Raw genomic sequence first — 141,862 nt, 5'->3', positions numbered from 1 at the left:
AGACACCTTTATGCCCAGCACTCAGGAGGCAGAGGCAGGCAGATCTCTGCTAGTTCAAGGCCAGCCTGGTCTACAGAAAGAGTCCCAGGACTGCCAGGACTACACAGAGAAGCCCTATCTTTAGTAAAAGAAAAGTGAATTTGAAGTTTGGGTGGTTTGAAAGAAAATGGCCCCCAAAAGGAATGGTACTATCAGAAGGTGTGGCCCCATTGAAGGAAGTGTGTCACTGTGGGGGCGGGCTTTGAGGTCTCTTTTGCTCAAGCTTCCCTCAGTGTGACACTCAGTCAACTTCCTGCGGACTGCAGGACTCTCAGCTATAGCACCACAAACGCCTGCATGCCACCATGCTCCTTGCCATGTTGATAACGGACTGAACCTCTGAAGCTGTAAGTGAGCCACCCCAATTAAATGTTTCCATTTATAAGAGTTGCTGTGGTCACAGTGTCTCTTCACAGTAATAAAAACCCTAGCTAAGCCGGGCGGTGGTGGCGCACGCCTTTAATCCCAGCACTCGGGAGGCAGAAGCAGGCGGATCTCTGTGAGTTTGAGACCAGCCTGGTCTACAAGAGCTAGCTCCAGGACAGGCTCTAAAGCTGCAGAGAAACCCTGTCTCGAAAAACAAAAAACAAACAAACAAACAAAAAAAACCTAGCTAAAATGAAGGAAGCTTCCTTTGAAAATCTAGAAACATGGCTAACTCTAGCTGTTTTTCTTCAACGCTTCAAGTACTTTGTGTGGGAAGTCTTTGGATACATGTGATTTGGTTGGCATTATTAATGAATATTAGCTATAATTATCAGCTTATTAATATTAATTCTGATCCATTAGAAACTGGCTTAGGAAGAGATTTGGGGGAGTCTGTATCTGGGGCTTCTGTTACCAGGTGTTTGGAGCAAGGACTAATTCTTTGTTCAGTAGATGATCACTGGGTGGGTTAGGGCCTACAGGGGAGGACTCATCTGACTTGTTCCTGAGTCTGCCCTTGGGCAGGGTACTTGGAGCCCTGGGCCGTTGAAGGGGTGCGGTGACGACTGGAAGAGCACTCAGACACTGCTTTTTGGATCTGGAGTCACATTTTGCTCATGTTAGAGGAAAACATCCCACTGCTTAAGCCTGCAGTGACAGAAATGTGTGGTGTGTGTGTCCAGGTGGGGCAGCTGGAGTTACGTGCAGAGGACACGGGCTGTTGTGGGCCCCTTGTCTGCCTGTGGCCTGCTTTCCAACAGACTTAGGCGGTCTTGAGAAATCGAAGCCCAAAGGGGATGGTGTGTGCATGTGTGCGTGCGTGTGTGTGTATGTGTGTGATTTCTCCTTCCACCTTTCATGGGTTCTGAAATCAAACTCAGATGGCCAAGTGGTTTTTTTGTTTGTTTGTTTTGTTTTGTTTTTTGAGACAGGCTTTCTCTGTGTAGCTTTGGAGTCTGTCCTGGAACTTGCTCTGTAGACCAGGCTGGCCTCAAACTCACAGAGATCTGCCTGTCTCCACCTCCCAAGTGCTAGGATTAAAGACATACGCCACCACTGCCCAGCCTGGCCAAGTGCTTTTAACTAATGAAAAATATGGGGTTTTTAAAATTATTTCTTAAATCTTTAAGTTCTTGTTTCTATTATCCAGTGTATTTGTTTGTTTGGTTCTGCGGATAAAGTCAGGGCCTTGGGTATGCCGGGAAAGTAACAGTTCCAGCCCTTGGCTTCTTTCTGGTTTTTGTTTTTGAGACAGGGTTTCATGTACCCTAAGATGATGACCTTGAATTCACTATGTAGCCATGGATGACTAAACTTTTGATTCTCTTGATTCACCTTTTGGGTGCTGGAGTTAGGGTTACAAGTGTGTGCCTCTGCTTGGCATGACGCTCCCCCTACCCCCGGCTTTTAACCAGAGTATCTTTCACTGTATAGCCCAGACTGGTCAAGAATTTATTTCAGCTGGGCGGATGGTGGTGCACGCCTTAAATCCAGACACTTGGAAGGCAGAGGCAGGTGGATCTCTGTAAGTTCAAGGCCAGCCTAGTCTACAGAGCGAGTTCTAGGACAGCCAGGGCTATACTGAGAAACCCTGTCTCAGAAAAAAAAAAGAAAGAAAGATTTTTTTCCAGATATTTTAAAGTCAAACTTCTATGCTGGTGTGCTTCTGTAATACCAAGCAGATTGTTGCAAGTTCAAGGCCAGCCTGGGTTAGTGGTGGTGGTGGCAAATGACAGGTAGATCAACCTACAGTGTGTTTTAAAGGAGAGAAAGAGCTCCCTTGGATGAATTTGAAACATCTTTTGTAAATTTTGGGGACTGGAGAGATGACTTAGTGGGTAAGAATGCTTGTTATACAAACACAAGGACCTGAATTCAAATCCCCAGAACCCACGTCAAATGCCATGCATGGCCACTTATGGCTATAATCCCAGTGATGGGGTGTGGGCAGAAACATGAGGACCACCAGGGCTTGCTGGATGCTGACCCTGCTCCAGGTCCAGTGAAGGACTCTGTCTCAAGGCATAAAGACAGAGAAAGATACTGGCGTCCTCCTCTGACCTCCGTATAGGGACATACATGTCTATATACACACATCCTCCAGGCATACAACACACACGCATGTGCACACCCTTGAACACACCCCATATGCTCATTAGTTTTTGTCAGCTGAACCTAACGAGAGTCACCTGGGAAGAGGCAGCCCTAGCTGAGGAATAGCCTCCCTCAGATTGGCCTGTGGGCACATTTAATTGGCCTGTGGGCACGTCATTAATGATCAATGGGGAGGGCTCATCCCACTGTGGTCAATGCCGCTTCTGGGCAGGTGGTCCTAAGTTATGTAAGAAAGTGGACTGAGCAAGCCAGTAAGCAGTGCTCCTAATGGCCTCTGCTTCAGTTCCCACCTCCAGGATCCTGCCTTGGCTTCCCTTGGTGATAGACTGTGCGGTGCTGTGGCAGACAGACACCTTCCCATGATGCCTTTGGTCAGTGTTTTATCATAGCAACAGAGACGCTAACTAGCACAGCCCCACACAGACACACATGTGGCACATAGTTAACAGTTAAATAGATAATTAACAGTTAAATAGATAATTAACAGTTAAATATATTTTAAAAAGAAAAAATCAGAAGGCAACTTGAACTCTCCTCTCTCTCTCTCTCTCTCTCTCTCTCTCTCTCTCTCTCTCTCTCTCTCTCTCTCTCTGTGCAGCTGTGTGCACAAGCAAGGTCAGAGACCTTTTAGTATCTTTCTCATCATTCTCCACCTTATTTTTTGAGGCAGGGTCTCTCACTGAGCCTAGAACTCACCATATTGGCTGGACCAGGCTGTCTTTCAAACCTCTGGGACTGGCCTGTCTCTAGCCTCCAATGTTGGAATTGCATCCCTGGCTTTCTATGGGGGTTGGGAATTTGAACCTGGGTTCTTTCCTTTCCACTGCAGGGGCTCTTACCCACTGAGCCATCTCCGCAGCCTGAGCCACATTTTAAAGCACTTGAATACTGTTTGTCATCAGGTGCTCTTTAGGTTTGTATCATGAACTGCACAGTCTGGTGTGTTTTCCCGTATATCACACTTCCGTGGTGGCAGAGGACTCTTCCCCTGCGCCGTGGCTGCATCCTGCAGCATTCACAGGACAGAGGATGGAGAGGACAAAGATGGCCACCCAGCCTTTCAGGCTCCCTCAGTCCCCTCCATACCACCGACTTGGCTCATCCTCATATCCGAGCCTGGACAGAGCACATGTGTGTCATTTCCCCTTGCTACATGGTCCAGACATGCAGACCCTGTCCCCAGAGAAGCAGCAGAGGGCTTTCAGAGTCAGCCCCTAGAAGCCCAGACTTCCGTTCACACCCACCAACCATCACTGGCTAGAGGGACTTGGCCTCCGCGTGCAGAGGGAGTGAGCTTGTGCTTATACCGATGTAGAGAATTAGCATTCTCATCAGCAGAGAGCTGAGCAGGAAGATAATTAAAACTTTGCCCCGGAATAGCTGATTCATTTGAATTTTGTGGCTCACATATAAAGGAGGAAGGCAAGGGGGAAGAACCGGCTCACCGTGCTGGGGAGTGACCCAGCAGCCCTGCACTGTGCTTTTCCACCACAGACGTGGTCTGGGGACCTACTGTGTGCCATTGAGGCACTGTGACAGTGAGAGAGGCAGTCTGCCATGGTCCTGCCCAGAGAGCCACTCAGCAAAACTTGGCCATGTTGATTTTCTGTTGCTATGGTAACAGGCTGCCAACACCTGGCTGGCTTCAAGCAGCATATAGGCCTTGGACTGGAGATGTGGCTCAGTAGAGAGAATGTCGGTTCAGCACGCATGAAACTCTGTGTTCGACCCTTAGTACCACAGAAACCCAAAATAATGGTGCACACCTATTATTATTACATAACCCCAGCACTCAGGAGGTGGAGGCAGGAGGCAGAAGTCAGTCTCAGCTATACAGGAGGCTGGGGAGATGGCTTAGAACTCACAAGGAGGTCTGAACTTGGGTCCTCAGATCCCACATAATAAGTTAAAAGCATGCATTACATCTATAAACCCAGGACCCAGAAGGAGACAGGTCTGGCCCTGGCCATCCCTGGGAGCTCCCAAGGAGTCCAGCGTACTTGGGAAAGTTTTGGGCAATGAGAACGTTCCTCCCCTCTCTTCATGACAGGGTATTGCTATGTAGCCCAGTCTGGCTTTGAACCCATCAGCTTCCTTCCTCAGCCTCCTGAATGCCGGGATCACAGCTTGTACTGCCACTCCCAGTCTTAAATGACTGAGTTCTTTCTTTTTCTTTTCTTTTCTTTCTTCCTTTTATTTTATTTATTTATTTTTTTGAGACAGGATTTCTCTTTGGAGCCTGGCCTGGAACTCACTCTTGTAGGCCAGGCTGACCACAAATTCACAGAGATCCATTTGCCTCTGCCTCCCCCGTGCTGGGATTAAAAGCAAATGCCACCACTGACCAGCTAGATGACCGAATTCTTAGCACCCTGTTCAAAGTCGATCCTAGTACGCTTCTAGAATATTTTCTGTGCCTGTGAGCCATCCTTCTTGTCCCCTGGACACTGTATCTGTGTCCTAACTTTGCCTGGTTGACGCGGTGCTGGGTATCGAACGCAGGGCTTTGTACACTAGGCAAGCCCTCTACCAACTGAGCCAGATACCAGCTCAGGGACAAATGTCCATTTGTCCCCCTGCTGAGAAGGCAGGTTCAGTCTGGGTTCATGTCACCACTATGCCTTGCTGGCCCGAGGCCCAAGTGACTGCACTGGTGCTGGCTGTCACAGAGTTCAGGACCGCCCTGCCCTAGAGTCAGTGTGATTTACTGGTTGCAGCTCAGAACGCTGAGTGACCCTCAAGCCAGCTTGTGGAGCTTTATAGATGTGGTGAATAAAAACCCAATACCGTGGAGGGCTGACTTAGCCAGGACTGTAAGCGTGTCACATGTAGGATTCCCAGAAACTCAAGGGGATGACTCCCATGTCCCAACCACAGCAGCTGGGGCACACAAGTGGGTCACTTAGTGTGGCCCCTCTGTGCTAGCTGTTGAGACCCTTTCAGGGCACAGCCCCACTATGAGCCTGGGGCTTATTGCATTGTCCCAGTGCCCCGTCTTTTCCCCAGCTGACTCAGCTGATGAAGCTCATCTTCTTCTCTTAAAATATGTATTTGTGTATATAGAAACAGAGAATTTCATACAGAAGTACTTATGTCATTTCCACACTGCCACCCTTTCCTCTCTCCAATTTATATGCACAGTGGTGGTTTGAAAGAAAGTGGCCCCTGCTGGGCATGGTGGCACACGCCATTATATGATGGAAGTATGTGATCTGCTTTTTTATTTTAATTTTATAGAAAATTACAGATAAGATATTGCCATGAGTCTCAGAAGAGACTTTCGGCTTTGAAACAGTTTGGGGCTGTGATAGACTATGGGGACTTTTGAAGTTGGACTGAATGCATTTTTGCATTATGATATAGCCACAAGCCTTTGGGGTCCCAGGGAGTGGAATGTGGTGGTTTGCAAGAAAATGGTCCCCAAGGCAAGTGGCTCTAATGAGAGGTGTGGTGTTGTGGGAATATTATTTTAATTAGGCAAAGATGTGTTACATTTGTTATGCTGTATAAAGGTGTGTTACTTTAATTTATGTTGCATTTGTTTAATTATGAAAAGTTGTTTTGCCTTGCCTGTCTAAGGCACCTGACTGGTCTAATAAAGAGCTGAATGGCCAATAGCGAGGCAGAAGAGGGATAGGCGGGGCTGAGAGAATAAATAGGAGGAGAAATCTAGTCTTGAGGAGAAGAATGAGAGGAGAGGAGAGGAGAGAATGGGGGAGACAAAAAGCCAGGCAGATGCCAGTCAGGCATAGGGTAGCAGTGAAAGTCAGATGCACAGAAGGAAAGAAAAGTAAAAAGCCCAAGTCAAAAGGTAGATAAAGAGAAACAGGTTAATTTAAGTTAAAAGACTTAGGTAGAAATGAGCCTGAGCTAGGCCGAGCATTCATAACTAATAATCAGTCTCTGTATCATAATTTGGGAGCTGGTTGGTGGACCAAAAGAAAAAGCCTGGTACAGTGTGGTTGTTTTGGAAGGAGTGTGTCTCTGTGGAGCTGGGCTTTGAGGTCTCATATGCTCGAGTCCTGCTCAGTGAGTCAGCCGACTTCCTGGTGCCTGCAGATCGATGTTGCAGCTCCTTCTCCAGCACCACGTCTGCCGCACGCCGCCATGTTCCCTTCCATGAAGATAACGGACTGAACCTCTGAGCTGTAAGTCAGCCCCCATGAGATGCTTTTTTTGTTTTGTTTTGTTTTGTTTTTTTTCGAGACAGGGTTTCTCTGCAGCTTTAGAGCCTGTCCTGGAACTAGCTCTTGTAGACCAGGCTGGTCTCGAACTCACAGAGATCCGCCTGCCTCTGCCTCCCGAGTGCTGGGATTGAGATGCTTTTTCTTACAAGAATTGCTGTGGTTGTGGTGTCTCTTCACAGCCACAGAAACCTTGACTAAGACATCGAGTCCAGTTAACGTTGCTCACATGCGTGTATTTAAGGTTGGTCTCTGGGACTGGATGACCCATCAGAGGCTCATCCCTGGTGTAGACTGGTTCTCCCTCTCAGTAACATTGTCTGTTGCTCTTCACCTAGGGATGGGGCCTAGATTTCCTCCCTCCATGCTGGCATGTCAGCTGATGGTGTCATTGTACAGGTCTTGTTTATGCGGCCATATTGTTGAGGTTTCCTGGGAGCAGCGTCCCTGTCGCATTTAGAAGACACCATCTTCCAGCAGCTGTCCTGGACCTCTGGCTCTTCCCATCTCCCTCCTTATCTTCCACGAGGTTCCCCCAGAGCCTTAGGTGGAGGGTGTGTTGTAGTTGTATTGTTAGGGTTGGGCCCCCCACAGTTATCTCTGTGCTCTGGCCAGTTGTGATTTCTGTAACGGTCTCCATCTGCTGCAAAAAGAAGCAGAACTTCATATTTCCATCAAGGAGAAGAGTGTGCCCCTCCCCCAGCCCCAGCCACCAGGGAGGCTTTGGCGAGCCCCTCCCTACAGGCCTGTGCTGTGGGCAGAGGGAGTGTTGCTGGTTCCTGAGCCCACCCATCCCATGGCTCAGATGGCCCAGGGGAGGCACACGGCCCCCTCGCTGGCAGGCTTGGGGTCCTCTCCTGTCAACACTTTCCTCATGGCCTGGGCCTCTTCAGATCCCTCCAGCCAGCAACAGACTGTAAAATTGGAAAGGGCTGCTGAGAGGCAGGCTCCCGGCTGTGCATCCCTGCCAGATGTGTGGGCCAAGAGGCCGCAGCTCCAAGGTAGAGGCCTGTCAGAAGGTGCCGTCTGTGTGTTGGCACACATAAGAGCTTACATATACTCATGTACATACATACACACACACAAAAGAGGGGTCAGGGAGGGCCGCCGAGGAAGGAAAGACTCATCTGAGGTCTGAAGGACAAACAAGGCCACTCCAGTCTTGCAGAGAGGACAGCGGGGCAGGGAAGCAGGGGCAGAGGTCTGGTGGAGGGAGAAGGAGGCTGGGCACACCTGAGAATGCAGATCGAAGGTCACGGACTGAGCAGGAGAAGCAAGCTGAGGGCAGTGGTATGGTAGGCACAGGAGGGTCTGCTCCGTCTCCAGAGGGTCGGCCTTAAGGGAACTCTGACCCCAAACCTTCACTGAGCCTGTCCCTGCTGTGTGGGTCTTTGCACTTCCCACCTGGAACAAGGGGAGGCCGTGGGAGGCAATGCTACTGTAGCCTCTGCTTTTAGCTGTGCACACATGCACACACACTCACATACATGCCAAGCGTAGAGGAAGATGTGAAAAGACAAGAAGCTACTTAAGTTGTTGACTGTTCCTGAGCCTGCACAGTTTTTTTTACTTTTAAGATGTTTTTATTTTATTTTATGTGTATGAGTGTTTTGCCTGCATATATGTCTCAGCACCGGCTTGTGTGCCTGGTGCCCAGGGAAACCAGAAGAGGGTATTAGATCCTCCAGGATTGGAGTTACAGATGGTTGTGAGACACAATATGGGTGTGGGAATTGAACCTATGTCCTCTGCAAAGAGAGCCAATGCTCTTAACCATTGAGCCATCTCTCCAGCCCTCTGCACTGTTTTGTTTTGTTTCCTTTTAAACTGGGAATTTGTGGCTGTTGAGGACATGAACTAAAGACCTCCCAGCAGGTATTTAACTGCTGCCCCAGCTTTGGAGAGGTGGAGACAGGGGCATCTCTGGTCAACCAGTCCAGCTGAGTGAGCCAAGGTCCAGGGAGAGACCCTGACCCAGAAAATGAGCTGGAGAGCAGTGGGTCTGATGCCGACCTCCTGGTCCCACGTGTGCCTCAGTCGCCCGACAACACGTTCACTGTGGGAACAGTGGGGTCCACAGCCTATGCTGTCACGGCAGGGTGTCTGAGAACACTGGGGGTCTGGGTCTGGGTCTGGGTGGAGGGAGCCCATTGGGAGTGGTTAGAAGTGTGCTTGGGGCTGGCCAATGAGACATGGCCTCCTCTAGCTCATTCAGGTCTTGATCAAGCGACTGGACACCTTGCTCCCTCCCTAGAAGCCCAGGCACCGCACCTCACCGCAGGCAAAGCAGGACCATAATGCCTTCCCACAGGCCCTGTGGAGGGGGTTGGGCTCCTTCAGTAACCGAGTAGTGAGTATTGCCTCAGCAGCGAAGCCCCTCCCCCCACACCTCCAGACCCAGAAGAGGAGAAGTCTCTGGAAACACGTGAGAAGGGGGTCAAAGGGCACTTTGGCTCTGCCCTGCAGACAGGACTGGCTGGGAGCCTTTCCCAGTCCTTTCTTCTGCACACATCACCCACCCCCGTCCATTGACTTCTTCAGTTGTGGGACACGTGTAGCAAGGCACACACGTGGAGGTCAGGGGACAACCGTGGGAGCTGGTTCTCTTCCACGTGAGGATCAGGTTGCCTGGTGGTACCCAGTGAGCCATCCTCCTGGCCCTCCATGTATCGAGGGCCTATTGTTTGCCAGATGTTGTTGTCATGGCAAGCAGAAACAGCATTGCCCTCTTGCTGTCCATGTGGCCTGAGGACAAGGGTCACACATCCAGGTTTTGACGAGTAGAATATACCTTTCTGAGCACAGTTCAGCCTGCGGCCAATGGGGAGCGAGGGAGCTGGAAGGTACCCAGGCTTTCAAGCCTTCCTTTTTCATCTTGGTTGCCCTGGGGTCTCCCCAGGGAGACAAGAAAGCACCATCCTATCCCTTCACTGGGGAGAAGCTGAACCAGGAAGAGGTGTGGCTGACACCTGGGGAACCTACTCCTGTGCCTGCAAATGCTTTGGTTGTAATAACCGGGTGCTACTGACATCGAGTGGGGATCCATGGATTCCCACGATACCTCTGGTGCACAGGTCACCAAGGCGGAGCCATATCCAGCGTATGTCAGTAGAGCTGACGATGTCGCTGCGCCTCACACTGTGGTCAGGTTCCTGCCAGGCTCATTGCACCCCGTTCGGATGCTGCTGTCTTTGGTACCCACCCATGCGGTTTCCCTAGGAGGGCACTTCCCCCGCTCCCATTATTTTATACCGGAGGAGACCATGGTTGCCAAGGGCATGTAAGTGACAGGCAGGAGAGAACCTTGGCTTCACCTTCATCTGCCTCACTGGCCAGTCTGGCCTCATGCTCCTTGGATTCCACCTGCTCTGTTGTTCCCCCCACCCACCTGCCCCACAACCATGTTGTGTTGTCTGCTATGTAAGCAGCTCGTTACCATCCCCAGTGTCCAGTTACTGCGGCAGTGCCCATGCGCCTGGTAAAGGGTCTGGCAGTGTCCACGCCCCCGGTAAAGGGTCTGCCTTCAAAGCCACGGGTTGCTACCAGGTGTTGCTCTCCGCATTAAAAAATTTCAGTCTCTTTATTTATTGCATTTAGTGTAGGTGTGTGTGTATGTGTGTCTGTGTGTGTGTCTACACACATGTGCATCACATCATGCATGGAGGTCAGAAGGTAATATTATAATAGAGCCAGTTGTCTCCTTCCATCTTTAGATGAGTCCCAGAGATTGAATTTGGGTTTCCAGGCTTGTACAGCTTTTACCAGCTGGGCCGGGTCACCACCACCACCCCTTTTGGAGACAGTGTTTCATGTAGCCTATGCTTCTACTGGCTTCCAATCTGCTGACCTCAAACTCCTAATCCTCCTGCCTCTGCCTACTCAGTCCTGCAGAATCTGGCCTCTGTCAATGCATTTGTTTGGCCAGGCGGTACAGCTAATCTGGGGGACCCAGGCTTGCATTTGGCACCCCCCCCACCCTGCCCCCACCCAATCTTGCAAGCTTGCTCACTTCTGGAGGCCAGTGATAGCTACACTGTGCCATCCCTAACTCAAGGCCAGGAGCTGCTGCTGAAATCCTCTGGGATGGCCCTTCTGTCAGCCAGTGACAGGGGAGTCATGAAAGGCTTGTCCTTCTTGTCCCTAAATTGTTTGTGTTCCTAGGTGACCACAGGTGGCTCCAGAGTAGTGGTTCTCAACCTTCCTAATGTGGTGACCCTTTAATACAGTTCCTCATGTTGTGGTGACCCCCAACCATAAAATTATTTTCGTTGCTACTTCATAACTGGAATTTTGCTACTGTTATGACTCGTAATGTAAATATTTGTGTTTTCTGATGGTCTTAGGCAACCCCTGTGAAAGGGTTGTTCAACCCCTGCAGGGGTCATGACCCACAGGTTGAGAAACTCTGCTCTGGAGAAACTTCAGAAAGGGAAGGACAAAGGACTTGGGAGTTACTCTTAACCTGCAAATGTCTTGACAGTGGTGGCCCGGGTCCTCCCATCACTTGTGATGTCCCCCATGCCACCACACCCACAGCTGCACCCACAGCTGCACCCACAGCTGCACCGGGTTCTCAGACACAGAGGAATCTGAGGGTGGAGGTGAAGGTTAGAGCTGGGCAGGGCCAGTGCCCCCAGTCCCTTCTCCTGTCACTGGCTCAGGATCCTCATGCAGGGACCTGCACCTCTCACTCCCCATCCCCCACTGCCTTACCCCAGCATTCCTGGAGAGGGCCTGCGTGTAGGGACCTGTCTCAGGAAGCCTCCTGCCAGGGAGGTGAGTCACAGGGGCCCTGATGAGGTCGTGGTCCCTAAGGGTTTGTCTAAGGAAGGCGAAGGCGGCCGCAGGTGTGTGTGTGTGTGTGTGTGTGTGTGTGTGTATGTGTGTGTGTGTAGAGCCCTGGCTCCAGGCTGTCACTGCTCCTAGGGTGCTGGCTGCAGCCCCTCACTACCCCCACAATACAGTCCTGTCCTTGTTTCTTTTTTACAAATGAAGAAACGGTGAAGGGTTGAACAGTTCGCCAGCGAGCCAGTGAGAGACCCTGGGTTTGAACCTGGGTCACCTGGCTGTGATTGCTGCTCTGTTTGCTGCCTGATGTTCTGAGCCCCAGGCCTGCCTTGGGGACTCCAAGATGGGTCTGTCTTCCCTGGACTCCCCCGTAGCCACGCTGCCTTGCAGGCTCAAGTCCGTGCTTGCCTGCCCTGGGTGGACACTGCTTCTAGTGTCAAACCGATGCCTTCGGGGTCTAGAATGAGGCCTCAGAGGTACGACCCACTGCGGCCTCCTCCTGCTCCAGGAGTAAGACTGGGGGTTTAGAGAACTACTATTTTAAAATGCTTTTTTTTTTTTAACTAAAAAAATGTAGGTGGGGTGGCTGGAGAGACAGCTCCTTGTAATAATTAAAACAAAAGCAAACAAAGAAGCCACCGTAACCCTAACTGGTTAAGAGCTACTGCTGTGCTTGCGGAGAACCTGGTGTCTAAAGGTCTCCTGGGGCAGGAGCAGAGGCCCCAGAGGGTCCTGCCTCCTAGGCCTCATTCTAGACCCTGAAGGCATCGCATTACCACTTCTCTCAAGGGATGTGCTATGTGTATCCCACTCGAAATGGAGGCACATGGGACTAGAGAGATGGCTCAGCGGTTAAGAGCACTGGCTGCTCTTCCAGAGGTCCTGGGTTCAATTCCCAGCACCCACATAGTGGCTCACAACTGTCTGTAACTCCAGTTCGAGGGTATCTGACACCCTCACACAGACACCAATGCACATAAAATAAAAATAAATTTATTTCAAAAAAGAAGAAATGAAAAAAGGGGGGGCTGGAGAGATGGCTCAGAGGTTAAGAGCATTCCAGAGGTCCTGAGTTCAATTCCCCAGCAACCACATGGTGGCTCACAACCATCTGTACTAAGATCTGGCGTCCCCCTCTGGCGTGCAGGCATACATTGAGGCAGAATGTTGAATACATAATAAATAAATAAATCTTAAAAAAAGAAGAAGAAGAAATGGAGGCACAGAGAGGTTAAGTAACTAACCTAAGGTCACACAGTTGGGTGCTAGGAACCCTGTTCTTAGCCTTCAGCACCTTGAGAACTTGTATCTACTGGGAGGACCCCAGGAATGGCCAGATGCTAAGACTTAGCTGTGTCTAAAGGGGTCAAGTCTGGTCTTAGGGCATCAGGGATTGTCTCTAGAAAGTGTCTCATTAGAATGTACTGGTCGGGCCGGGCGGTGGTGGCGCACGCCTTTAATCCCAGCACTCGGGAGGCAGAGGCAGGCGGATCTCTGAGTTCGAGGCCAGCCTGGTCTACAAGAGCTAGCTCCAGGACAGGCTCTAGAAACTACAGGGAAACCCTGTCTCGAAAAACCAAAAAAAAAAAAAAAAAAAAAAAAAAGAATGTACTGATCGTTGCTAGACAGGATGGGTAGGGCAGGAGTGGAATCCTCTTCAGATCGGGTGGCACCACGAACAGACTTTCACCCTGGCGCTCAGCAGGGTACCTGGATGCCCTGGTAGACTTCTGCTCCTAAGAATGCCCTAAGCTGGGAACATTTCATGCTGAGCTCTGAACTTCCTGAAACCCTCACTTCAGGGGTTTGGGCCTCTTGTCCAATCAAAGGAGAGGACTAGGCCAGAGCTCAGCCTCAGACCAGGAGCCTCCCACCCACAGAAGGTTCTGGTCTGTGACGAGAGAGCTTGAGAGTCAGCCCTGTAGCAAGCAGCCTCAAATGTGCAGGAGACGCCACGGCAGGTGCCAGTCGGCCATATCCGCAGCCTGCCTGGCTCTGCCCTTAGCCGGTGTGCTGGAGGCTTGGGAGCTCACGGATTTGTTGTAAACCTCTGTTTCTGCCAAGCCAAAATATCTTGTTCACGAGGTGTCACTTTGATTAATTGTCTCCAGGAGAGGCGCTTTCCAGGGAAGGAGACCTCCGGGACCAAGGGCAGAGCCAGCTGGGCCAGTGCCCACCTCCCACACAGCAGTCTGGCCATAGTGGCCTAGCCTGGACTTTCACCCTTGGTCCAGAGGAGACCAGGAGTCCAGAAGATCCCAATCTGCCTAGAAGGACACATGGTCAGAGACGCTGATGGGAGAGAGGACGCTTTGGCCACAACAGCTCAGGGATGAGACTGCAAAAGCAGTGGGGAGATGGGACCAGATTTTCCCCTTTGGGGGAAAATTCAGACATCAGGAGTTTTTTTAAACAAGGGGCCAGGGACTTGCCACACAAATCAGGCTGGCTTCAAACTTAGGAGGTTTTTGTTGTTGTTCTGTTTTGTTTTATTTATTTTTTTTTTAAAATATTTATTTATTATGTATACAATATTCTGTCTGTGTGTATGCCTGCAGGCCAGAAGAGGGCACCAGACCCCATTACAGATGGTTGTGAGCCACCATGTGGTTGCTGGGAATTGAACTCAGGACCTTTGGAAGAGCAGGCAATGCTCTTAACCTCTGAGCTATCTCTCCAGCCCCTTGTTTGTTTTTTTCAAGACAGGGTTTCTCTGTGTAACAGCCCTAGCTATCCTGGAACTCACTCTGTAGACCAGACCTCGAACTCAGAAAGATCTATCTGCCTCTGCCTCCCGAGTACTGGGATTAAAGACCTGCGCCACCACTGCTTGGCAGGAGTTTTATATTATAAAGACTGGGGTTTGCCTAGCATGTTCAACCCCCAGCCTATCTTAGATTGGGTATGGTGGTACACTCCTGTAATCCTGGCATTTGGGACGTGGAGGCAGGAGGATCAGAAGTTCTAGGTTATTCTCAGATTAGCGAGAGACGATTTTGAACCTCTGACCTTCCTGCCTCTCACCCCACCCCTGCAGAGGCCACTGAGACCAGGAGCATGGAGAAAGGGACATCTGTCTATGAGGCCACACTAGCTCCCACTCACACCTCCCAGCTCTTAGCTTTGGCCCCTGCTTTTGACTTCCTGTAATAACTCCAGAAACAGGTGTATCCAGTTTATAAGGAATGGACTCAGGGTTCAATGAGTCCCACAGTGTCCCTCTCCCCGCCTACGTTCTGCTCTGAGGTGGACCACAGCCTCCATCCTGTCCATGGTGACAAGTGGCAGGTAGGATTTGGTCCCAGCTGTGAAGTCCCCGTGAAACCTTGGGTGCCATCTCTCCTAAGCCATCTGCCCAGTTACATTTCTAGTACCCACCAAGGACGTGTGCTCTCCCGAAAGGGTTGTGCACCCAGTAGGGACTTGATAAATGCCAGAGATTTCTGACAGTGGCTAAGGCCCTTGCAGGCCTTCCAGCTCTGGCTATTTCTCAGACTGCAAAGAGCTGGCAGGGAAGCAATGGCCGCCGTGGGCAAAGCTGCCTTGCTCTGATCGGCCTGTAGGAGTCGTCCTTGAGTGCTCAGCCGAGAGTCCCTCCCCTCCCCTCCCCCAGCCATCGGGTGAGAGGCTTTGCAGGGGCCCTCCTCCCCCAGCGGGGGCCCCTGGAGGGCCAGAGGGTGGAGTCATCCCGGGCTGGAGCAGGGAGGCCTCTTGCTCAAACACAAATCTGCCAGAAGAGGTTCCAGGCGCCCGCTGGCAGCCCTGAACCGGCTTCCTTCTCCTCCTGCCCTCAGCAGTCCTTGTGGTAAAAATGCAGCATGACAGATGGTTCAATAGTGAAGCAAAGATGGAGGGCCAGAGTCCCACACCTCCCCGGCACCCAGCCTCCTACACAGCCGTGCTGGAGTGGTAACTTCAGAGGGGAAGTTTGGGAGCAGGCTGACTTAGAGCCTAAGGCATTTTAAAAAGTAGTATTTGAGGGGTTTCACCACATTTATTTGTGTGTGTGTGTGTGTGACACATGCCACAGCACATCAGTAGTGGGCAGAGTACAATTTATTTATTTATTTTTTTTGAGACAGAACCTCATTGTTTAACCCTGATTGGCTTGGAACCCTTGCTTTCATAGACCAGGATGGGTCTTGAACTCACTGCTTCTCCTTGTCAAAGGTGAGCACCACCATGTTGGGCTTGGAGGATAATTTGTGGGAGTTGGATCTTTCTACCATGTGGGGCCTTGGGAGGGTGGAACTCCATTTGTTGGCTTGGCAACAAAGTCCTGTTACCCGCTAAGCCTCCTCACTGGTCCAGAAATATTTCTGCATTGTTGTGTTCTTGTTAAAACTTTGAGCAGTGCGAGTTGGATGCCCTTGATGACAAGGAAGAGTTTTTTATTTTGGGGGGCTGTTTGTATAAACATACTGAGAAGTACCCCACCTTCTTGTTTGGTGGGACACACTCAGCAACACCCTCTGCCAAAACTGTGCAGTCCTCTGATGCCTGAGGCTTTTGTGGTAGCTTGCATGATTAAAGCACTCCGCCCCTACTGGGATGCCAAGAGCGTCTGACCCACGGGCGGCAACCAAGAAGGTGTCCAGACACAGCCAGACTCCCCTGGGAGGCCTGACACCCACCTTGGTTATCAATCCAGGTGGATGATGGCTGTGGATAGTGGCACAAGGCTAAGGGGACCCACCACTGTCCCCTCTGAGCTTCCTGTAGTAGTTCCCCAAGTTAATCGGCCCTTGCCTCAAAGGCACGAGTGTCCAAATTTGATCCCCAGACCCTGCGTTAAAAAAGAAGGGTGCGCAGCCATGCATGGTGGCATGTGTCTGTGACCCTAGCACTTTGCAAGTATCATCTTCAGTTACACAGCAAGTTCAAGATCAGTCTTGGACATATGAGACTCCAGTCTAAAAATCAAACCTGTCTATAGGCAAAGGCAGAGTTTCCCTGTCCTGACCGGCTACTCCCAAATAACTGACCCAGAGACTAATTTAAATTATAAATGCTTGGCCGATAGCTCAGGCTTGTTACTACCTCTTTTTTAATGATTTATTTTATTTGCACTGGTGTTTTGCCTGCATGTCTGTGTGAGGGCATCAGATCTTTGAGTTACAGACAGTTGTGAGCTGCCATGTGGGTGCTGGGAACTGAACCCAGGTCCTTTGGAAGAACAGTCAGTGCTCTTAACTGCTGAACCATCTCTCCAGCCCTACCTCTTTTTTTTTTTTTTTTTTTGGTTTTTTGAGACAGGGTTTCTCTGCAGCTTTAGAGCCTGTCCTGGAGCTAGCTTTTGTAGACCAGGCTGGTCTCGAACTCACAGAGATCTGCCTGCCTCTGCCTCCCGAGTGCTGGGATTAAAGGCGTGCGCCACCACCGCCCAGCTACCTCTTATTTTTTAATAATTTATTTTTGCTTTATGTATACTGGTTCTTCACCTGCATGTATGTCTGTGTGAAGGAGTTACAGTTGTTTGCCATGTGGGTGCTGGGAATTGAACCCAGGTCCTCTGGAAGAGCAGTCAGTGCTCTTACCACTGAGCCATCTCTCTAGCCCCTAACTCTCACATTTAAATTAACCCATATTTCTTATCTATGCTTTGCCACTTGGCTCATGAGTTGTTGCCTCATTTTCTACATATCCTGCTTCCTCAGAGGCTCCCTCAACTCCGCCCTTCTTCCCTCATTTTCCTAGTTTAGTTGTCCTGCCTATAATTCCTGCATGGCTGCGGGGCAATCAGCTGGGCAGTGGTGGTGCTCGCCTTTGATCCCAGCACTCGGGAGGCAGAGACAGGAGGATCTCTGTGAGTTCGAGGCCAGCCTTGGTCTACAAAAGCAAGTTCCAGGACAGGCTCCAAATCTACAAAGAAACCTTGTCTTGAAAAATTAAAAATAAAAGTAAACAGGGAAAAGTTTATTCTCCTCCACCAAGGCTCTCTCTCAGGAAAGCTAGAGAAATGATGGGTGTGGTGGAGTAGGGAGGTATTTCTAGGGTTTTAAACTGAGAGGTAACTGGGAGGAGGGGGGTGAGGATCTGTAAACTGGGGTGGAGGACTTTGAAGTGCAGAACAGGTACTTGTTGAGTGGGGATTGAAGGAGCCTAGACACTTAGGGAGACCTTGATATGCTAATGGCACCGCAGGAGTGTGCTGAAGGAAGAGTCTGAGGTCCCTTTTGCACCCTGTAAGGAGAACGCTTCCTTTTGACAGGCAGAAGCTGTTTTCCCAAGTTCCCCCGAGGGGGGTGCTGGCTTTTGTCCAAGTGCCAGAGAAGAGAGAATAGACTCCTGACAATTCTCTTTTGGCCTCCATCTGTGCGTTCTGGTATGCGCTCGCGTACACACACACACACACACACACACATGTTGGGAGGCAGAGGCAGGTGGATCTCTGTGAGTTCCAGGACAGCCAAGTACTGTTAACACAGAGGAAACCCTGTCTTTTTACTATTATTATCATTGATTTTTCGAGACAGGGTTTCTTTTTTTTTTTTTTTTTTAGCTTGTCCTGGACCTAGCTCTTGTGGAGCCTGCCTAAGACTAGACGACCCAGAGTCAGGAGTTTTGTGCCTGGCCTTGAATTTACAGAGATCCTCCAGAATTGAATTTACAGAGTGATGGGATTAAAGGCCTGCACCACCACCACCGCCTGGCGGAAACTCTGTCTTGAAAAACAAAACAATCAAACAAACAAAATTTGCCTTGTCCTGACACTTCTGTTGGAGTGACGTTTCTATCTTTGTGACCCTGAACATATTTCTAATACCATGGTATTCACATGTACACACATGGACACTGTAATCGATTATTAAAAATTGCTGCGTGGAAACACTGCAGGGTCCCCAAGAGGTGGCAGGCAGGGGGCAGTGGGTCCCTAGGCAAGGACTGCGCACAAGACCTGGCCTCCGAAGGTGGCTGGTCTCCGTGGCATCCCATGTGACAGCAGGTGAGAGACAGATGAATAGGCACACCATGCAGAGTGAGGTTGGATACTTATTAAGGTTATGGAGGGGGAAGGGAGCAAGAACAGAGGGGGGGGAGGGGAGAAGTCCGGAGAGGCAGAAGCTGCCTCTTAGAGAAGAAGATGGAAAAGAGTCAGGCTGGAGGCTGAAGATCAGCTTGCCTCAGCAGATGGGGGAGGGAGTGGGCGTGGCTTGTCTCTTAAAGAGACAGATCATTACAGACACATGGACACATGTGCATATAAACCTGTACATGGGTTTTTCTTCCCTGCCTTGTGACCATCTGGGAATCTGTTCTACCCAAGGAGGATGTAAGGCTGGAGTTACTCCCACCCTACAACTTCCTACTCAGCACCCCCACCCTGCTACCAGGTCAGGACAGGTTCTCAAGGTGGGCACACATGGGCACACACAGCCCCCCCGAACCCTAATTTATGTCCTTGTTAGGACATAAATGAACCCATATAGTGTGAGATTTGCTCCTTCATTGCCTCAGAGGTACTTGAGTTCCTTTTTTCCATGGTTAATTTTCTACCGAAAAACTAAGCAACATGTCATTAGCAGTGGGTCCCCTAGGTGTCAATTCTGGCAAGTCCTTTGTACCTTTGCCAGACCCAGAGTCAGGGCCAAAGTTCCTGTAACTTGGAAATTCCTAATAATTAACCAGGGAGCCCCTGGGAACGAATGGAATAAGAAGCAAGGGCAGGGAAGCTGCTGTCTCCAGACCCCTAGGTTCCCACTGGGACTTGGGCCGAGCGCCACAGCTCCCCAGCCTCCATCCTGCCCCTTCCATGCCCACGACTGGCTATTCTTTGCCAGTGTGCACCCTGCTGCAGAGGCCCTGAGCAGCACATCCCTTGGGGACTTTCAGGAGGAGCCCTGGTGGCAATGGTCCGTCTGTGCTTCGGGAGAAAGGGAGGCCACAGGGAAGAAGGAGGCTGCTGGCAGGTTCCTGGCATGACTCTGCCCAGGTGGCCTGCTGCTGCTCCCTCTGTCTGGTCAGCACCTCCTGTGAGCGAGGCCTTCCTACTGACAGAGCCAAGCCTCTTAACAGCTGAGAAATGTCCCAGAGCAGATAGATCCTCCTGAGGCACCTTGTAAATTACAGCTTGAAGCCTGCCTGAACCAAACCCTGCAACTGTGATTTAGTCTAAGTGTTCTCATTCATTTTAATTCTAAAAACGCGACAACATAAAACTACACACCTGTTCTGTTCACGAGCTAATGATGGCGTTTAAACCGAGCATGAGCTCTGGGGCTGTAACAGTAATGAAATTAGCAGCATTCACTGAGTGCTACCTTCTAAGCACCTTGCGGTTGAGTGGGGATCATACTCCGTGAGGCAGGTGCCTTCGGCAGCCCTGGCCTTCTGGTCTGAGAACAAAGACAGAGGTTGGTAACTTGGCCAGATTCACACTGCTTGAGAGAGAGTCACTGGGCTGGTGAGATGGTTCAGTGGGTAAAGGTGCTTGTCACCATGTCTGCGTGCCACCATGTCTGCGGGCTGTTTGATCCCCGTGGGGCCACATGACAGATGGAAGAACTGACTGAAATTTTTCCCTGAATACATACACACTCACCACACACACACACACACACACACACACACACACACACACACACACAAAGGAGACAGCTACTACGTGGGGATCTTGGTAGTGGGACACAGTTCACTGAGGTGGGTGAAGAGACCCCACTCGCCGTGCTAACCTCTCCGTGGATGGGTGCCAGAGTTCAGCTCTGAAGTCCTTTGTGCCTGGAGTCTCCATTCCCACCCTCATTCCATGAGCCACACAGGATGGTTTGGGAGGGATGGTGGGTGCCTCTGAGGCAGCCCCAGCAACATTCTCCACACATCAGCTCCCCATCTCAGCTTCTAATGAGAGCATCCATAGTGGGAGGTGAGCCTGAAGACACCCCTCAGCAGGCTACCCTCTCTGCCACACACCCTGAGTTCTTCAATTCCCTCAGTCCTGCCTTTCCCCAGCCGCTGGGCCAAGCTTAACTTTTTCATTCCCAGATATTCACTCATCCATTCGTTCACAAACCAGGGGATTTTTTTTTTTCAGTCCTTGTGGTGCAGGGTGGGGGTGGGCTTGCTAAGATAGCTGATGGCCCAGAGTCAGGAGTTTTGTGCGGGGATGGGGGGGGCAAGAACCATAGAGAGGGACAAAGGTCTGGAGGCAAAGCGGTGTCTGGGAGACGGGTCCTCTAGAAGAGTCAAGGAAGGGACAGGGGCTCTGGGAAAGAGAAAGGAGCTGGGTTTGGTAACTGTGAGACCCTGTCCTAGGGGTGTCCAAGGTGAGAGGAGGAGGAGGAGGTTTGAGCTAGGTGGGCTGGGGACATGAAGGCGGCCTGGATACAGCTGCAGAAAGTTTCAGATTTGCATGCAATTTGTAGGGGGCCTGGGAACCTGGTGAAAGTGGCTCATGGATGAATCCCACCCAGCTCTCAGAAGGCTGATGCAGGAAGATTACGAGTTCAAGGCTAGCCTGGGCTACATAGTGGATTGTGGGTCAGCTTGATCTAACTAGCAAACCTGATCCCTGCAGCAAATGCAGCGTACCAGGCTGTGCAGGTGCCCAGCCTTACGCTGTGTGCGTATCTAATCCGCCTATTCATTCATTCATTCATTCATTTATTTATTTATTTATTTGTTTATTTATTTATTTATTGTTTTTGTGAGTGCCTCTGGCCGTGACCTCTGCCTCCACCTCACCCATGGGTCAAGCCCCAGGTACTCTGCTCCACATCTCCAGGAGCTGTGCCAGGTTTGGTCTTTCGAGACAGGGCTTCCTGTAGCCCAGGCTGGCCTTAGGTTCCCTATGCCCTTGAGAATGACCTTAAAGTCTTACCTTCGTGCCTCCACATCCCCAGTGCTGGGATCCCAAGCCACCCTATTTGGTTCGCTTTTTAACCACCCGAGTCCAGATGCTCAGAGGGAACCCCAAGACAACCTTCCAGACTCCCCTTGCCTTCCTCCACTCTCTGCAACACCCATCGGCCCTCCATTCCCAGAATGTCACCATTTCAAACTGTTCTATAAATGGATCCCACAGCCTGGCATCTGCTGGGACTGGCTTTTTGTCTCGGCCGATCTCCCTGGAGATTCTCCCAAGATGCTGTGCGAGTTCAGTCGGCTGGACATTTGCAGGGCGTAAACAAGACTGACTGGGGGCAGGTGCTGTCAGGTGGGCATCAAGGGTGGACGTTTGCAGGTGGAGTCAGTGAAGCTGGCTGGGGGCAGGCGCTGTCACGTGGGGATCTGAAGGTGGAATGCTGAGCCCCGAGGCATCCAGTCCAACCCTCCTGTAGGGTAAGCCCTCAAGTCACTTGGCCATGGAGAGGGTGGGTGACATCACCATTTACCTCCCAAGTGCAGGCAATGAGAGAGGATCACAGCATAACTGCTAAGACCTTATAGATGGCCCTCTCACTGGGGACAAAGCCATGAGGTGGTAGAGACAAACCAGGGCTTGTAGTGGGAGGGGCTGGGTGCCTGGGGAGTCAAGGGGGCTTGGAGTATTTCCTGAACCTCTTTTCTTTCTTAATTTATTTGTATTTTATGTGCATTGGTGTTTTGCCTGCATATATGTCTGTGTGGTGTGAGGATGTCAGATCTTGGAGTTATAGACAGTTGCAAACTGCCATATAGGGGCTGGAATTTCTTTTTTAATTTCTCTGTAGCTTGGTGCCTATCCTGGAACTAGCCCTTGTAGACCAGGCTGGCCTTGAACTCACAGAGATTCGCCTGCCTCTGCCTCCTGAGTGCTGGGGTTAAAGGTGTGCGACACCACCACCTGGGAAGTGCTGGAAATTGACCCCAGGCCTGGATATAGTGGGGAGGGCCTTGGTCCTTCCTCAGAGCAATGTGCCTTGCCCTCTCTGGGGATTGGATGGGGAATAAAGTGGGGGGATATGTGGAGGGAATAGGAGGAGGGGAGGGAATGGGAACTGGGATTGGCATGTAAAATGAAAAAAAAAAAGATAGTTTGTTTTCTTTTAAAAAAAAATAAATAAGAAAAAAAGAAAAAAGAAAAGCAGTCAGTGCTCTTAACTGCTGAGCCATCTCTCCAGCCCCATGGACCCTTTTTCTTGATTCTTCCTCTTTTTGCAGTCACAGAACTCTTGGAAGCCAGCACTGGGGCCCAGGACTTGTCTCCAGGTGGAAGAAGGGATAGGAAGCCAGGACCTTGAGCATCCCAGCCAGCCTCACCCTCCATAACAGGCGCGGCAGACTCGTGTCTCTCAATCTATCAGACTAATAAAGCAACAGACCCTAGAGAAATGGAAACCTCAGGCTGAGAGAAGAAAAAAGCCTGCCACAAGAGAGACATGTCTCTCGGAAAGAGATTTCACACAGGTCCAGGGGATGATGGGGCTGCAACCCAGACACCAACAGGTTAGTGGTGGATGGGCCACACCTGGGCTGAGAGCCCACCTCCGCCCAGACTGCCTAGCTATGCGAATCTCTGACTTCTCTTCAAACTTTAATCTTACTTCAGGAACAGTGGATTTGGGGGCCTTTGCTGGATCTCTTTGTCCCTCTTCCCAGCGTGGCCACATTGAATAAATCTTTTCTACTTTCCATTTTAAATTTGATCCTTTAAATTGGCTTAGTGAGGCCAGGCGGTGGTGACACACACCTTTAATTCCAGGGAGACAGAGGCAGGTGTGTCTCTGAGTTCGAGGCCAGCCTGGTCTACAAGAGCCAGTTCCTGGACAGTTAGGACTGTTACACAGAGAAACCCTGTCTCGAAAAACAAACAAATGTCTTAGTGAGGTCAGGTAGCTGGACCTGACTTGGGGCACAAGCTGTGACCCCCCCCAAGTTGAAGTATGCACTGCTAAGCCACAGGAGTCTTGATACCTGGCTGTCCCTGTGCCTAGGGTGTAGTGGCCAGTGTTCTGCAGATCTTCAGGGCGTCTAGGAACTTTCCAGAACTGCCTGAAGAGATGGTACCTTCTGTGCAGGCTGCTGTGTCAATGCTTAGGGAACCTCAGTGGCCTTCCTGTGGCTGCAGGGTGAGAGTGTTACCAGACAGGCTCTGAGGTTCATGGCAAATGGGAAGGGACCTGCCTAGAGCTATCACGGAGTTTAGAAAGACTGGCAGGCCAGTCAGAGACACCAGTGCTCCAAGTCAGACAGTCGGGTGTGGTCCCTGAAGGAAGGACAGGCCCAGAGCACAGAAAAGCCCAATTTTTATTGTTGTTTTGTCTCGTTTTTTCTTTTTTGCAACAAGATCTCTTTATGTGCCCTGGCTGTCCTGGAGCTAGCTATGTAAACCACCATCCTGGAAAAGAGATCTGCCTGCATCTGCTTCCTGAGTGCTGGAATTAAAGGCATATGCCACCATGAAGGAAGGGCCCAGGAAGAGGCCAGTTTGAATTCCAGCCCGGCCGTGTGGTCCCAGCTTTCCCAAGCTGTCTCACTTATTAAAAGCATGTCTGTGTTGCAGTTCCTAGCTCCAGGACACTGTGTACTTATCAGACACCATGTGATGTGACTGCAGTCGCTTCCCACACCCTTGGGGCTCAGGGCAGGTACTAGGAGCGTACTGGCCTCCAGCCAGCAAACTCAACAGCCTCAGGAAATAGCCGCAGCCACCTCAAGGCCCACAGGCTCCACAGGGCCTGCAGACAAGTTAGTCAGGTAGGGAGACTGAGGCATGCTGGATAGACAGATGTACTGAACAGAGTTGTTGACCCTGCACCCCACAGGCGTACAGGCCTGGTGTGCTCTCTCAGGTAGCTGAGAGCTGGATCTCTCTCTGTTTTGTCTTCCTGTATAACCTGGTGCTAGCCTTGAACTTACTATGTAGCCAGCTCATACTGATTTGAAACTTTCTCCTGCCTCTGAGAGCTGGGACGACAGGCATGTGGCATGTAAGTGCTGGTATGACAGGCATGTGGCACCGTGCTCTCTCAGCTTGAGCTTTTGAATGGAGATTGGCGCTGGATTGTTATTTGTTATGTCGCTAAAGATGGCTTTGAACTCCTGATCCTCCTGCCTCCACTTTGAGTGCAGGGACTACAGGGGGTGCCACACAATGCAGACCCGAGGCTGCAAGGGCATAGTCTCTGAGTGCTGAGGGGACCTCTGGGTCCTTGAGAGAGTTCATCCCAACCCCATGGGGCTGCTCCAGGGCTGCCCCGACACTGCAGCCAGGTGGGGCTGGAATCAGATGCCAGCTCCACCAGTTGAGTCAGTGCGGTTATGACCCAGAGATGCCCCAGGCCTCATGTTCCTCTGTTGCAGAGGGAGATGAAGCTTGCCTGGATCTCCCACAACTGACATTTCTCCCCACCCCCACCAGCCCAGGATGGCATCACCCCACAATGGGCTGAGCCCTCTCCCATCAATCACTAATTAACAAAATGCCCCACAGATTTTCATATGGCTGGATCTTATGAAGGCATGTCCTCAATCAAGGTACCCTTCTCTCAAATGACGCTAGCTTGTGTCATGTTGATATAAAACTCGCCCACATAGCCGGGGAGTGGTGACACATGCCTTTAATCCCAGTACTTGGGAGGCAGAGGCAGGCGGATTTCTGGGAGTTCGAGGTCAACCTGATCTACAGAGTGAGTTCCAGGACAGACTCCAAAGTTACACAGAGGAACCCTGCCTTAAAAAGCAAAACAAACAAAAAACAAAAAAATAAACAAACAAAAACTAGTCAGCACACATATTTTTTCTAAAGATTTCTTTTACTTTATGTGTATGAATGTGTTGCCTGCATGTATGTATGCACACTGTGTGTGCCTGATACCTGAGGAGAAGAGGCTGTCGCATCCCCTAGACCTGGAGTTACAGGTGACCGTGAGCCACCATGTGGGTGCTGGGAACCCACTGGGTCCTCTGCAAGAGCAGTAACTGCTCTAACCCTCCAAGTCATCTCTCCAGCCTGTTTTTTTGTTTTGTTTTGTTTTGTTTTGAATACATTTTTAGAATTAGAGAAGCGTTTTTTTGCTATGGCCATGCTGTGTCCCGTGGGCTGTCACTGACTCTCCTATTAACTGCAGTACCTAGTGTCACTTAAGGTGTCCCTATCCAGGAACCCTCCGTGGGAGCAGCTCCCCACAGTGAAGGGAGGTGGATGGGTGCTGCTGCCTTCCCTGGGGCCCCTTCTCCTCCAGGACACCAGACTGCTGTCCAGCATTAGTTAATTGTGTTAGAAACAAAACAGGTCTTTGCCTCCTCCGGCTTCTGGTGGCGTCTCTGAACTTGGCTGGAGCTCGCCATTGTGCGGAGGAGTGGAGCTTGCATGTTTTGTACAGTGTGCTCCTTCAAGACTTCTCTGGCCTTTTCCTCCTGGCTAGATAAGGAAGGCGGAAGAGAAAGGTGCCCTGGCCCCGATCACAGTCATGGACTTGTTCCCGTGGGTGGTGGGTGGCTGAGGAGCTGTTTTCTGGGTTATCCTTCCCACCTCCACCTTTCTCTCTCTGCTCCCCAGAAGCCAGTCTCTGAGTGCTTAAAGGAACAGGAGAGTCAGGCATTGGGACCTGTTGGACTCTTGAGTGTTTGTTTTGTTTTGGGAGTGAAACCTAGGGCTCTGTGTATGCATAGTTCTCTACCTCCAGCCATACCTGAGCTATACCTCCAGCCCTGGGTTTCAGGGCATGGGATCTCTGTAGCTCAGGCTGCTTCTAAACCCGTGATCCTCCTGCCTCTCCCCACTGAGAGCTGGGATTTGTTATTGAGTCTTTGGGATTTTTGTTTTGTTTTGTTTTCTCAGACAAGGTTTCTCTATATAACAGTCCTGGCTGTCCTGGAATTAGCTCTTATAGACCAGGCTGGCTTCGAACTCACAGAGATCTGCCTGTCTCTGCCTTCTGAGTGCTGGGATTAAAGGTGTGCACCACTACTGCCCAGCAAGTCTTTTGGGTTTTGAGATTAATTTATTATTGTTCGTGTACATGGTGTGTGTGTGTGTGTGTGTGTGTGTGTGTGTGTGCACCCGAGCATGCACGCATTGTGCCCATGTGCAACACAGTGCTTGTGTGGAGGTCAGAGGACAGTTTGACAGGGTCACTTCTCACTTTTCTGCCTTTCTGTGGGTTCTAGGGACCAGGCTCAGGTCATCAGGGTTGCCTGGCCAATGCTTTACCATATTGAGTTGTTTTGCAGGTCCAGAGGAGTCTCACTGCTGGAGCCCAAGTGCCCTGCCTGTGCCATGACATCTGTGTGGCCTTGGTGACTCATTATGACAAGAGTCCTAACAGCAATACAGTCAGGTTCGACAGAAACCCCACTAAGTGGCTCAACCAGCTATGTTTTGTTTTTCCACCTGCAGCACAAAGCCCTGAAGTGGCCATTTGAGTTGTTTGGGTTTCTTTATTATTTTTATTTTTTTGGTTTTTCGAGACAGGGTTTCCCTGTAGTTTGTAGAGCCTGTCCTGGAACTAGCTCTTGTAGACCAGGCTGGCCTTGATCTCAGAGATCCGCCTGCCTCTGCCTCCCGAGTGCTGGGATTAAAGGTGTGCGCCACCACCACCCGGCTTTGTTTGGGTTTCTTAAGGAAATAGCCAGGGACATATACTTCTGGTTGCTCTGTTCTCTTTAGTGTGAGGTGTTTGTCCTCTTGATCTCAAGGTGGCTGCAGCACCTCCAATATTACTACAGTACTCCAAAGCAGACTTGGTAAGTTTGATGGTACTACCCTCATCTGGACAGGAGGAAATTGAGGCTTGGAGGCTGTGAACCTCTAACTGAAGGAGGGCTTGGAGGTTGAGGTATAACGTATCCAACTCGGAGTCAGGATAGTTATTGTCTGATAGTCGGGTGGGCTTCTCTCAAGCTCCATGGTTCAGGGTGCCTGGCCACTGGGGGGCAATGAGATTGGATTCTGGTGTTTGGCATTCCAGCTCTTGTGAGTGGAACTCAACTCCTGGGAATTGATCCAGGGGCTGTGGGTAGGAGGCTAGGCCCTGGGACTGACCCTGGAGATCTCAGAGCCAGGCCAATGAGAGGGTTTCAAGGTTGAGGATATTGGCATTGACCTGGGCTTCCTGTCTCATCTCGCTGAGTCAGAATACATGGGACCGCAGTGGATAAGCAAGGGCCTCTGAACAGATTACATTCAGACCCAAGACCAGTTGGCAAGACAGCCTACCCCCCACGTCTGGCAGCGGTGCCTGGTACCCACAATGCAGTGCTCTCTTGTCTGAAAGCTGGGTGAGGGTGTGGCCATCTGTTCAGGAGGACAAGGCTCTGGGACCAAGTCTGGCTCAGCACTGTTCTTGTAAATAAAGTTTTATAGGGACACTGCCATGCCTTTTGGAGACAGGACCTCATTATGTAGCCCAGGTTGGCCTCAAATTCATAATCCTTAGGTTCTTGAGTGCTAGGATTACAGGCATATGCTGTCATGCCAGGCTCTAGCTGGGTCTGTGTTTATTGACTAAGGCAGCTTTGGGATCACAAGGGCAGAGTTCAGTGGTTGGGACGGCAACCACATGGCCCACAAGGCTTAGCATACCGGCTGTCTGGCCCTTTGCAGACAGAGCTGCTGGCCCGGCCTGCACAGAAAGCAGCTGTGATCAGGATTGTGGGCGGGGCTTCTCAAGAGTAAGATGGGCTAGAAAAGCTGGGGAAGGTTGGGGGTGGGGTACAGCAAAGGCCCTGAAGTCCAGGCTTGATCTATTAGTACAGGTTCAGAAACTCCTATCCCTTCAGTGTCTGAGGCTGGCTTGTCACACCATAGGACAGTCATTTGGGGGCCTTTGTGAGAAAAGGAGCTGCTTGGTGGTACAGTCCTCAGAAGCCAGGGAGTGGGGGAGTGTGGGGAGGTGGGGGTGGGGTAGGGAGTGTTGGGGGGGTGCCTCTGAGCCTCTGTCAGAGGGCAACTGCCTCAGACAGGCCTTTTTGGGTCTGTGGCCCTAGCAGATCAGATCATATAATTTTCTAAGAGAAGCCAACTTGCAGTTGGGTTTCTGGGAAATCTGGTTTTTATCCATTGGCAATTAATTGCATTTTTATGAAGTCACGAAGGGAGCAGGCAAAGAAATGCCTGGTTTGCAGGCTTCTGGAGGTAGGGAACTTGGGGGTGGGGTGGGGTGGAGAAAGAATGGCCTGTAGGCCAGGGCTGAGTCCCCCTGGTGCAGCAACAGCAGGCTGGCTAAGGCCCCAGTGCTGGGCAGGATGGTGTCAGGTTTCTAGTCTTGACCTAGCCCACCCCTGAGCAGTGGAGCATTCCTGCCTGGGAGTCTGGGGTGGGGGTGGGGAGCCAGAGCCCAAAGCCTTAGGCAGTCAACCTGTAGTCCTCTCTGGGGAACTCAGGGCTCGAGGTGTGGCTTTGTGACTGTCATCCAGGAGCCTGACAGGTGGGTGACAGGCAGGAGCTGAACACCACACTTGTGGTTAGGGCTTCCCTTGGTGAGGTCGCACTTGCCAGGCCTGAAGAGGGTGATTGCACCCCGACGGTGGCTGAGGCAATTTGCAGCGTCCTGGACCTGCCCGCTCCTGCGGTGCTGGCTTTTACATAAGCTTTCACGTCCAGGGGGATTTCCTACAGTCTCAGGCGGGAGTCTGAGACTCAAGTGACAGCCGATTCAGGGCAACTTGGCTGAAGCAAAGACATTCATTCCGTGGCTCCCAAACAGGAAAACTTCCAACGTGGGGCAGAATCGGGTCTTGAACTCCAAAAGCGGTACCTGGCCACTGTCTTGACCATGGCCCCACTCTGTGTCCCTGGGTGCTGCGTTCGTGGCCAGGCCCTGGGTGGCGACACTCCTGCAAACTCTGGGAGAATAACCCAGAGACCGCCTGAGGAACCAAAGGTAGCTTCTCATTGGACCTGACTGGTCACGTGCTCATCTGGCCCAGTAGCTGTGGGCAAGGGAAGGCTCTGCTGCTGGAGAGTTTGGCCAGGCGAGCTTGGCCAAGAGAAATTGGAATACCATCCCGGAAGCGAAAGTATACAGACCACGACAACTCTCGGCCTGCATCTTCTGCAGGAGGGCTTTTGGGGCCGAAGAGGACATGGCAAAGACCTTTGGTTTTCTCCAACCACTTAGAATGGAGATCACTCCAGTATGATCCCCAAGATGGTGCGGGGGTGGGGGGGGGGTGGGGGGGGGAAGGGGCTGCTTCCGGTGAAATGGAGCTACATCAGTCTCCTCAGCCTTTCTTAGTGTCCAGCGTGGAGACCCTTTTGGAAAAAGAAAGCCATCCTGGTTGGAGGGGCTTGTTTCTGGGGAGATCCCCTTTCTTAAACTCAAGCTCCAGAGTGTAACATTTGGTGGTGATGAAGCGCCCCTCCCCCAATCCCTTTTCCTGCCTTCCTGAAGCCAGCTATGGTGTTTCTTCCCATTACCAGGAAAAGCCTGATGCCAACCTGCCGAACTAGCTCATCAGACCTGGAGCAGAATCTTGGCACGAGCTACCAGGGCCTCCCGTTGCTGCTTCTGGGGTCCCGCTGAGTTAGGTCCAACTCCCTTTTCTCTTGGAAGTCTGTCTCCCTGTTGGTAGAACCATTTCTGGAGGCATCAGGGAATCCGGGTGTGGTGGCTGGTGGTGCTGGCCTGTTGCCAGTGCCCGGGAGCAGGAGACTGGAGGATCAGCGTTTCAAAGCCAGCTTCAGCTAGGGAGTCCAGACCAGCCCTGGATACATGAGACCCTGTTTCAGCTCTCCCCAGCCCCTAAAGGGATCAAGGTGTTCCCCGTACAGGTCCTCTGGAACTGGGACACTGACTCTGATATTCTGCTGGAGACCACCAACCAGCCAGGCAAGAGGTGCCTGGTGGGAAATCTCCCTTCCTGAAGTTACAGTCAGCACAAGCCCAAAACTGGTTGTGTGGGACTTCAGGGGTTCCAGTTCTGAAAAGGAGCATGAGGATGGCAGTCTTGAGCACGTGGGTCCCTGGGCACAGAGGCTGTAGACACCACTGGCCATCACGCACACACCGAGGTGTTCAGGCCTGGCCTGGAATGCAAGCAGTAGCAAGAGACTCATACTGTCTCTCCAGGTCCTTCTCGGTCAGACTTGGGGTTCTGGTCCTGACCAGCACCTTCAGAGACTTTTGCTGTGCTGTGGTCCCCACGTTGGTGGCCTCAGCTCTGGCTGCCATAGGCAGTGCTGTATAGGATCCTCGGACACACTGAGACTCTCCGGTGGTGGTGGTGGGGTAACTGCTGGCACTGGAGCAGGTGGATCCCAATTGTGACATGACATCTTGGCTTTTGTCATTTGAGGAGCCAGTGGGACCAGCACCCCTGACATGTGGGCTGCCCCAGCCATACAGGACAAAAGACTATCTTCCTATGGGTGCCTGGGAGGCAAAGCCTGAAGTCCCCTGATTGTTAGCACCCCAGGGTGTGAAGTAACTGAACAGGGGTTTCTGCGTTCTCTTCTCTGCATGCTTGCTCCTTGAGGGGTAGGAAGCAGCCATGGGACCTGACAGAGAAGCAACGCATGAATCAGCTTGCAAAGGCCTTTTCTGTCAGTTGCCAGGGCCTGGGGTGAGGGCTGTTGCAGGCAGACCTCTGCCTGACCCTGTCCCTTGAGTCACCCCAATAAAGGTGTCAAGAGGTCCCTTGGGATCCAGGTGGCAACTGTGCAGGCAAAACTTTCCTTTTTCCTGTGTTAGTGTTTCTTGGAGGCCACCCATCCTGCCCAGGGAAGACTGGGTCTTCACAGACCTCTGTCCCTAGGTGCTGGCCTCTCTTCTGCAGATGGGCTTCTATTTCTTATCCTGCCCTCCAGGTTCCCCTACAAAGCTTCCACCTGGGCTAGACACCTGGAATTCCACTTAGAGGTCCGAATGCTCACACATGTGCCTTGTCATGAGACAGGGTCTTACTGGGTAGCTCTGGCTGACCTGAAACTCACTGTGTAGACCAGTCTGGCTCCAAACTCATAGACGCCTGCCTGCCTGTAGTAGGCCTTTGTGCTGGAACTAAAGGTGTGCACCTCTGCATCTGACTGCTGCTTTTTCTTTTGAGTGTTTCGCCTGTGTGTAATTCTGTGCATCATGTACTTGCTTGGTGTCCATGGAGGCCAAAAAAATGTCACCAGATCCCCTGGGACTAGAGTAGCAGACAGTTATGAGCCTCCATATGGGCAGGGAATCGAACCCAAGGCTTCTGGGGGAGTAGCCAGTGCTCCTAACCACTCAGCCACCTCTCTAGTCTGTGTGTGTACCTTCTTCTTTTTCCTTTCTGTGTATGGGTGTTTTGCTTACATGTATGTCTGTGCACTGTGTGTGCGCCTGGTGCCAGAGGAGGTCAGAAAAGGGCACTGGTGGTGCACACCTTTAATCCCAGCACTCAGGAGGCAGAGACAGGCAGATCTTTGTGAGTTTGAGACCAGCCTGTTCTACAGAGCTAGTTCTAGAATAGGCTCCTAAAAGCTACAGAGAAACCCTGTTTTGAAAAACCAAAACCAAACCAAACCAAACCAAACCAAAAACAAAAAACACATGCAGAGGCTGGAGAGATGTCTCAGAGGTTAAGAGCACTGATTGCTCTTCCAGAGGACCTGGGTTCAATTCCCAGCAACCACATGGTAGCTCACAACTGCCTATAACTCCTGTTTCAGGGGATCCAACACCCCTATCAGACATACATATAGGCAAAACATCAATGTACGTAAGATACAAAATTAATTTTAAAAAATGCACATGCAGGCCGAGTGACGGCACACAACTTTAACCCCAGCACTCAGGAAGCAGACGCAGCATATCTATGAATCTATGAGTTCAAGGCTAGCCTGGTCTACAGACAGATTTCTGTGAGTTCAATGCCACCCTGGATTACACAAAATTGATCCAGTCTCAAAGAGAATCAGAGCTCACACAAAGACGATCCCAGGACTTGGGATCCCAGGCCTTTAATCTCAGGTCCAGGGAGGTGGGGACACGAGTGATATGGCCGAGTGGAGAGAGGAGTATTCTAAGGTGGGAGGAGAATCTTTTATTTATTCATGTATTTTATGTATATGAATGCTTAATCTTCATGCACACCGGAAGGAATTTAATTCCTTTACAGATGGTTGTTAGCCACCATGTGGTTGCTGGGAATTGAACTTAGAACCTCTGGAAGAAGAGTTCAGTATTCTTAGCTGAGCCATCTCTCCAGCCCTCAGCTGTTGTTCCTGCATGCAGAGGATGTGGGTACCATTTCCAGAATTCACATGACTGCTCACAACTATCTGTAACTCCTTTCAGGAGACCCAACACCCTCTTCTGACTTTTGTGGGCACCAGGCACACTCATGGTGCACAGATACATTCAGGAAAAACACCCATAAACATAAAATCATCTTTAAACCCCTCCCCCTTTTTTTAGACAAGATTTCTCTGTGTAGGTCTGGCTGTCCCAGAACTTGCTCTATAGACTAGGCTGGCCTTGAACTCAAGAGATGTGCCTGCTTCTGCCTCCCAAGTGCACCACTGAGTGGCTAAATATTTTTAAAATAAATAAACTTGAAAAAGTGCTGATTTTGGCTATCAGGAGCCTGGTAGATGGGACTCTTGAGTTTGAGATGTTTGGTTTATACATTAAGATTTAGGCCAGTTAGGGCTACACAGTGAGCCTATCTCAAAATAAATAAATAATGAAGGGTTACTGGCAGGAGAGATGGTTCGCAGTTAGGTGTTTCCACTTGCCACTGCTCTTACAGGGAACTTAGTTTGATTCCCAGCACCTATGTCCTGTAGCTCCCAGCTGTTTGAAGCTTCAGGGGATCCAATGCCATGTTGTTACAGACTTTTCCTGGGGAGACCCAATACACATCTACTCACCCCAGAAAGGGAGCCCTCCACAGACCAAAGAACAGTTGTACCAATACCTGATTGTTGAACCAATGACTTTTATTGGGGGTAATAGGGTTACTTACAGGAGTAGAAATGACACAGCCAGCCATATCACCAAGGGTCCACCCCAGCACAGGTGACAGCTCATGAGGGGGAACCTGGAGCACACTGCACAGCCCACAGGCAGTGCCACAAGTTGCAGAATGTCCTTTCCAGGTGCTTCAGTTGGTCTGATCATCCTCTTTCAGGTAGGTGGGCTGGTCTCAAGAATTTTCACTGTAGCTTGGCTGGTCGGAGAGTGACTCTCAGCAATCTTTATTGCTTGCTTCTGGGAGGGACCTCCTACTGAATCTGGTCAGTTTCAGGTACTTCCTAAAAGCTACTGAGCTGTTTGTTGTACAAAATGTTCCAATCTGGGAATAAACTGCTACACATCACACTTGACATAGTTTTAAAAAATAAACCTTTATTTTTACTTTCATTTACTGTTAGTATATTGTGTGTGCATGTGAGCCACAGCTTGAGTGCAGAGGGAAGAGGGGCACTTGTGCAGTCAATGCTCTCCTACCACAGAGGCTCTGGAGAGTGAACTTAGATGCTCAGCTCTGGTGGCAAACACCGCTACCTGCTTGAGTCATCTCTCTGACCCCAACAAAATGTTAAGCAAATTCAACACTAATGTTAGAAAGGTTTAACTGAAGCCGGGCGGTGGTGGCGCACGCCTTTAATCCCAGTACTTGGGAGGCAGAGGCAGGCGGATCCCTGTGAGTTCGAGACCAGCCTGGTCTACAAGAGCTAGTTCCAGGACAGGCTCCAAAGCTGCAGAGAAACCCTGTCTCGGAAAAAAAAAAAAAAAAAAAAAAGAAAGGTTTAACTGAATATGTAAACAGCATTTTACATAAAAAATTAGGAAAATGGACAAAGGATATAAGCAGGCATTCCATATAGTACAGACACTAAATTAAGGGACTTAACCATAGTGACTCTAAGAAGCCTCTCTGTTTTGATCCTTTGTTCCTCTGTGTGAGTGTGGGTGTGCATGTGCCATGGAGCATGTGTGGCGAGAACCTTGGGTGTGAGCCCTCACCTTCTGCCTTGTCTAAAACGGGCTTTCATTGCTGATGTTTGCCAGGGTATGCGGGCCATGAACCGGATTCTTCGGCTTCCACTTCCCCTCACTTAGGAGCCCTAGGTTTATGATGTGTACTACAACACCTGGCTTTACATGGGTCCAGGGGATCCTTCCTCTACCCATGGAGCCATCCTCTTAGTCATCCTACTTCTTTTTTTCTTCAGGTTGGGTCTCACTATGTAGCTGTAGCTGGCCTGGAACTCATGTAGTCCTGACTGACTTGAACTCAGAGATCTGCCCGCCTGCCTGAAATCACTGTGATGGACCAGGAATGTGGCTCAGTGGGTGGGCACTTGCCTCTAACTTCTGTCAATAGCTTTTAGGCTGAGAAGATTAAATTGCCTGATGGCCTTGCTGATGAATTTTGGTCAGTCACATCCTGTTCCCTGAAGATGGACACCATTTTTTTTCCGAGACAGGGTTTCTCTATGTAACAGTCCTAGCTGTCTTGGAACTAGCTCTTGTAGACCAGGCTGCCTTCCTCTGACTCCTGAGTGCTGGGATTAAAGGCGTGCAACACTACCACCCGGCAATGGACACCATTCTTGTGGACAACTGGCGGTGTCTGCCAGGATGAGGTCTGTGTGGAATTCCACCTCTAGGAACCCAGCTCAGGCGTTACAAAGAAATGCCATATGAGCATGGTTACCCCTACCTGATTACAGCTACTTGAGGGGCTGAGGCAGGACGATTCTGATTTTAAAGCCAGTTACATAGTGAATTCCAGGCCAGACTTGGCTGCACAGTAAGACCTTAAAACAGGAGCAAAAGACAGCCTGGGCTACAGAGTGCAACTGTCTCAGTAACGCCAAAGGCAGTGGAAGAGCACTTGACTAGTCTGTTCTGTTCAAGGCTCTGGATTTATCTTTAGAATTCAAACAACATAATAAAAAGATTATCCACTGTGCATTCAATAGCAAAAGCAAGACAGAACCCAATTTTTTTTTTTTTTTGAGACAGCTTCATGTAGGCCAGGTTGGCCTCTGACTCACTATATAGCAAAGAATGGCCTTGGGATATCTGACCCTTCTTCCTCCTGTCAGGATGACATCTAGTTCACTTGGTGTTGGGGATGGAACAGAACTTCCTGCAGGCCTAGAAAGTGCCCTACTGGCTGAGCCACACCCCAAGTGTTTCCCAAGGGGAATGTTCCTGTCCTGGTCCACAGGGTTGGGTGCTATAGAGTGGAGTAGACCGACCAGTTCCTTATGCGCTGATACAAAAATATTTCCAAAATATGAAAAGGTAGTATATAGGCAAACTGAACAAGCATAGGAAGGAGATGCTCTCAGGATAAAATTCAGTAGTTCTGTTCTGTGGAGTTCTTTTCATTGCTTTCTCCTTCCCTTTTTGATATTTTACTGTGCTTTCCTATTCAAAAATCTCTGCCTGCAGATGAGTGGAGGCACAAGTCTTTATTTAATCTCAGCACTTGGCAGGCAGAGGCGGGCAGATCTGTCAGTTCAAAGTCAGCCTGCTCTACAGAGGGAGTTCCAGGACAGCCAGGGCAACAGAGATAAACCACGTCTCAAAAATCAAGAGAATCTGCAAACAACCCCCAACCCCCCACCAGGATATCCCACATAAAATGGGTATCTACAGGGCTGGGGAGATGGCTCAGCAGCTGAATGCCTGTTCTTCCAGAGGACAAGGGTCCCTTCCCAGCACCCACACTGGGCAGCTCACAACTGCCTCTAACTCCATCTCCAGGGGATCTGAGACTCTAATGACTTGATTTTTGTGGGCACCTGCACAGGGGGCACATTCATATTAAGAAACAGAGTATCTACACCCCAGCTACGTGGCAGTTATTAAAAAGCATGCATATGTGGTTGCTGGGAATTGAAATCTGGTCCTCTGAAAGAGCAAGCACTCTTACAGTGCTGAGCCATCTCTAAAGCCCTGACTATGTGTTTAAGACAACTCTCCAGATCCCTTCAGTCTTCCTGCACCTGCCTGGCCCCAGTGGGTGCTGGATTTGGCATCCTTACCACTAAGGAGCTTACTCCAAGAAAATTGATGAAGAGACACTTGGGCAGTCTCTGGTGTGGGATCTGCATACATGCACTCTCCAATTCTAGCTGTTGGCACTCTGGCTGGCATGTGTCTGTCCTGGCACTAACAAGTGCCAGGCAACAGCACTCCAACCAATCCCACAAGCAGTGTGGAGGGACCAAGAGCAACCATAAGGCTGCCCAACATGTGCTGCTCAGGAGACCTACTTCCAGCTGGCAAGGGACTATGGGAGACGGAAGACTATAGAGCATAGCATCCCCATCATCTCTCTTATCTTTGATGCTCACATGGAGCTGGCTCAAACTTGTTTCTGATTTGTATCAATAGATTCCACCTCAGCCCCAGGGTAGGGACTTAACAAATGCCTATCAGGATGTTTCTGTCCACTGTGCTTAGTGGTAGTGGCTCTTGGCTTCTAGGCTAACTCATTCCACCAATGAGTCAATTCAGGTATTTTGCTCAATACTTGCCCCTTAGGATAGTGCTGGAGATGCACCTAACTAACAGGTGTCTGCCTAGAATGAAGGCGGGGCACTTAAGACCCTGAGTTGTTGATGGCAGTCCCCCTGACACAGTCAACTGCTGTCTCCTTGGGCTTGAGCTGAGCTAGCTCCCTAAAGGGAGGGTCCTGGGTATCTCAGAGACCTAGGGGTCAGAAAGATGGCTGTGGGTAAAGGCACTTGCTGAGTAAGCCTAGTGACCTGAGTTTGATCCCTGGAGTCCAGGAAAAGAACTGACACCAGTCATCCTCTGACCTCAAGTACCATGATGTGCATGAGGTAACCTGGGTCACCACTGCTAAGGAAGCCAATTTAATTGGAAAAGGGCTGGAGCATTAGAGCCTTTCACCTTGCAATTGTCTCTAGTGCCACCTACCACAACAGAGTTCAGCTGCTAAGTAGAATCAAGGAGAAAAACTTCAAATGGGACTATAAGCCCTAGACCCTACTTTGATTTTCCTTTATACCATCTTCCTCCCTCAAATGAGATGAAGTCTGGGTATCCCTGGGCTTCAACTTAAGAGATCTACCTCTACCTTCTCCGTGCTTAGAGCCAGTACACACTGGGGAGATGGCGTAGCAAGCATAGTACTTGCCTAGCATGCAGAAATGCTGGGTTCCATCCCCAGAATCACACAAATCTGCATGGTGGTTGGTGCATGTTTGTCATCTAGCATTTGGGAAGTACAGGCAAAGGACCAGAAGTTGAAGATCATCCTCAGTTACAAAGCAAGGTAAAGGCCAGGATGCAGTGTTAAGACTTTGTCTCTTTCCTAAAAAACGGCATGGGTACTGGGGACAACTGAGGAGCTTGTCTTCCATGACTGAACCCTAGGTTTAATCCTAGGTGCCCCCAAACCACAAAAGGGGTATGGTTTCAAACAGGAGGCAGGAAGTTCAGTGAGAGGGTTTAGACACACCTTTCCAGTCCCAGCCAGGGAAACCTTTCTAAGTCAACAGATCTTCAGGCAAGGCCAAGGCTGCAGGGTGTGGCTGAGATTAGGAGCCTTGGGGACTTGTGGATTGTTTTCCCTTGTCTGAACCTTGCCTTCAGCCCTGGCCTGCACTCCCTTCCAAGGAGTATTATGCTTTTTGTCAGGGAGGAGCAGAGTGGGACAGCCTTTGGGGGGGATGCTCCCCAAATTTCCAGCTTTTAGAACTCCACCCCACTCCTGCCCACTACTGGAGGCCAGTCATGGTGAACCTTCTCCAGAAACTGACAAGGGATGCCAGCCTGCAGCTGGATGTGCAGCCAGAGCACTGGAAATGCCCATTTATTTCCAGCCACTTTATTAGCTCCCAAAAGGAAACCAGTCTACTGGGGTTTACATTTTTTCCCTCCTAAGACCTAAGGGTACACAAGATCGGAAACTGTAAACTTATATAAATGGTCTCACACCTGAAGGTCTGGATGCTGCACTGGAGAGGGGGAGGTTGTATGAAGGCAGTATCTGAATGGTGATGGTCTTTTTCTGTCTTTGCTTGAAGAACTTTGAAAGTGTAACCGGAGGATTCCCAGGGGGAGTACTCTGACCACCTTTATTTCCGGTTATTCCCAACAGAGCCCTGAAACCACACTACAGTAAACTTGAGTCTTGAGTTCAAGTTCTAGCTGAGGGAAAAGTAGTCAGATGCTTAGTGGCAAGTCTTGAGGATAGAACTAGGTAACATTTGAAGCCAGTTTCCCTGCAGCTGTGGAGAGATGTTGTTTTAGACGTAGGGCCAATTGCTAGCTGCCATGCTGGAATGTTGTCTCAGGCAATCTTCACACATTGTAACTAGTTTTTGGGGTTTTCCAGATCTTTCACACCAATGTTGTACTGGACCAGGCTTCCAGGTGGTACTAGCTCTGAACAGCAGGTTGGAAAGTCACAATGCGTGGAACCAAACACCGCTCAATATGATCCTCTGTGAAGTTCAGGCAACATTAAGAAATTTTTCATCATCTCAAGCTAAGGGCAGAGAGACACTTGGAGATTTTTGGGCCCCATTTTGGCAGTGAGGTAGAAGCAGAGGAAGGACTTGTGAGAGGGATCACTTGATGAGTAGCCAGAATACTCAATTCTTCGAATGATTCAGCTGGTGAATTCCCCATCTTTAAATACTTGACTCTCACCATGCCAACAGTAAGCACTGAGATCAAATAACCATACTTAGGCAAGTGACCCTGACCCTTTCTACTTGTATTTCAGATTAACAGTTGGGACAAACTGATGGGAGATACAGAGAGGAGAGAAACAGCGTTCTCTTGCAATTGTGAACTAATATTTAGTCACAAAATTTCAATCGCAAAAAGGCAAGGACCTCTGGGACTAAAATTTCTTAGAAAAATTTATAGAATCTTTAAGTTTAGAATTCCAGGTGGTTTCTAAAGTGCAAAGTGGCAGCCTGTGTGGTGAAGCAAACAGGAGTGATGGGGTTCTTTCAAAATGGCTTTTATTGAGACACATTCAGAGCTTCGGCATCATTTCCACCTGGGAACCCATTTCCATCATGGTGGCTAAACCCTTTTGGTGCTGGAGGTCTCACACCCATCCACCCACCTGGCAAGGCAGCACCAGAACTCAGCTATGATGTCCAGACAGGACAAGCCCGACCTCACTCCATGCTACCTGCAACCATCTCATTAGTGTTCCTTGCACATTTTAGGCTAAATTCCCAGAAGTGGGAGGTGGCTTAAATACCAGATGGTGTTTCTGACTGGGTGTCTGTAGCATGTAGTGATGAAGTAATACTCCCTGAACCATAGTTGTTGCACACATTCATAATGTATCCTGGCAAGACTGATTTCAGAAAGCTCGTGCTAGAATTGTACATTTCCTCTACTAAAAGCTTTTCTTGGAAAGAGATTCAGGAGTCCTGGAAGGTAGCCTGAGTTCTCTAAGGCAATGTTGCTGAGAGATGGTTGACCTACCCCAGTATGGAGAAAAGTTCTACCCTAAATGATAGGCCACTTCTGCCTCCTTACTGCATTCTGAATTTAGCCTGTTCTTGGAATTCCCTGCGCAGTAAATCTGCCAGCTCCTTCAGTGCCAGTGCCCTCAAATGTGTGCTATCCAATCTTTCTTTTCAGAGCAAAATGGTCAAAGGACTCCAGAGGCAAAGCAGTTGCCTGTTTGGTACAACTGTTGCCATAAGGCGGGAATGAACGGTATGCAGGGAAGAAAGACCACGAGAAGCCAACATACTGATATCTGCCACCATCGACATTTACATAGACCCAAGTTTTGCTCCTTATCAAAGGGGAACAGAAAACCTCAAGGATGTTTACTTTTGCAGCAAAAGGAAACATACACACGCATGAAAACAATTTGTAGCTGGTACCTGGAGAGAGAGCATGCTTTAGGCAAATGACAGATCGTGGTTTCCCACAAGTTTTCTTCGTAAGCGTGGCTTCCATCTCTACTCAGTCAGGGTGCTGGGGCATCAAACAGCATAAGATGTAATGGACACACAGGGCTGTCTTGTGTAATAAAAGCAAATATTTACATTAAGCACAATACAGCAATTTATTTAGATGCTTAAAATGAATACAAAGGGAAATAAAGACCACAAAATCATACATACTACAACAGTGTGTCATATATTAGATGGTATAAATGAATACACCCAGCGGTGCTCAACTAAAGAGGAAACTAAATATCCCAAATGTAGCACTCAACCGTGCTTGCTGCTGACACAACACTCTTACAGATCTAAAAGGTGTCAAAATTAGTAGCTGTAAAATCAATTCTTGCATGTTATTTTAGCTTAAAAGGTCTCAGAAAGAGATCTGAAATATCAGTTTTGACAACTGTAATGTCAAGGATACTCAGAAAAAAAAAAAAAAAAAAAACCCAAAATCCTATAATACAGGAGAGTCCAGATATATATATCTTATGTGGCTGGCCTCTGTTGCAAGATTGTACAAGGTTATGTGCAAAAACTAAGTCTGTCCAAAGGTCCATACTATTGCAGGGTCAAGCTTCTGCTAGGTAAACTAGATATAGCATTTATCACACAGCAAGGGCAACACTAAAAACCAATCTATGACGGGCACACAGTAACAGTGTCATAAGCATCACTTGAGGTCTAAAAGACTGTACAAATATACATTTCAACTATTCAGAATGAATACATGAAAAAAGGTCCATGTTCCCAAGTCTACTAGACACACTGGACTGGTAGCATGTATACCCGCCCTGCACTACAATGTGATCAGGGTAAGGCTTTCCCAGGACATCCAACCAAACATCTTACCAAGGGAAAGGAATACTGGAAAAGCAAACAATGAACTGCTTTTCCCTGTGAGCATTCATGAGCCACCAGCTTATTGGTTTTTCACACTTCATCACTGAATCTACCAGAGAAGGGTCTGAAGCAAGATCAACCAATTACATGTCATAGACATAGAAATAACCACTGGGACTGTAGTGGTCATATGTCCCCAACAGCCTGACTGACCAGTCCTTGCAAGGCAGTGCCAGTTAAAAGACAGCTCTGCAATCAGAACAGAGGTCCAAGATGCAACATGGCCCATGTGCTGGGGTGTGTCAGGCCCCTCAGGCTTGCTGGCTGCTCAGTTTTACTCCAGTTAAGCTGCCATGCATGGGATCAGCAACTCCGTCAGTCATGCTGTCAAAATGCTCCCCATCCTCACTGTCAATTGTGCTATTCTGCCACTCAATCTGTGGGTTTGGTAAGCGCTCTGCATTCTCAGATGCATTTTCCCACTGTGACTGGTCCTTGGACCAAAACCCTTCAACTTTTCCATAGGAACTATTCTTCCATTTCAACTGCTCTGTGTCATCTTGCACCGTAGCCTTTTTTTTGGCAGCTGGCTTACTGCTCCTTGCATCTTCACTCTGGGAAGACTCATCAGACCAGGTTCCTGGTTTCATTTCACATGTGTTATCCTCAAAGTCAGAGATCTGTTGGGAACCAGGCCCACTCTCAGATGGTGAAGCACCATCTTTCCACTCAACTACATCATCTTGGTCTACCTCACTGTCAGAGGCATCATGCATTAGTTTGGTTGGCTCCTCAGTCAAATGGATAGTTTCATATTTTGAACCATCCTCCTCTTTTTGGTCTAGCTTCTCAGATTCCAAAGCATCCTCAGGAATGACCTTCGGTACATGCTCCTCTGGATTATCACTAGGAATTTTAGGCTCAACTTCAAAGACAGGGTCAAAAGGGCTGTGGCTTCCATTGGATTCTTCTTCTAAATGCTCAAAACTATCTGAGAAGCTGTCGTCTTCCTTCCCAAGGCTAAGCTTTTTGTCAGCAGTCTTACTAGCATTGACTCTTGAGTCCTTCTCGTCATGATTTTCAAATAGCCACTCAGCATCAAAGTCCATCTCGTGTTTGACTTTATTTAATTCTTTCATGTTAAAGCCTAGCAGCACACCGGGCTTGTACTTCTCACAGTCACGCACACACTTCTTTCTCTTGTTACTGAAATGGGAAGCAATGTCACTCTTCCACAGCCACAGACTGGCGGCTAATTTCTCAATTTCTCTCCTGGTGGGATAGGGCTGTTTGTTGAAATATTTTGTGAGGAAGCTTTTCCTAGCTTCGTAAGAATCATCTTCATGACCCTTGGGGTCTAAAGCTAAAACAACAGGCTCTTCAGGCTTCTCTTCAAAGCAGCTGGGAGAATCACTGTCATCCTCCAGCTTTCGCTTTTTTAGCAGAGGAAACTCCACGGGTTCATAGGTGCGCTTCACAGGAGCCAGGCCTGGAGACTGATTGAGCCGAGAAGGCGCGTTTGTTTTGTCCTGGCCATTCTGGGTTTTTCCAACACCCCTGCAGTGGACTAGATGCAGGGTGATAGTTGAGGCTGTCATGTTGCTAGTATACACACCAAGGCAATGGATACATTTGTAGGTTAGCTTTTTCTCAACTGGATGAACTGTCTGAATAACTTGGTGTCTTTCTCGTAAATGATGTGCAAGTGCATCAGATATGGGTCCTTTTAGGATTGAAAAGCAAAGAGGGCAAAGGGTTTTCCCAACATCTTTTTTATAGGGCACTGCAGCTTGAGGTGAACTTTTAACAGGGACATCTGCTTTTTCCTGAACTTTTGGCTGTGGCTTTGGAGGAACCGGGGCATTATTTTGGGCATGGTAAGCAACTGATTCGGCTGGGGCATCCCTCAGGTTGTATGTGGTCACCAGAAGATGGATGTTGGTATGACTCCCCTGTTGCAATGTCAAATCAAAGCTCAAAGTAGAATCGGTTTTAGGTCCCATCTCTTCATCAATGTGAACCATTCGCATGTGTGCTGCCATCTTTTCCACATCATTGAAGGTTGAGCGGCAATATGGACAAGACAGACCATGAATTAACATATGGTTGAGCAGGGTATCTGTGGGCAAATAGCGATTACAGTAGAGGCATTTGCTAGTAAAATTGTGTATTTTCATAATGTAGTTAGCTACTGCTGGGACTTTCTCAGCTTTATGTTCCTTTTCAAAGTGAACACTATAGACATTCTCTGGAAAAAGCTCGTTACAGATTGTACATATTTTCCATTTCTGAGTAGCACAATGGTTGCTTGGAGGAGGGCCTGTGGCTGCTGGTGGAGGTTTAGAACCGGATTGACCTAATACTCTAGAAGCCTGTGACTGAGACACAGAGGGAGACTTCACCTGGCCCGGGGGTAGAGAGGTGGTACTGGCAGTCTGCAAGGAGTACCTGGCCGCTGCTGGGGGCCTCTGCTCAGCACCAAGCCCATACGACCTCCCATTTCCACTGGGAAGTAACTGTTTCACAGACTGAGACTGCTGAGGGATGGAAACTGGAGCATTGCCACCTAGACCCAGTCTCACTGACTGGCCAACACCATAGCTCTGGCCTACAGATTTGACTCCATAGTTGTTTTGCTGCAGGTGAACATTGGACATCATATTGACTCCTGCTGAGTTTAAGTTAGGCTTTGGTATTGACAATCGATTCACCATCTGCTGTGATGGCAAAGACCGGACATTTCCAGAAGCAAGGGAACTGATTCTTGGTGGCAGTCCCATGCCCTTTTTCTCTTGAGGTTTGGGAGCAATCAGCATCAAGGGTTTGGCCCGGGGAACTACAACATTTGTGTGCCCAATCATGGCAGTGACCTGATAGCCTATCCGTTCATGGTCCTCAATGACATGCTGTACCAAAGCTTCATAGGACTTGGGCATGAAAAGGCATCGCTTGCAGTGGATGTTACACTCTTCTCGGGCATTTGCACCCAGGGGGACAGCACCATTGAGTGATTTTTCTCCTGCCTTTGCTATGTACGGTGCTGCTACATGCTGAAAATGTTCCCTGTAGATGTGCTTCCTGACAATCTCATAGAGAGGGTCTCGGTAAGTGCACTTCTTGCAGTAATACACGGCTTGCTCTACACTGTCAGCCTGCTTAGGTTTAAGGCCATCGTTTTTGTTTTTATCTTTGAAAGTGCTGAGGCTGCTACTCGGTGCGCTGGAGTTTGGAGCATGAAATATTTTAATGTGTGTTTCCAAAGTCTTTTTATCTGCATTGAAGGTACAGTAAGGGCAATTAAGGAGAATCCTATTTTCAAAGTCTTCACTATGAACATTCCGGAAATGACTTTTGTAGGCAGAGAAGAATTTTGAGGAAAACGGACAAGCACTGCAGCAAAAAGGTTTTGTCCGATAGTCCTAAAAAATAAACGAAACAAAACAAAATAAAAACCAGAATGAGAAAGCCACTTGAGGTAGGTATTTATAAGTTTTAGGCACCTCCCCCTAGGCATTCCCAGAAATTCTTCAAGGCAATGATTTTTAGAGGTTTCTCCTGCCAGAAAACTAGAAAGAGAAACTCAAGAACTCAGGTGCATTTTGAACCAAATACCTTTATTTGTGTCCCTGTGTAAATTAGAACTCAGTGCTAAGTTCTTGTCAATCCTCTAAAAATGGCTAGTCATATTTGCTGGCTGGTTTTGGAGAGATGTCAAAGGCAATAAAAACAAAACAAAACAAAAACAAAATAAGTTTCAAGAAAAAAATATTCTATCGCTAAAAACAACCAGTATAAAACCATGTAAACCCCTCATTTTGTGGTTCAGAAATCTGCTCAGGCTTCAGACACGGGAACTCATAGGTCCATATACCTTTATAAGCAACACAGGTATACTCTTCTCTTTCCCACCATCCAACAATTTTCATTAAAAAAACAAAACAAAACAAAAAAAAAACAACAAAAAATCCCTCCAGTTTTTTCTCCGATCTAAAGCACAGTGAGTGAATTTAGACTTCGGTGTGGATCAAAAGGCTCCAGACTGGAAACACTGGCCTCTTTCTACTTCTTCTCTGGCCGAGCAGCTTCAAAAAGGCCAATAAGGGCTGGAGAGACAGTTCAGTGGTTAAGAGCACTGGTTGCTTTCACAGGGGATCTGGGCTTGATTCCCAGCAAATACAAGGTAGTTCATGCAGTTTCACAATGTTCTCTTCTGACACGAGGGCAGCAAGCATGTACACAGCACACAAATACATATTAAAGCAAAACACATCAAAACTTTTTTTTTCCCCTTCAAAAATGCCAATGAAAAATCAGATTATGGTGGTGTGTGCTTTTCATACGAGCACTGGGGAGGCAGAGAGGCAAGTGGATCTTTGAGTTAGAGGCCAGCCTGGTCAGGACAGTGCCAGGACAGCCAGGGATACAAAGAGAAAACTCTATCAAAAAACACCAACCAACCAACAAATAAATGGCCAATGAATTAATTAGCAACTGCTTTAATTCAGCTAAGAAGTTATCTGGAGATTGTCTTATAGACAGACAGCAGAGTGTTCAGAAGTCATGGTGTACTACAGACGAAACTGACATTAGGGATCAGTTTTCAGAATTAAGATTTCAAATAGGTAAATATATACATGATAAGCAGTCATCTTTTCTTGTGTGTGTGTTTCATGAACTGTTTTGAACCAAAAGGAGTTTCTCTGCATTCTTTCAAAGCTCCTCAGGTGATGTAGTGGTGTATGTCTTTAATCCCAGTCCTAAAGGCAGAGACAGGTGCATTTCTGAGTCCAGTATAGCCCAGGTTAGAGAGACCCTGCCCTCAAAACCAAACATTATCTAGGAAGGCCTTCTCTTAAGAAGGCTGCTCAGCAGCTCTCCGTAGGGCATTAAGTAGAGTTCAAAAGCACAAAGTACAGAATTAGAAAGGGAATTCAAATACACTTTTCTCCATGAACAGAAGTACCATTTACAATACTATTATCATATTTTCTTTTTCGAAACAGGGTTTCTCTGTATAACAGTTCTGTCTGTCCTGGAGCTCACTCACAAGCCAAGCTCACAGAGATCTGCCTGCCTCTGCCTCCTGAGTGCTGGGATTAAAGTTGTGTGCCATCTCCGCCTGGCCTATTATCACATCTTAATTATGGACACACCGGCATCAGTTACTATCCTGAATGCAAAGGTACAAAAAATGTCACTGCCATTCTAGGGGATCACCTACTACATCACCTTATAAAAATGAGGTGTCATCAGAGGGATAAAGAAGTGTAAATAGAAGGCTGAGTGTAACCCAGCAGTGATGCCAAATGCCTCTAATCCTATTACTCAGGAGGCAGAGGCAGGCGGCTATCTAAATCAGAGGCCAGCCTAGTCTACAGAGTGAGTTACAGGGCAGTTAGGGCTACAAAGAAAAGTTGTCTCAAACAACAATGAAACAAAAACACTGATCTTGACTTTTCTCTAGGAAGCAAGGGCAGCAACAGAGATAGGACAGCAGGTGGGTGGCTGCACACACAATGCTGAAGAGTGTTCCTTAGAAATAGAAGCAGGAAGGCGCCATGGAGGGAAACTCATATACCAGAGGTTCTCCAACTTTGCTATTTTAGTTTTTTTTGAGACATGATCTTATTTGCCCAGGATGGTCTCAAATTTGTTACACAGAATGCCCCTGACCTTTTGATCCTGCCTTCACCCCTCAAGCAATGGAATTAGAGGCATGTGCTGCCATATCTGGTTTATGTGGGGCTGGAGATCAAAACCAAGGTTTTGTACAGGACAGGGAATGTTGGGGAAGCTGACCAATCCCTTGTCTGAGGGGCGTGACCCCTCGGGGCACAAAATACCTTTAAAAGATCCGTGTTTTGTTTGTTTTGTCTCTTTGTTTCCCTGGGCTCCTCGCTGGAACCTTGGCTTTTGTAAGTTCCCTTCTCTTTCCTTTATTAAAGCTGAATATTATATATTAAAGCTAGTCTGGTTAATCATAATTGCCAATCGACCACGACCACGCCCCTTCAAGGGAATGCTCCAACTACTGAGCTCCAGCCTTGGTTCCAACTTTAGAAATTTAAGAAACAAAATTTCTGTTCATTCTTTTAGCTTGAAGTTTCTGTCCAGCAACAAGTGACGCCTCAGGGGTCTCATACTCAGGAAAATGGGATGCCCGTGGTACTATTCATTTTCCAGGGTAGGCCACTGCCCGGTCAGAGCTGTTACTATGAAAGGCTCAAGTGGGAAATGGACATTCCTAGGAGACTTACCTGATTTTTTGTAAGTGAAGGGTCCCACAGTCCTACATCCTCCCATGTAGTGTTTTTCAAATAAAAGTCATTAGGTTCAAACTGTTTAAAATCCTAGAAAAACAGTGAGAGAAATTAAAAAAAAAAAAACAAAACCATAATGGTATCAAGCCCAACCTGACTTGACACCTAAATTCTACCTCTTTAACCAGTGTGGAGGGCACAGGAGGGTCAACCACTGAGAACTAATGCTGTGGGGCGAGGCTCAACAAATGAGAAAGGCACATGGCCAGGATTCCAGAGGAACTGCCCAAGTGCAGATGGGAAGGCTCTAGCCCTATAGCAGCTCCATTAACCACATAACTCACCAGCCACAACACTGGGTGGAGGAGGGGCATATGCTAATAGCTCTGGAGGAGCAAGAGTCTAGCTTGGCAACACAAACAAACAAGCAAATCAATAAATAAATAAATGGAAGGAAGGGTGGATCTAGAAGAAAATTCAGATTTTTAAACCAAGAAAGTAAGCAACATGCCGTTCAATTTACACTATAATGTGAAATCCCCACATGACTAAGAAGAAAGCAGCGTGAATGGTTCACAGCTGTTGGTAGAAAGTTAAACACGTGCAAACTTCAGAGTACCTACTAGCTCTAGCGGGAGGAGCAAACCCAGTACAGGATAGGAAAGATACTTGACTATTTGCATATTTATTTGGAAAGGTTTCACCCACTCCCAAGTACAGATCCATGTGTCTCTGAAGAGTTACTTCCACCCTGGAACAAATCACTAGAAGCCCATTTTTGAAAAGCTTTGGTTTCCAGGATACACCCCTGACTACTCTGAGTGGGATTCAGGAGAAGAGACCTTGTTCATGAATGAAATGTCTATCTATCAATTCTACCCGACCTGTGTCCTTAGCAGTTGTTCCATGCCAAGCATTGTGCTGGGCAGTGGGATAAATGGCTAAGCAAGGCCACGTTAGTCTGGCCAAGTAGAAACCTAAACTGTGGGGGGAAATCGCTTTAAACGCTTCAGTTGGAGGTTGGGTCCAACTAACTGTAAGATCTGTAGCAAGGTGACCTGGAAAAGGAGGAGACGCCTCTGTCTATCCCATGGGGCTTGAAAAAAGCTCAGAATAAAAAGGCTAGGGAACAGTCTGGAAAGGCCAAACTGCTACACAAGGGCAAGATAAGTCTTTGATGGGTCAGAAGGCTGACAAATGCCAAATCCTAAGGAAAGAGATGACAAACACCTAGACAACCGTGCCTCAACAGTCAGGTCAATGGAAACACCCAGGCATATGAGAAGGAAAACAGGCTCTGCAGTCCCCAATGCCTCTTCCCTAACTGTGAGCCTGAAATCACTGCTTCCAATCCCCATTTCATAGACTGGAGATAAGAATTCCTAGAGTTCCCTGAGGTTATTTCAAGGACCAAGTTCATATATAGTTTTAAAGCACCTCTTGCACTGTCTGTGTATATTTTCCACGCTGTAACTGTTTTTGCCTCAGGATGCAAAGATGAACATACTTTCAGGAAAGGGAGTAAGCTCTACTAAATAAGAAGGTTTTGGTGAAGCTGAAAGTGCAGTTAAATTCACCCTCACATCTAACAGTGAACATCTTGCCCATGGACACAGTAACGGATCAGAAGCTGAGTCACATTAAAATTTAAAAATGGCATGCTACTTACTTCTATATGTTCTTTACAGTATTCCAACCCAATGTCACTAAGTATTTTTTTCACAGTTTTCCGGGCTTTTCTTAAACTGCCAAGATTGTTGACAGGAAGTTGGAACATAGTTTCTATTGGAGAAAAAAATTTAAGTCAAAGTCAAAACATGAACAACTTGTCAAAGTTACTAATTCCACTGATGACAGGATCCCAAACCCTGGCTCCTTCAGGTGAGAAGATGTACTTATCTAGTTTATGGAGCACTTAAAGCAGGCAGGCAGGCAAAAGTGAGTGCTTGTCAGCCTTTCCTATCTTGTTAGAGGACATTTTTTTTACCACGAATCTAGGCGCACAAGTCTGATTAGGCTTTAACAACCCTTTAAGAGATGAATTTGAAGTGGGAGAATGAAACAGCATCAGTTAGCTATCTCAAGCCAAATCAAGTGTGTTTCTCCTCGTGATGTTGGACCTACAAACCTAGAAAGCCACTCAGAACACCACAGTGTCCCAGTACCGCACAGCGCCGAAGGGAAGATTTTTGCTTTCTGAAACGTCAAGGTAACAACACTCTCACAGAAGCAACATGACATTCAATGACTGTTTCTATCTCCTCAAATCGAAGTTCCAAATGATGGTGTGATCTGCTCCTTAGGTGTCAACACACCCGGGGCAAAGGGCTCACATGGGCCATGGCCGAGATATTAGATGGGGAAAGTCATGCTGTGGCTTCAGAGCACATGATGACTGCTGTAGGCTTTCTGGAATATCTTAAAAAACAAAATGCTTGGGCTGGAGAGATGGCTCAGAGGTTAAGAGCATTGCCTGCTCTACCAAAGGTCCTGAGTTTAATTCCCAGCAACCACATGGTGGCTCACAACCATCTGTAATGGGGTCTGGTGCCCTCTTCTGGCCTGCAGGCATACACACAGACAGAATATTGTATACATAATAGAAACAACAACAACAAAAATGCTTGTTGAGTGAGTGTGTGTGTGAAGCATGTAAGGAAATAAAAAAGTTGCTCGACTGTTCTAAACACAAAAGGAGAAAGAAATGGAGATCCATTTTCCAAGTTTCTTAAAAAGAAAAAGTACTTGTGTTTTAGAAAACTGAATTAGTACAATTTGAGGTGAGATTTTTGTAAGTTTCTGAATATGACCATAACTGTTTAGTCTAAATTCAACATAATTTTGCAGAATAAAGTAGCTTTAAGACCAAAGTCAGCAAAAACAAAACAAAACAAACAAAACAAAACAAAATAAACAAAAAACACAACACACACACCAAAGCACCAGCGGTTGGAACTTGACAAATCTTAGTTTTCTAACCATAACCATCACCTTTACTGGCCGCAAGCCTGAACCTGGGGATGTTCGTGTACACAAGTCCCAAAGCTTGCCAGGTCTCCCAACATTAAAACAGTCACTGAAAAGCAACATCCCCAGCCTCATCATTCTCCAGATGAACTCCTGTAAGTTGAAGACCAGAACTAGAGTGAGCAGTCCTTCCCCAGAAGGGCAACAATTACTATTTATTTCTCCTTCATACTCCCTGAGCCTTATACCAACCCAATGAAAAAGGACTCAAAGGTCCCCTATGTTTTTCCTCAGGCCACTATCTTTAAGTACTCAAAAGGGTCAGGCTGGGTTAGTTGATAACACACTGGCAACCCCAATCCTAGCACTCAGATGGATAAGGCATGAGGATCATGAGCTAGAAACCACCAATACTCTAAATGAAACAAGTCGGGCATAGTGACACCTTGACCAAAAATAAAATAACAAAATAAAAAAGAATAAGTTCAAATCAGTAGTTGGCTCCAGAATTTATTCATGCTACCCATCTAACTTTTTGTTTAAAAATGTGTAAGAAGGACCCCCCAAGCCGCAACACCTTTTGAACTAGAAACCTCAACAAGGAGACTGAATTTTGAAAACAGAGAGAAAAAACAAAATCCCTGCAGTACAGAGGAGCAGAGTGGTGGTACTCTCTCCCAACCTATCAACGGCCCCCAAGCCCTGCTCAGCTTTTCGGTATGCTATGCTGGCAGGGTCTAACAGGTCCTTACCAAGGAGACCCTCTTTTCAGCACAAGGCACTAAAATGGCAAATTGTCCAGCCTAATAGAACTGCACTCTTGTTCATCTATCACTTCCAGGACACCCTAACTTTGCAGGCCATGCTGCTGGGAGCACACAGTAGGCCCTCAGGCAGCAGGTTTTACACAAAGCTTTGTTGTTCAGCCTCAGTTGGAACAACTCCTGCTACAAATGTCTTGTCAGTCAGGACTCAGGTGAGCAACATCTCTACAGTACACAAAGCTGTTAATGTGCTCAAAAGCTGGGTGTGCTGGAAAGCAGAGGGAAATGCCCGAGGCAGCAGTCTCCTCACTGTGCTCACATCTCTTTCTAGACATAAGAGCAAATGTGCTTAAGCTTTGTTGCCACCCAAGTCTTTGCAGAATCAACAGGCAGTGGAACACAGAAATGAATTAATCAAAGGAAAAATGGGATTGATGAGAAGTTTGTCAAAACATCTAGTAATGTCCCAACAACCCAAATTAAAACACTTTATAAATTCAATTGCTAAATTCTATAATAATTTTAGGGGCAGACCAGTTAGTTCAGTTGGTTAGAACATGGTGCTAATAAAATAATTTTGGGAACGTTCAATGCGAGTGTCTTAGTCACAGCCATACACTAACTGGAAGAGATGCACTGTTATAGGCTGACCTCCAGCTCAGACCCTGCTTGCCTCTGGGGTGCTGGACGAAAGGCATGTGCCACCTCTCTCAGCTCACATCAATTTCTGAGAATGATTTAAATTTATTTTGAATGAATGAGTCACACCCCTTTCTCAATCTCACCTACACCTGAAGAGGAGGGCAGGAACACCACAGTTTAACCCAGGTCAAACTCCTACTTTTTTGTTTTATTAGAAAGCAAGAGTCTAATGGCTGCAATGAAAATCTGAGATTCATCTTGCCCCTAAGGCTATATATAATTAAAACCATGTAAATAATATAGTATGCCTGATCTTCTCTGCCCCCCCCCCCTTTATCAAAAGCAATTACTTCAAACGCCAAGAGGGTAAAGAAAAGACAGCCCAGCTGTAGACCAACCCTGTACAGGGACAAAGACCATAATCCAGTATCGGTACTGGGCAATACTGAGCAGGACCTATGAACTGAGAGACTAATTACAGCTTCTACCTGGAGAACGACCCAACAACAGTGACAGTTTAGCTCAAGGAAAGGTCTGCAGACAGGAGAGGAATGTGAAGTACTAGTAGGGATTGTCTAAATCAGGGTCCCTGCAGAGCCACCAAGTCAAGATGGCACCAATGACCTTTATTTTTAGAACTACAGAAGATCAAACAACAAAAACAAAATGACAGAATACAGACGGGCTGGCAACTCTAGAGTAAAGCAGCTGTACAGTGTCCATGAAGCCATGGATTTAATTCTCTGCATCACAAACAAACAACCCACAAACAATTCCATCAAGTAAAACAAACAAAGGAACCTTTACAACCAGGTGGAAACATTTTGTCTGAGTACAGCAAGAAAAATCATCAATCAACCAGTCCAGGTTACATTGAAGCAACCCGGAGGATGCAACAGTGTGCCCTTAAAGCCATCCTGTTTCAATATGCAGTAAAAAAAAAAATGTACTTCTGTATATGGGTGGTTTTGTCTGCATGTACATTTGCATACCAAACGAGGGAACTAAATCCCAAGGGACTACCATGTGGGTGCTGGGAATTGAACTCAGGACCTCTGGAAACAGGGCTTTTAAGCGCTGAGCCATCCCTCCAACCCCCTCTATATGCACTCTTGATGTTTCCAGACCTCTGAGTATCCAAGCTAACTCTAACTGAACACACTCCAATCGCAACAGTAAATATAATAGCCAACTAGCCATTCCCCACTGTAGTCTCTCTGTCTCTCTGTCTCTCTCTCTCTCTCTCTCTCTCTCTCTCTCTCTCTCTCTCTCTCTCTCTCTCTCTCTCTCTCTCACACACACACACACACACACCTTCCTACCTTAGCCATAGGGATCTAACACTTCTCTATATAATAATTTAGTCCACAATTGGTGGTGAGGCATATCCATAATCTCAGCACTTGGAGCAAGCATTCAAGGCTAGCTTCAGCTAAATATATCAAGCTAGAGGTTATGAGAGAGGCAATCTCAAAACAAAAACAGTAACAAAAAAACATGGTCACATGGGTGAGATGTCTCACTTGCTGTGCAAGCCTGTGGACTGGAGTTTGATCCCTAGAACCAATGAAAGAACCCACTCCTGAGATCTGTACTCTAATTTTCACAGATATAATACACTTACACTAAAGAAAATACTAAAACTACTCTAGGATCTGCATCTGAAGCAATGAACACATACCCTATTTTTTTTTAAATTTACTTTTATGTGTTTTGCATGTATGCATGTCTGTTTGAGGATGTTGGCATTCCCTGGAGGTAAAGTTACAGGTAGTCTGTAAGCTGCCACCTGGGTTCTGGGAACGGAATTCATGTCCTCTGGAAGAACAGCCAGTGCTCTTAGTTGTTGAGCCATCACTCCAGTCCCCATACCTTACTTCCTTCTAATCCTATGTTTAAATTAAAATACCAGTAAGGCTTATATATTTGCACTTACCTTGTATAGGGTCTTTCTTCATAGCCCTGGCTGTCCTTGAACTCAAGAGACCCACCTGCCTCTGCCTCCCCAGTGCTAGGTCAAAAGGCATGTGCCATCACACTGTATTTGTATCTTTTTTCTTTGTAAATAAACCCTACAAAGCCTTGCCAGAACATTTCACATCTAGCAAGCCACCCTATCAAAAGGCTCCTTTCAGTTTGGAAGCAATCACATACCACTTAGAAGCAGTTCACCCTTTCCTGTCAGCATGGGGAGAGCCCTCAGGTGCTCCTACAGAAGCTGCTCTAACACCTTTTCCTCTATCCCCCTCTCTACTGCAACCACCAGTGACTGATTCTGGCCACCCAGGGGCAGAATGTTCTTGATTAGATAAAACTGCAACAAGACAGATTAAATAGAGTCCAGGAGCTAGAGAGACGGCTCAAAGGTTGCTTTCAAAGAGGACCCAGGTGGGGTTCCCAACGCCCACACAGCAGTTCACAATTGTCTGTAACCCCAGTTCTAGGGGATCTGATGCCCTTTTAGGGTTTCTGAGGTCACCAGGCACAACAATATAGTGCAGCCATACAAGCAAAATGTCCACAAACACAAATTTAAAAAGTGAAGAAAAATTTCTAGGGCTAGCCAGTTGGTTTGGCCAGCTTAAAAAAAAAAAAAAAAAAAGATACTCGTCATGGTGATGTGTTCAATCTGGGACCCACATGATGGAAAAAGACAGAACTCACTCCTGTAGTCAATTCTCTGACCTCCACACATGCGCCATGGCACCCCCAATAAACAAATGTATTTAAGCCTGTGATGACATAAATGTACTGCTTTCAGAACCACTGTTAGACCTCGAACTTTCAAATAAAAGACATTTCCCTCTTTTTACCTCTCCCACCTAACTGATCAATTCTTTTTGCCAACCCTTGTCACCTCTTCAGTGATCTTCAAGTCATTCCTCAATAGATTTGTCAATTTCCCTGGTTGGCTCCATGTGAACTGCTTACTCTGGATGTGACAAGTGCAGGTGACAGAGAGCGACACTAATTCTAGATATTACTTTAAATTAATGCTCCTAAAATAGCTATGTTTGGCAAAAGCCACTTCTCACATTTACAGGTAACTAGGAGAGAAAATACCAGACCTGAGGTGCTGTGCCAGAAACACCACTGCCACAGCTGCACCAGCCCTAAACCCAGGAGTCCAATCAAGAATCTGCACACATCTAAGGTCAGCTAGATGATCCCATAACACCCAAAAGAGAACAAGGACACAGTGAGGTGTGCTCTCACATCAGCTAGGATGCTAATGGCCACTAAGTAAATGACACTGAAGTTTCTTTTCCTTTTCTTAAAAAAAAAAAAAAAGTTAAACTTGTGTATGTAGGGCACACATGGGCAGTCAGAGAATGGCTTTTAAGAGTGGGTCTCAGGAATGAGCCATCTTGAAGAAAATGCTATTGTTTCAGAAACAGAAAATGGTAGCCCTGACAGCTTTTCTTTTCTTCAGTGGCAGCTGAAATCCAGTGTCTTATACTCTACCACTGAGCATTACACCCTCTCCCCAAGCACATGACAACTTTTCAAAAACCAAATGTCTTCTATCACTAAACTACTCAACTGCATGCTACAACTGAGAAAGCTGTTACCAAAGCAAAACCCCAAAATATAAAGTAAAATCCTTACATCATTCAAAGGTATGACAACACAATATAGAATCTTTCAGATTTTTATGCACATTAAATTTTCTTTTTTGTGTTAAGAGACTAGACCCATATTATTGCATAGGCTAAGTGTTGTACCCCAATAATGTTTTCCCTTTTATAATCTATTTGGGAGAACATGCCTGTAATCCCAGCATTTGAAAAGTGAAGGCAAGAACATCAGGAGTTCAAGTCCATCCTGGACTACATCTGACCTGGTCTCAAAAGACAAGAAATAATCTAGTACCAGAGATGGGTCAGCAGTTAACTATACTTGCTGCTCTTGCAGAAGACAAGGCTTCAGTTTCTAGCACCCACACTGAGTGGCTAACAACGGACAATTTCTAGTGGCTTCGCCTGGACATTACTGCATGCATGTGGTACACATACAGACAAACACACATTAAAAAAAGGCTGGCATTGAGATGGTCAGTGGTTAAGAGGTAAAGGCTGCTTTTCCAGAGCTTCCCGAGTTCAATTCCCAACAACTACAAGGTGGCTCTCAAGCATCTATAATGGGATCTGATGCCCTCTTCTGTCATAAAGGGACACAAATAGAGCACTCATATACTTAAAATACATAAACACTTAAAAGCAAAACAATTCAAGGCCAACATCAACAACAACATTATACACATAGCCCTGGCTGGCTTCCTATGCAGAGATCTACCTTCTTTTGCCTCCCGAGTGCTGGGATTAGAAACTTGTGTCAACGCACTCGAAGACTGAAGGAGATTTTTTTTTTTTTTTTTTTTGAAGATAGGGTTTCTCTGTGTAGCTCAGGCTGTCCTGGAATTCACCCTGTAGACCAGGGTGATAATTTTAAACAGTAGTTGGTGTTCAAAAACCAGGGGAATAACTGACGGCTCTTAGTCAAAAAGGTGATTACTGTACACCTATTAGGAGTTTCTGGAATAGGATGAGTCTCTAGAGCAAGATCCTGGATACAATCTAGAAGGAAGATCTTGGCACATATACAAAACACTCTAAACACTGTTACTGAGTTACTTTGCAGAAATAAAGCAAATGAATCTGTCTGGGTGGCCCCAAAACTTTTAAGTACTAAACAAATAAACAAAACCCAAAATATCCTAGCCAGCTTTCTTGGCAAATTGGCTCTACTTTTAGACACCAAGAGCAATGCAGTATATCATTAACAATGAAGGCCCTTAATGCCCTCTGCCTCAGAAGAGAGATTACAAATTTGATCATGCTTTTGTTAGGCAAAATTGAGCATGTGAATTCGCACAGACAACCCTCAGAAAAATCCCATGTGTTGAATTTAAATTTCACTCTTCATTTCTTTCTAGTAGTTTCAGGAGTTTAACTTCAGTAGAAGGGAAAAGTGAAACGGGAGCATTCTCTAGTACACAGACCCTCACAACTGCTGCATACCAAGGAACTACCCAATGATAAACTACTTAGCGATAACCTGCTCCTCACATCAACAGCTATCAAAATTACAACGACGCCCGCCGTCTTAGCAGTTTTCATTTTAAATGATCACCACGGGTGATTTTAAACATTCAATTTTTCGTTGTTACTTCATAATTGTAATTTTGCTACTGTTATGAATTGTAATTTAAATATCTGGTATGTGACCCCTTATGGGGTTGAGACCCACAGGTTGAGAATAGCTACCTAAGATATAAGACACCATTTCCTTATTCAAGACAAACACCACCCATTAAAAAAGACATTCTTGACATCCCTGCCACCTATTATTAGTGGCTGCTACAAAACAGGAGCTCAAGAAACAGACCAAATGAACAAGGCCTTGCCCGCTCAAGGCTCACAGACAGGACACACACAGACACCAACAGCAAAAGGGGTGCTAGTCAGAAACATCTTCAGAAGTAGCAGCTGCTGATGGGGCCTGCCTCCAAGCTAGTGAGCATAGCCATGGTGCCAGAGGCAGGGAAGCCAAGTCCTAGCAAGTCCTACGCTAAGTTTGAATGGCCACCCTGCAAAGGCAAAGTTGGAAAAGTGGGTTGATGATTAGATAGGGGCCCTGAATGTGAGGTTACAGTCTGGTGCCAGGTCTACTTACAGGAAAGAGAAAGCCACATACACCAACACACTAACATGGTTTTTTTGTGTGATTAAACCTAGACAAGTCAGGCAAGGACGAAGTTATATTCCTAATACTCAAGGAGTGACATTTTAAAGGCACTTTAATAGTTTCAGTCTGGTTGTCTTGTGATACCAGAATTAGATGACGTGAGAACCACCCAAGGCATTGTTAAGACCATTCGACTCACTCACTTGTCTCTCAAAGGTCTGTGAAGCTACCAGTGCATTAAGTGTGAGGTAAGACAGTGAGGGTGCAGCAAAAGAAGGGCACAGAACTATTTCAGGTGTGCAACTTACAGCAAAAATTTAAAAATAAAACAACTTTTTTTTTTGGAGACAGTCTCTACGTATACATAGCTGGTCTGGAACTTGCTTTATAGATCAGACTGGCTTCCAACTCTGCTGATATTAAAGGCACACTTGTCTCGAATCAAAACTTTTGTCTCTTTCGGTAGGACAGTTGTGTTGATAGACCAAAACATACCTGGTTTGATATATAGACTTCAACGTCAAACTTCTTGAGAGATAGGGTTGTTAATAAAGCTGCTATTTGCTAAAAAAGATGGTAAAATGCAGTGAGTGACTGAAAATCTACTCAGGAGCCAAACAGATCTGTGCTGAGTCCCTTGCTCTGTCACATACTAGCTCTGTGACCCTAAAAATGTCACTTAGCCTTTAGAAGTCTATTTCCTAAAGTGATATGACAGGGCTGGATAGAGCGATCTAAGCTCTTGCAGGACTCAAGTTTGGTTCCTAGCACTTATGGAACCAGATGTGTTTTTCTAGACTCTACAGGCACCCACAGAAATGTAGCATATGCTCACAGACATACAGACAAACACATTAAAAATAAAATCTAAATCTTTGCCCAGTGTGGTGTGTACAGCTTCATTCCAGCAGTTAGGAGAAAGAGACAAGTGGATCTCTGAGTTTGAAGCCAGCCAAGACTATACAGTTGAGACCCTGCATCAAAAGAAAAACACACACAATCCCACTGTTCAAATGTCAGGATTAAGCCAGGCCAAAACAGTTCTCATTATTTCCTGAAGCCAGATCAGATACTTTGAAAATTCTAATAACCTTGTAGAAAGCCTTGTAGAAAGGCTATTTTATTCCTGAGAACCAGCTGCAGTGGCCATAGTAACTTCTCTCTGTAGACAGTATAATATGCATCTGTACTCACAAATACACTTTAGTATTTTTTGGCAATAATTTAGGCAGACTTATTTGAATCATTCACGTTAGCACATTCTTGTCTTAATATTCAGTGGCACTTCAAATGCTTATCTAACGGAACTTTTGCACACACCGAAATAAGTAACTTTTAAGATTCATATTCCCACCAAGGAACAAAGTGAAACAGAGACAATATGAAAGATGAGAAACAAGGTCTTCCCTTAGCCCCTCATCAATTTAAGAACTATTATTTTATTTGAAAAGATGACATCTCAGTGAAATCATCTTTAAAAAGAAAATCTGGATGAGGACGCACATTAAGAGATGTACCTAGACTTAGTGCATGAGAGGGAAGGCGCCCCAACCCATCTCATTGTAAACATGACTGTACAAGGCAGGGACATATCAAGAGTAGTCAGATGCTCGTGAAGAGCTCCACAGGCTTAGAGGCACTTCCTTGTCAGTATAGTATAGTGACAACCTGCTTTAAGAGGAACCTGAAAAAAAGCAATCTGAAACTCAGTTGACCTACGCACAGCAAGCGTCACAAGAGCAAAGCATCCTTGTATCTCAATGCTGTGGGACTAAGTTATTTTAATACCCTTAATTTATCTATCAAAACCACTCAAGGAATAACTTCACAGCAATGAGAAATTATTTTCTGCCATGCTATCAAGCTGTTTTTCTAAACTACCCCTCAGAGTCAAGGCGTGTTTTTGAGACAGGATTTTGCACTTCTCAGGATGGCCTTTAACTTCTCATGTAGCTGAGGAAGACCAGTAACTTCCCATCCTCCTGCCCCTACTTCCTGGGTATTGAGAGTATAGGAAAGCCATGTATTACACACAGGGATTCTGCAGTGCTAGCAATTCAAGACAGCCCCCCCCCCCCAAAAAAAAAACTATTGGAATGCAGCAGTTTACACCACTTGCTGGCCCCACCAGAGGCTCTTCATCTGCCTTTTGTGCCTGCTGTTTTTAATGATTTGGGACACTTTTTGCACCAGAGCATAGCTCACCTTTCACAGGAGTAAGAACTCTATCTACTCAGAATTCACATCTGCAATTTAAAATTTAAATAGAAGCTGCATAGCACCACATGTAAGGTTTTCCTGGTATATTGTTTCAAGAGACCAATCACAAAGCTCTCCAGTTAGCAGCTCCTACCAGAGAGAACATTATAGACTCCCATAGGAAGCACAGGCTCAGTAGAGTTTGGAAGAAGACAAAAGCTGCGATTCTAAGCAAAGTCACCGCTCAGCAGAGTGAAAGCAGGAAGCAGACAACCCAAAGCAATGGGGGAAGCAGCAGGATCTAAGCAAGCTCCCCTTTCAGACCTTGGCCAGGTTAACTCCAGAAGCACTACTGCAACCCACACACCTCACACTCAGACCCTCGCTGGGGTGTGATCTGGTCAATCAGAACCCTTGTAAGTCCATGGGTGTAAGTTGACAGCAGCCAACAAGCCAACAGCTTACAGAAGCATCTAGTGTCCCAAGCACTGGCTGGAGAGATGGCTCAGCAGTTATGGCTCCTCTAGGACCCAAGTTGAATCCCCACCACCCACAGTTCACAACTACCTATAACTCCAGCTTCAGGGGATCCAACATCCTCCTTCCAACTTCCACAGGCATCAGGCATACACACGGTTCAGACATGTACAGACAAAACACTCAGACATATAAAGTAAAATAAAAAATTCAATAAATAAATAGCCTTAAAGTGTTCCAAGCACAGGCCTGGACATCTGACAGAGCCAGTGGCTCACTATGTTGCTGCACATAGTAGAACTTTGATTCTCTACTTAAAAAACAAAGACAGTGTTCAAAGAATGGTTTTTTAAACACTAGAAATCCAAACTGATAAAACATTTACATTTCACTCTTTTTTACTTATTTTTAATTGTGTATTCATGTGTGTCTGTGTGGGGGTGAGGATGGAGACCAGATGGTGTTGGATACTCCGGAGCTGGAGTTACAGGTGGTTTCCAGGCCCAGGACAAAGGTGCTGGGAACTCTGGTTCTGTAGATAGAGTGGCGGGCTGTGTCCTACCACCCGGCTAGCTTTACCTGAAATAATTACATGGAAACTGTATTCTTTTAAACACTGCCTGGCCCATTAGTTTTAGCCTTTTATTGGCTAATTCTCACATCTTGCTTTAACCCATATTTAATAATCTGTGTAGCACCACGAGGTGGTTGCTTACCAGGAGAGATCTTAACCTGCGTCTGTCTTGGAGAGAAGCATGGCGACTGCCTTCTCTCTCCCAGAGTTCTGTTCTATCTACTCCATCTACCTAATTTTCTGTCCTATTAAAGGGCCAAGGCAGTTTCTTTATTAACCAATGAAAGTAACACATAGACAGATGACTCTCCTCCATCATGGTTCTCTATAGGAGGACATATCCTTAATCACTGAACCATCATCTCTCCAGCCCCATATAATCTTACTTATACTCTAAAATTGAGTAATGGGTCCCTATCCCTATCAAAAGCTACCAGCCATGTCACATGAGAATTGACACCTAACTCCCACCAGGAGTCAATTACAAATCTATACCCTAGCCTAAGGAGAAAGTATCATGATGTATAGAGATTCAGCCTTCCTTTAAAAGCTATTTCCCGAAGTCTATGCACTCTTCTTATTCCCCAAACATAGTTCTGGGTCTTTGTGATCTTCTTCCCAAGTTCCAGGATTGTTCTACCAACTAACTGTCTTGGAAGGGAAAGATGAGCAACACTAGGAAACATGGGAGCACCTCTCAAATGGCAAAGGACTATGATCACATGTGGAGACGAAGGAACCTGAACAGTAAAGTGCTCATCTTACACTTTTCACTGACAAGACGACAACTGAAGCTTACATTCTGTCTGAGACCACCCTTCCCACCCCACACATCCTCTGCACAATCAAGCTGATGTAGCCACCACTAATTTTAGGAAGCAGACTAATACGTTAGAATCTTTCCTTACAATGGGACAGAATATAGTCTCACTAAATTGGAAGATAGAAAGGCAGGTAGGTCGTGAAAAGGGCAGGTGGGAGGAACACTAAGACACTCAAAAACAACAATGCTAACCCTCTATCTGAACAAGATAAGTAAACAAAAGTCCATGGCCACAAAGCCCGAGCAAGACTTGGATGGCTTACTTAAGTGGGAGTTTCCACAAAAAGATAGGAAATGTCAATTTGCAAACAAGTCAATAACCCTACTGAAGTATCCATTTGGTTAGCCAGCATTAGCTTATAGTAACTTCATAAACCACACTTCCATACTGACAACATGAAAAACAATACAAACTTCAGCAAGGGATGTGACATTAGCTGCAGGGGCAACAGCACAAGTCCTTACAAAACCTAGGGAAAAGTCTTCCAAGTTTATGTAATAGCAACAAAATGTCAAATTCTTTCAGTCTCACTAAAATTATCCACATTAGGGAGCAACTTTCCCCCTACATGTATTCTGGGCAAGCCAATGAAAATTAAACTCTTACTGTAAAGTATTTTAGCTTCCAAAAAGTACAAGAGGCTTTATGACATGCATGTTTTGACTTGAACAAGTAGCTTACTATAAAACAGTCAAGGACATGATGGGGAAAACAACAAATGAGCTTCTAGTATTAAAAAATTAAAGTTTTAATTTTTCTTTATGTCATGTTAAGAATTACCAGAAACCACATTTCTAATACTTAAATATTTTATTTGTATTGAGCGTGACAATCATTCTCAACTCTTAAAAAAAAAAAATCCCAACTGTTTTTTAGCTGGGTAAGAACACATTCATATACACCCAATTAATGAACTCAAAATGCTTCAACTACAATAATGTAAAAAAGACACACCAAAAAGACATCACTTAAATTTGTCGTTTTTTTATTCTTTTAACTACCAAATATTAGCCCCCTTTTCATTTATAATAAACCAGCTATTTTCTCAAGTTATAACTTCTCACAACTGAATTTGCATTGTAGACGTCAACATTTAGATAATCAGCCACCATAATTCTTGAATATTTTTGTGTTTTAAAGACTGAATACTTTTTAACAGATATTTAAGAGATTTGCTACAAGGAAGTTAACAGTTTCATCTGTGGTATACTGTATACACCTACACTTTCAGTAATTAAACTTTTCGGTCAATTACTTTTAAGCTTTTGTGGAAACAAAATCCGTTCAACATTGTCAAAAATTGTTTTTCTGACTTTGGTTTAAGGAGAAAAAGAAATCTAAGCAAAATCAGTCCATGTGGGTGTTTTATAAACCGAACAATGACTTCAACAACCCTATCGACTGCATTTCCTATACAAGGTCTTGAGAACCAAGATTTAAGATCTGGTTATTTTCAACACCTAGCAGAAAAAATCAAGATAAGAAAATTAAACAGAATACTCACTTTCCTACTCTAGTCAACTGAAGCTGTTCAGAACATCCTTAGTTCGTAGATTCAGCTTTCACTGGGCTAGAGATGGCTCAGCTCTTAAGCGCACTGCTGCTGTTGCAGAGGACCAAGTTCGACTCCCAGCACCCACACGGCAGCTCACAACCATCAGTAACTCCAGTTCCAGGGGAATCCATTGCTCTCTTCTGGTCTCCACAGGCACTGCACGCACACAATGCACATAAATACATGTAGACAAAACACACACACACACACACACACACCTCTATAAACAAATTTTCACTTTCAAACTCAGTATCAGCCCTTCCCCCCTTTTCATGTCAAACCCAGTTAACTGCTCAAACTGAAGAGTACACACATTCTCACAGCTCACAAGGTTCTCTGAAGGAAAGATGACTACCACAAGGATACTGGCTAGCACTGTATTTCACTTATTAGAAAGAACAAAATCACATCTGCAAACTTGTCTTCAAACATATATGCAAATTTTATTATTATTCATTTTAAGAATTAGGTAACTAGGGCTGGAGAGATGGCTCAGCAAGGTTAAGAGTATTGGTTGTTCTTTTAAAGAACCCAGGTCCAATTCCCAGCAGCAACCACAATAGCAGTTTACAATTGTCTGTAATTCCAGATCCAGGGGGATCTACCACTCACACAGGCACAAACTCAATGTACATAAAAAATAATTCCTTAAAAAAAAAAGTAGCTATCAAATAGTAGCTTACAGGTCAAAATGACATGTCTAACAAATACTAATATAGTATGTCAAGATTCCTAACAAGCCTATTTGTATTTAATGTTGGATCCCATAAATACAAAAAATGAGTAAATGAATGTAGTGTGAATCCAATGCAGTCTCTTAGAGCAATACTGGCAGCAAGGTACCTCCTTTTCACTCAGCAAAATGTTACCTGCTGGCAACTAACAAAGAAAAAAAAAATCACCTTCAGGAACTAAATTGTTAACTATGTATCATATATATCCATTTGGAATCCCATAAATTTATCTTGGCATGTCTATGTAGGAGGTTTGTACTAGTAGAATAGAGCAGCCACAGGTGTATCAACACCCACTGTAAAAGTCCCAAGCAAGAACAAGTTGCATGGAAATCAGATCAAGTCCAGGGGTCCTACCAGACTGTCTCCATCTCTACTCATGATCCATTCTTCCCAGTCCTTTTGAATCAAGTAATTAAGGCTTTCAGAAGCTTAATAAGTCTTGAGTTTAGTTACTTAAAACTCTGTGTCCAATAGTGCAGAACACAAATGATTATAATGCCACCATCAAGTTAAAATTTTCTCTTAAAAGAGCCATATTTCTTAAATGTTCAGGACCTACTACTACAACCAGCTCTAAATGGTTCCTTGAGGAACGTGGCTAAGCTGAAATTTTTTAAGTGTAGGTTTAGTGGTGACCAAGAAGGAAGTCTCTGGCTTCCCAGATGCTGCAGTCCCCACCCTCCAAAATGATATACCCACCGGTGTGAATTGACAATGTAGTCCAAAGAGCAAAGCGGGGAACGGAGTCCAGATCCTCAAAATGGCAGTACAGGGAATAACCACTAGGCCACCTATCAGTTCAGTACAAAAAGTGCAACCCTGTGCATCACGGTGTAAAAGTTGGGGCCTAGGTTTCGTACTGTGCATCTCACACCTATGGAAATAACAACAGGAGTAAAATCTACAGAAATCCACACACCCTAAAAAAGTGGGTGTGCACCAAGACTGGTGTCAACACTTGCAAAGGCAGTTGGCTTCTGAGATAATGTACTGCTGGAAGGCTGAAGTTGGAAGGCAACAAAAATTTGCAATCAACTCTACTAAGTTGGACAATGAAGAACTCAATAGGGACCTGATGTTTACCAACAAAGCCTTGCAAATCATGACACCCATCCCTCACCACCCCCCTAAAAACCTCTCAAGAATGACTTTTCACTCTCAAAAAGAGTTGGAGAGATTTAGACTGACCAGTGATACTTCAAGCCCATTACTTGCAGGTTTTAAACAACCCCCTTTACCATCTGGCCTAGGAAAGAGAAGTCGACACATTCCAACCTTAAGGTGAAAGGATTCTTGAGAAAAGGAACCTATGAACTAAGGATGTGCACCAAGATGACTGATCAGCAACCAAAGTTTGAGGGTGAATAGTTTGGAAAGAGTAAAAAAGAACTTTCCAAACATTGAAGTGACTTTCTTAAAGAAAATCTCTCTTTAGACTTAATCCTTCGCCATGTTGCTGTCAGCTCAACTAAGTGCAAGTCTGGCTGGGCCCATTTTCGCGTGGTCTGTAGAAGGCGCTGTTAAGCACATCCTGTTCTAGTTCTGGGGCCCTTCCCCCCCTCTGCAGCCTTACCCGGTGCAGAGAATGCGCCCCCTACTGACTCCAACACTCACTGCCTTTAACCGACTTGGCTGCGGTGCATTTTGGGTGGGGGCTGATATTTTCTTCATGGCCATAAACCAGAAGCAACAATGCAGATTTATAAAGAAACTGCACAAAGCTATCCAAGAGACCCCCCCACACACACACCATTTTGAAGGTTCAAGACACAGGCACAAGAAACATCAGGGATGGGAACTGGGCGTCTGGGGCTGGACAGCATTAAAATGGCTAACACAGGAAACAGTCTGGTTCTTTTTCCCTCCTAAGCCTTTGTCTGTGAAATGGGGTTATGACAAGAACTGTCCAGAGGAACTAGTGGCTGAAGATCATTGAGAAGATACTTGGGGTGTGTGGCAGGGAGCGAGGCTAAAATGGGTTTTAGACTCCAGAGCCCGATCTTAGACAGAAGAGGAAGAGAAGCAATCGCGCCTTTTCTACCAGACAGGCATCCAGGTTGGGGGGTGGGAGGAGAGAAGGGTAGGCAGCCCAGAGGAAAGAGGAGGCGAATAAGAGGGTGCTCAAAGAACTACTCCCCATTCATTGCATTCGACAAACATCTTTTCGCGGCTTTCTGGATTTCCATTTTCTGACTGCAAAGTTGAGGTTCAGAAAAGCTCTAAAGAGGCAGTGCTGACCAGGAGGCCGAGATTGAGAGCAGGGCTGGTGAAGGACTGTGGTTGGTAGGATGGGAGGGAAGCTGGCATGTTGTTGGGGTGGCAAAGACTTTCACTCCGTGCCATGCACTCCCCGCCCCCCGGGCTTTTCCCCTCCCCCCCAAGCCTAGGGTGGGCAGACCTGGCAGAAGGCAGGTTCCGGGGGCTGGGGGCGTGCGTGGGGGGAAGGGGCGGGAGGGGATTAGTTCGGGGGGGGGGACAAGAGAGCGGGATACTGCTGGGGGCGGGGTGCGGGAAGATGCCACCAGCCGCAAAAGCCTCGGGCGGCCGGCGGCCTCGCGGGGCGGAGAAGGGGGTCGGGCTGCAGGAGGGCAGAGGCCGGTCCAGAGCGGTGTGTGCGCGCGGAGTACAATGACCGCGCCCGGGGCCGGAGGCTGGCAGGGCAGGGCCGCAGGCTTACCTTGGCTCGGCCTCGAGGCGTGCGCGGGGCCGGCGTGCTCCGGGGCCCGGCGGCGGGCGGGCGGCGGCACGGCGATGGCGGCGAGGACGCGCCCGGGGCCTCGTCGCGCGCGGGCACCGGCTCGAGCCGCGGCCGCGGCTGCTGCCGGGGGGCGCGGCGGGCGCAGCAGAGCGGCGGGCGGCGGCGCGGGCAGTGCAGACAAAGAAGGGGCGGAGGGCGGCGGAGGGCGTGGGGCCGCGGCTTCACCGTCGCGGGCGGGCGGCGAAAGCCGCGCGGCTCCTCGGCGGCGGGGACCGAGAGAGGGAGCTGTGTCTGAGGAGACGCCAAATCCCCCCGAGCGCGGCGCGGAGGGGGAGGGGGCCAAGATGGCGGCGGCCGGGGGGCGGGCGCTCAGCTCATGGGTCCCGGCGGCGGCGGCGGGTAGACCGGGCCGGTGGTGGTGGCGGCTGCGGCGGGCGGGGGAGGGGGCTGGTCCCGCGTCTCCCCTCAGCAGACAATACAAGCGCTTCGGAGCGAGTCCCCGAACCTGCCCTAGCCAAAATGGCGGCCGAGAAAGAGCGGAAGTGACGTAAGACCCTCATTAGCATAAGAGGACTCATTGTCCAGCTAAGCGGGGTGGGGGGGAGAGCCAGCGCCCCCAGCACGGGGACCCCCTAGGGACTACACTCCGGCCCTCTGCTGCGCGGACCCCTACTTCTCTTGTGGGCGGGTGCCTTCAGCACCCCGGCCTCGCCTGGGGTGATTATATAATCCCCCACTGAGGGGGAGCTCTCGCGAGAACTTGGAGGATTTGCCATTGACCCACTAGGAGGCGCCGTGGATAATGGCCGCAGTGCGCTCTTGGGTGCCTTCCTTTGGCCGCAGCGCCGCCGGCGGAGGCAGAAGCAGTGGGCCGCAGCACAATCAGTCAGGTGGCTGTGCTGGGGATCCCTGCGCGGGCCCATCTGGGCCTGGACTACATCTGGAGGGAGGGTGCGCGGGCAGCCCCGAAGCTCCACGTGCTCACAGAGCGTGCTCTCACAGGCTGAGAGGCACGGCGAAGGGTTGAGCCAGATGCCTCCAGCCTTAAGTGAGGTGTGATGCCCTCGTGCTTCACACATTCTCTTGAGATGACATAGCTCTGGGACCGTCAGCTCTTCCAGTGGACTGGTGTGGGATAATAGATGGACAAGGGCTCAAGATATTCTTCCAAGTCATCAGATGGCCATTTCTTGACTTAAAGGAGTTGAGGCCATTGGATTGGCAATGCCTAAGGATGGAAAGTTCTGGCGCTCACCCTCTGTAGTCATAGTTCTACAATTTGGGCATACATGGACTGTTGACTTTGTCTCTTTGGAACTGCCCCAACCAACACACCATGTTAACGTCAACACCCTTGAGTCCACTTTAAAAGAACAGTAATTACCCTAGTGTAAACGCTCTGAAAAGTAGCAAGTGAAGTTGTGAAGGGCTGGCCACACCCACTTTTCCCCCTATAGGTGGGCTCCACACTTCTTTAAATTACAAATTTGGAAGAGCCTGACAAACTAGATACAGCTCAATGTCTAAGAGTTTGGTTAGGAAGTAGAACAAACCTTCATCCTAAACTATTATTTTCTGCAGGTATTACAATATATATTTAAAAGCATAATCAATGCCTCAAAGGAAAATAAGGGATAGAAGTTGTTTAAAAGGGGTGGGGCAAGGCCTTTCATCAAAGGCCTAGAGCTCTGGAACCTACACAATGTAGAAGACAGGCAAAGGGAATATGAAATAGGCAAAGCACATTGTCCTCTAGCTTTCCTCTGATCCTCAGATTTCCTACGGTGACAACTCCAGTATGAAGAGTATCTGGATTTCATCACTGCCTTTGAAGCACAAAAGGTGCTGGATTCAGAGGGAGGGGTTAAAAAAAAGACATCACCAGAATTAGTACAAAAATGCAGCTTAAAAATTAGGCAGCATTTTCCTCTAAATGACTTCTGAATGGTGGTGTTCACTGCTCAACATGCCCAGTCAAACTCCAGCAGTGACAAAGTGATTGTGAAGCTAAGAATTGAGACACTGAAGACGACCAAAGTTCTCTGCTGCAATGAAGTGTGAGGTAGCAATGCTGTCTCTACAGTGACTGATGTGGGTACTGAACTTCTGCTTCATGTACTTGACATTGAAAATTAATGCTAGGTTCAAGAGAATAGATTCCTCAGCACTTAAAAAACAATTGGAGGGCATTATAACCCTATGATTTTGGCTTAAAAAATTTTAATTGGACACTAATAAGTTTTCTAGTATCAGGAATGAAGAAGTCACTTCCCCATGGATACTCAACAGGTTTTGGCAAAGGGGAACACAATAGTGGCCTTTACTGGAGTTTGTGCTGTGAGTCCAGCTATGGGCCTACTTGGGATACTTTAATGCTCAAAATAAGAGGTTTTAATCAATATTCATTCCTGTTAAAATCACCCAGAAAGATGGAAATTAAGACTTTCAATTTCTTTAGCAGCCAAAGTAAGGTGGGAAAACAGATATTCAGATTGTGTGTCTAAGTCATGATACACACCCATAATCCCACCACTCAAGAGGTGAGGACAAGAGGACCAGTAATTTAAAATCAGTCAACTACAGAGGAAGTTGGAAGTCAGCTTGGGGGTCTATGGTTCCCTGACTCTGTTCACTAAATATGATTATCAAGTATCCTAGAGGCAGATTTCTTGCAAGGGACAGGCAATCTAGCTCATGTATTTATTCAAAATCTAAATCATGTTACATGACCTGAAAACTTAAGCTACAGATAGAAATTCACAGATTTTTAAGAGTTAGAAAAGGTTGATATGGAGTACCTGCCCCAGTTGCATGGAGCAACTTATCCTTCATTTTAACAAGTAGAACATTTTTCTGGATGGAGAAAAATAGTATACATTTGTGTTATGTGGCAAGTTGAGGTATTGAAATAATGCAAAAACAAGTATTTTGAGATAAAACAAGATAAAATAATATTCTTTCCAACAGAAGTTAGTGCTCAAAAGGGAAAAACAGAACAGTAGCTCTGAGCCAACTGCTGCCAAGCTCTTTTCACCTCACAATGTACACTTTGCAGTTTTGCTTTCAGTGGACAAGATTCTCACCATGCTAAGTCTGTGTGCAGAGAGCACTACTTTATCTGGTTCAGAAATCTGAGATGTACTTTAAGGTCAGAGATTTTATTTTATTTTTTTTCAGTTCATACATAAACTGCCTATAAATGTAATAACCTTCCTTTCTAGTATCTAGGTAGAAAGAACATCAACCTTGTTTTACAGAGTATTTCATATTCTTTTTCATAGAAACTCCACACCATCATATCTGATGAAAGCAGCAACATTTTTTTACACAAAACCTATATACATTTATTTATAGGTCTTAATACAGCACAATGTACATGAAAATTGAGAACACTGCTCATTAAACCAATAGCTTTAAATTTTAACTTGAAATATAAAATGGAGTTTCTCCAGAGAAATGATCCGTAGGAAATGCACCTTACCTTTGGCTCATGTGTTAAAAGAACATTGATAAAAATCAGTGACTTGGGCTTCTCTTTCGTTTAATTGAAATGAACACAGAACTTATAAGTGAATAGTTTCTTTTATGTCGTAGCAAAGAGAGTCAATAATCCTTTCAGGAAAGAGACTATTTCATTTCCTCCCAACTTGGATTCACCGTAAACTCGATCCACAAATGATATTGGAACCTGGTTAAAAAAATATACATTAAAGTCAGTCTTCAAGTGATGATGTCACCAAGTTAGGGTTACTGCATTACAAGAGCAAAGCCTCAACCCGCAGCACCAGTCTGACATGGACATTGACAGTCGTAGTTCTTCAAGTAACTGACCCTTAGCATATTCATTATCTAAAAATAAGCCATCTAACCCAAATCTATAGTTGTCTGAGAAGCACTGATCCCCAATATGATGTTTGTCCATTCAAATGTCAGGTTCTATTTCCAGAAAAACCACACTTAAAAGTAAAATGACTTCACTCTTTTTCTTACTTCAATATAATGATCATGATAGTTAAATTACAAATTTCCTAATGTTCACCAGGAAGAGACATTCTGGGAGGGGGTGTTTTTCTTGTTATGAGTAAGGGTTTGGAATTAGATATGGGGTTGTCTCCAATAACTCAGCACCCAGCCGGAAACCTTGCCTCCAGCTGGTGTCTGTAACTCTGGACATTTACTAAAAAGAAAAGCAGCAAGGAGCTCATATTCTGAAGGAGGTCTGAGGTGCCAGAAACTTCACTATTTACAAGAAACCACACCTTGGTATAAATCGAAGTCAGACACACCCATCTGAATGTTCACGTTGTAGTATATGGACACTCCAAATAACCAGAAGTCTAAGACACCAGGAAAGCTGTGCTTTTGTAAACCTGTTTCTGGGGAGTAGGACATATAACAGTCACTCACCTCACCGATGGTGTAATTCAACTGTCTTGCTCGAACGATCATCTCCATCTGAAAGACATATCCTTTGGAGACACATTTTTCTATTAATTTCTGTAGAACTTCTTTTCGGTATAATCTGTAAGAAACAGAATATTTATGAACATATGGACATGTGCCTGTCATCTAGATCCTGAATTTTCACAACTCACTGGTGTCTATAATCTAAAACTCAGTAGTCCCTGCTGCATGGACAAGTTCTTAGAGTTTGTGTTCATGTGTCTTGGGCAAGAAGTACCTGCTAAGAGCCTGGAATACTTTTGAAAATGAGTTATTTGTAGCACAAACAATAAAACCCCAGAGACAGATATTGGGGTTCAACCTGAAGAACAGAAAAGTAAAGCAGCCAAATCACTAGAGAGATCTTTTAACTTTACCAAATCTTCAGACCAAAGGGGTGAGAGCTTGTCTCCACAAATCCTCAAATTCCACTGACTTCTTGTCTTTTCCCTTTTATTTTTTTTTTGGTTTTTCGAGACAGGGTTTCTCTGTGGCTTTGGAGCCTGTCCTGGAACTAGCTCTTATAGACCAGGCTGGCCTCGAACTCACAGAGATCCGCCTGCCTCTGCCTCCCGAGTGCTGGGATTAAAGGCGTGCGCCACCACCGCCCGGCTAAGCACCTGTACTTTTGAAATTACTTTTGAAGTGGACATGCTGGAATGGCAGAACTGACAGATGAAGTTATGACATGTACCAAAGTGATGAGCAGCCCAACAGTTAGCAGGCTTGACTACATGGGTTAAGGTCCTGAGGACAATGAGGTAGCCCCAGGAAAAGCAGCTAATACTATAGGTGAGCTAGGTTAGACTAGGCATCACAGGATGGAGGCCAGCCTGCAGACTTCTGTGAACAATAGAGGTCACAAGCACTTGCTGTATGCAAATCCCTTAGGTCAAGCACACCTTGACATTCAAGCACATGGCTCACTCAGTTTATAAAGATGGGGAAGACACGTGGGGAATAGAATCCAATCCTTTTGTTCAGGAAATCTAAGCAGCAGGAGGCGTCAGTCTTTAGAAGGGGTTTTATTTATTTAAAACAGTAGGCAGGGAGGCTACAACTTCTTTTTAGATTTTAAGTCTCTTCTCATGTGCACACAAATGCATGCTGAAGTGACAATTTGGCATAGCTATATTCTCTGAAGATAAATGGAAGAAAGTCACCTAGATACCAACTCTTCCTCTAGTCTTACCCTAGGCTCCTGTATCTTTCAGATTTTAAGCATGGGTAAAACAGACTACACAGACTCATTTATAGAAAAGCAGGAATGGTAAGAGCTGCAGGCTTTTCTGCAAAGGATGCTGTGGTTGAGATATGCACATGCTGTTCTCCAGAGTGCACCAGTAATAGCCATGCTTCCAATGGGCAGCCAAGCCCAGCACTGAGTTAAACATGCATGCCAAAGCCCTATATTTGACTTGGAAAGCAGGACTCTAACACACTGCCTTTAACAAGGTTCTCTGGAGTTCCAGTCTGCTGACCAGTCAGTGTGGAAGAAAAGCTCTTTTTTGGGGATGTGGGATTGTTGAGACAGGGTCTCTCTATGTGGCCCTGGCTGTCCTGCAATTTACTATGTAAACCAGGCTGGCCTCAATCTCTGGGATTTTCCTGCATACTGCGATTAACATGCTCAGCTGGGAATGCAGTTCTCCTAACAGCTTTTCTCCCCTTCTTCCTCCCTCCCTCCCTTCTTCCCTTTCTTTCCCCTTCCTTCCTTTCTTCTTTTTGGTTTTCAAGACAGGGTTTCCTCTGTGTAGCCCCGGCTGTCCTCAGACTCAAAGAGGTCTGCTGGGATTAAAAGTATGTATGACCACTGTTATTCTTTTGGTCCCCGCCCCTTTCCATGCCCACTCCCAGTGACCTCTGGTCTCTTGGGGTCATCCTGAATCTTTTCTCTTCCCTCTCTCTCTCTTCTCACTGTCCCCCTTTTGCGTGTGCACACGCGCCCCCCCCTCTCTCCCTCTCTCCCTCTCCCCCTCACTCCTTTAATAAAGCTTTATGTCTATTTTCTGTGTCTGTGCCGTTAACCCGCAGCTGCACCGCCTGTTCACCCGCCGCCCTGGTCAGTCACACGTGTTCCGCAGGTCTCCGCGCAGCTGCCCAGATACTAAGTCTTTAAGAATAAAATTGGTGCCAAAAGAATAACAACCACTGCCTGGCCTCTTAACAGCCTCTGAATGCAAGGAATCAAGGGAAAAGTTCTAGATATAGAAGAAATACTGTACCTGAAGCTTCCTGTTAAGTCTGACGCTCCTGGTCTCAGCAAAACCTGAGTTATAAAATTGGCCCCACGGCTGCCAAATGAATCAGATTTTCCTTATTAATATATTTAGCAACAAGAAAAACAATGTCACAAATGCTAGTCATTAATAAATATGATATCAGTTTCACACAAAAGTTAATTCTCTAAAACAGTGCAATGAGATCTGACTTTTCAAGAAAGAGTAGGATTTTTACCTTTGTAAGTAAAAAAGTAAGATAGAAAAGAAACCTGAAAGTCACTGCCCTGCCTTCAGGGGGGAGATTGCTTTCCAGCATATATACACAAAAGCTTGGGCTTCATCCCCGGCACTGCATGGACAGTGGTGGTAATGACTGCCTGAGTTACAAGAGACACCGAGTTTCTCTTTCTTACTTACACACACACAGACACAGACACACACACACGCACGAACACACAACTCACTCCCCTACCCTCAAACAAACTTTAGGTAGGAAGAAAAATAAGTCATTTAAACCTATAAATGCTTTGACAGAAAAGATTTGATAAAGTTTGCAGGTAGAAAAAGATAAAAGTTTCATAAGAAGTGTCTTTTTCAGATTTCAGCAGATTGACTTTACACCTAGCATGGTGGCTCAAGTTTACAATGGTAGCACTCAGGAAGCTAAAGCAGGAGGATCACAAACTCTGAAGAAAAACAGCATAAAAGCGGGATGGGCGGTGGGGTGTGCTCCAGGTAGTATCTGGATACCATACATTGTACTTTGATACACTATACACTGACTTAAACTGGAAATGTATTCTCCTGGTTTTTGGAGAATTGGGGTGGTGCTAATTCCATCAAAGGGATCATCCCATTATTTTCCAAACTAATCACCTCCCAAAGACTCCAAAACACTGGGGTGGGGGTAGAGGGTCTCATTAACATAGGAATTTGTAGGTCACACTCAGTCCACAACAATGGTTCTAGACTAACCAGAACCCACTGCTATATTAGCATTTCAAATGGTATCAAGGGTCTGAAAAATGTGGCTTTTGCAGGGTATCCATTTTAGCATCACAGGTTCAGAAAGGTTTTCTCGGATAGCCTGGAGGTGGAGAGTCACATTCCAAAGCCCAAAACCAAGGCTTCCTTAGGGAAGATCACTTCAAAAACACAAAAACAAATAAAAGCAAGAAATAAACAAAAAAACACAAACAAACAAAAAACAGGGCATTGGTGGCATTAGGGCAGAGGCAGGCCGGATCTGTGAGTACAAGGCCAGCCTGGTCTATAAAGCGAATCCCAGGACAGCCAGAGCTACGTAGAGAAACCCTATCTCGAAAAACCGAAATAAATAAACAAACACACATCACAATGTTAGAGACAGCAGCTAGGATGATGGTTACCAATGCTAATGAACATTTTTCCAGTTTTCAGTTGCATCTAAATTCTGTGACACTATTCCAAGACACAATGCCCCCCTCTGAAACAGAAACTTTAGAGAGCATATGTTTCATTGTTGTGGTACTTTAAATGAGAATGAAGTTGTGGTACTTCAAAAGAGAATGACCCCACAGATTTATACATTTGAATACTAGGTTCCTAGTTGATAGAACTGTTCAGGAAGTATTAGGAGGTGTGGCCTTGCTGGAGAAGGGTGTCACTAGGGATGGGCTTTGAGGTTTCAAAAGCTCATGCCAGGCCTGGTCAATTAGTCTTGTTCTGTTCTCTCTGCTCCAACTTGCCTGCCTGACTGTTGCCATGCTTCCTGCCATGATGATCATTAACAAGCCTTCAGTTAAATGCCTTCCTTTATAATTTGTTATGCTAATGGTGTCTCTTCACAGCAATAGACTACTACTGAAGACAGAAGTGTCTGTATTACTGTGTAAGATTATTTTTGGTTTGGGCTTTTTGTTTTGTGTGAGACAAGGTCTTTTACCCAGACTAGTCCTGCCCCTACTTCAGTGGCTGGATTATAGAAATGGATTGTTACATGTAGTTGATATGCTAGGGACTTCCTGGGCTTCCTACATATTAGGTGATCATCTCCAGCCCCCACACAATGTTTCTATTTTGTTTTATTTTCTATTTATTTAAGACAGAATCCTGTTATGCTGCCCAAGTTGGTCCCAAAAGCCTGTGTTTAAGTCTTCCTCCTGCTTCAGCCTCTGCACATGGGGGGACAACAGGCACCTGTCACACTGCCTAGTGATGGTGGATTTTTAATGAACGAGTGGAATCCTTGTATGACCTTGAATTAGAATGTTTTGATTAAAATGTGTTAAGTCACTTAGTCTGTGTCTGAATTCATTATGGACCACTTAGGAGACCTAAGCCTATACGGTACAGACAGTAACTACTATCATCAGATGCAACTAAATGCCCTGACTAAAAGGTGAGAATGTGCTCATGATTAGACTTCCCTAATTTTAATTAAAAGGTGAATGAATGAATGACCAAGTTCAAAATGACTTTAGAGATTAATATAACTCATTTTCAGCCTCAGCTGAGCCTGCCTCCAACCTCTGGAGACTCCCAGTCATATAGTCTGTAGAATGGGTTTGAGAAGGCCAGAGTAGAAGTGTGAGTTCCTCTCCTTCTAAGATTTCAGTGTTTAGCAGTATTGAAAACTACTACTTATCCAATCTCTTTATTTCACAGAAGATTAAATCTCTTAAATGTTTTAAATGACTACCCCAAGATTCCACAACTGAGGTGAACTTAATCTTCAATTAGATAAGGCAGCGACAGAAGATATTACTGGTAGGTACAACTCTCTCCTTCCTATCACCCTGACACTGAGTGGGGTACATGGGTATCTAAGTTTCTTATGGGTCTTCACACCAAGAGCCATACTATTATTCCCCTATGTGTTTATAGAAACACTGATCTACTGTTTGGAGCCCTAGCAGTAGATGGGGAAATGGCTCAGGCAGAAAAGTGTCGGCCTCAAATGCACAAGACACCAGTGGGATCCTCAGAATTCTCACTGAAAGACAGGTAGAAACCCGATCTCAAAATATTAAGGTGGAAAGTGCCTGACACCTAAATGCCTGTGTTGCACACGCCCCTGACCTATCTAAAACATACACAGACACGCACACAGAAACAGTCATCAGAACTGAGATGTCTCAGACAACCAACAGCACTAACCGCCTGGTGTGTGACCTGCTATCTTAGCCAACCCTGTGTTGAAGGAAGCAAGCTGCAGGTGCAAGGCCACGGGAAGGCAGTGGAGGGGCTGCCAGCCAGCCCAAGGAATCCTATTCAACTTGGAGATGGGTTGTCAGATAGTATTAGAAAACTAGAATGCTGGCTATACGATGAGCAAACCTTTAAAAAGGCAAATATACAAGGTAACACAATATTGACAAACATAATTTTAATCAAGGTCTGTCTGACTTAAAAGCTGCTATCATCAAGTGCTGGATTTACTAAACACAGTTATTCCCAAACTGTATTATACAAAACTGCAATCAAAACAGTAACTCTACTGTTGCAGACCAGGGCTATCAAGGGTTCTAATAACAGTGCTGATTTCTCCCCAAAAAGTCAAAGAAAAACTCGTGGCAAAGGAAAAACTGTAGGTAAGACCTTATCTGGGAAGTTTGTCAGCAGTTATAACCTGATCCTACAAACCCACCAAAAGCCCTGACTGTGGTAATCCAATCCTAGTATTCCATCTATTTTCATAGTTCCCCTGTAGAGAAATCACATAACATGCACACATACATACCTGATTAGCTTTCTTTTCAAATCCCAGCCGTAAACACCCCCATTTCCTTTGTAGCGCGTTCCAGAGACAATATCAAAATTACCCTCCTTTTGTTTCCTGTGGGCAAAAAAATAACTCCATTAGATAAAGTTCTTAGGCTTTCAACAGGCAGCTTCACAAACCTCACGATCACGTTTTAAGGGAAGCAGACGTCTCGACTGTCCAAAATGAGTCTTTCAAATCTAAACTATCTTGAATTTTCTTAAAAAAAATTTTTTTTAAAGTTTTTTGATACAGGGTCTCTCTGTGTAGCCCTGCCTGTCCTGGAACTTGCTCTATAGATCAGGCTGCCCTTGAACTCAGAGAGATCCACCTGCCTCTGCCTCCCGAGTGCTGGAATTAAATGTGGTGAGTTTTATTAAAAATTTTAAAAAGTTTTATGTGTATGGGTGTTCTGCCTGCCTGCATGTCAGCATACCATGTTTGGCCCAAAGGAGCTGGGTCTCCTGGAACTGGAGTTACAGACTGGTAGTAAGCTGCCACATGGGTGCTGGGAATTGAACTTGGTCTTCAGGAAGTGCTTGTGACCAGTAAGCCATCTCTCCAGTCTCTTTATTTTTCTTATACTGGAGCATGAGCCCAGGGATTCTATCTGCTGAATGCACCACATGCTGGCTCCAAGCCCTTCTCCACTGTCCAGGCCTCTTCTGCAGGAAAGGCCAGGAACCTCCAGGTTGTTGTTCCTTATACAAAACAACAAGACATCCATTTTCCCACCAACAGTTTTGTTGTAATCATTAACTTAGAATCCAAGTATGTATCAACATAAATCAATAGAAACCTTTCTAATTCTTAGACTGGGACAAACAACACTAATAATAATAAAAACAAGGTCTCACTATATAGTCCAGGCTGGCCTTGAATTTATAGCACTTTTCCTGCCACTGCTTCAGCAATGCTGAGGTTACAGATGTTGCTGCTGTGCCCAGTACTTCACCCCCTCCACTCCCTCTCCCCTGGGGTTGAGTCAGGGTCCACGCAAACCTGGTTGTCCTAGAATACTACGTTGACTAGGCTGGCAATGAACGACAATGATCAGTTCAGTTTGCTTCTGCCTCCCTAGTACTGGGATTAAAGGCTTGTGCCACTATACCTACCAAGCCCACTCTCTTTTTTTTTAAGACAAGGTTTCTCTGTAGTTTTGGCGCCTGCCCTGGAACTAGCTCTTGTAGACCAGGCTGGCCACAAACTCACAGAGATCCGCCTGCCTCTGCCTCCTGAGTACTGGGATTAAAGGTGTGCACCACCACCGCCCGGCAAGCCCACTCATTTTTAACACTTGCAAAAATGGTTCAATTCAACTCAGATACTGGTTGTTTTTTATTACCTTGATAGAAGCTAGAGTCATTAGAGAAAAAGAAACCCCAACTAAGAAAATGCTTCCATCAGACTGGTCTGTGAACAGCCAATGGGTATTTCATGATTGATGATTGCTGAGGAAGAGCCTAGCCTACTGCGGCTGGTGACATCCCTGGGCAGTAGTTTTGGGATACATAAGAAAGCAGGCTAAAAGGTCAGTTATACAGTGTTCCTTTTTGGCTTCTGTTTCAGTTCCTGTCCTGACTTTTCTCAGTGATGGAATGTGACCTGGGATGCAAGATGAAGTAAATCCTGTTGTCCGGAGTTTTTTTGGTATCACCAGCTCCCTAATGACACGAAGACTTATTAATTTGGCTCAGGCTTGTTCCCAACTAGCTCCTCTAAGTTAAATTAACTTGTTTCTATTAATATACATTCTGTCATGTGGCTCTTTACTGCTCCTCCATTTTGTATGTCTGACTTCCTGTGTCTTACTGGCAAAATTCCTGAGCCTAGATTCATCCCCTCCCCTCCCCAGTTCCTCTCTTCTGGGAAGTCCCCCATAACCTCTCCTGCCTAGCTATTGGCCATTTAGCTTTTCGGTAAACGAATCACAGTGACACATCTTCACATAGTATAATAAAAAATTCTGAAACAAGACCCTCTCCTCCCTAAGTTGCTTCTGGTCATGGTGCTTGTCATAGGAATATAAACCTGACTAGGACAGGGACTCTTTTCACTGTCCCTCACCTCAACAGAATCACAACCAGTAATGTCAGAATAAAATTTCTTTAAAATAATCAGCATGCTTAGACTTTCAAATGGAATATACTAAAATGGCTAAGACAAAGTTCATGCATCTTGACGTATTCCCACATTACTTCCTAGAGAGGCTCTGTCTATGACTCACCTCCTTCAGCAGCATTGCACATGTCCGGCTTATTATTTTACTTGTTCTTTAAAGCCTCCACCTCTGACAGACTTAACCCGTGACAGGCACCTTCACAATCACAACAGGATGGACTTCTCTCATGCTTTACTGGCCACATAGAAATGGTTTCCTTTAATTCCCTCTTTTAAGCTGTGGCTGCTGACTGACAACGTAGTGAGGGATTACACTGTGGAATCAAGATGCCTAGAATCCTGGTACTCCTGGACCAAATCCTATGGTTTATGGTCTTTGACTATAATAAGTCAAGCCTAATTATAGACAACAAGGACTTCATATTTTCCATGTTCTGAAAGTAAAGAGAATAGAACCACCCACTGATGGTTCCTAAGAGCTCCTAATGTAAGTCATTTAGTCATAGGCCTATATGAGTTTCAAATCTCTATGTCAGTTAAGTTTTGATAGAAAAGTTAAAGTGGCATGTATATTTTAAATGAACAAACTGAATTTTAAATTTCTAATATTAGAAATATTAGAAAAAGGCTGAAAAGATGGCTCAGCAGTTAAGAGCAGTGGCTGTTCTTCCAGAGATTCTGAGTTCAATTCTTAACAACCACATGGTGGCGTACAGCCATCTGTAACAGGATGCCCTCCTCTGCTATGCAGGGTGCTCATGTAGAGTGCTCATATGTAAAATATAAATTTAAAAAAAAAGGGCTGCCCCCCCCCCCCTTACCAAAAAAAAATTACTAGAAACAGTACCTACCTGATAAATTCAGGAATAAATTTGGGCTGAAATTTGGAAAGAATAAACAGAAAGTCAGCAACATAAACACCTAATCAAGAAAGGCAAACTAGGCGTGGTAGTGCATACCTTAGCATTCAACGCATAAATCAGGGGAATCCCCGCATTCTTCAGACTAGTCTAGATGACATAGTAAGGCCATCTCAACATAGAATAAAACAGAACAGAGAGTGGGGAGGCCACTTACATGGTGTGAGAGGTCAGCATCCATAATGATGACATAGTTTCCTGTGGCATGCTTTATTCCATGAATATAGGCAGTTCCTAAAAATGAAAGTAGTTAGACCCATTAACAAAAATAACCAGAAGGACCTGGAGAGCTGGCTTAGCGGTTAAGAGCACTGGCTGCTCTTCCAGAAGACCTGGTTCTAGTCTCAGCATTGATATGGCAGCTCACAACCACTGTAACTCCAGCTTCAGTGGATCTGCTGCCCTGTTCTGGCCTCTGCAGACAATTCATGCACATGAGCATAGACATACATAGAGGCAAAACACTCATATATATAAAATTTGAAAAACAAGGGCTGGAGAGATGGCTCAGAGGTTAAGAGCACTGACTGCTCTTCCAAAGCTTCTGAGTTCGATTCCCCGCAACCGCATGGTGGCTCACAACCATCTGTAATGAGATCTGGTGCCCTCTTCTGACCTGCAGACAGAATACTGTATACATAATAAATAAATAAATCTTAAAAAAAAAAATTAAAAAAAGCAAAAACAAAAGCACACCTGAAAGGCTTAGATCTGCATTGAAATAGGAAAAGAAATCACTTTGCATTCTAAAAGCAAATATATATATATATATATATATATATATATATATATATACTCTAAAAGTTGATGGAGGATTCTCATTAGCTAATAAACAAACTGCCTTGGCCAGCCCTTAGGTGGGTGGAGTAGACAGAACAGGAAGAAGGAAGTGAGGTAGATGGCTCAGTCAGATGCCACGCCTCTCCTAAGTTAGTCAGACCGCTGTGCCTCTCCTCAGAGAGATGCGAGATGCGATGAAGCCAGCTGCCAGGCCAGACATGCTGAAACTTTCCTGGTAAGACACCGCTTGTGGTGTTACATACATTATTAGATATGGGTTAGTCAAGATGTGAGTAAGAGGCTGAAAATAATGGGCCAGGCAGTATTTAAAAGAATAGTTTCCGTGTAATTATTTCGGGTGTAAAGCTAACTATGCGGGAGCCGGGCGGGATGAAAAGCAGGCCTGCCCATAGCTCCTCACTACAGAATGGCGCCCAGACGTGGTTAATTGAATCTACAGAAAGCTTGAGAAAGCTTGGGAAAGAATAAAGTAAAGCATGTTTTCTTGGTCGCAGCAATTTCTCGGGTCTGCTCTGCTCATCTAAGAGAGGCTTCCTGACTCAGCTTTAGCTGTAAAACCCTGTAGCTGTTTTAAGAGGTCCTGCCAGGAAACACTTAAATGGTGTTGATGAAAAGCTGAATGTGTGTTTTTCGGTTTTCAGCCGTATCAGGAAAAAAACCTACCATTTAAAAATGCCAGCTTTCTGGGCTGTCCTGCCAGGGCAAACTCTTTCAAACAGGCAGTCCTGACTATGGAGCTTTTGATTGTTTGACACTGTTGCAGCTTGCTTGTTGGCAGGGACTTTGAACGGCCACAGAGTTGCGGTGATAAAAGGTACCTCTGCCATGAGGCTGGAAAGCTACGGAATGGGCTGGATCTAGCTGTCAGTCACGGCTTTAGTCCTACCGATATTGTTTGGTAAATTAAAGACTCATGAGATTAGAAAAAGAGAGAGATATACAGTAAGAAAGATTCAAAGTCGAAGAAAATGTCTACATGGTTTACAACGTGTTAAAAATATACGCAAGCTAAAGGTTAAAGTTCTAAAAAGTAAAAAAGAAAAAAGGAAGTAGCTAGGGTGTGGTGGTACACACCTTTAATCCCAACACTTAGGAGGCAAGGTAAATTGACCTCTGAGACATCAAGGGGCAGAGGTAGATTGACCTCTAATGACTTCAAGGTGTGGTAACACACACCTTTAATCTGAATGCCTGAGGCAGAGACAGACAGATCTCTTTGAGTTCAAGGTGTGGTAGCATACACCTTTAATCCCAGCACTTGGGAAGCAGAGACAGTGGATCTCTGTGAGTTCAAGGACAGCCTGGTCTAAAGAGTTATTCCAGGACAAAGATATGCAGAGAACATGTCTCAAAAAATAAAAGTAAAAAATAAACGAAATAGAGGCTAAAATAAAGCTGCACAAAGATGGAAAATACACAGAGAATCTTGATGCTGTATAGTATTATGCTCTCTTTGAATTGTTTGAATGCTGAGGAAGGAGCAACAGCTGCTAAAAGATATTTGTTTACAAATGCTGCTGAACTAATCCAAGATAGATATTTTGAAAATACCTTGACTTCAGAATTTGGATCTAAGGATATGATACTTTGGAAAAGAGATTCTTCTTTTGTTTTTACAGAAAATGAGACCCTGTGGATTGCTTCTATCCCAATATGGTATGATAGACCATGCCCGCTGAAAGGTTGCTATGAATATCCTCAAAAAATTACTTCACCCAACTGATGATTGAGATGAAGCTGGCATACAGGTTACACCATGAAAGATCTGATTAACAGCATCCCCATTCAGCAAGAAGCAGTTTGGAGAGAAATAACTGCTCCCATATTCCCAAATATTGTTTATAAATATTCTTTTACATTTAAAGGGGGAGAAGATATAGATATGAATAATTTGCATTGGTATGGATTTTAAGGTCAATTTTGTTATATTTCTGATCTTGATTAAGCTATTGTGATTGTATAGTTCATTTTAAAATGTATAATTAGGAAATATAGGTTGTTAATGAATAATCATCAATAATAGTCAAGCTTATAGTCATGTTAGTTAGATTTTTCTAGATATATAGAGATATATTTTAGTTAAATAGGCATTCTTCATATCTTTCAAAAGCTACGGAATATGGCATTTTAAGTGTTTTAATAACTTAGGGTTTTTCATGACAATGAGACACATCTGCTCCTGGCAGCACCAATCTACTTTAAGAGGAAGATGGGAATCGAAGAGGCTCCTTATGGAGTTTGATAGCCATTTGGGCAAGAAACTGCTCTTGCCTGGACTGTTGCATAAACTGAACACAAAGAACCAGCAGAGAGAGGACTGCTGAACTTGTCTAAAGGTGAGATGATTCTTTGGGATTCCTGATTCATGAAAGAGTCTGCAAGACATTCTACAGGACACAGCAGATACTTACTGAACTGCCTTTGATATTTCCTGCTTTATGGAAATGTCTGCTGGAAACTATGGGCCTGTAGGCCGAAGATCGATGCCCCAACGGTACAGAGAAACTTTGGGTGACTGTCCAGGCAGCGAGATGTCTCTCATTTCTAGAGTTGTGAAAGTTGCTTATTTCTCATTTACATAGGTAATATTATATCCTTCCGGAGTCTTTGATGGAGTTGAAGAATAGATAGATATAGTTTTCCTTAGTTATGATAAAAGATAAAGTAGATATAAATACTGTAACTGTAATTCTTACTTGATAACTGTTTTGTTATATGTAATTTTACTATGTTAAAGTTAAAACATTTTTTTGTTTAAACAGAAAAAGGGAAAATGATGGAGGATTCTCATTAGCTAATAAACAAACTGCCTTGGCCAGCCCTTAGGTGGGTGGAGTAGACAGAACAGGAAGAAGGAAGTGAGGTAGATGGCTCAGTCAGATGCAGACCGCTGTGCCTCTCCTCAGAGAGATGCGAGATGCGATGAAGCCAGCTGCCAGGCCAGACATGCTGAAACTTTCCTGGTAAGACACCGCTCGTGGTGTTACATACATTATTAGATATGGGTTAGTCAAGATGTGAGTAAGAGGCTGAAAATAATGGGCCAGGCAGTGTTTAAAAGAATACAATTTGTGTGTTGTTATTTCTGGGCATAAGCTAACCATGTGGGATCCGGGCAGGAAGAAAAGCAGGCAGCTGCTCCTAACTACAAAAAGTCTAAAAGTCACCCTAACCAGCTGTTAACTCTCCATATTCAGCAGGGCTGTACACTTGTATTACAAACACAATCAAGAAGGTAGTTGGACACCCATCCTCCATTCTGATGCCAACTTAAAAAACAGAAAGCAAAACAAAAACCCAACCATCCCTATATTTAAAATTAGAAAAAAAAAAAAAAAAAAAAAAAAAAAAAAACCAAAAAAAAAAACCTCTTTTTTTTTTTGGAGTTGGGCTAGGTGGGGGTTTCACTCCTTGAACTCAGGAGATCTTTCCACCTCAGTCTCAAGGTGCTAAGAGCCATCATGCCAAGCTTCCAAAGTTTCAAATTATATAAACATCATTATATGCTTATGCTCCCTGTCCCCCCGCCCAAAAATAATCCCAAAACACCAAACCTTCTTGCTAACACTTTAGTGTCTTCTTGAGAGAAGGCCAGGTTTCTCAGAGTTCCATATGTACACATCAGCTTCCAGCCATGCCATCTTATCTATTTCTTAAACCTCAAATATATTCCAATGACCGCCCCCCCCCACTTCCTGACCCTCTAACAAACTACTGCGCAGTAAATAGCACGAGGTGTCTAACTACATCACTCACAACCAGGGAAGGCTCTGAATTCCTGTTTCTGCCAGCGACTCCCCACTGTGACTACAAGGCACACAGGCTGCATAGCCCTACCTCAATCTTTCACCACTCTGCCTCCACCTTCCCACTGCTCTAGGCACTACCTTCTGGTCCCAGCTTCATTTCCCAGCCAGTTTCCCTCCACTCCAAGTCAGGCTCCAATTTGTCAGGTATACTAGTCGTCTCCCCCCACCCCCCCCCCCCCCCCCCCAGCACACAGCCAGGGGCCCAGCTATCTTATTTTGCCATATCTGTGCAGAGTCTCCTATTCAGGGCTTGCCTGACTAGCTATGTTGGGATGACTGGAATCTCTATCCTGAGCACCATCACAATCCAGAGCAGTCGGGTTTCAATGACTGATACCAGTTGAGCATTTCAAAATGAGAGACTTCCTGACCTTTCTTTTTTTTTTTTTTTGAGACAGGGTCTCACACTATGTTGTCTGGAATTTGTTATGTAGACTAGACTAGGCTGGTCTCAAACTCATAAAGATCCACCTGCATCTACTTCCTGAATGCTGAGATTAAAGGCATGCACCACCAAACGTGGTTAGGGAGGCTTTTCAATGTCCCAACTACTGAAAAAAAGACATGTTTGAGGTGACAGAAATGCCAAACTCCTTATCTGATCCTTGTACATTGTACACAGAAGCTAGTGTCACAGTGTGGACAGTTACTAGAGATCAATGAAAGCAGGAACAAGTTCTAAAGACAAAACACCACAAGCATCTCATTTAGAGTGCTGAGCTAACAACTCTGACTGATTGACTCTAATGTTTTCACTGACTGTTTAAAAACTCTGGCTTTTTTTTTTTTTTTGGTGGCATTTCTCAAATCATTTCAATCTCAGAGAATCCGTGGACTTAGAAGCTCAAGCATTTGATGCTGCTAGCAAGTTCATTCTTCAGGACAGAAACCTTTTCTTTTCTCTTCTCCATGTGTATTTGAAGTATGCAAGCTTTCCCTCTTTGTGGGAATGAGGTATGCATGCGTAAGCATGTGGAGATCCAAGTCATACTCAATCCTTCTTTCACCTCATTTATTAATGCAGAGTCTCTCAATCAAATTCAGAGCTCACTGATGTGGCTAGTCTCACTCCTCATTCTGGGGTTGAATTACATACATGTGAGTCACCACGTACACCCAGAATTTCTGGAGATCTGAACTCTGGCTCTTATGTACAGGCAAGTACTTTCCTTAACTATGGAACCATGTCCCCAGCCTCGGGATAACAGCTTCCTCTGTTAAGGACTATGAATCCAAGTCATTTCAAGTTTCCTCTCAGAATCACTGGGCTCATCTGAAATACTCTAGAACAGCAAGTGGTTTTCAAACCACATGGGTCTTGACCACTTTGGGGGTCAAATGACCCTTTCAACAAGGGTTTAGTATCAGATATCCTGCATATCAGATATTTACATTACAATTAATAACAGTAGAAAAATTAAGTTATAAAGTAGCAATGACATAATTTTATGGTTGGGGTCGCCATAACATGAGAAACTGTATTAAAGGGTCAAAGCATTAGGAAATTGAGAATTACTGCCCTAGAATGTTGTTTAAGGTGAAAACTTTTTCATTCTTAGAAATAATCACCTTTTAGACTTACCATTTAAAGACTTTGCAAAGTATATACTGATCACTGATGTACACCCTCAGACACATTCCCTGGCTCTTCCTTTATCTAGGCTACATTATACAGAACCCCACTTCCCAGGTTCTTGTCCCTTGTGTTCCAGAGTTTTGGGAGGCACAAGTAAAGAGTGCCAGGAGAAACCAGGGACATCTAAGTAACCCCCTCTGCATGGCATCTAGCATCAGCTGAGCAGCTCCACACTCATCTTTGCCCTCCCCACATTCTGCTCCCTCCTTCTAAACTAATCAGGTTTCTGAGTCCAGCTTTAAATCAGGCTTCTGAACAATGTTTTCCTTGTTAACTAGAATCCCTGCACTAAATATCTGATTTGGACAGAATTACAATGGCTTATGTTTCGTTGAGTCTGTCCTGATTGATACAGGCAATCCAAGTGAAACCATTAGGATGTCGTGGAGATCACTCAAGGCTGACTATACCAGACTCTTTTTCCAAACTGGGAAAACAGTGGCAAATATGACTAGGGCAGGTAACAGGAAAGGATTAAAGCCCCTACCTACCGAGGCCCAGCTTCTTCTCCCGTGGTCTTAGGAGCTGCAAAAAAAAGAAACAACATATCAACACAAAAAGACAAAAACATTTAAAATTTTATTTTACTCCTATAAATGCATACTCAATACTATAGTTTCAAGGATCATTTCTTAAGTTTTTTACTATAAGCGCAAACTCATTTAAAAAGATTAGTTGACTTTATTAGGCCTTGAAGCAGAGTATATTCAACATTTTTGCCCAAAGTTAAAAAGGCATTTGGGGGCGGGCGATGAAGCCTACTATCATGGAGACCCCAACCCTCCTCAGCACTGTGTAGGCTACAGTGTAACACCAGCAATCCTGCTCTCCTCTGCACTGTATAAACTATGGTGTAACAGCAGTAGTGCCAGCGTTTGGGAGGCAGGAGCTCAAGCTCAGAAAGGCTGAGCCAACCCAGACATTAGGATGCCTATATCTAACAACAAAGCAAGAAAATAGTCATCACGCCAGCTAGTTGAACAGTCTCTCTGCAGCTCTTATCTGTCTTCTGTATTCCTTTACTCCATCTTCCTCTTCCATGCAGCTGCCAAGACTTACAGTTTACTACCATGAAGTCTTTCTTTGAAACCTTAAAAAAACTGTCCTCAAACTTAAAACAGTCATAAAATAACGAATACGTGTTAGTTATAGTTGTAAGGTTTACACCTGCAATTCCAGCATCTGGGAAGCTGAAGCAGGAGGATTGCAATGAGTTTCAGACCAGCCTGGGCCCCGAGGGGGGCGGGAGGAGAAAGGAGGACTGTCTGGCTATCCAGAGAAACAATGATTATAAATGCAAATTTTCTCCTTGTGTTTTGTTCGTTTATTGAGACAGGTTCTGACTATGTACCCTTGGCTTGCCTGAAACTTGCTATGTATCAGGTTGGTCATGAACTCAGAGATCCACTTGCCTCTGCCTTTTTCTTTAGTGTTGGGATTAAAACAGTATACCACTACATCCAAAAAGGTATGTGTTGAGGCCACCATGGACAACTTAGTGGTAAGACTCTATCTAGAGAGTTGGGGATACAGCTCAATGGTAGAACAGAGCATCTGCCTAGCATGTGTGAGGCCCTAGGTTCAATTCCCCAGTATCACAGGGAAAAATCTCTAGTTTTCCTATGCTGATCAACTACCATTTCTTAAAAGACAAGTATCCAGAGAGTCTCCAGAGACTTCTGTTTCTCTGACAATGGTTCTCTATCTAGAAAAGGGACAATGCCAAGGGGACATATAACAATATCACATACATTTTAGGTTGCCAAGAAGGGAGGGAAGTTGCTACTGGCATTGCTGTGGTACAATGGTCTTGTACCCTGTAAAAATTTGTCACTTGTATTGGTTTAATAAAATGCTGATTAGCCAGTAGCTAGACAGGAAGTATAGGTGGGATGACCAAAACAGGAGAATTCTGGGAAGAGAAAAGGCTCAGTCTGCAGTCGTCACCCAGATGCAGACGAAAGCCTCACTTATGAAAGGTACTAAACCATGTGGCTAACACAGCCAAGAATTATGGGCTAATTAAAGATGTAAGACTTAGTTAATAAGACGCCTCAGATACTAGGCCAACCAGTTTATAATTAACGTAGGGCCTCTGTGTTTCTTTGGGACCAGGTGGGACAGAAACCTCTGTCAACATAGCATCTTGTGTGTAGAGGCCAGAGATGCCACTAAACATCTACAATGAACAGGGCAGGTTCCCACAGCAGATCATTCAGCAATGTGTGCAAACTAAGAAACCCTGGACTGCAATGAACTGCAAACACAAATGACACTGCACAGCTAACACCAAAACATGTTTTATAAATCTGTATTCAACTGTGTGCTTTTGTCCAACCTATCCAAAGCAGAATTCACAAATAAAACAATCCCAGCAACTGTTAGTGAAGTCACAGCTACGCCGTATCTTTCTTTGCAGGTGTACATGTATGTTTGCATGCTGGGGTTACAGGCACCTCTGAGTTGCCTGATGTGGGTACTAAGATCTGAACTCAGGTCCTTATAGAAGAGCAAGAACTTTCTCCAGCCCATACACCCCTCTCTCACCCTCATACTTAAAATTTTTAGTAAGAATATCTTCTACAAATTAAGCTTAGAACACATTTTAATAATTATTTTTTTTAAATATTTATTTATTTATTATGTATACAATATTCAGTCTGCGTGTGTGCCTGCAGACCAGAAGAGGGCACCAGACCTCATTACAGATGGTTGTGAGCCACCATGTGGTTGCTGGGAATTAAACTCAGGACCTTTGGAAGAACAGACAATGCTCTTAACCGCTGAGCCATCCCTCCAGCTCCACCTTTTAATAATTATATTAAGAAAATTTTCTAGTAAGATCTAACTCTGTTTCAAAAATAATATCGAATTCATGAAGCCACTATAAACTTGCCTCTGTGTCTGCCCAAGCCGTTCCTCCAGGAGGACAGGCCTATGGTGGCGTGAGAATGTCAAGTCTGGGATTTTGAGATTCTGGAAGTATTCCCCCCACTCACTCTATAGGAAGAAATGTAACTGCCTCAAGCCCTGAAGTCACTCCTGTCTCTCTGCCAACAATCACCTTTCTTACCTACAATTTCCGAGCTGCAGGCAGCACTGTGTACAAAGTGTATGCAGGCCCAGAGAAGGGAGCGAGCAAGACAGAAACCCAAGAACTATTTCCTGATCAGCTCTATAACATACCCCCCAACACAGTATCATATTTCAATTTATCTTTAGAATCCATCATAAAGCCAGAGGTCAAGCCCACTCTTTTGTTGTAAAATTACCACTAGTCCACATATCAGATCTGTGCCTCCTTTCCAGACTTTGCTCCTTACTACCCTTCCCCCACAGAGAAAGGAAAGGGTCTGTGACTTACAATTCTGTCTGGCCCATAGATCTTTTCCAGCTGTTCAGCAACTTCTCTTGTCCCATCTGGGCTTCCATCATCTATGATTATAATTTCATAGTTGATTGCACTAAAATAAAATTTAAATTTATATTAATGTTGGGTGATAATCTCTCCATTTTTTAAGTAACTTAAGTCGAAAGTCAGGAGAGTCAGGATATTCAAGCTCATTTCAGCTCTAGTGATTTTCACAGACAGCCTGCAATACCAGAAATCCTATTTCAAAATAAACAAAGCAAAACAATACTTTAAATGACACTAGCAAACTTACATTAAAAAAAACATCTGAAGCTGGGCGGTGGTGGCGCACGCCTTGAGGCAGAGGCAGGCGGATCTCTGAGTTCGAGGCCTTCCTGGTCTACAAGGGCTAGTTCCAGGACAGGCTCTAGAAACTACAGGGAAACCCTGTCTCAAAAAAAAAAACCCTCAAAAAATCTGGAATTTATCTGATTTAATTTCACTTTTATTTTTATTTTTGGTTTTTTTCAAGATAGGGTTTCTTTGTGTAGCCCTGGCTGTCCTGGACTAGGCTGTCCTGCAACTTAAGAGATCCACTTGCCTCTGCCTCCAGAGTGCTGGAATTAAAGGTGTGCGCCACTACCGACCAGCTATTTCACTCTTAAATTTACTTTCCATTATATTCACAGAATAGTTTCTACTCTAAAAACCAATGAACATTTGTTGTCTGGAGAGTAAATCCTACCTACTATACACATAATCACCATTACACACCCACCCCCTTTTATAAGGCATAAAGGGGAAGGAAAAGGAAGCAACACCTTCCTCTTGCTCCTGTTTGGTTGGAAATCAACCAGGAAACAACAGACTGTTAAAGGTTGTGAAAATTAGCCCTGGCAAACTTGGCAGGAAACAAAACCTCAAAGTCAAGAACAGATGCAGCAGGGACTGGGGAGATGGCTTGGTGGGTAACAGCACTTGTTATACAAGCAACAGGACCTGAATTTGGATCCCCAGCAGCTACAAGAATGGGTATAACTAAGCACTCCTGTAACTCCAGCACTGGGGGTGGGTGGAAGGTTGAAACCCCCCAAATAAGAAAAGCTCTAACAGAGACCCTGTTTCAAACAATTCAAAGTGGAGATTGAAAGAGAAAGGGAGCAGATGTTCTCTGTTCTGCTAGCCTGTGTACACACCCAGCCCACAACACACACAGGAGTAGTGACCCTGACCATGACACAAAAGATGTTGATTTTGGGAAAAGGTATGTCACAAAGTGAAGTCTTTTTTGTTTGTTTGCTTGTTTTGTTTTTTGTTTTTCTGAGATAGGGTTTCTCTGTATAGCTTTGGAACCTATCCTGGAAACCAGGCTGGCCTTAACTCAGAGATCCGCCTGCCTCTGCCTTGATGCCACCAATGTCCTGTTTTCTATTTCTCTGGAGTGCTGTGATAAAGCATGCTCACCACTGTCTGCTGTGAAGTCATTCTTAAGCAAAATTCCTCCCTTCCGATTTCAAACAAGCCAGAGGGTCAGGTAAATGAAAAAAACAGAACTAAATCTGAGATGTAGCTATTCCTCTTAAACCTCATTTTGATTCCAGAACATCTACTTCATTGGCAGAGCTCCATTCTCTAGCACACTGACTCCCAAACTACACAAAAAAAGATACCCCAGAACTTTAGAAGCTGAGGCATTCCAGCTCAGACCGAGGTTACAATGTAATGAAAGGGAGCAGGGAACTGGAGTGGGGAGGTACAGAGTGTTGGACTCATAAATTAAACAGGGCAAAAATACTGTAAAATCAGTATACAAAGTCAGAGCACATTAAAATGTTACGGTTAAATTCTCTAATTTGGAAAAAAGCTGGCAGAACCAGTTTAAAAAATAAAACCTAACAAAAAAAAGTATGTATTACCCATGGAAGGGCCACTATATGTAAACTGATTTTTATTCAGATATAATCAAAAGAGCACTCCTAAGCCTGGCCAGTGGTGGTAGCAAGCCTTTAATCCCAGCACTTGGGAGGCAGAGGCAGTGAGATCTCCAAGTCTGAGGTCAGCCTGGTTTATAAGAATGAGTTTCAGGGCAGCCAGGGCTACAAAAAGAAACCCTGTCTCGAAACACCAAAACCTAAAACAAAACAAAACAAAACAACAACAGCAACTCCAAATAGACAAACAACAACATCAAGCCCAGCAATCCTGGCCCTGAGTGGTGGTGCACCCTTCAGGCCCATCCAGCATTTTGAGAGGCAGGCTGTTGTTGACTTCCAGGCCAGTCAGGACTACGTAGTTCTGAGCCCTTGTCTCAAACAAACAAGGCAGTCTACGGCTTGCAATTGCCAATCAGTATGGTGAGTTTGGGCTTTCTGTAAAGAGAAACTACGTATCAAGCATTTTGTTTTGTTTTTCTGAGACAGGGGCAGCTAATGTAGCCCTAGCTGAACCTGAACTTGCTACATACAATCTGTCTGCCTCTGCCTCTTTGCACCACCCAGTTTGGCATTTTTCTGACTGCTAGACAACATGGGCACAGCGTCCTCGTTTGTCTTTGAAAAGCAAAGGCCAACGAACAAACAAAAAGCTCTGGAAACAACCTGTGTTCTCTGACAAGACTAGTCTAAATAAACAGCGCTCTGCTACGGCATCCTACCTAACTTGCAAAATCACGTTTGTGTACGTTGATAGGAAAAGATCGCTCAAGATTACCATAGCATGATGACACTCATCTGCCCATCAAACAGCTGACTCCATACTGCTCTCAGGAGGCATTTTATTTAGTTTACTTAGGAGACCTTTATAAAAAATTGCGTAACACTTCCAATGTCAAAATTCCCGTTTGTAAGGGACAGGAATGGGGCTCATTAGAACTCTGCCTAGCACTAAGCAAGGCTCAAACACACAAACTAACAAGACCCAGTTCCTAATGGTGCCAAACAGCGCTGGGCGAGGGTGCTCTCTGCCTACTCATCAGCACTTCCCTGACAGCGCAAACATCAAGCTTACGTAAGCGCTCGGCCCCGGTGTGCGGGTGAGAGCGCCGGCTCGGGACGCCCGATCCTGAGCGCCTGGAGAGGGATGAGGTCAGGTTTCAGCCTCACCCCCGAAGTAAAAGCCGAGCCAGTCCTTTCACGAGAAAGGCGGGGGTGGAGGAGCGGAGGCCAGAGCGAGCCGTCACTAGTGAAACGCAGATCTCGCCAGAGACCTGAGCGGGAAGGAGAGACGCACGGGAGACAGCCTCGGGGCTGTCCGCCATGGCTTTCCTCGCTGGGGAAAGCCTCGAGCAGGCTCGGGCGGGAGCCGAGGCCGGGCCTCGATGGGTCTCCTCGCGCGGCCAACCGCCGCCGCGCAGCCCGCGGCCGGCAACACGCGAGAAGCTTCTTCTACCTCTCGGAGAAGCTCTTCACCAGCAGCCACACGATGAGCGGCAGGTTCTCGCGCTCGTTGTAGGTGGGCAGAAGGACCGAATACTTGTCCTGTCGCGAGGAGCGGGCCTGCGGCGGCCGCTGAGACGCAGCACCGCGGCGACTCGCCCCCATGGAGGCCATGACGGGTCTGCGCGAAGCACCGGAAGCGGAAGTGCGTCACCCGGCGTGGAGCGTACCAAATTCCGGGGCCGGAGGGAGTCTTGGCTCGCCTAGGCCTCAGTGTGGGTCCCTGGAAAGACTCCGATTCTTCGACTATTTCAAGTCGCCTCCGAAGGGCTCTTCCGGAAACACCTATTCGTTTTATTTCCTCAGGCTCTAGGAAGCGTCTTAGTCTTCCCGTAGCTAAGAGATGGGTAACCGGAAACGGAAGTCACTTCCCGGCTACTTCCGGAAGAGACTGTCATGGCCGCCCAGGAGGACGTAGCGGCGTTACAGGATGAAATTGCCCGGCGCGAGGAAGAGCTGGCTTCGTTGAAGCGGAGGCTGACTGCAGCCCTGGCGTCTGCGCCGGAGCCCGAGCATCCGGTTCCGTTGCCACCGCTGCTGCCCAAGGCCGAGTTGTCGCGGGCCGAGATCCTCCGCTACAGCCGGCAGCTACTGCTGCCGGAGCTGGGCGTGCGTGGTCAGCTGCGCCTGGCGTCGGCTTCGGTGCTGGTGGTGGGCTGCGGCGGGCTGGGTTGCCCGCTGGCACAGTACCTGGCGGCGGCCGGCGTGGGCCGCCTGGGGCTGGTGGACCACGACGTGGTGGAGACGAGCAACCTGGCGCGCCAGGTTCTGCACGATGAGGCGCGGGCCGGCCAGGCCAAAGCTCGCTCGGCAGCCGCCGCGCTGCGCCGCCTCAACCCGGCCGTGGAGTGCGTGGCGTACGCGCGCGCGCTCAGCGAGGCCTGGGCGCTCGAGCTGGTCCGCGCCTACGACGTGGTGGCCGACTGCTCGGACAACGTGCCCACGCGCTACCTGGTGAACGACGCGTGCGTGCTGGCCGGCCGGCCGCTGGTGTCGGCCAGCGCGCTGCGCTTCGAGGGCCAGCTGACAGTCTACCACTGCGACGGCGGGCCCTGCTACCGCTGCGTCTTCCCGCGGCCGCCCCCGGCCGACACGGTGACCAACTGCGCCGACGGCGGCGTCCTCGGCGTGGTGCCCGGCGTGCTGGGCTGCGTGCAGGCGCTGGAGGTGCTCAAGATCGCCGCCGGGCTCGGGCCGTCCTACAGCGGCAGCCTGCTGCTCTTCGACGGCCTCGGCGGCCACTTCCGCCGGATCCGGCTGCGGCGTCGCCGGCCCGACTGCGCCGTGTGCGGGCAGCAACCCACCGTGACCCGCCTGCAGGACTACGAGACCTTCTGCGGCTCCTCGGCCACCGACAAGTGCCGGGTCTTGAAGCTCCTGGGCCCCGAGGAGCGGATTTCCGTGACCGATTACAAGCGGCTTCTGGATTCCGGAGCGCCCCACCTGTTGCTGGACGTCCGGCCTCAAGTGGAGGTGGACATCTGTCGTCTGCCGCACGCCCTCCACATCCCTTTGAATAAGCTGGACCGGAGGGATGCGGACAGCCTGAAGCTCTTAGGGGATGCCCTCCGGGAAGGGAAGCGAAACTCGCAGGAAGGGACGGCTCTCTCTGTGTATGTGATCTGCAAACTGGGAAACGACTCTCAAAAAGCCGTGAGGGTCCTGCAGTCCTTAACGGCAGTGCCAGAGCTAGACTCTTTAACCGTTCAGGATATTGTAGGGGGACTCATGGCCTGGGCCGCCAAAATTGATGAGTCGTTTCCACAGTACTGAGGGGGGCCGCATGCAGATCACATGGATGGTTGTGATACCTTGAGGATCTTCAGTCACGTAGGGAAGAGCCTGGGTCCATGGCCTCTGAACAAATAGACTCTTGCAAGGAGGTTTTTGAGAAAGCAGGCTAAAATTGAGAGCTGCCTTGTGTCTGGAGCCCTTGTAACAGTGTGTCTTCAGCATATAGCATGGGATGTGACAGAGTTTTTGTTTCCTCTCTGTTGCAATCAAAATGAGCTCTGGGCCATCCATTTTATACCTAGACTTAGGACACAGTTTTACTTCCTCTGAGTCTAATCGGATTACTCGCAGATGGTACACTTGCATTCAGCCCACTAAGGTATTCTTTGGGAGGCTGGAGAAGTGACTTAGCACTGGCTGCCCCTTCCCATAGGGGATCACTCGTGTGCTGGCTCACAACTGTCTGTAGCTCCAGTCCCATGAGGTCAGATGTCTCCTTACCTCCTCCGGCACCAGGCAGGATCTTGGTGCATAGGCATAAACGCAGGCAAAAACACTCATAACGTTTTAAAAATCTAAAGAAAATGCTTATAAAAGATATTTGAGTCTTATTTCTAATTAAAATGATAGGTTATACACTGTAGACATAGATAACTACAGAGTGTTTCCATTATCTGGAAATTGGTCATTCTAGAACCTGCTATGAATATCAGAGTGCAATCTTGATAGCAAAATAAAGGAAACTGATTTGTGGACCATCAGCTTCCCTTAGAAGTTGCTAGCATTTTTCTTGTACTTAGCTTCTGTGTCCACCGTAATGCGCTACACATGAGACATTTGCTTAACTGTGCATTGTGGTTGTCCTGCTTTGGAATCTTCTAGTCCAAGTCCCAGCCTTTTGCTCCTACCCCTTTGTCTACTTTGATTCCATCTACTTTATTTCTGAATTTTTATGTAGGTGTTTTTATGTTTGTTTACAAGGTAAACAGTTTCACTAGGCCTGTTGGTGCAGGTCAGTCTACCTAGCTACTAGAGGCTGCGGCAGGAGAATCACAAGTTCAAGGCCTATCTGAGTTACAGAGTGTGTCCAAGGTCAGCCTGGGCAATTGAGGGAGACCTGTCTCAAAATAAAAAGAAAGAACGGGGTAAGGGTGTATGTAGGTCAGTGGTAGCAGGCTGAGGAGTTTGGGCTTCATTTCCAGTACCACAAAATAGTTCAATGAGCTGGCAGACAGTCCACACTACTTCCAGTATGTATAATAACCAGGTCAGTGTTTTTCGAGACAGGGTTTCCCTGTGCAGCCCTCTGTAGGTCAGGCTGGCCTTGAACTCAGAGATCCATCTGCTTCTGCCTCCCAAGTGCTGGGATTAAAGGCGTGCGCCACCAGTGCCCAGCTTCTCTGGGAATTTTTTTTTTTTTTTTTTTTTTAAAAAGGATAAAAACACCGTAGCTAGAAAAAGCCCTCTGTAGGCCTGAGTCACCTCTTTGAAAGCACTGATAGTCTTTTTATTTTCTTCTTTAAATAAAGGGATTAGTAAGAGTCAAATCTAGGCCGGGCTTTACTTTTGGCTGTGAGACACTGCCACACTGACCAGGTTCCCTGAACATCATGTGGGCTGGAGCAAGTGCATCTTGACTACTCCCCGGTGCCATGCACCAGCCTGTCTTTGTTTTGTAGTCCTTCATTTACTTTTGACACAGGGCCTTGTTTGCTGTCCAGGCTGGCTTTGAAGTTCAGTGGCAGGTGTGTGGCTCCATGTCAGACTTCTCTGCTATTTTGATGAACTGCTGATGGCAAGTAATTTTTTTTTTTAAGTATTTGTAGGTAGGAGAACTGGCTCAGCAGTTAGGAACACTGGCTGCTTTCCCAGAGGTCCTGAGTTCAATTCCCAGCACCTACATGGTGTCTCACAACCATCTATAGTGAGATCTGATGCCCTCTTTGGCATGCAGATGTATGTGCAGCCAGAGCGCCCATAAACATAAAATACACAAGTATAATAAGGAAATCTCTTTTAAAAAAATTAAGTGTTAGTAACTGCCTGGTAGACTAACCAGATTTAAGTGAAGGAATGGGAAAGAGAGTCATAAAAGTAGTTTTGGAACTTTGCACTTGTGTTTTAGGCCAAATTAAACCCATAAATCATTTCCTGGTAGCAGGAGAGAAGAACCAAATGGGTTAGGTTTAAATCTACTGGAGCCTTGTGGTGGTGGCGCACACCTTTAATCTCAGCACTTAGGAGGCAGAGGCAGGAAGATCTCTGAGTGGCCAGCCTGGTCTACAGGGTGAGTTCCAGCACAGCTAGGGCTACATAGAGAGACCCTGTCTCAAAAAAAAAAAAAAAAAAAAAAAAAAGCAAAAAACTACTGGAAGGTGTGGTCTGGAGAGATGGCTCAGCAGGCAAAGGACCCAAGTTCAGTTCCCAACACCAACATGGTGGCTCACAACTGCCTGTAACTCCAGTTCCAAGGGATTCAACAATTTTGGCTTCCATGATGGCTGCACAAATGTGTGCAGACATGTATGTAGGCAAACACTCATACAAATAAAATGAAACAAACCTTAAAAAGTAAGAGGAAGAAATCTGCATCTTCCTGTAGTTGGAACCTGAATGTTGCCTGCAGAGGAGAAGCTTTCTTTAAGGATGGGCAAGTGCTGGTGTGGACACACTAGCATGTGCCTCCATCCTGGACACGTCCAGCAGGCATCACACCGGAGAAGGTACAGAAAGCACACCAGTTGAAGACCATACAGAGACACACTCCCTGAGAATTGAACCCAGAGTTTAATGTAACGAGGCAAGCCCTCTTTCACTGAGTCCTCTTTCAAAATTGTGGTAGTCTGAGCTAGGGTTTTACTAAGTTGCTCAAGCTTTTCACAAGTTGAGCACACTTGTCACCAGCTCCCTCTTAGACAAAGAAGCTTGGAGATTCAGGAGTCCCTTTCCCCTCCCAAACCTCTCCCTTTTCCCAAGGAGACAGCATAGGCAGTCAACCTATAGGGAGCAGCCACAGGCTCACTCTCCAGACAGGGTCTCACTGTGTAGCTCTGGCTGGCATGGAACTTTTTATGTAGACTAGATCGACCATGAGCTCACAGAAACCTGCCTGACTCTGCCTCCCAGTACTGGGATTAAAAGAAGTGTCATGCCCAACTAACAGGTTCTTTATTATGTAACTCATTCTCAAGTTGGAGCCACTCTCATTAAGATGCATCAGGCCCTTCAGAAGTACCCTGATTATTAGGTCCCTATTTTAAGTGTCCAGGGTCAATAACTTCTGCCTGGGCTCCTGTGTGGTCACAGCTAATCAGACTCTGAAATGGCCACTGAACCCCTGGGATTTACAGATGGGCCAACAGCTGAATGGGTCAGGATTAATGCACAGTGAAGTGGACAGAAATTAGCTTACCTCTGGGGACTGACACTCAATTTAGCTGCCATGACATATGGCAGGCCACAGGAGAGGCCCACAGAATACATGTCCATACCTGCTGCTTCACAGGCAAGAGGGCTTTGGAAGAATGTTCTTGAAGCCTAGGGGCAGTGGGCAAGTGGGTAGAACTGCTTCTGCCTCTGGACTCTGGTTGTCCTCCCTCATTAGACTCAGCCTCGGCCTCCATGCAGCTTTTCTGAAAGTTTCCACCACCACCTGTTTCCCAGCAACGGACTCCAAAGTGACCAAGGCAGACACACTTTGTGCTCTCCCAGAGCTCCAGGCACTGCAGAAGAGAGTGAGTCCTTAAATCCCAGGGACAGGGCTGGGTGGTGGTGGCGCACACCTTTAATCCCATCACTCGGGAGACAGAGGCAGGCAGATCTCTGTGAGTTTGAGGCTACCCTGATTTACAGAGCTAGTTCCAGGACAGCCATAGCTATACAGAGAAACCTGTCTTGAAACCACCCCATCCCCTGAAGCTAGGGTTGGAAATGGAAGTGAGCCACCTCTGGCTAGGTGCTGGGAACCAAGTGAAAAAGACACTAAATCAGGTAGACAAAGGTGCAAATGTCCCTTTTATAATGGATTCGGGGTTGGTACCCACCTAGGCTTGGCCAGCCTTGCTAGAACATTGGGTTCCACTTCCTCTTGAGTTTGTCATCCCAGCATGTGGGCCTCTGAGTACAGCACCCTCCCCTCCCACAGGTGAAGAAGGCAACATGTGCTCTCCTCACTAGGGGGTCTTGCACAGGTGTGTGTGTGTGTGTGTGTGTGTGTGTGTGTGTGTGAGAGAGAGAGAGAGAGAGAGAGAGAGAGAGAGAGAGAGAGAGAGAGAGATCTTGAGAAACCTTTCTCCAGTGGTGTTCTCCATTGGGACTGCAAGGGCCAGACACTAGGGTTTTCCAAGTCCTGTCACTGGGCAGCATCCAGCCAGTGACCAGAGCATTAGGATTGGGTGTTGGGGTTACTGTACAGTTCCCACCTCTTAGGGTTGTTAGAGACATCCCAAGATCCCTTGTTACACTTACATTTCCAGTAGACAATGCAGGCACACATAAATAACCTGCCTTGAAGTTTGCATTTCGGGCTGGTGAGATGGCTCAGCAGGTAAAGGTGTTTGTCACCAAGCTGACAACCTGAATTCAATCTCTAGGACCCACAAGATGGGAGAAAAGAACTGACTCCCACAAACTGTCCTCTGACCTCTACACATGCACAGTGGCATGAGAATGCTTTCATGTGCATTGGCACAGACACAGACTTACACATATGTAAATAAATAATGAGACCGGAGAGATGGCTGTTCTTCAAGAGGTCCTGAGTTCAATTTCCAACACCAACATGGCAGCTCACAACTGTCAATAACTAGTTTCATGGGATCCAATGGTTTCTGGTGTGCAGAAAACCTAAATAAATAAATCCTGTGTGAATAAATCCTAAAATAAGTTAAATGTAAACAAAATTACGCTTGTCTTCACTGAGTTCCAGTGAGTCTGACAGGATGTCCAGATGGGAGCCCACTGCTTTAAGAAAGTGTCTTGTAGCACCTCTGCTAAAGTCAAGGCAGGGACCTGAAGGCAGGCCTGCTTTCCATTTCATACAGTATTACCTTTGGCCAAGGGACTCACTTTCCAGCCAGAGAAGACAATCAGGGACCATGAAAGATGCTTCTTGTGCTGAATTGGCTTTCTCATGCAGTTCAGGATACCTGCCCAGGGGATGGTGCAGCCCATGGGATGGTCTTGGCCCTCCTACACTAATGAACAATTAACACAATTCCCAGAAGACATGCACACAGGGTGGTCTGATCATGGCTGTCCCCAGACTGAGGCTCTCCTCTCAGGCGGCTCTAAGCTGTATCAACGAAGGGAATAGAATGATAAGGAGTAGGGGTCCTAGGAGGCGCCTTCTTGCTCTTTGATTCTCAACCCTTAGGTACTGCTATCAAACCTGTGGACACCCCGAGGGTAATAGTGACTCAGATTAGCCCTGATCCTGCCTCCCTGAACCCTTTCTATTTATTTGTCTTAAGCCAGGATCACACTATGTATACTAGGCTGTCCTGGAACTCACAGAGACTGGCCTGGCATTGCTTTTCCAGCTGGGATTAAAGGCCTGTGCAAGCACTCCAGGCTTATTTGTGTGATGTTTATTGATGTCTGTGCATGTATGTGCACACGTGTAGTGTATTTGAGTGTGCCTGTGGAGGCCAGAGTTCCATGCCAGGAGGCCTCTAGCACTCTCCATTCTTATTTCTTTGAGACAAAATATCTCTCTCCCTCCCTCCCTCCCTCCCTCTCTCCCTCCTTCCCTTCCTCGAGCTCATTGATTCGACTGGACTGACTGGCCAATGAACTCTAGGGATCTGCCTGTCTCCTCCTTTTCAGCCCCGGGGTTATAGATACCCACTGCAGCAACAGCTTTTCATAGGGTTGCAGTGATCTGAACTCAAGTCCTCATGCTTGGCCAACAGGCACTTTCCTCAGGGAGCCACCTCCCTAGACCCTTGTTTTGGCTTCTTTGAAACAGTGTCACGGGGCTGGAGAGATGGCTCAGAGGATAGGAGCACTGCCTGCTCTTCCAAAGGTCCTGAGTTCAATTCCCAGCAACCACATGGTGGCTCACAACCATCTGTAATGGGGTTTGGTGCCCTCTTCTGGCCAGCAGGCATTCACACAGACAGAATATTGTATACATAATAAATAAATAAATATTAAAAAAAAAAAAAAAGAAAAGAAACAGTGTCACACTGTGTAGCCCAGGCTGCTCTGGGACTCACAATGTAACCTAGGCTCGCCTCAAACTTGCAAAATTCCTGCTGCCTCAGCCTCTGGAGCACCAGGATTGACTGGTGTGCCCACCATGTTAGAACATGTTGGTGTTTCTTGTATCTCCTGAAGTGACACAGCCCTGGACTGGAGAAGCATGCGCTCATCAAATTAAGACAAAGGCTACTTACTTTCCTGTTTTGAAAATGAATTGCCTGTTATTTTTCCCACCTCACTTTATACTGAGCTTTGTTGTTCAGTTGCTCTTCAGAGGTTTGGGAATGAGATTAAATAAACTCCCATAGGAAAAACCAGTAATAGATCCATATTCCAATAGGAAGTCTTTATCATAGTCCCTGGGTCAAGTTCATGTCCAGAGGCTACCTTGTACTTTGAAAGTGCAGTGCATTGAACTCCCAAAGGATAAAAGGCTGAGCGCAAATGTCCTTGCCCTGTGAGTTCTAAGATAAAAGCAGCCGGAGTCCAGATTCATCTTCCCTAGTTGATTCTCCTGTCCAGTCCCAGCGGTGCGGGGTCATGGTGCCAGGCAGAGGAGAAAAGCTCACAGTAGCAGCCCAGGCTGACTCTCTCAAACAACAGTGTCAGCATCTTAAGGGGCAAGCGAGCCTATGGGACCACCAAAGAGTGAAAGAAGGGAAGTAAGCACAATCAAGGCCGCCTCCCTGCCCATCACACTACCCAAGGGCGCCTCCTCCAGCCGTGAGCAGGAGCCTGAGCACACCGTGCTTTCACCACCTGCTTCTTGTAGAACCCAGACCCACAGTCAGCGTTGTTAAAGAAAACAGCAGAAAGCCAGGTATGGGGCCCACACCTGCGACCCACAAAGGCAGGGGGATGACTGCAAGTCCCAGGCCAGTCTGGGGTAAATAGCCAAACTGTCCCAAAAACCCAAAACATGGAGCTGGGGAAGACGGCTCAGTCTGCGAAGCACTTGTCTTGCGCAAAAGCCTGAGTTCGATTCCCAGAACACAGATTAAAAATAGAGGCAGGTGTGGTGGTGGTGGTGGTGGAAGTGTGTGTGTGTGTGTGTGTGTTTTGGTTTTTCAAGACAGGGTTCCTCTGTGTAACAATCCTAGCTGTCCTGGAACTCACTCTTGCAGACCAGGCTGGCCTCAAACTCACAGAGATCTGCCTGCCTCTGCCTTCTGAGTGCTGGGATTAAAGGCCTGTGCCACCACAGGGTGGGCGGTGGTGTGTGTTTGCAATTCAAGTGCAGGGAGCCAGATCTCTTGGGCTCACTGGTCAACTAACCTAGTCTACTTGGCAAAATTCAGGTCAGTAAAAGACCCTGCTTCAAAAAAAAAAAAAAAAAGAATAAAACCTAAAGAAATGTTAATGGCTCTTGAGGAATGATTCTTAAGGCTGTCCTCTGGCTTGTGCACATGAATGTGCATGCTCAAACACACACATGTACATACACACTGATGTGCACACACTCATGAACACATGAAATGACAACAAACATGAGAATATATGACAACAGAAGGAAATAACACTATCCCCAACTGTCTTCATTAGGGTTTCCATTGCTGTGAAGAGACACCATGACCAGGGCGACTCTCATAAAGGAAAACATTTAACTGTAGTGTTTCACGTACAGTTTCCGAGGTTCAATCCATTATCATCATGGCGGAGAGCAAGACAGGGTGCTTGAGAAGGAGCTGCCACATGTTGATATGCCGGCAACAGGAAGTAGACTGCTGTGGAACAATCTGCACACTGTACGTATGTATTACTCCCATTGGTTAATAAAGAGCTGATTGGCTGATGGCTAGGCAGGACAACATTAGGCATGAGAACCAGGTTAAGAGAATGCTGGGAAGAAGGTCAGAGTCAGGGAGTCATGAGGAGTCTCTAGCCAGACTGGAAAGAAGCAACATGGGAAGTTCATAGATGAGGTAAACAAGTCTCAGTGGAACACATCTGTAGGCGAGATTGCTTGTTCGTTCCCAGCTGCCCAGACCCAAAATAATCACATAGAAACTGTATTAATTAAAACACTAGTTGGCCAATCACTTAGGTGTATTGCTAGCTAGTGCTTATATCTTAAATTAACCCATCTTTATTAATCTGTGCATCACTACAAGGTTGTAACCTACTGGCAAGGTTCTGGCGGGCTCTGCGGGTGTCTTACTCCTTCAGTGGCTACATGGCATCCCTCTTACTCTGCCTACTTTCTCCCAGCATTCAGTTTAGTTTTCCCACCTAGCTCAATTTTGCCTTGCCATAAGCCTAAACAGCTTCATTATTCATTAACCAATAAAAGCAACACATACAGAAGGACTTTCCACATCACACATAGATGAATAGAAATGGGTTAATTTAGGGTGTAAGAGCTGGCTGGAGACAAGTCTAAGCTATTGGTTGAGAATTTATTTATTTATTATTTATTTATTTATTTTTTTTGGTTTTTCGAGACAGGGTTTCTCTGTGGCTTTGGAGCCTGTCCTGGAACTAGCTCTTGTAGACCAGGCTGGTCTCGAACTCACAGAGATCCGCCTGCCTCTGCCTCCCGAGTGCTGGGATTAAAGGCGTGCGCCACCACCGCCCGGCTGGTTGAGAATTTATAATTAATAATAAGTCACTGTGTGGTTATTTGGGAGCAATTGCTGGGACATAGAGAAATTCCCCCTACAACTATCTCACTGGGAATAGTTGAGCATAGGAGAAGCCCACCTTCACAGTGACACACTTCCTCCAACAAAGCCACACCTACTCCAACAAAGTAGCACATTAAATGGCACACCTTTTAATAGTGCTATTCCCTTTGAGAGCCCTTTTCTTTTCTTTTCTTTTCTTTTCTTTTCTTTCCTTCCTTCCTTCCTTCCTTCCTTTCTTTCTTTCTTTCTTTCTTTCTTTCTTTCTTTCTTTCTTTCTTTCTTTTTTGAGTGCCATTTTCTTTGAAATCACACCAGCTCTGCCAGGAAGCAAGCAGTCTGTGTCCAGCATCTACACACACATAATAGCCCTGAAAATATAAGTCTGGCTGGAACAGAACCAAGATTTTGGGCTCTCAGGCTGTAGGTCGCCACAGTGGCTGCTTACCTATGTCCTTGCAGTGTACCAGTGATCATGGGAAATTCCTAGACAGAGAACATGGCCATGTCACAAATCAAAGCTGGGGTGTACTGTGATAATGCTTCTCACCAAAAGGCGACTTTTGATCTTGGGCACTCATCGTTGCTCCTGAAGAAAATAAAAATCTATATGTTTTTGTATTCCTTTCTCAGAAAACAGTGGCCCACAAGTTTCCATCTGGGGGCAAAATTTTAAAATATGAAGGTCTTCCCAGGCATGGGGGTGTACACCTCTAATCTCAGCCCTCAAAAGACAGAAGCAGATGGATTGTTGAAATCGAGGCAATCTTAGTCTACAAAGTGAGTTTCAGGACAGCCTAGGTTATGTAGAGAGACCCTGACTCAAAACAGCAAACATAAAATAAAACATTATGGTCTTTAAAAAATGATTTGATCATTTCTGGTGGTTGAGGGAAGGAACTTTGTTGAAATCTCACTAAAGGAACTACCCTATACAGAATGAGAGACACTGACAAACCCTGACAGCAATGTCTCCTGGAAGCTGTGACCTCTAGGACAAAAGAAACTCTGGCCTCCTTGTTCAAGGTACGCAGGTCACAGGAGGAGTGCTGTGTACTCGCTTCCTTCTCATGACGCAGAGATGCGGTGGCTTCTCCGAGCCCCAGACTCCAGCTGGCAGCTGGGTCTAAGCAGAGTTCACTCCTTGGTGAGCAGGCTGTTGGGGCAGGATCTCCTGTTGCAGGTACAGCCGTCAGGCTATGGAGGGTCCAACAGCTGGATCTAAGCAGAGTCCACTTCTCAGTGACTAGGCTGTTGAGGAGAAGCCTTGTGCTGCAGGTACAGCCATTAGGCTATGGAGCGCCCTTTCATCAGGACCTGGATGAAGTGCATGGATATGTCCTCAGATGCCTCCTCCCATGGCTGCTTCCTCCTGCACACACAGGAGCCATGTCAGCTTGGTCACCGCCTGCTTCCTCCATTGGTTAGTTATTATTCTCATTGTGTGACCAAATACCTGGAGAAGCAAACTTAAGGGAGGAACAGTTTAACTTTTTTCTTTCTTTCTTTTTTTTAAAAAAATATCTGTTTTATGTATGAGTGTTTTGCCTACATGTATGTATGCATGTGGGTATGTGTTTGGTGCCAGTGGAGATCAGAAGAGGACATCAAATTCCCTGGAACTGGAGTTACCGATGGTTGTGAGAGAGTGCTCTTAACTGCTGAGCCATCTCTTCAGCCCCATGGAGGGTTTATTTTGACTGACAGTTTGAAAGAGTACAGTCCATGGAGGTGGGCAAGGCACACCAGCAGGAGCATGAGGCATCCGGCCACATGGTATCTGCTGTCAGGAAGCAGAGAGCTGATAGGAAGTGGGCTAGTGCTTATTGCTCTTGCAGAGCCACAGAGTGGCTGTACCTCCAGTTCCAGTGATGTGGGCTGTCCTTCTGCGCATGTGTTGCTTTTACTGGTAGATGAATAAAGCTGTTTTGGCCAATGGCTTAGTAGAGTAAAGCCAAGGGGGAAATCCAAAGAGAGAAAGAGAGAGAGAGAGAGAGAGAGAGAGAGAGAGAGAGAGAGAGAGAGAGAGAGGAGAGGGCAGAGTCAAGGAGACTCCATGTAGCTGCCAAAGGAGAAAGACGCTTAAACCTTACCCATAAACTACAGCTTTGTGGAAATACATAGATTAATAGAAATGGATTAATTTAAGATGCAAGAGCTAGCTAGAAATATGCCTGTCATTGATCAAAGAGTGTTGTAATTTATATAGTTTTTGTGTGATTATTCAGGTCTGAGTGGTCAGAAAACAAAAGAACAATCAAGTTTCTGCTTACATTGAGAAGCTTCCATGTCTTCTTCTGGCCTCTGAGGACACCAGGCATACACACAGCATACACATGCACACAGCACACATACTCACAGTGCACATATACACACAGTGCACACATACACACAGTGTATACATACACACAATGTATACATACACACAGTGCACACATACACATAGTGCACACATACAGTGCACACATTCTCACAGTGCACATATACACAGTGCACAATACACATAGTGCATACATACACATGCAGGCAAAAGAAATTCATGTACATAAAATAAAAATAAACTGTCTTAAAAAGTGATGACACCACTTTAAGGCCCCCATTTGGTGAGATGTCATCCAACCAGGCTCCATTTCCTAATTTTTACAACCTCCCCAGAGTGTCCCTATCAGAGGACCACATGTTGCTGCACCTTTAGGGGACCTTCCCCATACAAACCACAACACTCCCTATGTCACTGCGATGCATGCACCCCTCAGGTTACAGATGCACCTGTCCACAGAGCCCAGTGCCATTCAGCACGTACTAGTCCTGTTCTTTGGTACAGGGAGTTTTCATTCTTCCTGGCAGCTGTGTATGACAATTTATGCCTGCATATCCCAGCCACTTGGCAATTGGGGGCAGAAAAATTACATGTTCCAAGTCAGATCCAGGGCTACAGAGTAAAACTTTGTTTTCAGAAAGTTAAAAGTGGGGCTTGAGAGATGGTTAAGCAGTTAAGAGCACTGGTTGCTCTTCCAAAGGACCTGATGCCCAGCACCCGCATGGCAGTCCACACCATGTGTGATTCCAGTTCTCTAGGAATCCTGTGCCTTCTCCTAGTCTCTGGGAGAACCACACGCATGGGCTACACAGACATACATGCAGGCAAAATGCCCATACACATAAAAAACAAAAATGGCTGGGCGGTGGTGGCACATGTCTTTAATCCTGGCACGAGGGAGGCAAAGGCAGATGGATCTCTGAGTTCGAGGTCAGCCTGGTCTACAGAGCAAGTTCCAGGACAGCCAGGGCTACACAGAGAAACTAGAAAGCTGCTTAAGCGAGAGTTCTGGTGAGGGCCACAGCAGTTGGTGTGTCTCGTGTGCACTCTTTCACCTCACCCTTTCCCTGTGTCTTTGTTAGGGTTTCTATGGCTGTGAAGAGACACCATGACCACCGCAATTCTTTTTTTTTTTTCTCATTAAACTTGTTTTAATGGGTCTCAAAATTCTGTGACAGATTTTTGGTCAAGTTGTTTCCATTAAAAAGTACTGATTTTGAAAACTAATAACTTAAAACTGCCACACACACACACAAAAAAATGGTCCACAAAACATTCTCCTTTCCTTCTGAAGGTTTTACGATGCATTGTTATCATTAACCAGTCTTTTACTATTAAACTTAAATGGCCAATTGAGACAAACAGTTCTGAGACCGTTCTTCCACCACTGATTAAGACTGGGGTGGCAGGTGTTAGGGATAATATTCATTTAGCCTTCTGAGCTTTCTGGGCAGACTTGGTGACCTTGCCAGCTCCAGCAGCCTTCTTGTCCACAGCTTTGATGACACCCACAGCAACTGTCTGCCTCATGTCACAAACAGCAAAATGACCCAGTGGAGGATAGTCAGAGAAGCTCTCAACACACATGGGCTTGCCAGGAACCATATCAACAATGGCTGCATCACTGGATTTCAAAAATTTGGGGCCATCTTCCAGCTTCTTGCCAGAACGACGATCAATCTTTTCTTTTTTTTTAATATTTATTTATTTGTTCATTATGTATACAATATTCTGTCTGTGTGTATGCCTGCAGGCCAGAAGAGGGCACCAGACCCTATTACAGATGGTTGTGAGCCACCATGTGGTTGCTGGGAGTTGAACTCAGGACCTTTGGAAGAGCAGGCAATGCTCTTAACCTCTGAGCCATCTCTCCAGCCCCGATCAATCTTTTCTTTAAGCTCAGCAAACTCTTATAAAGGAAAATATGTAACCGAGGTGGCGGCTTCCAGTTCAGAGGTTCAGTCCATTATCATCATGGCAGGGAACATGGCAGCATGCAGGCAGACGTAGTGCTGGGAGAAGTAACTGGGAGTCCTACATCTTGCAGGCAACAAGAAGTCACCTGAGACACTGGTTGGTATCCTGAGCATAGGAATCCTGAAAGCCCATCCTCACAGTGACACTTCCTCCTACAAGGCCAAACCCACTCCAAAAAAGGCCATACCTAATAGTGCCATTCTCTGTGAGATTATGGGGAGCAATTACATTCAAGCGACCACACAAACTGTGTCCTGGTGGAGACGGAGTCGCTAAGAAGTGAATGTGCTTACGTTTCTGGCCTCTTACCTGCCTTGGTCCTCTCCAAGGCCCTTGGTGGGACTTAAATTTTGTTCTCATAGTTTTATAATCATTTTATTAAAGATGGTCTCTAAATGATAGAAGCATCCCATAAGATCAGTTGTGTCCTGCTCCTAACTTTTTAACACAATCCCTGTAGGGCTTATGATGACTTCCTGCCTGGGATCCTGAACCATAGAAGTGGAGCGTGGGAGCCAAGCCCAGAGAGCTTCCACCAGTCTGTTCCTGATCAAGGATTCCACGTGACACATGGATCCCACGTAACGCTGCCTCAGGCTCCTGCTGCCTTGAATTCCCTGCTATGATGGATCTGCCAACTGGAAGCCAGAATAAACCCTTCCTCCGTGGAGTTGCTTTTGTTGGGTTATTTTTATCACAGTACCAGGAAAAGAATTCTGTCCTAGCTGGTTCTGTGTGTCAACTTGACACAAGCTAGAGTCACCAGAGAGGAAGGGCCTCCGTGAAATCCAGCTGCCAGGCATTTTCTCAACTAGTGATCAATGGCAGGGAGACAGCCCATGGTGGGTGGTGCCATCCCTGGGCTGGTGGTCCTGAGTTCTATAGGAAAGCAGGTTGAGAAAGCCATAGGGGCCAAGCCAGTAAGCAGCACCCCCTCCATGGCCTCTGCATCAGTTCCTGCCTCCAGTTCCTGCCCTGTTTGAGTTCCTGTCCTGACTTCCTTCTATAGGAACAGCAAATATGGAAGTGTAAGCCAAACAAACCCTTTCTCCCCAATTTGCTTTTTGGTTGTGGTGTTTCATTGTGGCAATAGAAACCCTAAGACAATTAGTTACAAGGACATTATTGAAGATGTCTGGTAATACCCCAGCTCTTGGGAGAACAAGGTTTGTTCTGCGCTACAGGTGAGCGCCAGGGCCAGGAGGCTGAACCAGGAAGAGGAAAACATGGACCTTTATAGTGGCATCCATGGGGCGTCCCAGAACTGGGTTGTTTGAATAACTTCAGTGGGTTCTTGAATATAGGGGCTGACCCCACCTACCTGGTGGCCTTAGGGTCTAGGGCTTATAATCATTGACTGATGACTCTGGAATAATAGTGACTTTAGGGAGGTGGACAATGGGAACCCACAAAGGATGTGGTTGTGGTGTGGACTCCAGGATGGTTTGCATGGGAAATGCCAACTCCCATTGAGTTGACTTCTGTCTGCACAGCCTGGCTAACCTCTCTGAGTCTGCAAGGTCCCAAGATCTCAAAGATGAAAAGTGTGAAAAATACATAGAGGCTGAGGCAGGAGGATCACAAGTTTAATGACTGCCTGGTCTACAAGTGGGTTCAAGGCCAGCCTGATCAAGAATTGAGGCCCTGTCTCAAAACAAAAATATCAAAAGGGGCTTGGTGAGATGGCACAGAAGGGCTTTCTGCCAGGCCTGGCCACCTGAGTTCAATCTCCAGGATACACACGGCATGGGAGGACTGACTGTGGCAAGCTGTGCTGACTTTAACACAGGTGTAACAATCACATACACACAGCCAGGTGTGGTAGTGCATGCTTCAATCCCAGCACTCAGGAGGCAGAGGCAAGTGGATGTCTGCGAGTTCAAGGCTAGACTGGTGTACAGACTGAGTTCCAGGATATCCAGGGTGACACAGTGAGATCCTGTCTCAAAAAAAAAAATGAAATAAGCCCCCTAAACAACAGCTTGTTTGTTTTGCCCACTGGTGATCCCAACACTAGGGAGGCACTGGCAGAGGCAGGAGGGTGGAGACCTTACTGCAAAACAAAGAAACAGATGTTGCTGCCCTCAGTTTCCCGAGGAAAAAAACAAGACTGCAAATGCTGGGCTCACAGACAAAGGAATTCTCTGTGGCAGCCCAGTTCCAGCTGCTCCAGACCCCAAACTTGGCCTCAGTCTCTCCTATTTTTATCCCCAGTTCCTCGGAGCACCATCTTTCTTTGTCCTTGGGATCCATGCGCGCCAAGTCTCCCGGTGAGCACCACCTTGATGCCGTGGATGCCCCAAGGCTTCTTCCTGGGGTCACTAGGTCTGCGGGGCTCCACCTGTCACTACCATTCACTTCATTCGCCATCAGGAAAAGCTGACACTTGTGGGTGACAGTGGCTCTCACATCCCTTGGCACCAACCTCTCTAGTCATCTTAAAACTGTAAAAATGGTGCCCGCGGTAGCCAGGAGCAGCGGGTAAGAGGGGGTGATGGCAAATGCTTTCTGTAGGTGTCAAAGCCACCAAGCCACCTTGACAAGGCACAAGACAGTGGAACGTGAGAGACACATGTCTGGAGCAGCTGTCGAGGGGACAATTCCTGCTCAGGAAGACTGGCAGATTCAGGGTGACTTTGGGCAGTCTAACAGACTTGACCCTTTGTGGCCTCATTTGCTGAGGCGGTTTCTGAAGGAAACCACAGGCAGCAGCTGTGGTCAGAAGCCTAGGAGTGTCCTGAATCAGGTGGGTGGGGGGCTGGCAGGAGCCTGGTCACTGTGTATCTATCCTATGCCAATGTGCCCAGGGTGTACCCCATCATTTCTAAAGTAGCTCACCTGCTTTCCCTCATTCAGGCAGAGTTTCTGCCTGTCCAGCACTTGGAGGCCAAGATTGAACTTAAGGCCTTGTATATATTACGCAAGTGCTCTACTGCTTAGCACACACCCCAACTTCCAGCCCAAAGATATGCTTGCTTGCTTTCTTTCTTTCTTTCTTTCTTTCTTTCTTTCTTTCTTTCTTTCTTTCTTTCTTTCTTTGAGTTTTTTTTTAAATTTTATGTTTGGGCGTTTTGCCTGTATGTATATCTATGTACCACGTTTATACCTGGTGCCAGCAGAGGCCAGAGGAAATAATTGTGTCCTCTGGGGCTGGAGGTACAGATGGTTGTGAGCCACCACATGGGTGCTGGGAAATGAACCTATGTCCTTTGCAAGAACAACAAGTGCCCATAACCACTGAGCCATGCCTCCGGCCCTCCATTTTTCTGAGACAGGATCTTCTGTGGCCCAGGTCGGCCTTGAATTTGATGTGTAGCTGAAGACAACCGTCAACTCCCCATCGTCTACTTGCTCGTGCTGGCCTGTGGCATCACACCTGGTTGAGAGGGGATATTTGAAAAGATAAACTCTGCCACGAGGTGTGAGAGTAACGGTTAAGTTGGATGCAGAGAGAGTTGGGGCTGGTTTTCTGCTGGGTGCGAGGTATGAACCAGTAAACATGGAGGAAGCAAACAGAGCAAATAAGGGCAGGGAGGGCAGATTGGTGGCATCTGTTGTAAGGGGTGACAGCCTCCAGAGGTGATATTTGAAGAACTGTCTGGGCATGGAGAAGCATCAGGCTGTTGTGGGATGTTTTATTCTTTTGGCTAACTTAGGGGGCCCGCCATCCAGCTCCCAAATAAATCACACATGAAGGCTTATTCTTAGTCATGAATGCCTGGCCTTTGTTAGGCTTGCTTCTTGCCAGTTTGTCTTATCTTAAATTATCCCAACTGCTTTTTGCCTCTGGGCTTTTCTCTTTCTCTATTTCTGTATACCATTTTTTTTTTTTACTTCTTTCTCTGTGGCTTGCTGTGTAGCTGGCCCCTGATATCCTCCTCTCTTTGTCCTCTCGTTCCTCATTCCTTATTCTCCCAAATTTCTCCTTCTGTTTATCCTCTCTGCCTGCCAGCCCCGCCTACCCTTGCTCCTACCTGGCTATTGCCATTCAGCTCTTTATTAGGACCATCAGGTGTTTTAGGCAGGCACAGTAACACAGCTTCACAGAGTTAAACAAATGCAGTGTAAACAAAAGTCACACACCTGAAAATAATATCCCCCAACTTCGAGCCTCTGCAGAGCTATGAAAGCTTGCACAGGTCCTAGTCTGGGGGCTAGCTTCTAAGTGGAGGTAGGAACGGCTTGGAAGGAAGCCAACTGTGGATGTGGAATGCTTGTGAGTGACGGCCAACTGTCCCCTGCCCATGCAGAAGGGCACAAAAAACATGGGAAATAAAGAGCTGTAGAGAGGACATCTCCCAGATGTGCAAGTATGTGTACACTTAAATTGAGTGTTGTGTGTACACCTGGAATTGCAGTATAGGGAGGTGGGGGCAGGAAGATCAGAAGTCCAAGATCACTGCTCCAACATGTAGTGAATTTTAGGCTAGTCTGGACTACATGAGATGCTCTCTCAAGAATAGAAACAAAAGCACAAATAAACCAGGTGGTTGTGGTGCACGCCTTTAATCCCAGCACTCAGGAGGCAGGACATCCAGGGCTACACAGAGAAACCCTGTCTCAAGCCAAACCAAATCAAACCAGACAAGACCAGACCAGACCAGACCAGACCAGACCAGACCAGACCAGACCAGACCAGACCAGACCAAATCAAAATAGCCTCTATGCTTTTAAGGCAATGTATGGAATCTGGCTATTTACCAGCAGGCTGTCTATATACGTCCTGATCTGAGTTGTAACCAGTAGGTGGCAGTAAAGTGCAAGGAATGAACTTGTCTCAATGGCTCGGCAGGGGAAGCCTGTGAACTTCAGCCTATTACTCGTCCAGGTCCAATAGTGTATGTGCACTAAAGAGAGGGGCACAGGGACATGCATGTAAATCAATATAGATCACAGAAGATGTTTTAGTTTGGGTTTCTAGTGCTGAGACAAAACACCATGACAGGACAGGAACTCAAACAGGGCAGGAACCTGGAAGCTAGAATTGATGCAGAGGCCCTGGAGGCGGCTGCTTATTGGCTTGCTTCCCATGGCTTGCTCAGCCTGCTTTCTTATACAATCCAGGACCAGCAGCCCAGGAATGGCCCTACCCACTGTGAGCTGGACCCTCCTGCATCAATCACTAATTAAGAAAATGCCCTACAGGCTCGCCTATGGCCTGATCTTATGGAGGCATTTTCTTTTCTTTTTCTTTTTTTCTTTTTAGTTTATTTTTTGCCTGAAGATCACAGAGTAAAACAGCCCCACTGGTCAACCTTATAAACCAGGCAGCAATGACACACACCTTTAATCTCAGTAGCCATGCTAGCTTTCCATAGAAACCAGGCAGTAGTGGTGCATGCCCTTAATCCCAGAACTAGAGAGGAATATCAGATGGGAGGACAGAGCTCTCAGCTTCAGCCTCATTCTGAGGTTTCCTGGAGGCAGGCTCTCCATTTTCAGAGTGAGGTTGAGGTAAGAGCCAGTGACTGGCTGCTTTGCTTTTCTGGTTTTCAGGGTGAACCTTAATTTCTGTTTCAGAGTTTTTGTTAATCATTCTACAAGCACCGGGAGGCAGAAGAAAGGAGAAACTTTGGACAGGGTCAAGCACCATGGGCTCTCCTCACACACCTGCACTTCCCACTCTGGGGAAGAGGTAGGGAGGGGTGTTTTTCTATTCTAAGGAGGACCACATCCCAGAGAAGCCACACAGACAGGACAACAGCTGTAACAAGGGTACTGAACCTAGGGGTTGCTAAGAGGCTGTTGAGACTCAGCTGTACCTGTAGCTGACTTTGTTATTGTTTTGGACAGATCTCAGAATGGCTAGGAACTCACTATATAGCCCAGGCTGGCCTCAAACTCTCAGCAATTCTCCAGCCTCAGCTTCATGAGTGCTGGGAATCTAGACACATGCCACCATGGGCAGAAATCTCCTCTCCCTCTTTGACTGTCTCTATCTCTTCCTTCTCTGTTTTTCTCCCCCCTCACTCTCCCTGTTCTTTTTGTCTTGTAGTGAGCAGCTCCCCCCTTTCCCCCCCCCCGCCTTTCTGGCCATGGCTTTGCAACAGGCTCTAAGTGGCAGGCCAAGCAACATAGATGGAAACTTTTGAAATCATGACCGCGAGAGAACTTTTCTACTCCAGGCTGATCTTCTGAGTTGTTTGGTCGCGGTGTGAGAAGCCCACTCATATGGTGAGGAAGAGCATTCCAAACTGGGGCTGTGTACCTAGTGGTCTGGCCAGAAGAGACCCCCTCAGCCTCAGCGAAGGCTTCCTCCTTCTAGTTGCCTGACACCAAGCACTCATGAGCTGGCTCTAGCCTGTGCCGGTCTCTGCTGTGAACCAGGGATGATGGTTGTACCTGCAGAGCCAGGTGTCCTTGCCTGCTTTCTTTTGCTATAAGAAAATTCCCCGAGGCTGGGTCTTACATCATGAAAAGAAATGATTTGATTCAGTTCTGGAGGTTCAGGGCACGGTGTCAGCACGTGCTGTGCCCAGGGGAGAGCCCCTTGGCTAGGCCACATCTTGGTGAGCGGTTGGCATTATGCTGGTGGTTGTATGTGGAAGAGAGGGGGATCACATTCGAGGAGGTCAGACAGGGGTGGGACCGGCCTGCTCTTTCTAACAGTTCACTCTCATTGGATCTGAATGGGGTCTCAGGAGAACTGCTGTCATCCCTGGCAAGGGAAGATTCCATGACCCATACCCTCCTTTTAGGTCTTGTTGCTTCCCAACACAGCTGCTCTGGAGATCCCGCTTCCTGTCCATCAGTCCTTGGGGAATAAGAAGCATCCAGACAGCATTCTCTACCCCAGGAGAAGTGACCTTTGGGGACTGCATTGCTTAGGCGCCCTGCTTTGGTTCGGCTGGGTCTGTGAAGGGGGAAGGGGGAAGGGCAGCCACAGAGGGGACTAACGGCTTTTGTCCGGTTCCCTCCTTGTTCCTGGGCGCAACTACAGTTTTCTTTCCATCCTGCCAGGCAGTTGTGTGAGTCAGTTAAAGTCTTCGTTCTGATACAGAACAGAACTCCTTTAAATACCAGACCTTCACACTTAGTGCAATACCAACCTCTCTCCACAGAGGGCGACAGAAAGACACCGTGGGTTCTCTGGGGTTTTATCCCTTACCTTTCTGCTTTCTGACCACAGCTCTGGGCTCTCCTCCATTGGCTCAGAGCTGGGCACGTGGTGTCCAGACACAGCAAATTCCGGGGATTGTATATATAGCAGTTACCTCAGTTCTGGGCTTTCCTGTTGGAGTTGGTCTTGAGAAGATGAGTTTGGGCCTGTGACAGCCACGTCGTCACTATGAGGGGAGAGTCTGGAGCGGGCAGCAATCACCACGGGGAGTGTAAGAGATGGGTATAAGGGGAACTGTACAATAGGAAGGACTCGGCACGGCATGGTGAGGCGTGCCCACGTGAGGCTGGCATGGTCTTTACAATCGTATGAACTTAAAGCTGGCTTCTCTCCCAGTTACCTACCTCACCATAAGTTTTCCTCCGAGAGCGTTTCAGTCGGGTTTTGGATACTCGGGGACACAGTGGTCCTTCCTAGATGGCGACTTTGGAAAGGATCTCTACCTTTTCAGACGCTTTTCCTGTGCATCTCACTTTCCCTCATGCTCCCACTTGGTCCTTGGTGGGAAGAGGATCAGTACCCCTCTTCCTTCTTTTTTGGGGGGGTCAGGATCTCATTAGCCCAGGCTGGCCCCAAACCTGCTCCCTCAACCTTTCAATTCCTAAGATTACAAACACACCTTAATCACTACATCCAGTTTACGCAAGGCTGGGAATTAAGCCTAGAACTTCATGCACACTAGGCGAGGACTCTGCCAACCAAACTACAGACCTAGCCAATTATCTCCACTTTCCAAATGAGAAAAAACAGTGCTCGGAGGAGTTAAGTAACGAGCTCAAGGCCACTTAGCTCATGAGTGACAGACGGAGGGCCACACAGCCCTTCATACCACCGTGCTTTGCCTCACAGAGGAGAGACAGTCAAGAATCCATGTCTCCTGAGGTCAGAGGGAGCATCTTGGAAGGAGACCCAAAGCTGGACTCTGACTGTCACCGCAGGGGAAGGAGGATGCAACCTGGAGGCTGAGCAAAGCAGCTTGTCTTCTCAGTGCTAATGAAAAGCTCTCCGGCTGCTTTGCCAAGTCTGCTATTGAGGTGTGAACATGCATTGGCAATTAGCAGCTGGGGTGCAGGCAGATGGAGCATGTGTGAAAGCCTTCAGGGTGCCATGAAAACTCAGCTGAAGTAGAACTCCTCCCCCTCCCCGCCTGCCTGCTGGTAGTTGACCAGAACCAGACCTTCCTCTGTGGCTGTCTGCTCCTTGAGGGACAGTTCAGAATGGTGGTGAGGCTGGGCAGTGGTGGTGCACGCCTTTAATCCCAGCACTTGGGAGGCAGAGGCAGGCGGATCTCTGTGAGTTCGAGGCCAGCCTGGTCTACAAAGTGAGTTCCAGGACAGGCTCCAAAGCCACAGAGAAACCCTGTCCAATAATAATAATAATAATAATAATAATAATAATAATAATAATAATAATAATAATAATAATAATTGTGGTGAGATCTGCTATTCCATGAGCAATTCCTGGGGACCACACTCTTGCTGGGTCTGTCACATTTTGTCTTATTTCATCACCAATGCCGGCAGACAGAGTCTGTTTTTAAGAACTGGACTTCAATAGAGCACGGTGGCTCTGGACTGAGGCAGGAGGATCAGGAGTTCAAGGATGGTTTCACCAACACAGTAACTTCAAGGCTACATGAAAGCCTGTTAGAAAACAATACCAATCAACTGAACAAACAGAAAACCCAAAGCAAACAAAACAAAACCACCCCCAAGGACCACGTGCTGGTAGCACTTCCCTTGTTTGTTAGGCTCTTCTGTGAAAGGAATCGGCCTAATTGCTGGTGTGCCTCTGTTTGTAGGGAGAGACGCCAAACTCACTCTCCTGGTTTCCCTGCTACCTTGCTGGTGTGAGCGTGAGGAAGTGAACCCTGATGAAGCGCTTGGGAGACTCTGTGGATTCCGGGCACACTGGAGTGGGGGGTCTCCCTCCGAGGTAGAAACTGAAGGTACCGAGCCATTCCTGAGTGAGCACCATGGTGACGCTGGAGCTGGGGTTTATCTGTGGTTTCCTCCCGGAAACCCAGAACAGAGTTGGCATCCCCAAGTAAGCTCCACCTCTGTGCCAAGCCTGGGACCCACGAATGTTTGTCTCACTGTGGGCTACCCTGATGGGATGTGCAGGCACCCCCTGGCATCTCTTGGTACAGAGGTCTTCTCTCCTGTGGAGATGGGGAGATAAGGCTCTTGAGAACACATTGTTAGAAGCCCTGGTTCCTTCTCTTCCTTTTTGTTTTAAACTGAAAAACTTTAAGATATTTTATCTGTGTATGAATATTTTGCCTGCATGCTTGTATATGTATCAGAAGGTGTTGGATGCCTTGGAATGAATGGTAAGACACCATGTGGGTGCTGGGGACAGAACTCAACTCCCCTGAGCCCCCTTTCCAGCTCCTAATTTTATTTGTGAAACAGGGTCTCACTGTGTAGCCCTGGCTAGCCTGGGACTCACCATGTAGATCAGGTTGGCCTTGAACTCACAGAGGTTTGGCCCCTAGCCTAGCCACTGGCAGCATTAATCCCCTAGCTGCTTGGGACATATCCAAGGCAGAGAGGAGGCAGAAAGCCTTATCTTTCCACAGGGTGTCTCCAGCGGTCCTAAGCTGGCTTTCTCTGAGTGACCACAGGATCATGTCTTTCTGGTGTCTCCTTCGTGAGGGCAGATGGGCTTACCTCAGCTGGTGCAACCCCCGAACTGACCCTGGGATGGACAGGTGGGGCTGTCGAGGGACAGAGGGGAGCAGCATCCAGTGAGCAGCAATGTCAGAGTCACTGCTCGGCCAGTACAAGCGACAGTGACCACCCCAGTCTTTCTGTCCCTGCTCCTGTTAGGACCTCACCCGGGGGGCCTCATCGCTCTGCAGCAGGGCCACCTCCATCACTGTCCCCGCCTGCACTTCTATGACAACGCTGCTGTTGTGCCGGGAACTGGGCAGGTAGGGCCACTCAGGGTACATGAGCTTCAGGGTGTTGGGAGGTCTACTTCTGGTGCCCCTTCCACTTTATTTCTCTGCGAAATGAAAGCCCTCTCTGGGAGCTCTGCAGGGGACAGACAGACCACCAGCTGAGGCCAGAGGATGGAAGCCTGGCTGTGTTCTCACGGGTCTCTCTCCCTTGGAATTCTGTCCCCGGGTGCCTTGGTGGGAGTCATCACCCCACGTGTGTCATTCCCTTAAACTCCCGAATCGAGATGCTTCCTACTGTGTTCTCTCTCTGGATAAGCTCAAGTCACCTACTAGCCTGACTTGTCACTGAGGACAGGCGTTCCTCTCTGGGCCCCATGTGTACAGAATAAAAGTGTGTGACACAGTACAAGCTGCAAAGACACCTGACCTCTGGAGCTAGTACCCCCCTCCCCTCCTCCTTCTCTCTCCCCAGCTTCTGTTCTCTCCTCTTCCCCATCTCCACTTCTACCCTCCTCTCTTTTTATTTTCTTTTAAGCAGGGCTAGTTGGTGACTTTAAATCTATTTCCAGCCAAGCCCGGACATTCACTTGTCATTTAGGTAAACAGTGTGTTCTTTTCTGAAAAGCAAGTTAGAAACTTGGTGGGACACGAGCCCCGCAATATCTGCTCATCCATTTTGACTGGATATAAAAGGCAGTTGAAGAACAGTGACCCTCGTGGGGTGGAATTCGTCTCCAAGCAGAATCTTGGGGTGACTTGGGAGAGGTTGTTTGCACAGGTATCCAGCTGGTGCTTTTGGGCCTGGCTCTGGTCCACAAGGGGGCTTCTGGGAAACTCCCTGTCTTCAAGGGGTTGAGCATCAAGGGGGATGCTCAGAAAGGTCACAAATAAACAACTGTGCAATATATTATTTGGTGGCATGACTTTTTAGAGATGGGTAAGGAGGTGTTTAAAATCCAGGCTTAAGCCTGGCTTGGTCATATAGGCCCATAATCCTAGGGTCACTGGAGGCTGAGGCAGGGGAATCGCAAGTTCAATGCCCACTTGGACTTCATGAGAATGTCTGAAGAGGAACGAAAGTTCAGCTCAGGGTAGAGCCCCTGTCTAGCATGTGTGAGGCCATGGATTCTGCCATGAAATATATGAGTACAGGCATGTGAGGACAGCATGTCAGCCTGCCATGCATGTCATGGGTAGAGAGCATGTCACTGGAGAGTAGCATAATCCTCCAGGGGAGGGGCACAGAGATGCCAGCGGTTAGGAGGCCCAGTCAGAGGCATTCCCTGTAGTGTCTGTGTGAGGACCAGATGAGGAAGGACAGGTGGGCAGACGTGGAACTGACCTGCCTGAGGAATCTCAGCAGTCTCTGGGTCAGAGGGACTGTCCCTAACCACCTGGTGCCTGGTTCTAAGGCACATGGTACAGGAACTGTGTGCTGAGGTGGCTCCCCCACCCAGGAAGTGGTTGGGTCAGGGCTCTGGAGGTAGATTTGAAAATGACTGTCTCTGGGGGCTGAGACCCAGGAAGTGGCAACTGCACTTGGTCTTTGGTGACTAGAAAAGCAGCTGGTGTAACCAAATGGAAGAAATGCCCAGAGACAGTGTGTGTGTGTGTGTGTGTGTATCACAGGCAGGGGCAGGCGTGCCAAGCAGGGCTGGGCTCTGAGCAGATGTGAGAGACTTGACAGGGTCCCTGAGTTGCAGGGCTGAGGACAGGAAAGAGGAAACAGGGAGGCCAGGGAGGTGGTACCTGTAACACGTCAGCTGGGAGGTGATGGGGTGGACCTGGGAGAGGGTGACAGAAGCAGGCAGGACACCTGAAGAGGCAAGAGGAAGACAGTGAGAAATGGGGGCAGCACGCAGAGGGTGCTAGGCCTTTTTGCAGGAGAAAGTCAGGAGCCAGGCCCTGATGCCTGTATAAGGTGGCGCCTGAGGAGGCCCAGCAGTGTGTTGTTTGTGTGTGTGTATGTGTGTGTGTGTTTGTGTGTGTGTGTGTGTGTGTGTGGTGTGTCTGCCCTCAGCCCTCTTCTAGGCTGGTGAATGACCCCCACCCTTCTCTCGGCTTGAATTACTGCTGTCTGTATTTCTTGCCACCTCCTCTGTGAGTCCTTCTCTGAACACACATCTAAAAATACTTTTTTGAGGTATTAAAACTAAATCCTGGGGCCTCAGGAATGCTTTGTCCCTGAGATACTACCCCAACCCTCTTTGCACTTTATGACAGAATCTTACAGAGTAGGCACTGGATAGACAACGCCTCCGCTCCAGCCTCTGGAAGTCAGGGTTACAGACTACACAAGTAACAAGGGGCTGTGTTCTGCCTCCCCGACCCTGGCACTCTGCAAAGTCACCAGCATCACCAATGGCCAGCTTCTCTTCTGCCAGATTCGCATAGTGACGACTTCTCTTCCTATCATCATGTGAACCTCACAAAGGCCAGGCCTTGGTTCCTAGTGTGGACTGCACAGAGGTGCTGCTCCGCTGATCCTTCTAGAAGGATGTGGGCAGATGATGTGCCCTCATGGAGACAGGCTCTGGCTACATAACAGTGTCTCACCTGGGTACATCAGGGCGTCGGAACAGGATGGGAGCAAGTGTGGGGGAGGTCAAAGTCAGATTTGATTTTATGTAAAATCTCGACATGTTCCTCATTGTGCATTTTTGGCAGCATTTGGATTCTAAAGCTGGAAGCATTGGAGCATCTGAGACTCGATGGCTGGGTCCTCTGGTCCTCCCACCTCTGTTTGGTGTCAGAGACAGGTACCCAGTCACCTCACTTTGGTCTTGGACCCCTTGGAGGCAGGGCTGGGATTCTGCTCTTGTCTGCTGTGACTCTGAAGTGTCTGACAGGTCCCAGGTGGGGACAATCATGGGACTTAGAGACTGACAGCGGATTGATTTGAGGTCTGATGCCAAGTCTTCTAGAGTCCAGGTTTGCACACAAGGCCAATGGGGTCAGCACAGAGGCCTAGCCGGGTGAGGTAAGGTCACCAGGTCACACCGGACCAATGCATCTCTCACCTGGGTCTGACTGCAGCTGCTTTGCAGTCCCAGGCCCACGGACAGTGTGTCCCTGGCTAAGAGGACAAAATGCCTGGCCTCTTTTCTAGAACAGTTTGCTGGGTGTCCTAGGTGCCCTGTCTCTTAGTTCAGGCCTGAGTTCTCTTTGTGATAATTCGTGGAATCTGGAGCCTCTCGTCCTCAGGTAAGGTCCTGTATGATGGCCAATCTATGCATCAGCTTTCCACACCAGGGCAGAGCTGAATCTGCAAGGTAAGGCTAGAGACCCTGGCCAAAGACCCTCAGCTTCTCCACACACTCCCGGCCCTGTCCTCAGTTTGAGGGTCCCCCTCCCAAACAAGTGGGCATTTCTCTTCTCACTCCGACTCTAGAAGGCTCTCTCTACACCCTGCTCCGTGCATTCCTAGACGTTTCTCACAGCCATCTTTGAGGGAGAAAGAACACGCCACCATTCTGGGGTGCTGCCCTGAAGCAGCTGGACTGGGACGCCCGCAGGGTCAGGGAAGGTGATGCTAACTAGGAAACCATTCTTTGCAGGTCTGAGCAGGTGACAGAGGAGCTTTGAGGGGGGCCCTCTGGGTTTGAATGGTGTTTCCACTCTGCCTATTTATGGACATGCTATGTGGAGATGGCTGTGTCTCCCCATGAGAAAAGGAGGTGTTGGGGGGGAGGGGGTGCTCCAGGAACCCAGGCTCCAGTGTTAAAAATAAACCCAGTGACAGATAGCTTTCCATTGCTATGACAAAACACCAGACGACAGCGGCTTGAAGGAGGGAAGGTTTACTTTGGTTTCTGGTTTCAGTCCATGGTCATTCGGCTCCATTGTTTCTGGCCCACTTCGAGGTACAGCAGCATCCCAATCGGGGAACGTTGGTCCAACTCTGCTGCTTCCCTCACTGTAGCCGGAAGCAGAGAGAAACCAAGAGGAAGTTATCTGGGGTGATACACCCTTCAAGGGCACATCCCTGATGATCTACTTCCTTCAACCAGGCCCCACCGCCTCTAAGTTTCTATAGCTTCCATTGAAACTGTGGATTTATCATGGGTTGAGCCGTCGGTGAGGTCAGAGCCCTCGTGACACCATTACCAGAGGTCCCATCTCTGTCTGCATGGGGAACCAAGTCTTTGACATGTGAGCTTCTGGGTGACATTTCAGATAAGATCAGGCACATTCAGGGTGGTATGGCTCTAGACAGTAGGAGACATTTCGGATCTAAGCTGTAATGGATACATTTTCCACATCTGTTCCTTTTTGCTGTTTCCCCTTTGTTTTGCATTTCAAAAATGTTTTCTGAACACCTCTTAGGTGCTGACCCTGCACGGGGCCCTGGAAGGCAGCGGGGAACGGCTTTAGAGTCCCTGCCAATGTACACTGAGCTGGTCCTGCAGGACGTGAACCAGAGCGCAGGAGCCGAGAATGAGTTTCACCTGGTAGAGATTCAGCAGACAAGGGAGAAAGCAGGGAAGCTTCAAGCTACAGGGGCGGGTGCTCAGGAAGGAGTTAGCCACGCAGTGTTCTGTAGGGAGGGCATTCCAGCAGATGGCTCTGCAGGTGTGAAGGCCCACAATGAGATGGGGTGGGCTGGGTGTGCCTGAAGGGAGGATGGAGGGGCCCGTGGAATGTCCAGACAGGTGTGGAAGTGTGGGAGGGGCCGGTGGGCTGTCTGGACAGATGTGGAGGTGTGGGAGGGGCCGGTGGACTGTCTGGACAGATGTGGAGGTATGGGAGGGGCCGGTGGGCTGTCTGGACAGGTGTGGAGGTGTGGGAGGGGCCGGTGGGCTGTCTGGACTGGTGTGGAGGTATAGGAGAAGCTGGAGGCCGTGGCAGCAGGCAGGGATTTGAGCTGCACAGCCCACAGTCGGAATCAGTCATGTTTCAAAGCGCAATTTCTGCCGCTGAACAGAGAGAAGGCAGCTGGGATGTGGGATAAAGCAATCAGGGAAGTTGTTGCACTGGTGAGGCCGGGGGCAAGTGTGTGTGGCATGTGTGTACATGTATCCGTGTGTGTGCATATGTTTTCGTGTGTGCATGTATGTTTGTATATGTGCATGTGTGTGTGACATCCCCTCAATACCAGGTACCCATAAGTCAGACACAGTGAGCTGAGATGGAATCGTCTAGCCTGGCATGGGGTCCCTCTTGGTACAGAAACTATATTTCTCGAGACCATGGAGTGGCTCCCTTTGAGGGTATCGAGGAGGTTTCCCACACACTCCCCAGATGTCCCGGGGCCACACTTGCTGGAAGCACGGCCACTGTGGGTTTAGACTGAGGCTCGGGTAGGGGGATAAAGTGCTTGGGGTTTTTTGTTTGTAATATTAAAATAAATCAGAGTAGGCTAAAATATCACTTCTTTTTAACCATAAAACGAAGTGATTTCACCCTTAAAGTCAGCAGAACTGACTGGCTTGTGGTGCCCCGCCCCCTACTGGCATGAGGGGAGTCTGAAAAGAGGGCTGGTTCTCAAGGAGTATAATAGGACACAGGGTGGAGGTGAGCAGCAGGAGCCCGAGACCGCATTCGTGGTGGTCCCCCTAAAGGTCTGCCTGTCCCCTTTTCTCCCATCCCACCAGTGTCTCACCACCCCAGAGATCCCAGCAGCATGGTCTTTGTACTTCTGGTACCCCACTGCTGGCTTCACTTATAGACACAGCTCCTTCCCCGAGAGCCCTAATGGAAAGTTTTTCCTCTTCAGTGGACACGCTTGAAGTCATGTGCAGCCGCCTGCTGCCTGGATGTTTCTCTGGGCAGTCCCCTGTGTGTGCAGGTTTTGCTGGGCGTGTTCTTTACATCTGGAAAGGAGCCAGTCGGCTCCCGAGGGAGGGAAACAGATGCGAGGCTGGGGGAGGGGATGAGGTGCGGGCGTCAGCTAACTTCCCTTTCTCTTCTGGGCTCAGAGGGAGGGCAAGGACTCTGGGTGATGTGGCACAGATCCTTCTTGTGGCGTGGCTCTTTCGGGTCAGTCCCAGGCCAGGGCTGGACTTTGAAGCACAAAAGTCCTTCTCCAGGCTTCAATAGTGACGGTGGTTGCATGAAGCCACAGCTGGCAGGCAGGGCAGGGATGTCCTCTGGCCTCAGTTGTTATCCCTGGTGTCTGAAGAGGCACTTCCAAACAAGATGTCACTGTCCTGAGACATGCCACTGAGCTGCGACTTGGTTTTGATGAGGTACTGGGCCCTGCGGATCAGCACCCTTTCCTGTTCCTGCTTGAGCTCCAGGTAGGAGCGGGAGAAAGTATGGAAGATGGAGGTGACTGGGAAGGCCATGAGCAGGATCCCGCTGAGGATGCTGCTCAGAGCCACCACCTGGCCAGGTGTGCTCCGAGGTACCATGTCTCCGTAGCCCACAGTTGTCATGGTGATGACGGCCCACCAGTAGCAGGCAGGGATGCTGGTGAATTCGGGGCTGTCTGCCATCTCGTTCTCAATGACATAGAGCAGTGGGGCAAAGAGAGCAATGGCTACGCACAGGAAAAGCAGCAGAAGCCCGAACTCGCGAGTGCAGCGACGGGCCGTGAGCCCCAGAGTCTGCAGCCCCAGTGAGTGTCGAGCCAGGCGCATCACGTAGAGAATGCGCAGTGCCCGCAGTACTCGCAGCACCAGCCCAACCTTGTCCAGGTAGCTGTTCCCGGTGCTTGGCTTGCGGCGGCTGGAGGCAGCGCCATCCACCAGCAGCGTGACATAGTATGGCAGGATGGCCACCAGGTCAATGAGGGTCAGTGGACTCCGCAGGAAGGCAAACTTGCTGGGTGCCTGGATGAACCGCAACAGGAACTCAAGGGAGAACCAGCCGACGCACACTGACTCCACGATGAAGACGTTATGACACATCTGGGAACACTGGCCCTGGGGAGAGACAGGGCAGGGGTCACACCAGCAAGCCCGCAGGGAAGGAAGCTCTGGCCTGGATTGGACACCCTCTCCTGCCTCTCCATGCCACCAGGCCCTGGGACATCACTCTAACTGTCGATCTTGATCTCCAGACAGATTCCTCTGCAGCTGCCACCCCGGTTTCTGTTTTCTGGGCCTTTCTCTTTCCTCAGTTTAGGTAATCTCACCCTCCCAGTGGCTGGTGCTCCCTGCTCTTGTATGAGCTTCCCTCTTTCCTTCCTCCCTCTTTCCCTCCTCCTCTTCCTTCTCCCCTCCCTCCCTCCGTCCCTCCTCCTCCTCCTCCTCCTCCTTTTTTTTCTTTTTTCTTTTTTTTTTTGGTTTTTTGAGACAGGGATTTTCTGTATAACAGCCCTGGCTGTCCTGTCATCTGTTTTTTTTTTTTTTTTTTTTTTTTTTGGTTTTTCGAGACAGGGTTTCCCTGTAGTTTCTAGAGCCTGTCCTGGAACTAGCTCTTGTAGACCAGGCTGGCCTTGAACTCAGAGATCCGCCTGCCTCTGCCTCCCGAGTGCTGGGATTAAAGGCGTGAGCCACCACCGCCCGGCCTGTCATCTGTTTTGTAGACCAGGCTGGCTTTGAACTCACAGAGCTCCACCTGCCTCTGCCTCCCAGTGCTGGGATTAAAAGTATGCACCACCACTACCCAGCCCTTCCTTCTCCCTTTTTCTGTCAGTCTTTCTTTCTATTACAGAATATTGATACAGGACACAGATGCTGCAGTCCATGAAACTCAGGCAGCCTGCCGCCCCTAGCATCCTTCTAGCACACAGTCCCCCAGAGGCTGGGGCCCTGGAAAGCTACAGATGTCCCAGCTGGCGACTTTCCGAAGGGTCTCGATCATGGTCAGGTTCTCACAGGACCTGTGTAGTCTGTCTTTCTGCAAATGCACTCCAGCCTGGGAATGTGATCTGACCTGGGGACTCTGATGTCTCCAATCTTTGGGGGTGAGAATCCTCCCTGCTCCAGGAAGCCTCCTGGAGTGTACCCAACCTGAGTAGCCCCAGGTGTGTATAGGAGGCCTCTCACACAGCCCCCGTGTAGTGATATTTTATTTGTATTTTAATAAATGAAGCTTGCCTGAAGATCAGAGTGCAAAGCTAAGCCACTAGAGTATAAGGAGTGGTGGCATACACCTTTAATCCCAGGACACGGGACACAGAGGTGAATGGATCTCTGTGAGTTCAAGGCTACCCTGGGCTACACAAGATCGATCCAGAAACAGATTCGGGTGGTGGTGGCAGCTCACACTTTTAATCCCAGTGTTTGGTGGTCACACACCAGCACTAGGGACATGGAGACAGGAGCAATATTGCTGGGCAGAGGGAGCAATATATAGGGGAAGAGACAGGAAATCACTGGAGTGTGGTGTCTGAGGTTTGGAGGAGACACAGTGAAGTCTAGGCAGTCTGAGGAAAGGATCGCCCCTCCGCTCTGAGCATTGGTAGAGATAAGAGATCTCTCTAGTGGCTTACTGCTCTGCTTCTCTGGTCTTCAGCTTTAACCCCTGTTTCTGTCTCTGGGTTTTTATTATTTGGGCTACACCCCCTTGTATGATTGTGGAGTAGGGGCCACCAACCCAGGTACTAGATAACAAGCCAGGCTCTGTTTTGATCCCAGACTTACTCACTGAATCGAATGTTCACGATAGTGTTCATAGTCCCTGGGCAGGTGGGGAAACTGAGGCATAGAGTGGTCTAGTAACTGTTCCACAGCTATGTAGCCAGAGGGGGTGAGATGGGATTCAGGTTCAGGCTATCTGGCTCTAGCCCTCCCTCCTTGTTCTCCGTCTCTATGATCATCAAAAGTTAATTTTATTGGTGACATGTTTTCCTAAGATTCTTTAAAATCCTTCAGTGTATAAGACCATGCCAGTTAATCTCCTCAGGGCCATAAACGCAGCAGTGATGACCACGTCCTCCTTGATATCTGTAGATAGAAGGGCTTTTCCTTGGCAAGAAAAGGCGAAGTCAAACAGCATAAAATGCTCAGCACATGCAGGGTGTCCAATTGGCGCTTGATAAATGCCAGCTGGCATGACATTTATGTTCCTTCATGCCATCAAATTTATCTCCCAAACGCCTATACAACGTGTACCTTGTTCCTTCATGTGTGGGGCAGGAGTCACAGCTTAAAGGCCCAGGGGTCTTACAGGTAAGGAGACTCACTAGGGGACCACTCCCACGTACCCAGCTCTCACCAAAGACATTTCTCTGTCATCTGTATGAAAAGCCTAGTGCACATTTTTATATGGAGAACATCGTACTTCTGAAGATTTCAACCAAGTGCAGTTTGGAGAGGTGCAGTGTAAGGCAGTCATGGACTTCTGTGGGGTGATCCTGGGTCCTCAGCTGTGGGTTCCATGAACGCAGACTTGGCAAACTGCTCTGCCTGCCCCAATGTCCTCATCTGCTGTGGGTGTGAGAACATGTCCCCTGCAGGGTGACAGGAGGACCTGCAGGAAGGTAAGATGGAGGCAGAGGGCAGAGATCCGCCCTCCCCTGGCTCCCATGGCTTTTAGGAGCACATAGCCTGTGTCAGGCTGGGAGTCAGTGTCTTATATGCAGCTTCTTACTGTGCGCAGAGACATGCTAACCGAGTGGGAACATGCACATACACACAGACCTATGGATCAAAATTGTTTTGATGGCTAAGGAAAAGTGGTTGGATATTACTATAGAAAAGAGATAGGAATGGGGAGAGGGATCCAGGTCAGTTTTGATGGCCTCTGAAATGTGCCTAGCTCAGAGGTGGGCATGTGGGGGCCTTGCTCACTCGCTCGCTCACTCACTCATGCAATCTGCAGAAGAGGCTGGGTTTGGTTCTAGATCTCTCAGGATGGGAGAGTAGGGGACATAGGATACTGATTCCTTTTGTCACAGTTGCTGACTCTAGGAAGGAGGCAGAGAAAACGGATGCAAACACAGCCACACATTATGATGCCAGGCACCACCGAGGCTCTTCAATTAGCACAGTGAGGGAAGGCCGCCCAGGGGAGTCACAGAATGTCTTACCTGCTCTTCCTCCTCCCGCAGGCTGGGCAGGGTGCTGACAGACAGGTTGACAGCAGTGACGGTGACAAACAGAACAGACAGGCAGGCAAACACCTTGCCAGGCAGCCCTGAGTGTGGCCTCTCCACCATGTCCCGCAGCCTCCTCATACAGCGGCCCAGGCGGCCCTCACCGGTGGATGGCCCCTCAGTGTCTTGGTCCTCGCTGTCCAGTGGCTCGTCCTCGTCCTCCCTCTCCATCATCTCCGCAAACTCCTCTATTTTCTGCAGGTATCGGCGCTTGCAGCAGCCATCCAGGTGGTCCTCGGCGATGCCCCAGTACAGCAGTTCCTCCTGGAAGGACAGGGCGCACATCTCCCGCAGCAGCCGCAGCTTGCCAGCCCGCAGGAAGGTGAGGATGGTGCCGAAGGCCCCGGGGTTGCGGTCAAAGAAGAACTCGTTGCAGGTCACGTCGTAGTCATCACACACGCTCAGGATGTCGTCGAAGTTGGTGCAGGCTTTGAGCTGTCCCAGCCGTGTCAGTGGAAACTCATCCAGCGTGGTCCAAGGTAGGGAGTACTTGATGCCACCCACGTTGATGATGATCTGTCGCCTGCGGTCCCCGAGTGAGCTGCCCTGATGCAGATCATCCTGCGGTCGCAACCGCTGGGCCCTGCGGTAGAAGACGCCCTTGATGGCCTGGCGCTGAGGGAAAAAGGCGGGGTGGAAGGAGGCGTCTGAGGCGCAGCTCAGAGCGCTGTAGTCATAGTCTGAGTTATCTCCCGGTAGCAGGGTCATTTTGGGGCTTTACATCCCTCTTGGGCCTGGGGAGGGAAAGAGAGACCTTTGGTGAACTTGGAGTCTTAGCTGAGTCCCTCACTGACTGGATTCTAAAGACACTTCTGGGGGTGGAGAGATGGCTCAGAGGTTAAGAGCACTGGCTGCTCTGCCAGAGGTCCTGAGTTCAATTCCCAGCAACCACATGGTGGTTCACAACCATCTGTAATGAGACCTGGTACCCTCTTCTGGCCTACAGGCATACATGCAGACAGAATACTATATACATAATAAATAAATCTTTTAAAAAAATAAAGATACTTCCTTGATCTGGATCCCAAAGGCCACAGGTTGAAACCCTTGACTTTTTTTTTTTTAAAGAATATGTTTAATTTTATTTAAAAAACGCTACTGTGGAGTTTTTTTTTTTTTTCCTTCTTTCTTTCTGTGAGACGGGGTTTCTCTGTGTAACTCTGGCTGTCCTGGAGTTTGCTCTGTAGATCAGGGTGGCCTCGAACTCACAAAGTTCCATCTGCTTCTGCCTTCTGAGTGCTGGGACTAAAGGTGTGTGCCACCACTGCTTGGCTGCTTCTGTGGGCTTTAAATATTTTTTTTTTCTTTTTTCTTTTTTTGGTTTTTCGAGACAGGGTTTCTCTGCAGCTTTTTTAGAGCCTGTCCTGGAACTAGCTCTTGTAGACCAGGCTGGCCTCGAACTCACAGAGATCCGCCTGCCTCTGCCTCCCGAGTGCTGGGATTAAAGGCGTGCGCCACCACCGCCCGGCTCGGCTTTAAATATTTTTATTTATGTGTGTGTGTGTGCCTACTTGTCTGTATCACATGTGTGCCGTACCTAAGGAGGCCAGAAGACGGCGTTAGGTTCCTTAGAAATGGAGTTAGAGGTGGTTGCAAATTGTTTTGTGGGTGTTGAGAATTGAATCTTGGCCCTCTGCAAAAGAAACTAGTGCTCTTAATCACTGAGCTACCTCTCTAACCCCCCATGTACATTATATATAATATACTTATATATCAAAAAACCTTATTGTTGTGTGTGGTGACGGGTGTGTGTGTGTTTGTGTCTTGTATGAATGTGTGTGTAAGCCAGAGGACAGCTTGGTGGGGTTGGTTCTCTCCATCCACTTTGATATGGGCTCTGGGGAGGGAACTCCGGCACCAGACTTGATCCACAAGCCTTTACCTGCTGAGCCATTTCTCCAGCCTGAGACTTTGACTTCTTGGTGTTGGGAATTGGAGACGGGGTTCTGAGGTAACTGGGATCCATGAGGGCCAGAGTGGTCCTGGGGTTGGGTTAGTGTTTAGTGTGTGAGGTGGTGGAGATGAGCCCAGGTGCATGCTGGGTAGGCAACTCTGCCAGCATAGCATGCATCCCTAGCCCAGCTAACGTTGAACAGATTGCCCAGCTGAGGACACTTGGGCAGGGGCCAGTCGCTCTTAGGTGGAGCAAACTTCATCCTACTGGGACATGCCGCAATGTCTGAGGTAGCTTTGGCTGGTGTGTCGGGGAGTTCTAGCTTCCAGCAGAGGGACCAGTGAGGCAGTTAACTCAACGGCCTACAGTGCCCATGACAGCCCTGCCAGCCATCTGGGCTGAGAATATCCTTCGCGCTGAGTAGAAAAGTCCTGGGATGGGGTGACAGATTTTGCAGCCAGACAGCCAGGTAAGCGACTTACCTGAGAAATGAATTTAATCTGTGACCCACCCCAGGGGATCAGGAAGGGCTAAGTGCCCGGCAAGGGCCAGGGGCTCAGTACTGGCTGGTTATCGTTAGTGTTTATCTTAACACCTTGTATGGCTTCCACAAACAGGTAGCAGGTACATGAGAGGCAATGGACAAAGAAATGTCTGATTACCAAAGCAGGGCCTGGTTTGCTTGTCTGTTGGCAAATGTCACCTTCAGGACCCCAGAAGAGGACAGGACAGAGCCAACAATGGCTTCTCCAAAAAGCCTTTGGTACTTCAGAATAAATCTGGCCCAGTTTTTTGCTTAGTGTGTGTGTGTGTGTGTGTGTACATGCCCACATGTGCATGCATGCTAAGGCCGGAGAAGGACATCAGGTGTCTCCCTCCATGGCTCTCTACCCTGTTGCCTGGAGGAAGGCGCTCTCACTGAACCAGAAGCTTGCTGCTTCAGCTCAGCTTTCTGGCCGGTGAACACCTGTGATCTGCTTTCTCCATCCCCCAATGCTTGGGCTGCAGGCGCATTCTCTATGCCTGGCTTTTTACAGGAGAGATGGGATTTGAACTTAGGTACTCATGCTTGAAGAGCAAGCAGTCTTATTCACTGAACCACACTCAAAGTCATGTTTTTCTTTTTAAAATACATTTTGTGTGAGTGTGTGCATGCACAGATAAGTGTGGAATGAGCATATATGCATGCACACATGTACAGATGCATATACTGTAATGTATGTATTGTGGAGGTCAACCTTGGGAGACATTTCTTAGGAGCCATCCACTTTTTTTTTTTTTTAAGATGAGTTCTTACTGGGATGGGAGATGTACTTGCTGTTTCTAAATCAGGCTAGCTGGCCTAGAGTGGCAAGTGCTTTACTCACTGAGCCATCTTCTTAGCCCCACCTCGTATCCAGTTTTACTATTATCTGCAAGCAAGCTTGTATCCTTCTGGAGCAAGCTTGTATCCTTCTGGTGCTGTCTGTTCTCGAAGTGGGGGAGGTACCACGCCTGACTCATCCCTGGACCCCCCCCACCAGCAGCGTAAAGGATCCCAGACCCACTTGCTAGAGGAGAGCGTTTACTGTGTGGATAAGTGTTGGGAGCTATGAACCCCAGATCCTGATTTCTTGTAAACAACTTGTTTTCCTCTGCTCTGAGACAGCCTGCAGCTGCTCTGAGCACGAGACCCTCAGGAGTTCCTGATGGCAGGGGAGTGATTTCCGGTGGGTTTGGCTGGGGCATGGCTATCCCTATATAAGCTACCCCTGGACACAATAAAGGGGCATTCCTGTTTCAAGGATGACCAGTGTCTCTGTGTGTCTTTGTGTGTTTCAATCTCCAGCCCCTTGCCCAGTTCACGAACTGAATGGTAGCGCATAGAGCGCAGACCGGCGTGGTGCGCTACAGATAAGCCAACAGCACGCGCCAGTTTTAGGAAACATGGGTCAGAATAGCAGCAATTACGAACTCCTTCATTCCCAGCTTCAGAGTGAAGGGTCTGCACCCAGGAAATGAGACGGCTCACCGTCTCCAGCTCGGGGGCTCAACTCGGCTCACGAATACTTTTGATAATCGAGAAACTTCATGTACTGTGTATTCATGGCCAGAATTCCAGGTGAGGCATGGTTGTGCATTTCTGGCCTGCTCTAGTCTACTGCAGCCCCAGCTGCTCCCCACTGTCCTAATGCATGCTCTACTCCACTCCCGTTTCTTTCCTGCAATACAGGCATTTGAGACCTGGGGTTAACCAAAAGACCTTTTTAGAACTAAACACATAGGAAAGAAGCAAAGATTTCGTATTTTGCCCCATCCCAATCTCACTACATAACCCAGGTTAGCCCCTCTCCCAGCCTCACTACATAGCCCAGGTTGGCCCCTCTCCCAATCTCACTACATAGAGTATTGTGATCCTCTTGCCTCAGTCTCAGGAGTGCTGGAATTATAGGTCTCCATTGTAATGCTTAGGGAACACTTGGCTTCTTAAGATCACCATCCATAGCTGGGTTTGTTAGTGCATGTCTGCAATCCCAGCACCTGGGAGGTTGAGGTTGAGGCAGGAGGATTACTGAGTTGAAGGCCAGAATGGACTATGCAGTGAAACACTATTTTTTTATAACATTTATTGAACATGAATGGGTGTCTTGTCTGCATGTATGTCTACATTGCAAGTGTGTAGTGCCCTCAAAGGGGTTGGAATAATGAACTGTCTGTGAGCCACCACCTGGGTGCTAGAGATTGAACCTGGGTCCCCTGGAAGACCTGCCAGTGCTCTTAAGAGCTGAACCATCTCTCTAGCCCTAGAGACACATTTTTTTTGTTGTGTTTTTTTGTTTGGTTGGTTTTGTTGATTTTCAAGACATGGTTTCTCTGTGTAGCCCTAGCTGTCCTGAGATTTGCTTTATAGACCAGACTGGTTTTGAATTAAAAAATTTACCTGCCTGTGCTTCCTGAGTACTGGGATTAAAGGCATGTACCGCCACTTGTGGCATGTATATATATATTTTACACGTATGAGTGTTTTGCTGCATGCATGCACATGAGTGCCTGGCATCGGCAGAGCTGTGGGATCCCCTAGAACTGGAGTTACAGATGGTTGTGAGCTGCCATGTGGATACTGGGAATTGAACCCAAGCTCTCTGAAAAAGCAGCCAGTACTTTTAACTGCTGAGCCACCTCTCCAGTCCATAGAGATACCGTCTTAACAAACAAAAGCAAACAGCTCAGGATGTAGCTCAGTTGGTAGAGAGCCTGCCTAGCATGAAGGAAGCCCAGGGTTAGCCCAGCACTGAAGAAACTGGGCATGTTGGCGTACCCCGATAACCTGGCACTTGGGAGGTGGAGGAAGGATATGTTTAAGGCTGTTCTTTGCTAATATGAACTAAAGTTCCTAAAAGGAGAGAAAAAAGACAGAGAGACAGAAACAGGGGCAGGGGAGGCTTACCTGTGCTAAATATTCTATGAGGCGAAATGACTGAACTTGGAAGATGATGGATCGTTAAAATGTTGCAGACCAGAACCAAATGATCTTGGGATAATTTTAGTCCCTTTGAAAGACATTCATTGCCCACAACTGTATCTGATCTAATCTCCTTGTGACTGTTGAGCCCTTAGAATAGCTTTCTACCAGACCACTAGGTTTGTTGTGACCCACCTGCCTGTGGTTCCCACTGCTGTACTTGGCAAATACTTTGATTTATCATTGGTGAATCATTTGGCAATAACTTGGTAAATCATTTGGTAAAAATTATCATAGGTAAATATTTGATTTCTCTGTCCTGTAACTAATAAGATCTCATCCAACCGCTTCCATAGTGGAACATGCTATTTGGGGAAACATCAATCTGATATCCTGGGCTGTGACCACTAAGATTTGGCTTCAGAACAAACTGTCTCTTCTTCCTTTTGGAGACAAAAGCAGTGTTTTTTTTTTTTTTTCCCCAAGACAGGGTTTCTCTGTGTAGCCCCGACTGTCCTGGGACATACTCTGTAGACCAGGATGGGATTAAAGGCGTGTGTGCCACCACTGCTCAGAAGGAGCAGTGTTTTTGCACTACTACATAGCAAAATAGAGGCTAGTTCTAGCTACAGGAGGACCAAATCAAACCATCTCTCCTTCCAGTCCCTGAAGGAAGCAAGCGGTGCCGGTGGAGGTGATCATTTCCAATATCAGAGAATTTCATGGGGACAGGATGCTTAGGGAGCTCCCTCCCTGCAAGGGTGCACAGTAGGAACCCAAGCAGGGAGGGTGCTCACTTCAAGGTGCCTCATTTCCAGGAGTTTCTTCTCAGGGCCTTAGCCCCACCCCATTCCCTCACCTTTAGGGAAGGCTGTAGCTTCACAGACAGGGTTTTGGGAAACTAGGCTACACCTGTTTGAAGGCAAATGACTGCCTTTTAGAGCGGCTGGGAGCTTTTCACTTTTCCTAAATTGGAACCCATGTCCTCGGGCTAAGCCTGTCGGGATCCCCCAGAGGCGTGGGAACAATCTCTTTAACGTTTCAATAGTGCCATGCTTCTCAGCTTTGCCACTTTATCGTGCCACCAAAGGCAAGAGGAAAGCCGTGTTCTACTTGGCTAGAACAGCCTGGAAGCAGAGGAGCTTCCTCCGAGGCGCATTCGTGAGCCCTCTTCTCTCGAGGAGTGCCACTTGTGCTCCCCCTTTCTCTTGGGCAGAGGCTCCCCATTAGTATCTCCTGGGGTCCCCTGCTCACATTGGGGACTCTCACATAGAGTTGTCCCAACAGGCTATTTGGACCAGAGGGTGGCCAGTGAGTGCTGGAGATAGTCTCCTCCAAGTCAGAGCTCACTGGGAGGAGAGTCAAAGCACTGAGCAGCTGAAGGAGGAATTGAGAACACTTCTCCCAGGCTGCGGTTCTACAGATACCTAATCAGATGGGCACAGGAAGATAGCTGGCATTTCTATACTTCAGAATTAAGCACATTCCTCAAACAGGCCTACAGCCAGCTTCCTGAACACGAATGCTGCTTTCTCCAGCCCAATCCCTCCCCAAGGGTCAGGTCTGTCCTTTCACTGAGTTAGTTAGACCGCCTGCAAGGATTGTGTGTGTGTGTGTGTGTGTGTGTGAGAGAGAGAGAGAGAGAGAGAGAGAGAGAGAGAGAGAGAGAGAGAGAGAGAGAGAGAGAGAGAGAGAGAGAGACTACTGGGGGCTATGGAGGCTCATGAGAGACTGCGGGCTGGAAAAGGGGCTGCAAAGGAGCCATGTGTTCCTTCTTGAACATTCCCATATATTAGATGCTATGCTGGGTCCGTGGACACATCAGAGAGCAACCTAGATCCTGCCTCTGTCCTCATTCAGCTGATAGTCCACAGAGGGACACGGTTTCCACATATGTGCACCAGTGACTTCAGGATACAGTGACTGACGTGTTGAGTCGGAACCAGGTGATGGTGGAGGGTGACTATGGGATGGTGACTTTGTCTGGAGGAGTGGGGGGGTTCTCAGAGGAGGGGACACAGGGCAGGGCCTTGTGCAGGTGAAGCAGTCAGTCTTACCATTCCTGGGTTTGGTTACTCTGGGTGGAGGGACTGCCAGGGTTGGATGGTCAAGAGTGAAGGGCAGGTTGAGAGGTTGGGCAGAGAAGGAGCAGGGAGGTGGGAGATGCATTTGGAGGTCAGCAGGTTCAGGTATAGAGGCTGTGTGCATTGCAGAGAACAGCTTAAGTTTATTCTATGTGAGGCGGGGCTTTGTGGGCAGGGTCAGGGGTAGACTTGGTGGCAAGAGACTACAATGGGAAGGGCAAGGTTAGGAAAAGTGGAGGGGACTGGGGACTGGCATGGCTTCAGTGAGCTTGGAGGCAGAACTTACTGAGGGAAAGGGACTAGAGAGGAGGGTGATCGCAGAGATGACATTTACAGAGGCGACCAGTAGGTGGCGCTGAGACAGGCGTGAATGACAAACTGGCAGGGAAGATGGACAGGGCAGGATATGACTTAAGCATAGGAGACAGCAGAATGCAGTATCTCACAGGCAGGTGTCAGAGCGCCAGCGCAGACCTGACCAGTGTGTGCTCTGATGAGTGTGCGAACTGGCAGACCTGGGGTGCAGTACCCAGAGCCTGGCACCCTACTGAAGTGGCCCCCATATCAGACCCCAGAGGTCAGTGCAGACGGACGTCACAGGAGGACGTCATCGGGAAGATGAGAGTCACCCCAGGCACACACAACCGATTCCTGTACCTGGTGAGCGCTCTACAGCCAGGAGTGCCTGAGGCTGCAGATGGGGAAGGCTGCTAAGGGTACTAACCTGTAGGCTACCAGTGGCTTTGGGGACAGAGGGGGTGTTGGGAGCCATGAATGCAGGCTGCCACCAGAGGTGAAGACATGCAAGTCAAGTATTTTCTGAACGACCAGAAAGGGACATGGTCTTGCCAGCCCCCAGTTTTAGTCATCTGATCCCCCTTTAAACACATGGTTTCCACAGCCAGAAGACTATCAGTGTGGATTATCTCAAACCATTCAGTTCGAGGCATTACACATAAAATAGCCAGGCGTTGTGGAGTATGCCTTTAATCCCAGCACTCAGGGGGCAGAGGCAGGCAGATCTCTGTGAATTTAAGGCTAGCGTAGTGAGTTCTAGGTCAGCCAGGACTACATAGTAAGACCTCGTCAAAGAACAGGAGGGAGAGAAAGGAGAGGGAGGAGGAGGGGGAGGAGGAGTGGGAGAAGGTAATAAATACAGGAGATGTGACTGAGTCTGGGCTGGGCCTCCCTCTTGGGGGTCTAGTCAGATGATTTGCTTACTCGGGGTTGGGGTGAGAGCAGAGGGGCATCCGTTAGTTTGGAAACAGGCTGGTTGCTCTATGACCTTGGGCTTCTGCATCTATAAGATGTAGATACAAACAGTTCCTGCTCATGGTAAAGCCATGGCATGAGTAGTGTGGTTGGCCAGTGCCTGGCCAGTCACCTGCTGTTTCAGTCTTAGCTCTGAGAAGTGTCTGTCACCCACCTTTGCCCACCAGCCAAGGGCGTCTCCCCTGAACCAACCTGCCAGGATCTGAACTTGGCACCGTCTGACTCCATAGCCCAGGGCTGGAGGGAGAGGCATCTGGCTAGCCTTCAGGGGAGGCCGGCCATCCTGCACTGCTAAGGACACTAAGGAATGCTGCTCCCCTGTGGCTCTAGAACCCTGCTCCAGCGTCCGTCTGTTTCCTAGTTCTCGACCACAGAGGTGATGGGAGACACAACCCATCACCTTTGAATCTTTGATTGGGGGGTCTGCTTCATGGAAATCTGACCTCAGGGATGAACAAGACACAAGAATGTCACCAGTGTGAAGTTTCCAGGGTCTATCCGGAAGGGACCGATTTGATGAGTCTTGGTGGAGAAGGACAGAAGAGGCAATGACTGTGGTCTGGGCAGGATCGGAGGCACAGCTGGGTCTTTAAAACGTAAGCCGAGCATGAGAAAAACAGCAGAAGTTTGCAGCATCGGGCTATTTATGTGCATGAACACATTACGTCGACTAGGACTCAAATACAGAAGGATCTGTGTGTTACATGGTGGTGCCTGGAGGGAGAGGGAAGGAGACCGAGCCTGGGGATTGCAAGGGAGGAGAAATAGGGAATAGAAGACGGCCCAGCACTGGTCAAGGAGGAAGCATGCTCGGAGGTGAGCAGGTGGGTCCCACGACAGTCAAAAAGCACAAGCCGCATAAAGCTCCCAGCTCGGGAATGGTCTTGGGTGCTCTGCAGGGACAGCGGAACATGTTGTCCCTCCGAGATTCCCTCGGCCCTGGAACCAGCCTGTCTGGCTGCCTCAACAACAGCCATCATGTTAAAGTTCCAGAGAGAAGTGGGAGGGAGGGCTCCATACATGCAGGGCTGCAAGGAGCCTCCTGCCCAACTGCTCAGTTCCCTGCACCTAAGGCTTCACTGCAGAAGTGGAGACTGCCCCTCCCCTTTCTGTCTGTCAGTCACCTCCCTTCAGGATGCCTCCAACCTGCCTTCAGGAGTCTGAAGACCCACAGCAAGCCTGAGGCTGTTTCTTGTCCTTCCTCCTGGAAGAAAAACTCTGGGAGCGGTAAGCTGACCAAGGGCCAGCAAGTGTTTCTGAAGATAAACATTAATTCAGAGGGAGGTTTCTAAGTAGCACTGGGCCCACAATGGGCTCAGGGCATGAGCTCAAGGGGTGGGGCCTGGATCTGGGGAGGAAGTAGTGGCAGTGGACAAAATGGCTAACCATGGCCACAGCTCTGTGAAGGACCCGGCACTCAAGCCAGAGCCGCCTCCTGCCCCTTAAAATGAGAGCAATAGTGTCATGCAGAGTGGCTCTGAGGGCCGGTGAGTGAAGGTTTCTGTAGCCTTCACCTGATCTCCCAGCCTACGATCATCTCACGAAAGGGTTCCCTAAACTGCTGTGTGTTGAATCTGATCCCTAAGATCCCTCCTGGGGCCATTCCTGAAGCTGCTGGTTTGTCCTCTGCTTTTTAAGCTCATCCCTTCTGAGGAACTCTTGGCAGTTTTTTTTTTTTTTTTTTTTTTTTTTGGGTAAGTGCAGAGCGCTAAACCTCACCTGTCCCTAAACAGTAACACACTAGACTTCCCTCCTCGGCACACTCACTAGGCACCAAGGTGTGATGCTGGGGTCCTAACTTCAGGCACTTGCATTCTTTCCTAAAAGGTAAGATGGGGGAACTGAGGCTCAGTGAAGTAAGCATACATGACTGGCAGCGAGGGATAGCAATGGTTGGTGGGGCTATAGCCCAGGCTCCTTGGATCCCTGCGTCCTTATGGGGACCAGGATGAATGTCATTTCCACATACTGCCGGAGGCCAGGGACTGGACCTCATCTCTGTTTCTACAGGGCAAGCTGTTGAGGGGTCTGGGGGATAGGGAGAGGCAGGTGACTGGAGGCTGAGAATGACAATCATCTTAGCATTTACACTGGATCAGGGCAGAAAACCAACAGAGTCCCTGTTTTTATTGAGTTCTGGGTCACCACTGTGGCCTCCAGAGATGTGACCATGACTTCAGGGGGTTACAGTGAGGCGGGTCATTAGCCGAGGAATATAGGAGGCCTCTTGGAGCTGGAGAAGGTACAGGGGAGTGTATTCTCCCCAGAAGACACGCTTTGGACTTTTTACCTTCCCAAAACTCTTTGCTGTTCAGCGTTAACATATGAAAGCAGAAGCCTAACACAGACAGACCCCTGGGCAAACTTCTAGAAGTTAGGGTATTTGTTTCTTAAGCTCGTGGTGTCTTGGCTTCTGGACTGTGAGTAGGGACTCACATCTCTTCCCTGGCTCTCCTGTGAGCCTCATCTGTCAGGATTAGGGCTCCTGGCTGGGCTGACTCAGGGGCTGGTCATGCTGCCTTCACCCCCAATTAAACCATTAATTATAATAGATCCAGCTATTAGCCTGCCCTGGGCCTTGCACACTGCCCCCCTCCCCTCAGCAATGCTGAGTGTCTTTGACACTTGGCCATCCATCCTCTATCCCCCACAGACCTCAGCTTTGCATCTTGGTGGTGGGGGAGGTGTTCAAAGTCCCTGGGGGATGACAGGATGGGAGGTGCGTTCCTTTCTTCATTCCTCACCTGAAGCACAAGGCAAAGCTGGTTTCCCCAGAATCAAGCGGGCAGACTGTCTGTTTAGCCACCTGGCTCTGCTGCTGACAAAATGGCTCCTGGTGCACACCTGTCTTCTCCCAGGAGCTTTATAGAAATGGGGCTAGGGCGTGTGCATGCGCGTGCCCAGGGGACAATCTTGGGTGTTGTTTCTGTCACTGTCCACTTGTTTTTGAGTCAGGGCCTTTCTCTGGGCTGGCAGACAACTGAGCCTGGGAGACCATCTGTTATTGGTCCCTGCCTCCTCAGCCAGGGAACCCGTGCCGTTTTTGTTGTCTCTGTTCTTGGTTCTGCTTCTGGAGATCAAATTCAGGCCCTCCGCCTTACCTACTGACCTAGCCGTCTTTTATCTTTGTTTCTTTGTGGTTAGAAATCGGGAAACATGGGCTTAAACAGAGGAGTGATGGGGCCTGGGGGAGAGCAGACAGGAAGCTGCTCACAGGGCTCAGTAGGGAAGAGGGCGCGCTGTGCCTGTCCTCTGGGGCAGGTGCAGGCCTGAGATGGGAGTAACTTTAGGTGCAGTTCAGATCCTGTGGCAGATTTACATGCTGACCCTGTTCATTAAGGACAGTCTGCCAGGTAAACAGACCAGGGCTTTCCACAGCCTCCTTCATCCCCCATCTGTTTTTTTTTTTTTTTTTTGTTATTAATTCTATTTAGGTCATATTATCATCCGCCATTTCTTCAGAGGTGTTGGGGGGGAGGGGCTCCTTTCTGAGTTTAGGTAACCAACCCAGAGTGGATTCTTGGAGAAGGGCAGTCCCTGTGAGCCCCTGGTGTTCAGGAAACATCTCGGCTTTCTATCCCCTGGGGCAGGTGGCTCACCCCTTGCCAGAGCCCAGCAGCTTAGCCAGTACAGAGAACTCAATGTGGTTCCTGGGTCTACCTCATCAGGCTGCAGGGCACTCACAGACTGGGTCCTCCATGTCTGGGCAAAGGTTCAGGGTGTCTTGTTTTCGGTGTGCTGGTCCTCTGTGGGTTTGGAGTGTGTCCCACGGCAGACATTTTTCCACTGGAATGAGTTGGCTCAGAGCTGGGCTGGTAAGAGCAATCCCCTGGGGCTATGCCTCCACGCCTGGCTTGGCTTCCCTCCCCCTCCACCCAGCAGGTGCCTTGGTGAAGCCACAAAAGCTTAAAGACCCACAGGTAGAAGCACCCACCACGTGCTCACCCCACTGCCTCAGTCTCCAGGGGCACCCCTTAACCTGGAGGTGTATTTATTGGTGAGACACCCTACAGTGATTCATAGAGTGTGGTCACAGGTGTGTGTGTGGTGGGGGTGTCAAACAGATCCCAGTGAATAGGAACCCAGATTTACAGAAACACTTCCTCCCTTCTCCAGAGAATCAGACCAGTCCCTGCCCCCACCTCTCACCCTTCCTCTGCTCTTAGCTCAGGTGTCACCGAAGGGGGTGAACATGCCTTTGCCTCCCACCTATCATCCACTTGGGGAACTCTGGTGCCTGGCATCCTTTAAGTACATCCGAATAGCAAGTGGTTAAGAAAATGTGTGCTGAACGGATGGCTTAGCTCATGAACCCCATCACTAGGAGGCTGTGTTCACCTAACATTAGATAAACCTTCTTGGCCCTCATCACCGCCCCCCCCCCGACCCCCAAGAGCTTTGAAAAGCCCAGTTCTCCCTTTCCAGGACACCCCCCCCCCACGCCATTAAGAACGAATGCGTTATTCACCAACCGTGCATCTATATACATGGCTGCTGCTGCTGGCCACCCTGGCAGGCTGTGAACTTACAAGGCAGGGCCTGAGTCTCAACCTCTACCTAAAACCCAGGAGGGCTGCCCCTATCTTGTCCCGTCTCCATTTTGGTCATTGTTCAAGCAGGCTTGCTGAAAAAAACATGAATGAATGAACACCGAGTACTTGCTATAGTGAGCTGCCCACAGTAGGTGCCCAACCAATTTTCGTACAACTCAGGGAATGAGCGCATTTGTCTCTTTTCCGTTCACACCCAAAAGCAAAGCTGGGCCACTCAGGCACGGGTACCCTGAGGCTAAGGAGACCCCTAACTTCCCTACTAGATGCTGAGGCCCATGACCATTAAACTGTCCCCAGGGCCTTGCCATGGAACAAGGACGGACCAAGTAGACAGTCCATAAACCTTCGCTGAGTTCATAATTAATGAATGACTTAATGAGGCCCAATGGTGGGGGTGCTGCATCCCGTGCCTACAGTGAACCAGCAAGTGAAAGACGACCCTGCATCCGAACTCCTCCCGGGGGACCCCAAGAACCCGGCATGCAAAGTCAGGATGCTCTCCGGTGCCCCGCCAGAGAGCGCACTTTGCGTCCCGGGGACCCCTCAAGAGGACCCGGGGCTGGACCAAACCGCGGCCGCGTGGGCGCATCCCTCACCGCCCGGCGGCCTCTCCCGGGATCCTAGGCATCCGCAGAAGGCACCGGAGCCGCGGCCACGTGTAGAGCCCGGAGTGCCGCTTGCAGGAACAGGATCCCGCCAGGGAGCAGCCCGCGAAGTTCCCACCTTAAGTTCCGACGC

At 47.6% G+C, this 141,862-nt stretch overlaps 4 protein-coding genes and 1 long non-coding RNA gene across 12 annotated transcripts; 2 read left to right on the top strand and 3 right to left on the bottom strand.

The window, feature by feature from the left end:
- The first annotated feature begins 15,221 nt into the window (after positions 1 to 15,221).
- On the top strand, positions 15,222 to 23,111 carry LOC119814623. 3 transcript variants are annotated; one of them, XR_005285442.1, is made up of 4 exons: positions 15,222 to 15,357; positions 15,635 to 15,722; positions 17,764 to 17,877; positions 22,632 to 23,111. It is a non-coding gene; the product is annotated as an uncharacterized LOC119814623 (long non-coding RNA). The 3 variants fall into 3 exon arrangements; XR_005285443.1 differs by lacking the exon at positions 22,632 to 23,111 and adding an exon at positions 18,055 to 18,537 and having other exon boundaries at positions 15,262 to 15,461; XR_005285441.1 differs by having other exon boundaries at positions 15,265 to 15,461.
- A 16,226-nt stretch (positions 23,112 to 39,337) lies between these two features.
- LOC119814218 (activity dependent neuroprotector homeobox) lies at positions 39,338 to 66,595 on the bottom strand. Of its 4 annotated transcripts, none has more exons than XM_038329704.1 (4): positions 66,513 to 66,595; positions 49,078 to 49,190; positions 47,406 to 47,498; positions 39,338 to 44,567 (listed from the first exon to the last, which is right to left on the bottom strand). In XM_038329704.1, exons 2-4 carry the CDS (start codon positions 49,183 to 49,185, stop codon positions 41,460 to 41,462), a joined length of 3,309 nt encoding a protein of 1,102 aa, XP_038185632.1. In that variant the 5' UTR covers positions 49,186 to 49,190; positions 66,513 to 66,595; the 3' UTR covers positions 39,338 to 41,459. The 4 variants fall into 4 exon arrangements, with proteins under 4 accessions (XP_038185632.1, XP_038185631.1, XP_038185630.1 ...); XM_038329703.1 differs by lacking the exon at positions 66,513 to 66,595 and adding an exon at positions 64,535 to 65,233; XM_038329702.1 differs by lacking the exon at positions 66,513 to 66,595 and adding an exon at positions 63,048 to 63,172.
- Positions 66,596 to 69,675: 3,080 nt separating this feature from the next.
- Dpm1 (dolichyl-phosphate mannosyltransferase subunit 1, catalytic) lies at positions 69,676 to 93,519 on the bottom strand. 3 transcript variants are annotated; one of them, XM_038329636.1, is made up of 9 exons: positions 92,967 to 93,327; positions 89,592 to 89,691; positions 86,719 to 86,752; positions 80,139 to 80,215; positions 79,913 to 79,938; positions 76,920 to 77,015; positions 73,202 to 73,270; positions 70,941 to 71,055; positions 69,676 to 70,221 (listed from the first exon to the last, which is right to left on the bottom strand). In XM_038329636.1, the coding sequence occupies exons 1-9, from the start codon at positions 93,125 to 93,127 to the stop codon at positions 70,117 to 70,119; spliced, it is 783 nt and encodes a 260-aa protein (XP_038185564.1). In that variant the 5' UTR covers positions 93,128 to 93,327; the 3' UTR covers positions 69,676 to 70,116. The 3 variants fall into 3 exon arrangements, 2 of the variants coding, with proteins under 2 accessions (XP_038185564.1, XP_041910997.1); XM_042055063.1 differs by lacking the exon at positions 92,967 to 93,327 and adding an exon at positions 92,681 to 92,941; XR_005285375.1 differs by lacking the exons at positions 69,676 to 70,221; positions 70,941 to 71,055 and adding an exon at positions 77,377 to 77,641 and having other exon boundaries at positions 92,967 to 93,519.
- Positions 92,598 to 95,592, top strand: Mocs3 (molybdenum cofactor synthesis 3). The gene has a single exon (XM_038329635.1). The coding sequence runs from the start codon at positions 93,410 to 93,412 to the stop codon at positions 94,784 to 94,786; it is 1,377 nt and encodes a 458-aa protein (XP_038185563.1). The 5' UTR covers positions 92,598 to 93,409; the 3' UTR covers positions 94,787 to 95,592.
- A 28,397-nt stretch (positions 95,593 to 123,989) lies between these two features.
- On the bottom strand, positions 123,990 to 128,587 carry Kcng1 (potassium voltage-gated channel modifier subfamily G member 1). Its single transcript, XM_038331983.1, has 2 exons — positions 127,814 to 128,587; positions 123,990 to 124,760 (listed from the first exon to the last, which is right to left on the bottom strand). Exons 1-2 carry the CDS (start codon positions 128,585 to 128,587, stop codon positions 123,990 to 123,992), a joined length of 1,545 nt encoding a protein of 514 aa, XP_038187911.1.
- Positions 128,588 to 141,862: the final 13,275 nt, after the last annotated feature.

The sequence above is a fragment of the Arvicola amphibius genome, chromosome 5 (assembly GCF_903992535.2).
Source record: "Arvicola amphibius chromosome 5, mArvAmp1.2, whole genome shotgun sequence".
NCBI lineage: Eukaryota > Metazoa > Chordata > Mammalia > Rodentia > Cricetidae > Arvicola > Arvicola amphibius.
The sequence above is the reverse complement of the archived record's forward strand: the minus strand, read 5'-3'. Positions and strand labels throughout refer to the sequence as shown.

What these genes read in the sequence shown, in the direction of transcription:
- Dpm1 (XM_038329636.1), bottom strand. Translation starts at nt 93,127, where the DNA reads ATGGCCTCCATGGGGGCGAGTCGCCGCGGTGCTGCGTCTCAGCGGCCG. An exon ending in TCTATGGGCCAGACAGAATT is followed by an intron (nt 86,753 to 89,591) that starts GTAAGTCACAGA and finishes TTTTTTTTGCAG; the next exon opens with CTCCTAAGACCACGGGAGAA. An exon ending in ATGCTGACCTCTCACACCAT is followed by an intron (nt 79,939 to 80,138) that starts GTAAGTGGCCTC and finishes TCCAAATTTCAG; the next exon opens with CCCAAATTTATTCCTGAATT.
- Mocs3 (XM_038329635.1), top strand. Translation starts at nt 93,410, where the DNA reads ATGGCCGCCCAGGAGGACGTAGCGGCGTTACAGGATGAAATTGCCCGG.
- LOC119814218 (XM_038329704.1), bottom strand. Translation starts at nt 49,185, where the DNA reads ATGTTCCAACTTCCTGTCAACAATCTTGGCAGTTTAAGAAAAGCCCGG. An exon ending in ACTGTAAAGAACATATAGAA is followed by an intron (nt 47,499 to 49,077) that starts GTAAGTAGCATG and finishes CTGTTTTTCTAG; the next exon opens with GATTTTAAACAGTTTGAACC. An exon ending in CTTCACTTACAAAAAATCAG is followed by an intron (nt 44,568 to 47,405) that starts GTAAGTCTCCTA and finishes TTTATTTTTTAG; the next exon opens with GACTATCGGACAAAACCTTT.
- Kcng1 (XM_038331983.1), bottom strand. Translation starts at nt 128,587, where the DNA reads ATGACCCTGCTACCGGGAGATAACTCAGACTATGACTACAGCGCTCTG. An exon ending in TGCGGGAGGAGGAAGAGCAG is followed by an intron (nt 124,761 to 127,813) that starts GTAAGACATTCT and finishes GTCTCTCCCCAG; the next exon opens with GGCCAGTGTTCCCAGATGTG.